This window comes from Oncorhynchus nerka, linkage group LG26 (assembly GCF_034236695.1).
Source record: "Oncorhynchus nerka isolate Pitt River linkage group LG26, Oner_Uvic_2.0, whole genome shotgun sequence".
Lineage (NCBI taxonomy): Eukaryota > Metazoa > Chordata > Actinopteri > Salmoniformes > Salmonidae > Oncorhynchus > Oncorhynchus nerka.
In genome coordinates this window covers 10,305,372-10,449,550 of record NC_088421.1, presented here as the reverse complement: position 1 = coordinate 10,449,550, position 144,179 = coordinate 10,305,372, and the positions used below count along the sequence as shown (strand labels likewise).

The window sequence follows — 144,179 nt, the reverse complement described above, 5'->3', positions numbered from 1 at the left end:
GTTGTGGGAGCTCTTGAGAGGCAGAATTCAAAAGTACTACAACAGTTGTGGGAGTTCTTGAGAGGCAGAATTCAAAAGTACTGTACAACAGTTGTGGGAGTTCTTGAGAGGCAGAATTCAAAAGTACTACAACAGTTGTGGGAGCTCTTGAGAGGCAGAATTCAAAAGTACTACAACAGTTGTGGGAGTTCTTGAGAGGCAGAATTCAAAAGTACTGTACAACAGTTGTGGGAGTTCTTGAGAGGCAGAATTCAAAAGTACTGTACAACAGTTGTGGGAGCTCTTGAGAGGCAGAATTCAAAAGTACTGTACAACAGTTGTGGGAGCTCTTGAGAGGCAGAATTCAAAAGTACTGTACAACAGTTGTGGGAGTTCTTGAGAGGCAGAATTCAAAAGTACTGTACAACAGTTGTGGGAGTTCTTGAGAGGCAGAATTCAAAAGTACTGTACAACAGTTGTGGGAGTTCTTGAGAGGCAGAATTCAAAAGTACTGTACAACAGTTGTGGGAGTTCATGAGAGGCAGAATTCAAAAGTACTGTACAACAGTTGTGGGAGCTCTTGAGAGGCAGAATTCAAAAGTACTGTACAACAGTTGTGGGAGCTCTTGAGAGGCAGAATTCAAAAGTACTGTACAACAGTTGTGGGAGCTCTTGAGAGGCAGAATTCAAAAGTACTGTACAACAGTTGTGGGAGTTCTTGAGAGGCAGAATTCAAAAGTACTGTACAACAGTTGTGGGAGCTCTTGAGAGGCAGAATTCAAAAGTACTACAACAGTTGTGGGAGCTCTTGAGAGGCAGAATTCCAAAGTACTGTACAACAGTTGTGGGAGTTCTTGAGAGGCAGAATTCAAAAGTACTGTACAACAGTTGTGGGAGCTCTTGAGAGGCAGAATTCTATTACTGGATCATGTTCCACAAGGGGCAACAATGGAATTGAACATTCAGATTGATTAATGTCATGAGGCCATCATTTAGTCTCCCCTGATTTTGACGACATTTGTCGAAAGGTTGGTGGCTTGGCGAGTCCACTTTGATGTTTTAATTTGCCCAGGCCAGATGAAATGTTCTGGCCTGTAGACTAGAACCTCAGTCCCTCAGTATCACACCATGCCCTGTGACTGAGACCCTCCCCTGTCACTTTCCTAGCCCCTCAGAAGAGGGCGCAGGTGTTGTCCCAAAATGGGACATTATAAATCCAGAGACAGCTCCTCTTCTCAGCCACCTCTACGTGATTGGTGGGAGACGAGCCTTCAGGAACAAAGAGATTTTCCTGTCAACGAGGAGGGACGTTTATATTACCTGGCTGTCAAATATCTAGCCGAAAGAGATAACTTAAACGCTTTTGATCTGATTCCTGTTGTAATCTTTTAAATGCATATGGCCTTGCGAGGCATTACGTAGTGGGCAGTAATATTTGATTTGTGTATATACAGTATATTATATATACTGTAGATTACATGTGGACTCATAATAAGACTAAGCAATTAGCCTATTAAAATGTTTACCTGACTCCAGAAAGATCCTTAAAATATACAAGCAATCATTAGCAATGAGTTGATGTAGACTAGCAACAATTGGCCTGAGAATTGTCTATGGCAAAGACAGATATTTAATTGACATTGTACAATGACTGGATTCACATACAAGGCCAGTATTAAAAAGCATTACAAAGCATACTTCTAGGCATCCTAAGATCCTACGGTTAATTTAGAAGACAAAACATGAACAAAGAGACGCCTACTAGACCAGAGGCCTAGAAGCCGAGGAAATGAGAATTGATCATACAACCTTCCCCCATGGACTGGATACAGGATAAGAGAGAGAGTGAAGGCATTTCATTCCAGTTATAACATCTGAAGGGTTAACCTTTCAACCCAAAACCAACCGGCATCAACCAATCAAGCAATACCAAGTTGACAGTGTAACCTGACCTCCAAGGCCCAATCTCTATAGGGTGTCACAGCATCTAAGAGCTTGTGGGGGGGGGGGTGAGACCAATGTAAACAAGACAGAATTCATGAGAAGACAATAAACCCTCTTTACATAATAGAGTTATTCAGATTTCACACTGTACAGATACAAGTGACCACATAGATCATCCATCCATATAGATAGCATCAGAGTTATCCTCAGTGAACACGTTTTAGATAGATACCAGACAATATTATTCTATCACATTCAATAGTCAGTCCTCTGGTTACTGTAACAGAGAGATACATTTTGGCCCCTCAGAGGGGATGGGCTGACTAGTCCTTGGGCGTTGTCCTTTGTGCTTTCCTTGTGTTCCTGGACCATTTGCCATGCAGCTCCAGGTGACAGAGAGCACATCAATTAGGGCCGAGCCTACATTATACAATATCTATGAACACTCAAAATCCTTGAACAGATGTGGATGCCACTGGGTTTTTTCTAACTTAGCCAGTGAGTCCCGATAAATCATTAGGATAATCCACACGGCTTGGAAAGCGACAGACCTGTTGTGTCACCATGGAATCCATGCCAGTCTTTGAGGGAGGAAAGGGGGAGAGATGCAGCTGTCTTGGCTGGGCTACAGAGCCATGTCGAGTTGTGCCAAGCCAAGCCAAGCCAAGCTGTCTGTTCGCTAAACAACAACAGACCTTGAATAACTAGAAAGTATCACTCGCTTCGAATAAACAGTGGGAGAGAAATAAAACAGCACCTTTCATTCATTAGTTCCCACTTGGCACAAACTGGTTGAATCAAGGATGTTTCCATGTAATTTCAATAGATGTTGAATTGATGTCTTTGCCCAGTGGGTTATATCAGTTCTACCTGTGTGTGGAGACAAGAAAGGGCCAGACGGCCACCGCTGGGAGTGTGACTGAGAGGGGAGTCATGGTGTTGTGGCCCAGGGCGTGTGCTGGCCCCTGGCTCTGGGTCTCCGTGTACCAATCACGTCTTGTGTGTTTACGTCGCCCCCCTCCTCTCCTCTCCCATGCCTCTGAATTAAAGCCCTTCTACCTTATGAATTTTAATGTCCACTCCTGCTCTTGACCCACCCAATAGGCCCAAAATCTCTGGCTCTGAAACATTGACATACTTCTCCCGGCTCGCGCACCACACCCCGACAACACAGGATGGGATAGCGGTGCTGTTTGCTAAAAGCAAGCATTCTGCTGAATTATTGAAAGGACATTGAGATGGAGATGGGGTATAGAGAGATAGAGGTCAGAATAACATTGGAGAAACTGCATTTTTGAACATTTCTGTTTTGCTTTAAAAAAACAACGTAACGCGTCAATGAACATTTTATTGCTTCAATTTCTGCGGTTCTAAATTCTTGAGTTGAACCTAATTGTTTAAACATGCTGATATTAGGTATACTTTGATCAAAGTGTATCTTTAGCGAAACCTCAGTTAAAATACTAAAATATATAATACTAAAAGACAGCAGAGACAAGTAGCAGCAGTAGGCCAAGGTCACAAGCACTTTCATGCATACAGAATAGAGTGTGACGGGGTGTGTTTGTGTGAGAGAGAGAGAGAGAGAGAGAGAGAGAGAGAGAGAGAGAGAGAGAGAGAGAGAGAAAATATTTTAAAAATTGAGAAAGAGAGAGATAGAGAAGATAAAGACAGCAGACATGCTGGGAAAAATATTTTGATGCAAACCATCATGACTCTGTATCTCCGTGTGAAGACAGGCAGCCATTTACGTCCCACTGACAAACACACACACACACACACACACACACACACACACACACACACACACACACACACACACACAGAGGCCAGTGAGAATCAGTAATGTAATTCAAATGAGACATTTTTGTCTCCCTATAGCGACTCACCAATGAGCCAGTAGCACCACTGTCCACAACTGCCCTCTGACTCCAGTCATTTGAATAGGAACATACTGTTCAAGAAATGCACTCCATGCACTCCACTCCATGTGTGTGTGTGTGTGTGTGTGTGCGTGTGTGTGTGTGTGTGTGTGTGTGTGTGTGTGTGTGTGTGTGTGTGTGTGTGTGTGTGTGTGTGTGTGTGTGTGTGTGTGTGTGTGTGTGTGTGTGTGTGTGTGTGTGTGTGTGTGTGTGTGTGTGTGAAAGGCACAAGCCATATAATGAGATCCCTGAATGCAAGTCAACCTCTAAAATGACAGCTGTGAATAAATCCAGTCATCTCCCTCCCCACCACTTGCTGAGCTATCTGGCACTCAACTAGAGGGAGGATGACAGGTCATAGGGCCACTGACTGAGGGCAGGAGCTCAAGATGGCTGCCACTCACACAAGATGCATTCAAAACAGGCTAGTCAGGCTTCCTAACTGGTCCATCCTATCACATCATACCAGAGGAATTAGCCTTTTTTAAAATCCATTTCTGAAAGCATAACATCCCTCTACTGCTGCTGTGTTGGTTTTAAGGGCTGGAGAGCTTGCAGGACTGTTATTGCCTAAGAAGCGGCCTGAGGACATGATGCTGTGTTATGGCCGTGGTTTCTCATGCGGAAGTATGTCCGCGTTTTATCGACCTGCCGACCAGGGCTTGGCAGCTCCTGGACAAACTCCAGCAGTAGGAGGCTGTTTAAAACAAGCAGGTGTTTTACTACAGGACCGGCATGTACAGTTCTCTACTTGTACGGAACAAGTACAGAACACAAGAAGTACACACTTACACATCAAAAACACAAGCCCTAAAACAGTCTTTACCGATGTTACAATGTTCGACAGTAGAGCCAGGGTGGGAAAGGTAGGGTTGTGGCTAGGGTTGGAGTTGAACCAGTGTGTGGACATGAAGCTAGGGTTAGGACCAGGGTGTACATACCCATTCAGAGGCTGTTCCTCACCTGTCCTTCTGGTAGAGACCTCTGAGCCAGAAGCAGAGCAGAGGAACTGGATCAAATATGACTGCAGGATGCCAATAACATCACAACGGGTCCTGTGTGTGAGCGAGCGCTGGACGGACACACACTTCTACTCCCGGGCAAACGGTCATGGCTGTTTCCGAGTCAATAGAAGCGTTACTGTACTGTAGCATTATTGGTTCTTGCTGTGTTTCAACATGCAGTAGAAACCTGTCCGTGTGCATCCCTTCTCGGTGTAGTCAGGTGAACAGGTGGGGTCTGTCTAGGGAGGGGCAGTACATAAGAATCACCCATGTAGGAAACGTTGTGATGAACAGGAGTTTATCGATGGGGATTGTAAGAGAGTAATTAAGGTATTCTGTTGTGTTTGAACTCCACGTAGGATTCCCGGAACAAACGATGCATTTTCTGTCCTGTGTAATGTAGTTGTGCTGGGTTTAGTGCTGTACTGCCGAGCCACTGTATGCAACACAAGTCATTAGTTAGATAATCAAGCTTGTTCCCATTATCTCTGTTTATTTTAATGAGATGTGCCACATCCACAGCATTCCCCAAATGAGCCAACAGACAATAGGGGCCTGTTTGCCTCCCACCTACTCTAATGCTCTTTTAATGTCTCCAAATCAACACAAATAAACCAACACGAATGACATTTTAAATACTGCAATAAATGAATTGATATTTTACAGAAATACTGTAACTGTATGTTTGACTGTGTGTTTGACTGTGTGTTTGACTGTATGTTTGACTGTGTGTTTGACTGTGTGTTTGACTGGTTGTTTGACTGTGTGTTTGACTGTATGTTTGATTGTGTGTTTGACTGTGTGTTTGACTGTGTGTTTGACTGTATGTTTGACTGTGTGTTTGACTGTATGTTTGACTGTGTGTTTGACTGTATGTTTGACTGTGTGTTTGACTGTGTGTTTGACTGTGTGTTTGACTGTGTGTTTGACTGTATGTTTGACTGTGTGTTTGACTGTGTGTTTGACTGTATGTTTGACTGTGTGCTTGACTGTGTGTTTGACTGTATGTTTGACTGTGTGTTTGACTGAATGTGTGTTTGACTGTGTGTTTGACTGTGTGTTTGACTGTGTGTTTGACGGTGTGTTTGACTGTATGTTTGACTGTGTGTTTGACTGTATGTTTGACTGTGTGTTTGACTGTATGTTTGACTGTGTGTTTGACTATGTGTTTGACTGTGTGTTTGACTGTGTGTTTGACTGTATGTTTGACTGTGTGTTTGACTGTATGTTTGACTGTGTGTTTGACTGTTTTGACTGTGTGTTTGACTGTGTGTTTGACTGTATGTTTGACTGTGTGTTTGACTGTGTGTTTGACTGTGTGTTTGACTGTGTGTTTGACTGTATGTTTGACTGTGTGTTTGACTGTGTGTTTGACTGTGTTTGATGTTTGACTGTGTGTTTGACTGTATGTTTGACTGTGTGTTTGACTGTGTGTTTGACTGTGTGTTTGACTGTGTGTTTGACTGTGTGTTTGACTGTGTGTTTGACTGTATGTTTGACTGTGTGTTTGACTGTATGTTTGACTGTGTGTTTGACTGTGTGTTTGACTGTATGTTTGACTGTGTGTTTGACTGTATGTTTGACTGTGTGTTTGACTGTATGTTTGACTGTGTTTGACTGTGTGTTTGACTGTGTGTTTGACTGTATGTTTGACTGTGTGTTTGACTGTGTGTTTGACTGTATGTTTGACTGTGTGTTTGACTGTATGTTTGACTGTATGTTTGACTGTATGTTTGACTGTGTGTTTGACTGTATGTTTGACTGTGTGTTTGACTGTGTGTTTGACTGTATGTTTGACTGTGTGTTTGACTGTGTGTTTGACTGTATGTTTGACTGTGTGTTTGACTGTATGTTTGACTGTATGTTTGACTGTGTGTTTGACTGTATGTTTGACTGTATGTTTGACTGTGTGTTTGACTGTGTGTTTGACTGTATGTTTGACTGTGTGTTTGACTGTATGTTTGACTGTGTTTGACTGTGTGTTTGACTGTGTGTTTGACTGTATGTTTGACTGTGTGTTTGACTGTGTGTTTGACTGTATGTTTGACTGTGTGTTTGACTGTATGTTTGACTGTATGTTTGACTGTGCGTACTTTCTCAATCCTGTTCCAAAAAGCGTCCTGTCATGTGTGATCTCTATTTGGAAACTGGTTGTACACTGCATTCACTCCATAGGAGTATAGGTTAGATTAAACGCATGGCCTGCTCGGCATACCAAATAAATAATTGATCCCAATCATACACTATATTATTCTAGGCTACACTAAGGTCATAGGAAGACATAAACAAGGAGAAAAGCAAAGTCGAGCAGAGGGGTACAGACAGAATGGTGAGTATCAGAGCTGTAGCAGACTGTGAGGGAAGCAGATGTCTTCTCTGACAGGTGTTGTCAGTGGGAATTGTTCGACACTGGCGCTACTCATCTGACTGAACAGACTGTGTTATCTCAGCTCCGCTCTCAGTCATGCATCTCCTTCCATCTCTCTCCCCAGTGGATATTTTTCCATCTCTTTTACTCACTCTCTCTTTCCATCTCTCTCGCTCGCTCGCTCTCTCCCCCACTCTCATCCTCCTCTTCCTCTCATCCTCGCGAGCGGCAGGGCAGGTGTTTGAAACGTCTCAAGTTATTTACAGATGCAGCCGATGCTGTTACACTTCGCAATGATTTCCGTTTTATTACAGGCCAACTACCAGCACCTCAACCCCATCTAACAACACTTAATCTGAGAAGAGAGGACAAGAAACGGCAGAGAGAGAAGAGAGGAGCGAGAGAGTGGAGAAGAGGAGTTGTGCATGAAACTGATGTTTAAGACTGCTCTGCCTCAGAACACAAATTACAGCTGTCAGAAATACACAAAACCCCTGACGTTCTGTTAGTTTAAACTGATTTGAACGCTTTTTCTTTCTTAAACACTCAGAGGCCGCATCAGATTTGACTTTACTTATGTGTTGGCAAGCTGTAAAAATACAATTTCCAGTTCAAGTGTTCAAATTGAAGCTTAGAGCAATTCAAAAGCATTAGACTGCCGTTTTAATTGGTTTTGCCTCAGTGAGATTGCATTGCACTTCTCTGCTGTGGCTGCTGTTGATGGCTGGCTAGAGAAGCCATGGAGGAGATGGAGAGAGAGAGGGCAGGTGGAGGGCTAGTTAGGGGAGAGGCAGAGTAGAGGAGTAATGTGGAGGTGTGAGGGTGAGGTAGAGGCTGAGGAGCGGTGTGGAGGTGTGAGGGGGAGTCAGACAGTCAGTGATTGGCTTGATTTCCCCAGTGTGTCTATCATCATTTGTTGAGCCAGTCCGGGCTCTATCAGGCAGAGTGGAGCTCAGGTTCAGCAAATGATTCTGCTCTCACTTGTCTAAGCGATCTATTTGCAGAAAGCAGCAGTAGCTCAGCGACAGCCGTATTGGTCATCATAGGCTTTTTGGAGAGAGTGAATGGAAACAAGGGAATAGGGAAAGGCAATCAACACAGGGAAGAGGAGGTCTGTTGTGTGATCGATGTGTCCTCTTCCAATCTCCTGTGTTTGTTATTTCAGAATATGTTGCACTGTAGATGGCTCATAATGTTGGGCTGAAAGCAATTACCTCTCAAATGTTTGTATTGTCTGGCAGTTGTATGTATCGTCAGACTGTCCCATGTATCGTCTGGCAGTTTTCTGTATCGTCAGACTGTCACATGTATCGTCTGGCAGTTGTATGTGTTGTCAGACTGTCCCATGTATCGTCTGGCAGTTGTATGTATCGTCAGACTGTCCCATGTATCGTCTGGCAGTTGTATGTGTCGTCAGACTGTCCCATGTATCATCTGGCAGTTGTATGTGTTGTCAGACTGTCCCATGTATCGTCTGGCAGTTGTATGTGTCGTCAGACTGTAACATGTATCGTCTGGCAGTTGTATGTGTCGTCAGACTGTCCCATGTATCGTCTGGCAGTTGTATGTATCGTCAGACTGTCCCATGTATCGTCTGGCAGTTGTATGTGTCGTCAGACTGTCCCATGTATCGTCTGGCAGTTGTATGTGTCGTCAGACTGTCCCATGTATCGTCTGGCAGTTGTATGTATCGTCAGACTGTCCCATGTATCGTCTGGCAGTTGTATGTGTTGTCAGACTGTAACATGTATCGTCTGGCAGTTGTATGTGTCGTCAGACTGTCCCATGTATCGTCTGGCAGTTGTATGTGTCGTCAGACTGTCCCATGTATCGTCTGGCAGTTGTATGTATCGTCGGACTGTCCCATGTATCGTCTGGCAGTTGTATGTGTCGTCAGACTGTTTCATGTATCGTCTGGCAGTTGTATGTGTCGTCAGACTGTCCCATGTATCGTCTGGCAGTTGTATGTGTCGTCAGACTGTTTCATGTATCGTCTGGCAGTTGTATGTGTCATCAGACTGTCCCATGTATCGTCTGGCAGTTGTATGTGTCGTCAGACTGTCCCATGTATCGTCTGGCAGTTGTATGTATCGTCAGACTGTTTCATGTATCGCCTGGCAGTTGTATGTGTCGACTCAGACTGTCCCATGTATCGTCTGGCAGTTGTATGTGTCGTCAGACTGTTTCATGTATCGTCTGGCAGTTGTATGTGTCGTCAGACTGTCCCATGTATCGTCTGGCAGTTGTATGTATCGTCAGACTGTTTCATGTATCGTCTGGCAGTTGTATGTGTCGTCAGACTGTCCCATGTATCGTCTGGCAGTTGTATGTAGACTCATGTCAGACTGTTTCATGTATCGTCTGGCAGTTGTATGTGTCGTCAGACTGTCCCATGTATCGTCTGGCAGTTGTATGTATCGTCAGACTGTTTCATGTATCGTCTGGCAGTTGTATGTGTCGTCAGACTGTTTCATGTATCGTCTGGCAGTTGTATGTGTCGTCAGACTGTTTCATGTATCGTCTGGCAGTTGTATGTGTCGTCAGACTGTCCCATGTATCGTCTGGCAGTTGTATGTGTCGTCAGACTGTCCCATGTATCGTCTGGCAGTTGTATGTGTCGTCAGACTGTAACATGTATCGTCTGGCAGTTGTATGTGTCGTCAGACTGTAACATGTATCGTCTGGCAGTTGTATGTGTCGTCAGACTGTCCCATGTCTGGCAGTTGTTGAGGAGGTCTGTTGTGTGATCGATGTGTCCTCTTCCAATCTCCTGTGTTTGTTATTTCAGAGTATGTTGCACTGTAGATGGCTCATAATGTTGGGCTGAAAGCAATTACCTCTCAAATGTTTGTATTGTCTGGCAGTTGTATGTATCGTCAGACTGTCCCATCTATCGTCTGGCAGTTTTCTGTATCGTCAGACTGTCACATGTATCGTCTGGCAGTTGTATGTGTTGTCAGACTGTCCCATGTATCGTCTGGCAGTTGTATGTGTCGTCAGACTGTCCCATGTATCGTCTGGCAGTTGTATGTGTCGTCAGACTGTCCCATGTATCGTCTGGCAGTTGTATGTGTCGTCAGACTGTAACATGTATCGTCTGGCAGTTGTATGTGTGTTTCATGTATCGTCAGACTGTCCCATGTATCGTCTGGCAGTTGTATGTGTCGTCAGACTGTCAGACTGTCCCTGTCCATGTATCGTCTGGCAGTTGTATGTCCCATGTCGTCAGACTGTCCCATGTATCGTCTGGCAGTTGTATGTGTCGTCAGACTGTCCCATGTATCGTCTGGCAGTTGTATGTGTCGTCAGACTGTCCCATGTATCGTCTGGCAGTTGTATGTGTCGTCAGACTGTCCCATGTATCGTCTGGCAGTTTTATTTGTCGTCAGACTGTCCCATGTATCGTCTGGCAGTTGTATGTGTCGTCAGACTGTCCCATGTATCGTCTGGCAGTTGTATGTATCGTCAGACTGTCCCATGTATCGTCTGGCAGTTGTATGTGTCGTCAGACTGTCCCATGTATCGTCTGGCAGTTGTATGTGTCGTCAGACTGTCCCATGTATCGTCTGGCAGTTGTATGTGTCGTCAGACTGTCCCATGTATCGTCTGGCAGTTGTATGTGTCGTCAGACTGTTTCATGTATCGTCTGGCAGTTGTATGTGTCGTCAGACTGTCCCATGTATCGTCTGGCAGTTTTATTTGTCGTCAGATTGTTTTCTATACTATATTATTCTATTGTTCTCTGCATCGTCTGGTTGTTCTGTTTTGTCTGGCTCTTCTCTGTATCGTCTGGTTGTTCTGTTTTGTCTGGCTCTTCTCTGTATCGTCTGGTTGTTCTGTTTTGTCTGGCTCTTCTCTGTATCGTCTGGCTTTGGCTGGTATTTGCATTGTCTCATTGTTCCATGTTTTGCCTGACTGTTCCATATATCGTCTGGAAGTTCCATATATCATCTGTCTGCTCTGTGCATTATCAGGATGTTGTCTGTGTCATCTATGTGTTCCTCTGTGTGGTAGTTGGATCTCTCTCAGGCCTCCTCGAGCCGAGCTGGCACAGTCTGGGTGTTTATGAGACAGCGGGCATGTGTTTGGTCCCACCTGGCAGAGTGGGTGGAGAGGAGGGGTGCAACAGAGAGAGGGTGGATGGACAGGAGGGACAGAGAGTGTGAATGAGAGGCCTGTTGTGACACTGTGGGGAGCGGGTGGGCATATTGCAAAGCAGCGGGTGCTCAGCCAATCTGGGACGCTGCCTGCTCTCCCGAGGCGGCAACCTCAAAGGAGGGAAGGGTTCTGATTGGCTGCCGGACAAGATGGACAGGGGCAGCAGCCGGAGAGTTCTGCCAAGGCCCAGTGGAGGTGCACCTGTCCCAGTGTCACATGACCGGAGATGGTTCAGATTGACTGACTTCACACACTGTCTTCGTTTGTGATGCTGTGTGTGTGTGTGTGTGCGTGTGTGTGTGTGTGCGTGTGTGTGTGTGTGTGTGTGTGTGTGTGTGTGTGTGTGTGTGTGTGTGTGTGTGTGTGTGTGTGTGTGTGTGTGTGTGTGTTTGTCAGTGGGATGTAAATGGCTGCCTGTCTTCATGCAGAGATACAGAGTCATGATGGTTTGCATCAAAATATTTTTCCCAGCATGTCTGCTGTGTACATGTGTGTGTGTACATGTGTGTGTGTACATGTGTGTGTGTGTGTTTGCTTGGCTTTGAAGTTTTTTGGTTCTGTCTTATTTTTGCTATGCCCACAGGGGAGTTTGGGCCCGAGACCAGCCTGTCTCTCCAGGAGAACTAGGGTTGATGCGTTGCCAGGGGGTGTAAATGGCTGCTGTTGGAGGGGGTTTGGACCATTCTATGTTTCTCTGCTAGTTTGATTTCACTCTCACATCCATAATCTATCAGAACAGTGGCCACTGTTCTGTCTCTGTGCTTTATGAAGACCAATAAAACCTCACGTTAATAATACACTCCATTCTCCGAGGCCCATAGCAACTGTCTCTATGATGCATGCCTCTTGCATGTGTGGATTTGCATGTATGATAGGTCTACAGTATGCTTGCAGTAAGAGTTACGGAATAGTATTGTTGCACTTCTTACGTTCCATTGCCTCTGAACCATTAGAGGAAGCAACCAAAGCATTAAGCAGTCAACAGCAGGCTAGCATTGTCATAACACTGGGTGGACTCTTTTGTCAAGGAAACACTTTGGTACAGTTCATGTCCAAATGCATTTTCAATAGAACCAGATCCACAGATGACGCAATCTCAATCGCACTCCACACTGCCCTTTCTCACATGGTCAAAAGGAACATCTATGTGAGAATGCTGTTCATTGACGACAGCTCAGTGTTCAACACCATAGTCCCCACAAATCTCATCACTAAGCTAAGGACCCTGGGCCTAAACACCTCCTTCTGCAACTGGATTTTGGACTTCCTGACAGGCCACCCCCAGGTGGTAAGAGTAGGCAACAACACGTCTGCCACGCTGATCCTTAACACTGGGGCCCCTCAGGGGTGTTTACTTAGTCCCCTCCTGTATTCCATGTTCACCCACGACTGCGTGACATCATCATTACGTTTGCTGACAACACAAGAGTGGTAGGCTTGATCACCGACAACGATGAGACGGCCTATAGGGAGGAGGTCAGATAACTGGCAGTGTGGTGCCAGGACACAACCTCTCCCTCAATGTGAGCAAGACAAAGGAGCTGATCTTGTACTACAGGAAAAGGCAGGCTGAACAGGCCCCCATTAACATTGACAGGGCTGTAGTGGAGGGTATCTAGAGTTTCAAGTTCCTTGGTGTCCACATCACCAACAAACTATCATGGTCCAAACATACCAAGACAGTCATGAAGAGGGTAAGACAAAACATTTTCCCTCTCAGGAGACTGAAAATATTTGGCATGGGTCCCCAGATCCTCAAAACGTTCTACAGCTGCACCATAGAGAGCATCCTGACCGGTTGCATCACCGCCTGGTATGGCAACTGCTCGGCATCTGACAGTAAGGCGCTACAGAGGGTAGTGCATACGGACCAGTACATCACTGGGGCCAAGCTTCCTGCCATCCAGGACCTATATAATAGGCGGTGTCAGAGGAAGCCCATATAATTGTCAGAGACTCCAGTCACCCAAGTTATAGACTGTTTTCTCTGCTACCGCACAGACCAAAAGGCTCCACAACAGCTTCTACCCCCAAGCCATAAAATCGACACCGGACAATTTACATTGACCCCCCTCCCTTTTGTACACTGCTGCTACTCACTGTTTATTATCTATGCATAGTCACTACACGTTACTTTTTATTATAACTTTTTTATTTTAGTCTACTTGGTAAATATTTTCTTAACTCTTCTTGAACTGCACTGTTGGTTAAGGGCTTGTAAGTAATTTCACGGTAAGGTCTACACTTATTCGGCGCATGTGACAAATAAAGTTTGATTTGATTGTGTAGGAATGTTGGGGGGACTCTGCATCCTGACATGAGAACAAGGGGAGAGACAAGTCCTCTTCTGTTTCACATGAAGGGAAAAAACAGTTTCCAACATTAGCCTGTCACCACGGTCATTGAGGAAATTCCTCAGTGTTACTTTGGGTTCTTCGATTTGGCCTCTACCCCCATACCCTTCTGGAATGTGTGTGTGTGTGTGTTTATGGTGTGTGTGTCTGTGTGTCTGTGTGTAGGTAGGTGTGTGTGTGTTTTGATGGATGGATGGGTGGGTGCGTGGGTGCGTGCGTGCGTGCGTGCAGGTGTTTGTTTGTGTGTGTTTGTGTGTTCTCGTGCTGGTGAGTGACGGTGTTTGTTTGTGTGTGTTTGTGTGTTCTCGTGCTGGTGAGTGACGGCTCTTGAGCAGATGGCAGAAGGACACCACTGCGTCAGCGACTCACAGCTCAGCACCATGCCCATCACTCACCTCTGTAAATACATAATTAGTGAAGCTGGTGTTAGTGTGTCTGTACGTGCATGTCTGTGTGTGTGTGTACTGTACGTGCATGTTTGTGTGTGTGTGTGTACTGTACGTGTATGCGAACTGTACAGTACACACAGTGCTGATGCAGCCCCTTCAATTCTGTGTTCATCTGCTGCCCTCTTAATAATTTCCTCTCTCTGCTCTCATACAAAACTATTTTGAAATCCTCACTTCTGTTCTCTTTGTTGGATGCTCATAGAAATCTAATGAGAAGTTGTTCTTTGTTCTGTTCTTATATAGCTGGAAATTATATAGCTGGAACATTTTGTCAACAGACATACGACACTTTAATATTTATTTATTTATTTCACCTTTATTTAACCAGGTAGGCTAGTTGAGAACAAGTTCTCATTTACAACTGCGACCTGGCCAAGATAAAGCAAAGCAGTGTGACACAAACAACACAGAGTTACACATGGAATCAACAAGCGTACAGTCAATAACACAATAGAAAAAAAAAGAAAGTCTATATACAGTGTGTGCAAATGGCGTGAGGAGGTAAGGCAATAAATAGACCATAGTAGCAAAGTAATTACAATTTGGCAAATTAAGTCTGAAAGATGAGCAAGTGGTGATGTGCAAGTAGAAATACTGGTGTGCAAAAGAGCAGAAAAGTAAATAAAAACAATATGGGGATGAGGTAGGTAGATTGGGTGGGCTATTTACAGATGGGCTATGTACAGCTGCAGCGATCGGTTAGCTGCTCAGATAGCTGATTTTTAAAGTTTGTGAGGGAAATATAAGTCTCCAGCTTCAGCGATTTTTGCAATTCGTTCCCAACATTGGCAGCAGAGAACTGGAAGGAAAGGCAGCCAAAGTAGGTTTTGGCTTTGGGGATGACCAGTGAGATATACCTGCTGGAGCACGTTCTACACAATGCTAAAAATACATTTGAAGAGAGAGCAGAGCTGTTATCATCCATAATTCTATAGGCAGTTCTCCGTCACCTTCTCATCTTCATCGTCGGTCCTTTTACCCATACTGTACTGAACGTATCACACATATGTGAGCATCTAAACACACATACTGTACATGCTTTTCATCATGTTCTCTCTCTCTCTCTCTCTCTCTCTCACACACACACACACACACACACACACACACACACACACACACAAACACACACACAATTATCAACTCAGAAACACAAATTTCCTTGGCAACGGCACAGTGCACACGGCTCCCTTCATAACTGGCAATTTAGAATCCTCAGCCAGTGTCATTGTCTTAGGAAGAAAAGGAAAAGGAGAATGAGATAAAGACTGAATTAGAGAGAGGGGGGGGGAGAGGGAGAGAGAGGGAGGAGAGAGAGAGAGAGAGAGGGTGGAGAGAGAGAGAGAGGGGGAGAGAGAGGGAGAGAGAGAGAGAGAGAGCGAGGGAGAGAGGGTGGAGAGAGAGAGAGAGGGAGAGAGAGAGGGGGAGAGAGAGGGAGAGAGAGAGGGGGGGGGAGAGGGGGGTGGAGTGAAAGAAAGATAGTAAAAAAGAGGTGGGCAAGGACTCTTGTGGGTACAAGCCCTGAATGTATATCTTTAATCTGCTTAATTTTACATGCAGTTTAAACGAGCCATCTATTTTTAAACACTTCCATTTTCCTGAGCAAGCACATGTCGTGCCGGGTATTAGAGACCTGTCTACCCTGGCGTTAGTGTCTGGCTTAGTCATGGAGATCACCCACGTCTATGAAACCCCAGTCCTCACCAACCAGAAACCGGGAGGTAGAATTTATCTGAATGTGTCTGAGTGGGCACCCAGTGTTTTTCACTTCCTAGCATTCAGCTAAAATGTCCATTCAGTAATCACTGGCTGGGCCAGCCTGAGGGGATGTCAGGGACACCTTCATATAGAGCAGACACGAGATCTACCTGCTATTTATGGCCCGTAGGATAGCTGTACTTCCCCTCCCCCATGGAGCCCAAATTACACTCCTCAGAGAGACAGCCAAAACACACACAAACCTAAACACGCACTTAGTTTGCTGGGGGTTCATTTCAATGTCTGATGAGTGTTTATGTGTGCTTGGCATGTAATGCAATGCTGTACCCGAAATGCTGTACCTCAACTCCCTCTGGGGCATACAGAGGTGCCACCCCCTGACGAAGCCTGCTATGCTGCCTGGGGCACATGGGTAATTTATGGCTCAAGCCTGTATGTATGCCCGCTGGATTATTACTCCGTGTCCTTTGACATTACCTCTCACCCATTATCTCACCATGACCATAAACAACTCTCCGTGTGCTGGGAGAGCAGTCAGTTGAAGACAAGACAGGGGTCATTGGAGCAATCAAATGATTGTCTATTTGTCTTCTCTGTCCTCTCTCTCACTCAATCTCTCACTCTCTCTGTCAATTGAAATTGTGCACAAAAGTTTGACTCAGACTAACAATGTTATGTTTCGGCTAACAGTGGTGGCCAGTTGCTAGGTTGTGTGGTTTATATCCCAGGATTGAATAGTTTACTCATTTGTATTGTCTCTGTGAGAAGGTGGGCGGACTCCCTGTTGGACAAGAATGACCAATCACCAAGAGTTATGTCCACCCAGCTTCTGATGTTAATTCTTAATGAGGTCAAAAGCAGATAAATACTCTGTGCATCCCACACACCAACACACACTCTCCCACACACCAACACACACTCTCCCACACACCAACACACACTCCCCCACACACCAACACACACTCTCCCACACACCAACACACACTCTCCCACACACCAACACACACTCTCCCACACACCAACACACACTCTCCCACACACCAACACACACTCCCCCACACACCAACACACACTCTCCCACACACCAACACACACTCTCCCACACACCAACACACACTCCCCACACACCAACACACACTCTCCCACACACCAACACACACTCTCCCACACACCAACACACTCTCCCACACAACAACACACACTCTCCAACACACCAACACACACTCTCCCACACAACAACACACACTCTCCCACACACCAACACACACTCTCCCACACAACAACACACACTCTCCCACACACCAACACACACCCTCCCACACAACAACACACACTCTCCCACACACCAACACAGTCATCTGGTCCCATCGCCTGACACTAATCCAACCCTCAGGTCCACATATTACTTCCTCTTTACCAATAAGTAGTGAATGCAGACACACAGCATGAATATACATAGACAGTCAACACACACACATAAACAAGCACATCTTAAATACACAGACACACCCAAACCCAACCCTCCCCTTAAAGGATGAAATGTAATAATTATCAGAGAGCCTAGTTGCTTATTAGCAGATTGATGTTGACATTTGTTTTCAGTTTTTTTGGCGATCACTTACACATTTGTTGCGGAATTTCGCTCATTGTGTCAAAACTCCACACACAAGCCAAATGAGACACAACCCTTGGAGGTGAACATCTCACGATGTCCAAACGAAACTCTGCAATCAAATCAATCCTTTTTCAAAATCGCATTTTCGCAACAAAATGTTTCACACATGCACCAGTTGAATGACTCTTTCAAAGCAGCAACACACTGATGTACTTTATACAAAACAGGGCTGTCTTTAGTACTTTGTATACCTTTTTCAGTTTCTCATACAGACCTCTGTGAAAGATTGTTCCACTACAGTACATCTACTCACATTTCAATCAACACAAAAATAGAAAGGCTTCAGAGAAGAATAGAAACAGCTTCTTTTTTTGTTGCCATTGCAGGTTTTTACGACAGCAAACACAAAGAAAGTGGAATTACAGTACAGTAATCAATACAATGTTACAGTAAACTCACAGAAAGTAAAATAATTACAGTAAAATTGCAGTGTAATGGTAAACAAATAGTATTGTAAGGGATGGGGTGGATGGTTTATGGATCCTGCCTTCTGTTAGGTTCTGGCCACACCACCTCATCCACAACACGAGCAATGTTATCCCTGGCTGGCCACCGGGGACTGACCCCACCTCAATGTCTCCGCATGCCTCTTCCATTGCTTGCAGAAGAGGCAGTGGGGGCATGTGGTTGGCGGTCATACACTTTCCAACGGCAAGCCGAAAATAACTCCTCAATCAGATTGAGAAATGGGGAGTAAAGGGGGCAAGTATACAACTGTGAAGTTATTGTGGTTGGTGAACCAGTCCCTGACCAGAGCAGCCCGGTGGAAACTAACATTATCCCAGATGACAACAAACCTGGGCTGCTCTGGTCCGTCCTGCACAACTGCATTATGTAGTGCATCCAGAAATAGGATTATGTGTGCAGTATTGCAGGGACCGAGGGTGGCATGGTGATGGAGAACTCCTTGCAGACGAATGGCGGCACACAAGGTGATATTCCCCCCCTTCGGTGCCCAGGGACATTCACAACGGCTCTTTGTCCTATAACATTTCGGCCCAACGCCTGGTTTTAGCTAGACTGAATCCAGCTTCAATGGAAATGAACTCATGAGGCTGTGCAGCTGCATCAACGTCCAGAACTCTAACAGAACATGCAAACACTGTACTGTGAATATGGTGTGACTCAACAAAGGACTACAATGTCTACATTTTCACATAAGGATGGGGTTGGAGGGTGGGTTGGGTCGAGACACATTCAGTCAAAACTACAAGCTACAGGCAAGGCAGGTGCCGCCACAGACAACCCCCTGGTCTCCTTTTTTGTTCCTGTCCTCGTCCTATGCCTCTCTCTCTCTGCCTCTTCCTCTCGCTCTCACTGCCTCCATGTTTGCAAAGTTCTCACAAAAGAGGTGAGCGTACCTGAGGTCTATTTGGAGTGCTGAGGCTCAGACTAATTGGTGTTCAATTACTGTAGAAGTGTTTTCATGTGTGTGTGTGTGGGTGTTGCCAATTTCAGTTATGTTTTGCATTTTGAATAGAAGTGTTTTCCCAATGATTGCAAGAGATTTCATTATTGAACGAAGTGTCTAATGTAAGAAACTGTGTGTAGTGTTTTGCAAGTGTGTTGCAGAATTGTAAACAAAGTGCAAAGTGTGTTGCAGAATTGCAAACAAAGTGCAATGCAGAAAATGTGTTTGTACTTTTGGTACCTTTGTTTGAGGCATGGTTGCATAAGTTAAGGTTTTGATGCTTTTGTCTAAGCATTCACTTTCAGAATGTAAGCAATCGGCAAAAACTGTATTTAAAAAAAATGAATGATGCCAATACTGTTCGTCTTATCAGAGATGCACAGAGTGATGGAATGAATAGTAATTTAGAGGAGAGAGGAGCGAGTCGCCATCAATTTAAGACAGTGTCTGTGTGTGTCTGAGCTTGTGGGAGCATGTGTATGTGGGAATGTGTCTGTATGTGTCTACATGTGGGTTCATGACTCTGTATGTGTCTACATGTGGGTTCATGACTCTGTATGTGTCTACATGTGGGTTCATGACTCTGTATGTGTCTACATGTGGGTTCATGACTCTGTACTGTGGATTCATGTATGTGTCTACATGTGGGTTCATGACTCTGTATGTGTCTACATGTGGGTTCATGACTCTGTATGTGTCTACATGTGGGTTCATGACTCTGTATGTGTTTACATGTGGGTTCATGACTCTGTATGTGTTTACATGTGGGTTCATGACTCTGTATGTGTTTACATGTGGGTTCATGACTCTGTATGTGTCTACATGTGGGTTCATGACTCTGTATGTGTCTACATGTGGGTTCATGACTCTGTATGTGTCTACATGTGGGTTCATGACTCTGTATGTGTCTACATGTGGGTTCATGACTCTGTATGTGTCTACATGTGGGTTCATGACTCTGTATGTGTCTACATGTGGGTTCATGACTCTGTATGTGTCTACATGTGGATTCATGACTCTGTATGTGTCTACATGTGGGTTCATGACTCTGTATGTGTCTACATGTGGGTTCATGACTCTGTATGTGTTTACATGTGGGTTCATGACTCTGTATGTGTTTACATGTGGGTTCATGACTCTGTATGTGTTTACATGTGGGTTCATGACTCTGTATGTGTCTACATGTGGGTTCATGACTCTGTATGTGTCTACATGTGGGTTCATGACTCTGTATGTGTCTACATGTGGGTTCATGACTCTGTATGTGTCTACATGTGGGTTCATGACTCTGTATGTGTCTACATGTGGGTTCATGACTCTGTATGTGTCTACATGTGGGTTCATGACTCTGTATGTGTTTACATGTGGGTTCATGACTCTGTATGTGTTTACATGTGGGTTCATGACTCTGTATGTGTTTACATGTGGGTTCATGACTCTGTATGTGTTTACATGTGGGTTCATGACTCTGTATGTGTTTACATGTGGGTTCATGAGTCTGAACACACATACGGTCTCAACCTTTAAGTCTTTATTGAAGACTCATCTCTTCAGTAGGTCCTATGATTGAGTGTAGTCTGGCCCAGGAGTGTGATGGTGAACGGAAAGGCACTGTAGCAATGAACCGACCTTGCTGTGTCTGCCTGGCCGGTTCCCCTCTCTCCACTGGGATTCTCTGCCTCTAACCCTATTAGTCACTGGCTTACTGGTGCTCTTCCATGCCGTCCCTAGGAGGGGTGCGTCACTTGAGTGGGTTGAGTCACTGATGTGATCTTACTGTCTGGGTTGGCGCCCCCCCTTGGGTTGTGCCGTGGCGGAGATCTTTGTGGGCTATACTCGGCCTTGTCTCAGGATGGTAAGTTGGTGGTTGAAGATATCCCTCTAGTGGTGTGGGGGCTGTGCTTTGGCAAAGTGGGTGGGGTTATATCCTGCCTGTTTGGCCCTGTCCGGGGGTATCATCGGATGGGGCCACAGTGTCTCCGACCCCTCCAGTCTCAGCCTCCAGTATTTATGCTGCAATAGTTTATGTGTCGGGGAGCTAGGGTCAGTCTGTTATATCTGGAGTATTTCTCCTGTCTTATCCGGTGTCCTGTGTGAATTTAAGTATGCTCTCTCTAATTCTCTCTTTCTTTCTTTCTTTCTTTCTTTCTTTCTTTCTTTCTTTCTTTCTCTCTCTCGGAGGACCTGAGTCCTAGGACCATGCCTCAGGACTACCTGGCCTGATGACTCCTTGCTGTCCTCAGTCCACCTGGCCATGCTGTTGCTCCAGTTTCAACTCTTCTGCCTGCGGCTATGGAGCCCTGACCTGTTCACGGACGTGCTACCTGTCCCAGACTTGCTGTTTTCAACTCTCTAGAGACAGCAGGAGTGGTAGAGATACTCTGAATGATCTGCTATGAAAAGCCAACTGACATTTACTCCTGAGGAGCTGACCTGTTGTAGCCTCGACAACCACTGTAATTATTATTATTTGACCCTGCTGGTCATCTATGAACATTTGAACATATTGGTCATGTTCTGTTATAATCTCCACCCGGCACAGCCAGAAGAGGACTGGCCACACCTCAGCCTGGTTCCTCTCTAGGTTTCTTCCAAGGTTCTGGCCTTTCTAGGGAGTTTTTCTTAGCCACCGTGCTTCTACATCTGCATTGCTTGCTGTTTGGGGTTTTAAGCTGGGTTTCTGTACAGCACTTTGAGATATCAGCTGATGTAAGAAGGGCTTTATAAATACATTTGATTTGATTTGTATGTGTTTGCATGTGTGTTCATGAATCTGTATGTGTTTGCATGTGTGTTCATGAATCTCTATGTGTTTGCATGTGTGTCATTTTGAACAAGCCCCCTTTTTACTGCTGGACACAGATAGTGCCATTGTCTCTTGTCACACTGGAGAAACAAGGGACTGTATATAACAGCTAATTGTATATTAAGGGAATGGACATACCTTATCATTGTAGGCGATCCTGAACATACCTTGTAAGGTCTGCAGCCTGAATAACAATGTTCCCTTGCTGTTTGTTGTTCAGGCCTCTGGACCACAAAGGGAAGTGCTGCCAAAGCTGCAAAATGCCATCCAACACTGGCAAGAATGGCTTAGCTAGACGTGGCTCTATGCCAACACATCCCCCTTCTCTCTATCTATTTACACACATACTGGCAGACATACACACTGTTGTGTTGTATGACATACAAACACACACACAAATACAAACATGCATGCACGCACACACACACACACACACACACACACATATTTTCATATCTCCATAGAGAGAACATGGCAGACTTGGGGATTTAGCCAGGGTGTCTGTCTGGGGTGAAGTTGAGGTGGAGATGCTTCTTTCTCCTCTGAGTTTGAAGACTTTCCTGGAGTTGCTGTGAATGCCAACAGGAGATAAGGACAAACAGGAGAGACATTTCACGATGCCGGGGCCAGACGAGACGAGGTGGGCGGGAGGCAGACACACTCCTGTTTCAGCAGCATCTAGCCTGAGTGTGTGTGCTCACGGCTTCATTGGCCTGATTAGGGACAGCTCAATGGCTTCTTCCTTCCGTACCACTGAACTGCCCCTCTCCCTGTTTCTCCCTGTTTCTCTCTCTCTCTCTCTACTTATCTCTCACTGTCTCTCTCTCTCTAGTTATCTCGCCCTGTCTCTCTCTCTCTCTCTCTACTTATCTCTCCCTGTCTCTCTCTCTCTAGATATCTCTCCCTGTCTCTCTCTAGTTATCTCTCCCTGTCTCTCTCTCTCTAGTTATCTCTCCCTCTCTCTCTCTCTCTCTCTCTCTCTCTAGTTATCTCTCCCTGTCTCTCTCTCTAGTTATCTCTCCTTGTCTCTCTCTCTCTCTAGTTATCTCTCCCCCCCTCTCTCTCTCTAGTTATCTCTCCCTGTCTCTCTCTCTAGTTATCTCTCACTGTCTCTCTCTCTCTAGTTATCTCTCCCTGTCTCTCTCTCTCTAGTTGTCTCTCCCTGTCTCTCTCTCTCTAGTTATCTCTCCCTGTCTCTCTCTCTCTCTCTCTAGTTATCTCTCCCTGTCTCTCTCTCTCTTACTTATCTCTCCCTGTCTCTCAATTCAATTCAATTCAAGGGCTTTATTGGCATGGGAAACATGTGTTAACATTGCCAAAGCAAGTGAGGTAGATAATATATAAAGTGAATATATAAAGTGAAATAAACAATAAAAATGAACAGTAAACATCTCTCTCTCTCTAGTTATCTCTGCTTGTCTCTCTCTCTCTAGTTATCTCTTCCTGTCTCTCTCTCTCTAGTTATCTCTCCCTATCTCTCTCTCTCTAGTTATCCCTCCCTGTCTATCTCTCTCTAGTTATCTCTCCATGTCTCTCTCTCTCTAGTTATCTCTCCCTGTCTCTCTCTCTCTCTAGTTATCTCTCCCTGTCTCTCTCTCTCTACTTATCTCTCCCTGTCTCTCTCTCTCTCCCTGTCTCTCTCTCTCTAGTTATCTCTCCCTGTCTCTCTCTCTCTAGTTATCTCTCCCTGTCTCTCTCTCTCCCTCTGCTGCTGCATTTTCTCTTCAACTATAATAGCATTTTTATAAGTGTGGGTGTGCGTGTGCATATGTGTGTGCCTGTGTGTCATACCTTTGCCTCTGTACGGTAATTGACAGCAGGTCTCACCATGCCAAGTTCATCTGGGTTTATTAATATTCTGGAACATCAGCTCGTTGGTTACCATGACGTCAGCATCTCTGTGGAAACACATTGGGTTCAGGGTCTGACAGACACTCGATCTGGACTTCACATCACCATGGTGGGAGAATGTTTGGAATCAAAGCATTACCTAGCTCCTCTTTCCTATGTCTTGTCAGTGTATTCCTAATCCCTGTATAGAGGGCTGTTTGTTTATTCTGGGTTTGTGTCTTTTAGAGGAACGGTTTATCATTGTTGTTGCTTCATGATGATTTTGATGTCTGAAAAGTTCACAGGGCTGTGTGGTTAACCACCTGGATTTAACCACAAGATATCCTCAGAAATTACACCTAGGACCAGCCCATACTCCTACACCAGCTCATATCAGAACACCAGCCAACAGTGACAGTAGCTGACAGTAGCTTCCTACTATACAGCAGGGATCAACTAGATTCATCCACAGGCCGATTTTGTTTCTTTAGTAGATGGCCAGAGGGACGTAATTACATATAAAACTTCTGGTTTTATTGCTAGCTTGAGTTACCTGGGGTGGCAGAGATTTCCATTTAGTCATGACTCTATTTAACACGGTGTGTTTCCCAGCCTCTGTTCTGGACCTGGGGGCTGTGAAGAGACCTCTGGTTGCATGTCTTGTGTTGTACCGATGAGTGTCTGAACTGTGTGCCAACTGCTTGAACTGACAGTTCGGTACCTTTAATACATCAATGCCTCGCACAAAATCCAATACTGAAGAAGTTGATTTCTCCTCAACTTTGAACCAGAAGAGATTGACATTCATGTCATTAACATTTGCCCTCCGTGTACATCTAAGTGGAATACGTGCTGCTCTATTCTGGACCAACTGCAATTTGCCTATGTCCTTCTTTGCCGCACCTGACCACACAACTAGACAGTAGGTCCAGGTGAGATAAAACTAGGGCCTGTAGGACCTGTCTGGTTGACTGAGATGTGAAGAAAGCAGAGAAACGCCTTATCATGGACCTCTTCCCATTTTAATAACCATGGAGTCTATATGTTTTGGCCATGATAGCTTGCTATCTAGGGTGACACCCAGCAGTTTAGTCTCTTCAACTTGCTCAATAGCCACTTTCATTCAATAATAGATCTAGTTGAGGTTTAGGGTTGAGCGAGACATTTGTCACAAAAATTATGCTTTTAGTTTTTGGGGTATTTAGCACCAGCCTGCTGCTAGTTACCCATTCTAAAACTGACTGGGGCTCTATGTTAAGGGTGTCAGTTATTTATTTTACTGTTGCAGTCAACGTGTATACTATTGAGTCGTCAGCGTACATGGACACACAGGCTTTATTCAAGGCCAGTGGAAGGTCATTAGTAAACACAGAAAACAATAATGGTCCAAGCCGGCTGCCCTGCGGTACACCACACTCAACCAAATTTGTTTTAGAGAGGCTTCCATTAAAGAAAACCCTCTGTGTCATATTGGATAGGTAACCATCTATCCATGATAAGGAAGAGGATGTTAATCCGTAACACCTACATTTTTCAGCAATATGCTATGATCAATGGTATCAAAGCCTGCACTGAGGTCTAACAAAACAGCTCCCACAATCTTCTTGTTATCCATTTCTTTCAACCAATTATAGGTAATTTGTGTCAGTGCCGAGCATGGTGAGTGCTCTTCCCTATAAGCATGCTGAAAGTCTTTTGTTAATTTGGTTTCTGTAAAATAACATTCTATTTAAAAAAAAGTTTGCTGAGCAACATTTTTGAAAAGGCTGTTGCGTAGCAACTCACTGCCTTCCTGAAGACAAACAATGTATACGAAATGCTTCAGTCTGGTTTTAGACCACATCATAGCACTGAGACTGCACTTGTGAAGGTGGTAAATTACCTTTTAATGGCATCAGACCGAGGCTTTGCATCTGTCCTCGTTCTGGTCTTTCTAGGGAGTTTTTCCTAGCCACCGTGCTTCTACACCTGCATTGCTTGCTATTTGGGGTTTTAGGCTGGGTTTCTGTACAGCACTTTGAGATATCAGCTGATGTACGAAGGGCTATATAAATACATTTGATTTGATTTGATATGTCTACGTGTGATTGGTTCTCCACTGTACTCATTCAATTGGATGCATGTCAGAAGCAGTCACAAGCTTTTACCATGGATCTGGGTAGGGTGAAATACAAGGCAGTACACTAACCATCTTCCCCTCCCAGTGAGGAAGAGCATAGCATCCTACTCTCAGCAGATTAGGCAGACAAACCTGTCCTGCATATTAACGTCACACAAGATCAGACATGGTTTTAATTGCGCCATAATTAGTCCCCACAACACTGTCAGACACCTGGGCAACTCTTTCTCTCTCCATAGAGGTCCAGGGTGTATGTTGAAGTGTATAACTAGGGAGAAACCTAAAATGCCCAAAGGTACTAAATAAGGATGCTTCCTAAATGGAAGCCTATTCCCTACATAGTGCACTACTTTTGACCAGAGCCCATAGGGGCCCTATGGTGCACTATAAACGAAATAGGGTGCCATTTGGGACGCAGCCTAACTCCCTTCAGAGGGCATGATGAGGCATCAATTATGTTTTAGGTTGTTCACAGTAAATGTCTTTCTTTATCTGCTGTTATGGATGTTCAAGTATTCTTTCTCCATCCAACACATATGGCTGTTAATCCAATAGATCTGTTCCCCCTCAATGATGTCTCAGACAATTAAAAACAAGCCCAAACATTGATTTGTTGCATACCTTAATGATGAAATAGAAACCTGTCTTTCATTATAAGTGAATGGCTCCCTGGCGTGTGACACTATGAGAGATTAGATATTGAATATTCTCACAACATTCCCCCTAACCACCACCCCAAACCACAACTTCATCCTCAATCTCGCCTGAGGAGAACCCCCCCCCCCATCCCCATCTTCACATGTGTGTGTGTGTGTGTGTGTGTGTGTGTGTGTGTGTGTGTGTGTGTGTGTGTGTGCGTGCGTGCGTGCGTGCGTGCGTGCGTGCGTGCGTGCGTGCGTGTGTGTGTGTGTGTGTGTGTGTGTATTCCCAGAAAACAAATGGAAGAATAATGAATATGCAGGTAGAAAATCAATACTTGTATCGGTCAATCTTTAACTTTCTGGGGTGATGGTAAAGGTTGACAGGGGTGGATCTCCTGACTAATTCAGACACGCACACGCAAACACATACATATATACAAGGCTCGTTTTAATTAGCAGGAATGTACTCGGTGGTGGAAAGAAGAGCTAGGCACTAAAGCGTGGGCTAATTCATCCCCACAGTCTGTGTTTTCATTACTAAACCACCTCAGGGACCAGCTCAGGTCTGCCTCCACTTTGTTGTGTTCATCTGTTAGGAAACAATCTAGTTCGGCTGGAACATGTAAGAGGCAACAAGGGAAAGTTCTCTAGATTAATATTCTGGTGGAGGATTTTCATCTCAAGACGTGCAATTTGGCTGGCAAATACTGGCTGGCATATACTGGCTGGCATATACTGGCTGGAATATACTGGCTGGCATATGCTGGCTGGCATATACTGGCTGGAATATACTGGCTGGCATATACTGGCTGGAATATACTGGCTGGCATATACTGGCTGGCAAATACTGGCTGGCATATACTGGCTGGCATATACTGGCTGGAATATACTGGCTGGCATATACTGGCTGGCATATACTGGCTGGCATATACTGGCTGGCATATACTGGCTGTAATATACTGGCTGGCATATACTGGCTGGCATATACTGGCTGGAATATACTGGCTGGAATATACTGGCTGGCATATACTGGCTGGCATATACTGGCCGGCATATACTGGCTGGCATATACTGGCTGGCATATATTGACTGGCATATATTGGCTAGCGTATACTGGCTGGCATATACTGGCTGGCATATACTGGCTGGCATATATTGGCTGGCATATACTGGCTGGCATATATTGGCTGGCATATACTGGCTCGCATATACTGGCTGGCATATACTGGCTGGCATATATTGGCTGGCATATATTGGCTGGCATATATTGGCTGGCATATACTGGCTGGCATATATTGGCTGGCATATATTGGCTGGCATATACTGGCTGGCATATATTGGCTGGCATATACTGGCTGGCATATATTGGCTGGCATATATTGGCTGGCATATATTGACTGGCATATACTGTCTGGCATATATTGGCTGGCATATACTGGCTGGCATATACTGGCTGGCATATATTGGCTGGCATATATTGGCTGGCATATACTGGCTGGCATATATTGGCTGGCATATACTGGCTGGCATATACTGGCTGGCATATATTGGCTGGCATATATTGGCTGGCATATATTGGTTGGCATATATTGGCTGGCATATATTGTCTGGCATATACTGGCTGGCATATATTGTCTGGCATATATTGGCTGGCATATACTGGCTGGCATATATTGGCTGGCATATATTGGCTGGCATATATTGGCTGGCATTTACTGGCTGGCATATATTGGCTGGCATACATTGGCTGGCATATATTGGCTGGCATGTGGCTGTGTAGCACTTCTTATTTTTCCAGGTGCAGTGTACAGATGTAGGATCTTAAATTGAGCCAGTTAGCTACAGCGGTAACAGGAAATGTGAATTATTATGTGGATTATATTTAATGGACATTTTTGTAGGGGTTATTACATTTGTCTTAAGGGAAAATCTAACTTCAAAACATTTGGTAAACCTCAAATACACTACAAGTTTTAAAAGTCCTGCATAGTAGGAACATTCTCCTGCAACAGGGTGATCAAATGAAAATCCTACATCTGTATGTGTGTGTGCATGTACAAACCCTGTGCACTCATACGTTGTGTGTTTACCTCTCTTGACTCCTTTCTAGGAGTCCAGGTTTCCCCCAGGACACTGGCCAGTGTACTATAGCTTACTGATAATATCCACAGGCAAATTGGGAATGGATGTAGACAGTAAATTGTCATTATGAATGGCCATTCAGCTACACTACATGGCCAAAAGCATGTGGACACCCCTTCACATTAGTGGATTTGGCTATTTCAGCCACACCCGTTGCTGACAGGTGTATAAAATCAAGCGCACAGCCATGCAATCTCCATAGACAAACATTGGCAGTAGAATGGCCTTACTTGGGCTACCAAAAAGAGGCGCAGTGGCCTAAGGAACTGTATCTCAGTGCTTGAGGCGTCACTACAGAAACCAGGGTTCGATTCCAGGCTGTTTCACAACCGGCCGTGATTGGGAGTCCCACAGGGCGGCGCACAATTGACCCAGCGTCGCCCGAGGTTGGCCGGTGTAGGCCGTCATTGTAAATAAGAATTTGCTCTTAACTGGGAAAGGGGGATACCTAGTCAGTTGTCAAACTGAATGTATTCAACTGAAACGTGTCTTCTGCATTTAATCCAACCCCTCTGAATCAGAGAGGTGTGGGGGCTGTCTTAACCGACATTCACATCTTCAACGCCAGGGGAACAGTGGGTTAACTGCTCAGGGGCAGAATGTCAGATTTTTACCTTGTCAGCTCTGGAATTCAATCCAGCAACCTTTCGGTTAATGGCCCAATGCTCTAACCACTAGACTACCTGCCGCTAACTTGAAAAAGGTTTTAAAAAATGAAATAAAAAAATACTGAAGAGCTTAGTGACTTTCAATGTGGCACCGTCTTAGGATGCCACCTTTCCAACAAGTCAGTTTGTCAAATTTCTGCCCAGTTAGAGCTGCAGTGCTCAACTGTAAGTGCTGTTATTGTGAAGTGGAAACGTCTAGGAGCAACAACGGCTCAGCTGTGAAGTGGTAGGTCACATAAACTCACAGAATGGTACCGCCGAGCGCTGAAGAGCGTAGCACATAAAAAAATTAATCTGTCCTTGGTTGCAACACCCACTACCGAGTTCCAAACACCTCTGGAAGCAATGTCAGCAAAAGAACTGCTCATCGGGAGCTTCATGAAATGGGTTTCCATGGCCGCACAAAATTCACCATGAGCAATGCCAAGCGTCGGCTTGAGTGGTGCAAAGCTTGCCGCCATTGGACTGGAGCAGTGGAAATGCTTTCTCTGGAGTGATGAATCATGCTTCACCATCTGACAGTCCGATGGACGAATCTGGGTTTGGTAGATGCCGGGAGAATGCTACCTGCCGAATGCATAGTGCCAACTATAAAGATTGGTGGAGGAGGAATAATGGTCTGGGCCTGTTTTACATGGTTCGGGCTAGGCCCCTTACTTCCAGTGAAGGGGAATCGTGACGCTATAGCAAACAATGACATTCTAGATGATACTGTGCTTCCAATTTTGAGGCAACTGTTTGGGGAAGTCCCTTTCCTGTTTCAGCATGACGATTCCCCCATGCACAAAGCGAGGTCAATACAGAAACGGTTTGTCGAGATCGGTGTGGAAGAACTTGACTGGCCTGTACAGAGCCCTGACTTCGACCCCATCGGACACCTTTAGGATGAATAGGAACACGGATTGCGAGCCAGGCCTTATCGTCCAACATCAGTGCCCAACCTCACTAATGCTCTCGTGGCTGAATGATCCAACATCTAGAAGAGTGGATGCTGTTATAGCAGAAAAGGGGGGACCAACCCCACATGAATTCCCATGATTTTGGAATGAGATGTTCGATGAGCAGGTGTCCACATACTTTTGGCCCTGCAGTGCGTGACTAGACCTCCTGTATGGACACCATCCGATAGTAATTGGCCATGAATGTATACAATCCAGATCACCAGACAGTGAGTTGTCTGTATGAATAATGTCAGATGGCAATTCAGATAACACACCATGTATGTCTCACAGTGGTTGTTATTAACAGCATGAGAGGGGAGTAAGTGAAGTATGCAGAGGCAGAGTGGAGAGGGAGAACTAACAAAGGTACTTCTAATCCCCCTGGCTTCTCCTCAGTAAAGGCCAACTGACTGATCAGATTGCTGAAATAGATGCCAGACATTGGGCTGTAAAACTCTCCTTCACATCACAAACCTGGGAAATGCCTGTGAGTGTATGGAGATACAGAGGAACCCAGAGCAACGTTTTAGTTTAAATTAGAGGTCGACCGATTATGATTTTTCAATGCCGATACCGATACTGATTATTGGAGGATCAAAAAAAGCCGATGCCGATAAATCGGCCGAATTTAAAAATGTATTTGTAGTAATGACAATTACAACAATACTGAATGAACACTTATTTTAACTTAATATAATACATCAATAGAATAAATGTTGCCTCAAATAAATAATGAAACATGTGCAATTTGGTTTAAATAATGCAAAAACAAAGTGTTGGAGAAGAAAGTAAAAGTGCAATATGTGCCATGTAAGAAATCTAACGTTTAAGTTCCTTGCTCAGAACAGGAGAACATATGAAAGCTGGTGGTTCCTTTAACATGAGTCTTCAATATTCCCAGGTAAGAAGCTTTAGGTTTTAGTTATTATATGAATTATAGGACTATTTCTCTCTATACCATTTGTATTTCATATACCTTTGACTACTGGATGTTCTTATAGGCACTTTAGTATTGCCAGTGTAACAGTATAGCTTCCGTCCCTCTCCTCGCCCCTACCTGGGCTCGAACCAGGAACACATCGACAACAGCCACCCTCGAAGCAGCGTTACCCATGAAGAGCAAGGCGAATACCTACTCCAAGTCTCAGAGCGATTGACGTTTGAAACGCTATTAGCGCTAACTAGCTAGCCATTTCACATCGGTTACACCAGCCTCATCTCGGGAGTTGACGGGATTGAAGTCATAAACAGCGCAATGGTTGAAGCACAGAAAAGAGCTGCTGGCAAAACGCACAAAAGTGCTGTTTGAATGAATGCTTACGAGCCTGCTGGTGCCTACCACCACTCAGTCAGACTGCTCTATCAAATCATAGACTTAATTATAACATAATAACACAGAAATACGAGTCTTAGGTCATTAATATGGTCGAATCCGCTTGTGGGACATTTATTTTGAAGGCACGTACAAGTAACAACTGCACGAGGACAGACAGTGACTGACAGGCTGACACATGTCACAGTTACAAATAGTAGCTAGCTAGAAATTGCACAAAAAAATTGTTTTTCAAAGATTTCAAAGGAAAGGAAAGTAGACAATGAATGTAGGGTGTTTTTTTGGCCTTTTTGCATATCAGATGTACAGCCTTGTCACAGCCTTCATGGTAAAATGACTCAAGTAGAAGCCAACAATCTCACCCACCTTCCCACACTACTAGTCTGTTCCCTATCAGATGACCAGCGGGAGAAGTATACATCGCTGCTGTGTGTTTTGAACGGTGAGTTTTATTGTCGTTTTGAGGATTTCAAAGTGTTGGAAAATGACATGCTGTTGGTTTCCTCTCCTTTCACCTTCAATGTGGATAACGCTCCCACTGACCTGCAACTTGAGCTTATCGATCTTCAGTCTGATGCAGTGATTGGAGAACTACTCAAAACAATGTCACTGACGAGGTTCTATGCATCTCTTGATGAACAAAACTTTCCAAAGATTAGGAGTCCTGCTCAGAAGACGTTTGTAGTGTTTGGGTCAACCTATGTATGTGAACAGACATTTTCAGTGATGAATTATAGCAAGTCAAGGCACAGATCATCTCTTACTGACTCACCTCTCAGCAATCCTGTGCATAGCGACAGAAACTATACCTGACTTCACTGCTCTAGTCAATTCCCATCAGAGACTTCACTCCTCACACTGATTGAGTAGTTTAAATGTAATGTTGAGCTCTCTTTCTTGTGTTGTTGTGCATACCCTTTAACAAGGGTTCTGTCCGTGGTGCTGAATGCACAGTGTATTTTTCCCTCTGTGTAGTTCATTGCCTGTTAAATAATGAAAATACCTGCCAAAAGGAGAATATGTATGTGGTTTATTTCTGTGCATGTTAAAAAAGTAAAATAAGTAGCATATCTGGATGTGATTTACAGTAGATATATCTGTCAACACAGTCATACACATGATGTATAATCCTGTAATATGGTTCTGGCCCGCGATGGCAAAAATATATTCTAATGTGGCCCTCCATGGAAAATAATTGCCCATGCCTGGTCTTACCTAACCTTTTTTGTCCTCCATAAATACACTCCACCTAATTTGCTCTTTTGCGACTCTTTGCCCTCTGAGTGTAATTGGGAGCTTTGGAGGTTGCCTGGTAGTCTGGGGTTTGTAAATAATAATAAAATATGTTGATTAAACGTACAATTGTAACGCAACCAGCTGCAATCGGATTGTGAATTTGCTCAATAAAAATTACCACACAACATTTTTGATGTGAGTTTGCTCAACACGATTATTTTGGAAGACCCTGGGTGAGAGGAGCAAACTCACAGTCCTCTTGCAGCTGGACGCATTACAATTGTAAGTTACAAGTTTTTTTTACAGTGTGTGACAGCAGCAGTGACAGACACACATAGAGGAAATGTATTAAGTCAGGCCAGGACAGGGCCACAATGTGGTGACAGAGACTGAGTGTCCACTCCGACCTCCAGCCACACACTGTCTGGTCAACAGTCTGCCTGCTCCCCAACACCCTGTCATGTTTGGAATGTCACACAGACCAGCAGGCAGACAGGGAGGTCATGGCTGCCCTGGCCTACAGCTTGGTTTACAGGTGCATGCAGGGAAAAATAACTCAGCCAACCACAGACGTGAAGGGTCAAACTGATGACAAAATGTTTTCCTCAGAGACGAGTACAACATGCACGTGATGTCAGCTGTCACTTTGAGTACAGTCGAAGCTCCTCTCACCCCGGGTTAAGAAGCAGCATGTGGTGACTCATTTAAATATGAACAAAACATTGTGTTGTCTTCTTTGTTGTGTTGATGATGCACTCGTTTTGCTTTAGTTAATTCAGTGAGCTGTGTGTTGCCTTGTCAGCCTGACTCACCTCGAAGGCAGCATGACTGTTTTGACTTTTTGATGAGGAAATAGTGCAATGATGGTGGTGGTAACCTTGACGACGTCCGATAGATGCTTATAGGCATAGCGCTAACAAGTAACCAGAGGGATCTGCCTGGAATCTCTTATGATGAACACCTGGTGAGGTTTGATACATGGCTTATTGTTCACTGTAAAAATAGAAAGACTCAAAACACCATGATTGCGTAATGAAACCACGAAAAGTAGTACACCTGAGCTTAGAACAGGTGTTTGGAGGGTGTTTGAATGTAAACCCAATGTAAGTGTTCTGATACACAGAAAGCGTTATAGCCTAAATAAATATAATGAATAAAACCAACTTAATATGTTGCTCAAAATGTAAGTATTTTTTAATCTCCTTCCTATCTTGCCACGTGGTTCTGTTTTTAGAGGATGCTTGTTGTAAAACCTCTAGTTACTGCTAGTGGATTGAGCACTGCTCAACAATACCTGCCAAAATGGGTTAAACTTGCAAATGATCAGATACATAAATCAATGTTTTAAAATACTTCCGAAAAGTGATCTAATTCTGCACTAGACAGGATTTGAAACACCATAATAGTGTTAAGAAGCTTTAAAGAGAGGAAACGGGGCCTCCTGAGTGGCGCAGCGGTCTAAGGCACTGCATCACAGTGCTTAAGGTGTCACTACAGACCCGGGTTCGATCAGAGGCTGCATCACAGCCGGCCACAACCGGGAGACCCATGAGGCGGCGCACAATTGGCCAAGTGTTGTCCGGGTTAGGTGAGGGGTTGGCCGGCTGGGATTTCCTTGTCCCATCGCACTTTAGTGACTCCTTGTGGCGGGCCAGGCGCCTGCAATCTGACCTCGGTTGCCAGCTGTATGGTGTTTCCTCCGACAATTTGGTGCGACTGGCTTCTGAGTTAAGTAAGCAGTGTGGCTTGGCAGGGTCGTGTTTTGGAGGATGCATGGCTCTCAACCTTCGCCTCCCCTGAGTCTGTAGGGGAGTTGCAGAGACTAACTAACAATTGGACAGAAAAAAGGGGAGAAAAGTACAACAATAAAAAGTGAGGAAATTAAACCAAAAGAGAAGATGTCTAATTGCATTAAACAAACTCGAAACACAAAAATGATGTTTTCAACCTTTTCCGGTAGGCTCTCAGTCCCTAGCTTAGTGTTCCACGACAAATTGATTAAAAGGTGTTACACACGGGGCCTCCCGAGTGTTTCGGAGGCATGACTCGACCTTCGCCTCTCCTGAGCCTGTTGGGGAGTTGCAACGATGAGACAAGATCGTAATTGGATATCACGAAAAAGGGGGTAAAATACAAAAAAGGGGGTGATACAACATACCATGTAATGTTTCAAAACATCTCAGGATGATGTGTTTCAAAACTCCAGCAAAGTGAAGGTTTCGTCTCCTTCTTGTTGGTGGCAGCTCAGTTGCTACTAGTTGATGTTACAAAGCACTTGATTTTAACAGCGTGAATAATTAATGGGGCTGTATTGGGGAGTTAGATCTAACATTCATCTGTTTGGGCTGAGTAATAACAAGAAGATCATCACATCCCACTGGGCACACACTGGTTGAATCAACCTGCTTTTCACAACATTTCAACAAAATTACATTGAACCAATGTGGAATAGATGTTGAATTGACATCTGTGCCCAGTGGGACAGACTAGTTACAGTGCTGCTTGAAAGTATGTGAACCCTACAGTGCCGGTCATTATTTTGGTATAAAACATACATCAAATCCTTATCTAAACCCCAATTTGTAATAAAGACATTCCAAGTAAATGACAGAAACAAACAAAGAAAAATATTTTCATTGTTTATTTAACAAAAGTGGTTTATTTAACAGAAACTCAGATTTGATGTGTCCAAAAATATGTGAACCCCTTCAGTCAATAGCTTGTGGCACCTCCACTAGCAGCGATAACTTGGTGTAAACATCACCTATAGCCAGTCAGTCAGTCTCTGACATCTGTTTTTAGGGATTTTTGCCCACTCCTCCTTACAGAACTCAGCCAAGTGAGGTTTGAGGGGTGTCTGGCATGCCCACTTCAGGTATTGCCACAGCATCTCAATTGGACTTAGGGCAGGACTTTGACTTGACCAATCCAAAACACAAATCTTCTTTCTGCTGAGCCATTTTTTTGGAAGATTTGCTTGAATGCTTTGGGTCGTTGTCTCGTTGGAAGAACCATTTTCGGCCCAGCTTTAGCTCCTTGACTGACGGCCTGACGTTCTGTTCAAGAATCTCCTGGTATCCCTCAGAATTCATGGTTCCCTTAATTATGTGGAGTCGTCCAGGTCCAGAGGAGGAAAAGCAGCCCCAGATCTTGACACTCCCACCACCATGCTTGACTGTTGGGATAAGGTTCTTTTGGTGGTAGGCAGTGTTGGGTTTTCGCCAAACCTAGCGGTGTCGATTGTGACCAAAAAGGTCAATTTTGGACTCATGGGTCCAGAGAATGGACTTCCAGAAACCTTCAGGTTTGTCCAGGTGGTCTCTGGCATAGTTAAGACAGGCAATTTGGTTATTTTTGGCAGCAGAGGTTTCTTCCGAGCAACCCACCCATCAATAGCATTTTGATTCAGTGTTCTTATTGTTGAAGCATGTTACCTGAGATGCAACAAGGGAGGTCTGCAAATCTCTAGAAGTTATGTTTGGGTTGGCTTTCACACAATTTCTTTGTTGTTCTGGTGGCTCTTGGGGATATTTTGGAAGGGTGTCCACTCCTAGGCCGAGTTGCTGTCATGTTAAATGCTCTCCATTTGTAAAGTATTTGCAGAACAGTGGACTGATGGAGCTCAAATCTTGTTGAGAGGATTTTATAACCCCAGACTGATGTGCTCTCACCACCCTCGTTCTGATGTCCTCTGAGATCTCCTTTCCTCTCCGCATGGTGTGCTTTGCATTCACCGGGATGGGTAACACCAAACTGACCAGGTTTCTGATCTCTATTTGTCAGAATCCCGCCCTAACTCTTTCCTAACGATCTCTCCTTTTGATTGGTTCATGTGGTACCCAATTGTTTACCCACCAGATTCTACTTACCTGCTTGATTTAACCAATGCAAACTGGGGTTCACTTATTTTTGCACTTGCAGTAATTATTTTTTCATTTTGTTCTTCTACTACACAAATTATTTTCTCTACACCAACATATGTCAGATCAAAAAGACTGGTTCTGATTAAATTAAGATTTCATGGTAAAAACTTTAAAAATCTGTATTTGCACAAGGGGTTGACATACTTTTAAGCAGCACTGTATGTAATGTTAGTGACTGACAGCACTGATGTCTTCTCAAACACAATGAAGAGACATGGGTCAGAGAGGTAGTCTCTTCTCCCTACAGTCAAGCTGTTGCTTTATTTGAGACTTTTAGAGTATGTGAAAATACAGTAAAATAGCCCTAACATTTTACCACTATATTTCCCACAAAGTAACATCTTAACATAACGACAACAGCAATAGCTTCAGTGAATCAAGTTGACATGATCTGAGTTGACGCATTGAATAGTGTTAAATTATTACGAAAACGGATATGTAAAGTGACTTTTTTCTAGAAAGCACTTGTGGTTCGAATGATCTGAGGAAAACTCCACACATTCTTCATGTTGTTAACTCTGTCTGGTTACAAGCAATGTCAAACTGACTACTGTATTTCTGTCTGTCTGACCTACTCCCATCATTTACCCACTCAATAAGAGTCCCTTTTCAGCATTTTTTTTTTACAAGTTTCTATTCTCATATATGGCAACAGGAAGTATCAACTAGAGGTCGACTGATTCATCGGAATGGCCGATTAATTAGGGCCGATTTCAAGTTTTCATAACAATCGGAAATCTGTATTTTGGGTGCCGATTTGCAGATATTTTAATTTTAAAATGTTATACCTTTATTTAACTAGACAAGTCAGTTAAGAACACATTCTTATTTTCAATGACGGCCTAGGAACGGTGGGTTAACTGCCTTGTTCAGGGGCAGAACGACAGATTTTCACCTTGTCCGCTGGGGGATCCAATCTTGCAACCTTAGAGTTAACTAGTCCAACGCAATAACGACCTGCCTCTCTCTCGTTGCACTCCACAAGGAGACTGCCTGTTACGCGAATGCAGTAAGCCAAGGTAAGTTGCTAGCTAGCATTAAACTTATCTCATAAAAAATAATCAATCATAATCACTAGTTAACTACACATGGTTGATGATATTACTAGATATTATCTAGCGTGCCCTGCGTTGCATATAATCTGACTGAGCATACAAGCATACAAGTATCTGACTGAGTGGTGGTAGGCAGAAGCAGGTGTGTAAACATTCATTCAAACAGCACTTTCGTGCGTTTTGCCAGCAAACAGCACTGTTTTGCAAACAGCACTTTCGTGCGTTGTGCGTCAAGCATTGCGCTGTTTATGACTTCAAGCCTATCAACTCCCGAGATGAGGCTGGTGTAACCGAAGTGAAATGGCTAGCTAGTTAGCGCGCGCTAACTAGAGGGACGGAAGCTATACTGTTACACTGGCAATACTAAAGTGCCTATAAGAACATCCAATAGTCAAAGGTTAATGAAATACAAATGGTATAGAGGGAAATAGTCCTATAATTCCTATAATAACTACAACCTAAAACTTCTTACCTGGGAATATTGAAGACTCATGTTAAAATGAACCACCAGCTTTCATATGTTCTCATGTTCTGAGCAAGGAACTGAAACGTTAGCTTTCTTACATAGCACATATTGCACTTTTACTTTCTTCTCCAACATTTTTTTTTTTTACATTATTTAAACCAAATTGAACATGTTTCATTATTTACTTGAGGCTAAATTAATGTTATTGATGTATTATATTAAGTTAAAATAAGTGTTCATTCAGGATTGTTGAAATTGTCATTATTACAAAAAAAATAATTAATCGGACGATTAACCGGTATCGGCTTTTTTTGGTCCTCCAATAATCGGCATCGGTATCTGCGTTGAAAAATCATAATCGTCGACCTCTAGTATCAACACAATATAGCATAGCAACAGCAATCATGTCCATTGTCCACTGAGAAGTTTCTTGTTCCATCTTCCTGATTCACCTCCTCCACTACCTTCTCCACAGAATGAAAGTCTTCTCCTCCAGCCGTCCAGTAAAGATGGCTGTTGTGCCGTCCTTGTGTGAAGGATTGATCCCCCCCAGTCAGTGCACTCCACAAACCCTACCCCAGGACCATGCAGCACTTCCTATTTCCCTCCTATCCTCTCTCTACCCTGAGACTTCGTCTCGAGAGAACCAGTCCACTTCACCGTCCATCAGTCAAAAAAAATTAAATGTAAACAGCTCCAAAAAGATTCGCAAACACACACAAAAGCATATTTTTTCGTTTTTTGTCCTTGTTCCTCAGCAGTGCAAAACGAGAATAATAGAGCATTTATTTCAAAAATAAAATAAAATTGAACAAAACAAAACCAATAAATAGAGTTCCTCTTTCTGTCATATATTTCTGTGTATCATACTGTACTGTATGTATGTACATATATATATATATATATATATATATATATATATATATTTGTCTTGGTGGGTCTCTACATGAGCACACAGCTCTTGGCCCGGTCCTTCTGCATGACAGGGGCAGGATCCAGGGTATCAGTCCGACCGGGCAGGGGGGGCAGGGGCAGCTGGGACACCCGTTTGAGGCCCCGGCGGGAGCTGCTGCGTTTCAGCTGAGGCTTCTGTGGCCGCCGCACAGACGCCAGCGTGGTGATGTGGAACACGTCCCGTACGCTGTTCTCCGACACCTTGGAAGTGCACTCCACGTAGGCTACCGCACCTATCTGACGGGCCAACCCACTACCCTGAGGGGAGGGAGGAGAGGAGGGAGGGGTTTAGAGACCATCATCAACAACATCAAGAACATCATCATCAACAACAACATCAAGAACATCATCATCAACAACAACATCAAGAACATCATCATCAACAACAACATCAAGAACATCACCGTCAACAACAGCATCAAGAACATCATCATCAACAACAACAAAATCATCATCATCAACAACATCAAGAACAGCATAATCAAAACCATCATCAACAACAACAACATCAAGAACATCATCATCAACAATGTCAAGACATCATCATCACCAACAACATTAAGAACATCATCAACAACAACATCAAGAACATCATCATCAACAACAACATCAATAACATCACCGTCAACAACAGCATCAAGAACATCATCATCAACAACAACAAAATCATCATCATCAACAACATCAAGAACAGCATAATCAAAACCATCATCAACAACAACAACATCAAGAACATCATCATCAACAATGTCAAGACATCATCATCACCAACAACATTAAGAACATCATCATCAACAACATCAAGAACATCATCATCATCAACAACAACATCAAGAACATCATCATCAACAACATCAAGAACATCATCATCAACAACTTCAAGAACACCATCATCAACAACAACATCAAGAACATCATCAACAACAACATCAACAACAACAACATCAACAACATCATCATCAACATCAAGAACATCGTCATTAAGAACATCATCATCAACAACAACATCAAGAACATCATCATCAACAACAACATCAAGAACATCATCATCAACAACAACATCAAGAACATCATCAACAACAACATCAAGAACATCATCATCATCAACAAGAACATCAAGAACATCATCATCATCATCAACATCAAGAACATCATCATCATCAACAACAACATCAAGAACATCATCATCAAAAACATCATCAACATCAAGAACATCATCATCAACAACATCAAGAACATCATCATCAACAACATCAAGAACATCATCATCAACAACAACATCAAGAACATCATCATCAACAACTTCAAGAACACCATCATCAACAACAACATCAACAACATCATCATCAACAACATCAATAACATCATCAACAACATCAAGAACATCATCTCATCAACAACATCCTGCTGTTGTGAATAGTATCTACTGTTCTTCTTGAGGTACAATGACAGTTAATGTGCCATAACCTAGCACCAATGATCTCACATTACTGTAGTGAGATACAAGCAGGAGCCACAGAGATGCTGCTGGTCTAAACATCATGTCTACAGTGCAGATGCAGCTGCAGTTGAACCTGCCCTACATCTAATGAATAATCCATGACTCTCTCTCTCTGTCTCTCTCTCTCTGTCCCTCTCTCGGTCTCTCTCTCTCTGTCTCTCACTGTCTCTCTCTCTCGGTCTCCCGCTCGGTCTCTGTCGCTCTGTATCTCGCTCGCTCTGTATCTCTCTCTCTCTCTCTCTCTCGCTCTCTCTCTGTTTCTCTCTCGGTCTCTCTATCTCTCTCTCTCTGTCTCTTCTGCCAAGTTCTGGTGTGGCTGTTTAAAATGAGCAGAAAGCCCACCACAGGGAGCTCAGTGGGTCAGAGTTTTCCTCCAATTGTCTTGTACATGTACACTACTGTTCAAAAGTTTGGGATCACTTAGAAATGTCCTTGTTTTTTGAAAGAAAAGCACTTTTTTTTGTCAATTAAAAATAACATCAAATGTATCAGAAATACAGTGTAGACATTGTTAATGTTGTAAATGACTATTGTAGCTGGAAACAGCAGATTTTTTATGGAATATCTACATAGGCGTACAGAGGCCCATTATCAGCAACCATCACGCCTGTGTTCCAATGGCACGTTGTGTTTGCTAATCCAAGTTTATCAATTTAAAAGGCTAATTTATCATTAGAAAACCCTTTTGCAATTATGTTATCACAGCTGAAAACTGTTGTTCTGATTAAAGAAGCAATAAAACTGGCCTTCTTTAGACAAGTTGAGTTCCTGGAACATCAGCATTTGTGGGTTTGATTACAGGCTCAAAATGGCCAGAAACAAAGAACTTTCTTCTGAAACTTGTCAGTTTATTCTTGTTCTGAGAAATGAAGGCTATTCCATGCGAGAAATTGCCAAGAAACTGAATATCTCGTACAACGCTGTGTACTACTCCCTTCACAGAACAGCGCAAATTGGCTCTAACCAGAATAGAAAGAGGAGTGGGAGGCCCCGGTGCACAACTGAGCAAGAAGACAAGTACATTAGCGTGTCTAGTTTGAGAAACAGCCGCCTCACAAGTCCTCAACTGGCAGCTGTATTAAATAGTACCCGCAAGACACCAGTCTCAACGTCAACAGTGAAGAGGTGACTCTGGGATGCTGGTCTTCTAATGTACTTGTCCTCTTGCTCAATTTTCTAATGATCAATTAGCCTTTTAAAATGATAAACTTTGATTAGCTACCACAACGTGTCATTGGTTGCTGAGTGATGGTTGCTGATAATGGGCCTATCTATGTAGATATTCAATAACAAATCAGCCGTTTCCAGCGACAATAGTCATTTACAACATTAACAATGTCTACACTGTTTCTGATCAATTTGATGTTATTTTGATGGACAAAAAAATGTGCTTTTCTTTAAAAAACAAGGACATTTCTAAGTGACCCCAAACTTTTGAACAGTAGTGTACATGTATCTACTGTTATTCTTGAGGTACAATGACAGTTAATGTGCCGTAACCGAGCACCAATGATCTCACATTACTGTAGTGAGATACAAGCAGGAGCCACAAATGGATTTGGTACTGTAGATATGTGGTAGTGGTGGAGTAGGGGCCTGAGGGCACACAGTGTGTTGTGAAATATGTGAATGATTTGTAATGTTTTTAAAATTGTATAAACTGCCTTCATTTTGCTGGACCCCAGGAAGATTAGCCTTGGCAGCAGCTAATGGGGATCCATAATAAATACAAAAAAAATACAAAATACAGAGATGCTGCTGGTCTAAACATAATGGCTACAGTGCAGACAGTTGAATCTGCCCTACATCTAATGAATAATCCATGACTCACTTTCTCTGTCTCTCGGTCTCTCCCTCTCTCTTTCGCTCTCTCTGTCTCTCTCTTGGTCTCTCTCTCTATCGCTCTGTCTCTCTCTCGCTCTATCTCTCTGTCTCTCTCTCGCGCTCTCTCTATGGTTCTCGCTCGGTCTCTCTCGCTCTATCTCTCTGTCTCTCTCTCGCTCTCTCTCTATGGCTCTCGTGCGGTGTCTCTCTCTCTCGCTCTCACTGTCTCTCTCTTGGTCTCTCTTTATCGCTCTGTCTCTCTCTCGCTCAGTCTCGCTGTTTCTCTCTCGCTCTATCTTTCTGTCTCTCTCTCGCTCTCTCTATGGCTCTCACTCTGTCTCTCTCTCTCTCTCTCTCTTTCGCTCTCTGTTTCGCTATTTCTCTCTCCCAACTCTCTCTCGACTCTCTCTCAATCTCTCTGTCTGTCACTCTAGCTCTCTCTCTCTCTCTCTGTCTCTCACTCTGTCTCTCTCCTCTTTCTCCTGCCAAGTTCTGGTGTTGCTGTTTAAACTGAGCAGAAAGCCCACCACAGAGAGCTCATTGGGCCAGAGTTGTCCTCCCATTGTCTGGTACATGTATATGTATTGGAGACTAGAGAGGAGAAACTAACTGTCTGTCCAAAGCCTGCCTGGCACTGTGTACTGCCTGCTTCCCCCCAGGTCCAGTGTTAGCAAAGCTCACTGACTGAAAGGATACATTGAATGGATGAAGTTTCAGTTTAGAATTCTATGGTACTGTATTTGCCCTCTCCTTTCTGGCTATCTATCCTTATTCTGCATTGGATTATGCCTGGTCCGGATGAAGTCTGTTTCCCTGTTTTACTTTGGTTTGTCTTCACACCCAGAGTCGTACGGGGATAGCCCGGCACTAATGCAGTACCAGATGAGAAGGCAGTACAATACACCTCCAATGGCCCTCTCTGGGTATTACACTCACTCACACACAGATGGGGCCTTTCAGAACCACAGGCCTGGTGTGATCTTATCAAGACTCCTTCCTTACACAGTCACAGGAAAAGTCTATATTAGGTGGAATCAACGATTTAGAGAAGGGAGGGAGGGAGGTAGCGAGGGAGGAGAGAGAGAGATTGAGAGGGAGGGAAAGAGATTAAGGAAGGGAGAGAGAGAGAGAGCGAGAAAGATAGAGATTGAGAGGGAGGGAGATAGAGCGATAGGCGAGAGATTAAGGGAGGGAGAGAGATTAAGGAAGGGAGAGAGAGAGCGAAAGAGAGAGGGGGAGATGGGCCTGACAAGCAGCAAAGCTTTATCAGATCGTGGCCAGATTAGTGTGTAATGTGTAGAGTTCACCCTCTGGTCACCTCACCTGTGACTCCTCAACTCTGCTACCGGAATTCAATTTGAGATCAACAACAGGATAACAAGGTGGGGGATATTGGATTAGATCAGCAAAAGTTGGTTGTTGGGAGCCTGCCTGGCGCTTGTACTATATGTGACAGATTCGCTGGCAATTATAGACAGGTCAGAACAGTACAGTACAGTAGCTGCCTCAGACAGAAATAGAGTATGACATAGAACAAAAACACAATAGCCCTAACATGAGCCTCTGAAACATTGTCCATGAGCTTAATGGTGTCCCACTCTATATTTTGTTTGTCTATTTTATTGACCTGTCTTGTTTCTTTCCTGTTGCTTTTTTGGGGGACATGGATCTGTTTTTTGCCCCCGTGTCCAACCACAGCCAGATCACAGCCAGCCCACAGCCAGATCACAGCCAGCCACAGCCAGCCCACAGCCAGCCCACAACCAGCCCACAGCCAGATCACAGCCAGCCAACAGCCAGCCAATGCCAGCCGCAGCCAGTTCGCAGCCAGCCACTGCCAGCCCACAGCCAGCTCACAGCTAGTTCAGAGCCAGTCCACAGCCAATCATGGAAAAGGATGTCGGTTCCCTGTGTGTATGGGGGGTGAAACAACCCCACAGCCCCTCCACTCTGTGTATTTCAGGGAGCATTAAAAAAGAAACAGGTAAATTGCTGACTATTTCGCAGATTTGCTGACCAGTTTATCACCTCCTCCCTTTTTCCCTACCACCATCAGTGTTCCCTCCATCATTACCATGTCCCTGGCTAAGAGGATGTGGTAGTGTTCCCTCCATCATTACCATGTCCCTGGATTAGAGGATGTGGTAGTGTTCCCTCCATCATTACCATGTCCCTGGATTAGAGGATGTGGTAGTGTTCCCTCCATCATTACCATGTCCCTGGATTAGAGGATGGATGTCCCTGGTAGAGGATGTGGTCCCTCCATCATTACCATGTCCCTGGATTAGAGGATGTGGTAGTGTTCCCTCCATCATTACCATGTCCCTGGATTAGAGGATGTGGTAGTGTTCCCTCCATCATTACCATGTCCCTGGATTAGAGGATGTGGTAGTGTTCCCTCCATCATTACCATGTCCCTGGCTAAGAGGATGTGGTAGTGTTCCCTCCATCATTACCATGTCCCTGGATTAGAGGATGTGGTAGTGTTCCCTCCATCATTACCATGTCCCTGGCTAAGAGGATGTGGTAGTGTTCCCTCCATCATTACCATGTCCCTGGATTAGAGGATGTGGTAGCGTTCCCTCCATCATTACCATGTCCCTGGCTAAGAGGATGTGGTAGTGTTCCCTCCATCATTACCATGTCCCTGGATTAGAGGATGCCCTCCATCATTACAATGTCCCTGGATTAGTGTTCCCTCCATCATTACAATGTCCCTGGATTAGAGGATGTGGTAGTGTTCCCTCCATCATTACCATGTCCCTGGATTAGAGGATGTGGTAGCGTTCCCTCCATCATTACCATGTCCCTGGATTAGAGGATGTGGTAGCGTTCCCTCCATCATTACCATGTCCCTGGATTAGAGGATGTGGTAGTGTTCCTCCATCCCCTGGATTGTGGTAGTGTTCCCTCCATGCCCCTGGATTAGAGGATGTGGTAGTGTTCCCTCCATCATTACCATGTCCCTGGATTAGGGATGTGGTAGTGTTCCCTCCATCATTACCATGCCCCTGGATTAGAGGATGTGGTAGTGTTCCCTCCATCATTACCATGTCCCTGGATTAGAGGATGTGGTAGTGTTCCCTCCATCATTACCATGTCCCTGGCTAAGAGGATGTGGTAGTGTTCCCTCCATCATTACCATGTCCCTGGATTAGAGGATGTGGTAGTGTTCCCTCCATCATTACCATGTCCCTGGATTAGAGGATGTGGTAGTGTTCCCTCCATCATTACCATGTCCCTGGATGTGTGGTGGTGTTCCCTCCATCATTACCATGTCCCTGGCTAGGGATGTGGTAGTGTTCCCTCCATCATTACCATGTCCCTGGATTAGAGGATGTGGTAGTGTTCCCTCCATCATTACCATGTCCCTGGCTAAGAGGATGTGGTAGTGTTCCCTCCATCATTACCATGTCCCTGGATTAGAGGATGTGGTAGTGTTCCCTCCATCATTACCATGTCCCTGGATTAGAGGATGTGGTAGCGTTCCCTCCATCATTACCATGTCCCTGGCTAAGAGGATGTGGTAGTGTTCCCTCCATCATTACCATGTCCCTGGATTAGAGGATGCGGTAGTGTTCCCTCCATCATTACAATGTCCCTGGATTAGAGGATGTGGTAGTGTTCCCTCCATCATTACCATGTCCCTGGATTAGAGGATGTGGTAGCGTTCCCTCCATCATTACCATGTCCCTGGATTAGAGGATGTGGTAGCGTTCCCTCCATCATTACCATGTCCCTGGATTAGAGGATGTGGTAGCGTTCCCTCCATCATTACCATGCCCCTGGATTAGAGGATGTGGTAGTGTTCCCTCCATCATTACCATGCCCCTGGATTAGAGGATGTGGTAGAGTTCCCTCCATCATTACCATGTCCCTGGATTAGAGGATGTGGTAGTGTTCCCTCCATCATTACCATGCCCCTGGATTAGAGGATGTGGTAGTGTTCCTCCATCATTACCATGTCCCTGGATTAGAGGATGTGGTAGTGTTCCCTCCATCATTACCATGTCCCTTGATTAGAGGATGTGGTAGTGTTCCCTCCATCATTACCATGTCCCTGGATTAGAGGATGTGGTAGTGTTCCCTCCATCATTACCATGCCCCTGGCTAAGAGGATGTGGTAGTGTTCCCTCCATCATTACCATGTCCCTGACTAAGAGGATGTGGTAGTGTTCCTCCATCATTACCATGTCCCTGGATTAGAGGATGTGGTAGTGTTCCCTCCATCATTACCATGTCCCTGGATTAGAGGATGTGGTAGCGTTCCCTCCATCATTACCATGTCCCTGGATTATAGGATGTGGTAGCGTTCCCTCCATCATTACCATGTCCCTGGATTAGAGGATGTGGTAGTGTTCCCTCCATCATTACCATGCCCCTGGATTAGAGGATGTGGTAGTGTTCCCTCCATCATTACCATGCCCCTGGATTAGAGGATGTGGTAGAGTTCCCTCCATCGTTACCATGTCCCTGGATTAGAGGATGTGGTAGTGTTCCCTCCATCATTACCATGTCCCTTGATTAGAGGATGTGGTAGTGTTCCCTCCATCATTACCATGTCCCTGGATTAGAGGATGTGGTAGTGTTCCCTCCATCATTACCATGTCCCTGGATTAGAGGATGTGGTAGTGTTCCCTCCATCATTACCATGTCCCTGGATTAGAGGATGTGGTAGTGTTCCCTCCATCATTACCATGTCCCTGGATTAGAGGATGTGGTAGTGTTCCCTCCATCATTACCATGTCCCTGGCTAAGAGGATGTGGTAGTGTTCCCTCCATCATTACCATGTCCCTGGCTAAGAGGATGTGGTAGTGTTCCCTCCATCATTACCATGCCCCTGGCTAAGAGGATGTGGTAGTGTTCCCTCCATCATTACCATGTCCCTGGATTAGATTAGATGTCCCTTGATTAGAGGATGTGGTAGTGTTCCTCCATCATTACCATGTCCCTGGATTAGAGGATGTGGTAGTGTTCCCTCCATCATTACCATGTCCCTGGATTAGAGGATGTGGTAGTGTTCCCTCCATCGTTACCATGTCCCTGGATTAGAGGATGTGGTAGTGTTCCCTCCATCATTACCATGTCCCTGGATTAGAGGATGTGGTAGTGTTCCCTCCATCATTACCATGTCCCTGGATTAGAGGATGTGGTAGTGTTCCCTCCATCATTACCATGTCCCTGGATTAGAGGATGTGGTAGTGTTCCCTCCATCATTACCATGTCCCTGGATTAGAGGATGTGGTAGTGTTCCCTCCATCATTACCATGTCCCTGGATTAGAGGATGTGGTAGTGTTCCCTCCATCATTACCATGTCCCTGGATTAGAGGATGTGGTAGTGTTCCTCCATCATTACCATGTCCCTGGATTAGAGGATGTGGTAGTGTTCCCTCCATCATTACCATGTCCCTGGATTAGAGGATGTGGTAGTGTTCCCTCCATCATTACCATGTCCCTGGATTAGAGGATGTGGTAGTGTTCCTCCATCATTACCATGTCCCTGGATTAGAGGATGTGGTAGTGTTCCCTCCATCATTACCATGTCCCTGGATTAGAGGATGTGGTAGTGTTCCCTCCATCATTACCATGTCCCTGGATTAGAGGATGTGGTAGAGTTCCCTCCATCATTACCATGTCCCTGGATTAGAGGATGTGGTAGTGTTCCCTCCATCATTACCATGTCCCTGGATTAGAGGATGTGGTAGTGTTCCCTCCATCATTACCATGTCCCTGGATTAGAGGATGTGGTAGTGTTCCCTCCATCATTACCATGTCCCTGGATTAGAGGATGTGGTAGTGTTCCCTCCATCATTACCATGTCCCTGGATTAGAGGATGTGGTAGTGTTCCCTCCATCATTACCATGTCCCTGGATTAGAGGATGTGGTAGTGTTCCTCCATCATTACCATGTCCCTTGTTTAGAGGATGTGGTAGTGTTCCCTCCATCATTACCATGTCCCTGGATTAGAGGATGTGGTAGTGTTCCCTCCATCATTACCATGTCCCTGGATTAGAGGATGTGGTAGTGTTCCCTCCATCATTACCATGTCCCTGGATTAGAGGATGTGGTAGTGTTCCCTCCATCATTACCATGCCCCTGGATTAGAGGATGTGGTAGAGTTCCCTCCATCATTACCATGTCCCTGGATTAGAGGATGTGGTAGTGTTCCCTCCATCATTACCATGCCCCTGGATTAGAGGATGTGGTAGTGTTCCCTCCATCATTACCATGTCCCTGGATTAGAGGATGTGGTAGTGTTCCCTCCATCATTACCATGTCCCTGGCTAAGAGGATGTGGTAGTGTTCCCTCCATCATTACCATGTCCCTGGATTAGAGGATGTGGTAGTGTTCCCTCCATCATTACCATGTCCCTGGATTAGAGGATGTGGTAGTGTTCCCTCCATCATTACCATGTCCCTGGATTAGAGGATGTGGTAGTGTTCCCTCCATCATTACCATGTCCCTGGCTAAGAGGATGTGGTAGTGTTCCCTCCATCATTACCATGTCCCTGGATTAGAGGATGTGGTAGTGTTCCCTCCATCATTACCATGTCCCTGGCTAAGAGGATGTGGTAGTGTTCCCTCCATCATTACCATGTCCCTGGATTAGAGGATGTGGTAGTGTTCCCTCCATCATTACCATGTCCCTGGCTAAGAGGATGTGGTAGTGTTCCCTCCATCATTACCATGTCCCTGGATTAGAGGATGTGGTAGCGTTCCCTCCATCATTACCATGTCCCTGGCTAAGAGGATGTGGTAGTGTTCCCTCCATCATTACCATGTCCCTGGATTAGAGGATGCGGTAGTGTTCCCTCCATCATTACAATGTCCCTGGATTAGAGGATGTGGTAGTGTTCCCTCCATCATTACCATGTCCCTGGATTAGAGGATGTGGTAGCGTTCCCTCCATCATTACCATGTCCCTGGATTAGAGGATGTGGTAGCGTTCCCTCCATCATTACCATGTCCCTGGATTAGAGGATGTGGTAGCGTTCCCTCCATCATTACCATGCCCCTGGATTAGAGGATGTGGTAGTGTTCCCTCCATCATTACCATGCCCCTGGATTAGAGGATGTGGTAGAGTTCCCTCCATCATTACCATGTCCCTGGATTAGAGGATGTGGTAGTGTTCCCTCCATCATTACCATGCCCCTGGATTAGAGGATGTGGTAGTGTTCCCTCCATCATTACCATGTCCCTGGATTAGAGGATGTGGTAGTGTTCCCTCCATCATTACCATGTCCCTTGATTAGAGGATGTGGTAGTGTTCCCTCCATCATTACCATGTCCCTGGATTAGAGGATGTGGTAGTGTTCCCTCCATCATTACCATGCCCCTGGCTAAGAGGATGTGGTAGTGTTCCCTCCATCATTACCATGTCCCTGACTAAGAGGATGTGGTAGTGTTCCCTCCATCATTACCATGTCCCTGGATTAGAGGATGTGGTAGTGTTCCCTCCATCATTACCATGTCCCTGGATTAGAGGATGTGGTAGCGTTCCCTCCATCATTACCATGTCCCTGGATTATAGGATGTGGTAGCGTTCCCTCCATCATTACCATGTCCCTGGATTAGAGGATGTGGTAGTGTTCCCTCCATCATTACCATGCCCCTGGATTAGAGGATGTGGTAGTGTTCCCTCCATCATTACCATGCCCCTGGATTAGAGGATGTGGTAGAGTTCCCTCCATCGTTACCATGTCCCTGGATTAGAGGATGTGGTAGTGTTCCCTCCATCATTACCATGTCCCTTGATTAGAGGATGTGGTAGTGTTCCCTCCATCATTACCATGTCCCTGGATTAGAGGATGTGGTAGTGTTCCCTCCATCATTACCATGTCCCTGGATTAGAGGATGTGGTAGTGTTCCCTCCATCATTACCATGTCCCTGGATTAGAGGATGTGGTAGTGTTCCCTCCATCATTACCATGTCCCTGGATTAGAGGATGTGGTAGTGTTCCCTCCATCATTACCATGTCCCTGGCTAAGAGGATGTGGTAGTGTTCCCTCCATCATTACCATGTCCCTGGCTAAGAGGATGTGGTAGTGTTCCCTCCATCATTACCATGCCCCTGGCTAAGAGGATGTGGTAGTGTTCCCTCCATCATTACCATGTCCCTGGATTAGAGGATGTGGTAGCGTTCCCTCCATCATTACCATGTCCCTTGATTAGAGGATGTGGTAGTGTTCCCTCCATCATTACCATGTCCCTGGATTAGAGGATGTGGTAGTGTTCCCTCCATCGTTACCATGTCCCTGGATTAGAGGATGTGGTAGTGTTCCCTCCATCGTTACCATGTCCCTGGATTAGAGGATGTGGTAGTGTTCCCTCCATCATTACCATGTCCCTTGTTTAGAGGATGTGGTACTGTTCCCTCCATCATTACCATGTCCCTGGATTAGAGGATGTGGTAGTGTTCCCTCCATCATTACCATGTCCCTGGATTAGAGGATGTGGTAGTGTTCCCTCCATCATTACCATGTCCCTGGATTAGAGGATGTGGTAGTGTTCCCTCCATCATTACCATGTCCCTGGATTAGAGGATGTGGTAGTGTTCCCTCCATCATTACCATGTCCCTGGATTAGAGGATGTGGTAGTGTTCCCTCCATCATTACCATGTCCCTGGATTAGAGGATGTGGTAGTGTTCCCTCCATCATTACCATGTCCCTGGATTAGAGGATGTGGTAGTGTTCCCTCCATCATTACCATGTCCCTGGATTAGAGGATGTGGTAGTGTTCCCTCCATCATTACCATGTCCCTGGATTAGAGGATGTGGTAGTGTTCCCTCCATCATTACCATGTCCCTGGATTAGAGGATGTGGTAGTGTTCCCTCCATCATTACCATGTCCCTGGATTAGAGGATGTGGTAGAGTTCCCTCCATCATTACCATGTCCCTGGATTAGAGGATGTGGTAGTGTTCCTCCATCATTACCATGTCCCTGGATTAGAGGATGTGGTAGTGTTCCCTCCATCATTACCATGTCCCTGGATTAGAGGATGTGGTAGTGTTCCCTCCATCATTACCATGTCCCTGGATTAGAGGATGTGGTAGTGTTCCCTCCATCATTACCATGTCCCTGGATTAGAGGATGTGGTAGTGTTCCCTCCATCATTACCATGTCCCTGGATTAGAGGATGTGGTAGTGTTCCCTCCATCATTACCATGTCCCTTGTTTAGAGGATGTGGTAGTGTTCCCTCCATCATTACCATGTCCCTGGATTAGAGGATGTGGTAGTGTTCCCTCCATCATTACCATGTCCCTGGATTAGAGGATGTGGTAGTGTTCCCTCCATCATTACCATGTCCCTGGATTAGAGGATGTGGTAGTGTTCCCTCCATCATTACCATGTCCCTGGATTAGAGGATGTGGTAGTGTTCCCTCCATCATTACCATGTCCCTGGATTAGAGGATGTGGTAGTGTTCCCTCCATCATTACCATGTCCCTGGATTAGAGGATGTGGTAGTGTTCCCTCCATCATTACCATGTCCCTGGATTAGAGGATGTGGTAGTGTTCCCTCCATCATTACCATGTCCCTGGATTAGAGGATGTGGTAGTGTTCCCTCCATCATTACCATGTCCCTGGATTAGAGGATGTGGTAGTGTTCCCTCCATCATTACCATGTCCCTGGATTAGAGGATGTGGTAGTGTTCCTCCATCATTACCATGTCCCTGGATTAGAGGATGTGGTAGTGTTCCCTCCATCATTACCATGTCCCTGGATTAGAGGATGTGGTAGAGTTCCCTCCATCATTACCATGTCCCTGGATTAGAGGATGTGGTAGTGTTCCCTCCATCATTACCATGTCCCTGGATTAGAGGATCGGAGTGGTAGTGTTCCCTCCATCATTACCATGTCCCTGGATTAGAGGATGTGGTAGTGTTCCCTCCATCATTACCATGTCCCTGGATTAGAGGATGTGGTAGTGTTCCCTCCATCATTACCATGTCCCTGGATTAGAGGATGTGGTAGTGTTCCCTCCATCATTACCATGTCCCTGGATTAGAGGATGTGGTAGTGTTCCCTCCATCATTACCATGTCCCTGGATTAGAGGATGTGGTAGTGTTCCCTCCATCATTACCATGTCCCTGGATTAGAGGATGTGGTAGTGTTCCCTCCATCATTACCATGTCCCTGGATTAGAGGATGTGGTAGTGTTCCCTCCATCATTACCATGCCCCTGGATTAGAGGATGTGGTAGAGTTCCCTCCATCATTACCATGTCCCTGGATTAGAGGATGTGGTAGTGTTCCCTCCATCATTACCATGCCCCTGGATTAGAGGATGTGGTAGTGTTCCTCCATCATTACCATGTCCCTGGATTAGAGGATGTGGTAGTGTTCCCTCCATCATTACCATGTCCCTGGCTAAGAGGATGTGGTAGTGTTCCCTCCATCATTACCATGTCCCTGGATTAGAGGATGTGGTAGTGTTCCCTCCATCATTACCATGTCCCTGGATTAGAGGATCTGGTAGTGTTCCCTCCATCATTACCATGTCCCTGGATTAGAGGATGTGGTAGTGTTCCCTCCATCATTACCATGTCCCTGGATTAGAGGATGTGGTAGTGTTCCCTCCATCATTACCATGTCCCTGGATTAGAGGATGTGGTAGTGTTCCCTCCATCATTACCATGTCCCTGGCTAAGAGGATGTGGTAGTGTTCCCTCCATCATTACCATGTCCCTGGATTAGAGGATGTGGTAGTGTTCCCTCCATCATTACCATGTCCCTGGCTAAGAGGATGTGGTAGTGTTCCCTCCATCATTACCATGTCCCTGGATTAGAGGATGTGGTAGCGTTCCCTCCATCATTACCATGTCCCTGGCTAAGAGGATGTGGTAGCGTTCCCCCATCATTACCATGTCCCTGGATTAGAGGATGCGGTAGTGTTCCCTCCATCATTACAATGTCCCTGGATTAGAGGATGTGGTAGTGTTCCCTCCATCATTACCATGTCCCTGGATTAGAGGATGTGGTAGCGTTCCCTCCATCATTACCATGTCCCTGGATTAGAGGATGTGGTAGCGTTCCCTCCATCATTACCATGTCCCTGGATTAGAGGATGTGGTAGTGTTCCCTCCATCATTACCATGCCCCTGGATTAGAGGATGTGGTAGTGTTCCCTCCATCATTACCATGCCCCTGGATTAGAGGATGTGGTAGTGTTCCCTCCATCATTACCATGTCCCTGGATTAGAGGATGTGGTAGTGTTCCTCCATCATTACCATGTCCCTGGATTAGAGGATGTGGTAGTGTTCCCTCCATCATTACCATGTCCCTGGATTAGAGGATGTGGTAGTGTTCCCTCCATCATTACCATGTCCCTGGATTAGAGGATGTGGTAGTGTTCCCTCCATCATTACCATGTCCCTGGCTTAGAGGATGTGGTAGTGTTCCCTCCATCATTACCATGTCCCTGACTAAGAGGATGTGGTAGTGTTCCCTCCATCATTACCATGTCCCTGGATTAGAGGATGTGGTAGTGTTCCCTCCATCATTACCATGTCCCTGGATTAGAGGATGTGGTAGCGTTCCCTCCATCATTACCATGTCCCTGGATTATAGGATGTGGTAGCGTTCCCTCCATCATTACCATGTCCCTGGATTAGAGGATGTGGTAGCGTTCCCTCCATCATTACCATGCCCCTGGATTAGAGGATGTGGTAGTGTTCCCTCCATCATTACCATGCCCCTGGATTAGAGGATGTGGTAGAGTTCCCTCCATCATTACCATGTCCCTGGATTAGAGGATGTGGTAGTGTTCCCTCCATCATTACCATGTCCCTGGATTAGAGGATGTGGTAGTGTTCCCTCCATCATTACCATGTCCCTGGATTAGAGGATGTGGTAGTGTTCCCTCCATCATTACCATGTCCCTGGATTAGAGGATGTGGTAGTGTTCCCTCCATCATTACCATGTCCCTGGATTAGAGGATGTGGTAGTGTTCCCTCCATCATTACCATGTCCCTGGATTAGAGGATGTGGTAGTGTTCCCTCCATCATTACCATGTCCCTGGCTAAGAGGATGTGGTAGTGTTCCCTCCATCATTACCATGTCCCTGGCTAAGAGGATGTGGTAGTGTTCCCTCCATCATTACCATGCCCCTGGCTAAGAGGATGTGGTAGTGTTCCCTCCATCATTACCATGTCCCTGGATTAGAGGATGTGGTAGCGTTCCCTCCATCATTACCATGTCCCTTGATTAGAGGATGTGGTAGTGTTCCCTCCATCATTACCATGTCCCTGGATTAGAGGATGTGGTAGTGTTCCTCCATCATTACCATGTCCCTGGATTAGAGGATGTGGTAGTGTTCCCTCCATCGTTACCATGTCCCTGGATTAGAGGATGTGGTAGTGTTCCCTCCATCATTACCATGTCCCTTGTTTAGAGGATGTGGTAGTGTTCCCTCCATCATTACCATGTCCCTGGATTAGAGGATGTGGTAGTGTTCCCTCCATCATTACCATGTCCCTGGATTAGAGGATGTGGTAGTGTTCCCTCCATCATTACCATGTCCCTGGATTAGAGGATGTGGTAGTGTTCCCTCCATCATTACCATGTCCCTGGATTAGAGGATGTGGTAGTGTTCCCTCCATCATTACCATGTCCCTGGATTAGAGGATGTGGTAGTGTTCCCTCCATCATTACCATGTCCCTGGATTAGAGGATGTGGTAGTGTTCCCTCCATCATTACCATGTCCCTGGATTAGAGGATGTGGTAGTGTTCCCTCCATCATTACCATGTCCCTGGATTAGAGGATGTGGTAGTGTTCCCTCCATCATTACCATGTCCCTGGATTAGAGGATGTGGTAGTGTTCCCTCCATCATTACCATGTCCCTGGATTAGAGGATGTGGTAGTGTTCCCTCCATCATTACCATGTCCCTGGATTAGAGGATGTGGTAGAGTTCCCTCCATCATTACCATGTCCCTGGATTAGAGGATGTGGTAGTGTTCCCTCCATCATTACCATGTCCCTGGATTAGAGGATGTGGTAGTGTTCCTCCATCATTACCATGTCCCTGGATTAGAGGATGTGGTAGTGTTCCCTCCATCATTACCATGTCCCTGGATTAGAGGATGTGGTAGTGTTCCCTCCATCATTACCATGTCCCTGGATTAGAGGATGTGGTAGTGTTCCCTCCATCATTACCATGTCCCTGGATTAGAGGATGTGGTAGTGTTCCCTCCATCATTACCATGTCCCTGGATTAGAGGATGTGGTAGTGTTCCCTCCATCATTACCATGTCCCTGGATTAGAGGATGTGGTAGAGTTCCCTCCATCATTACCATGTCCCTGGATTAGAGGATGTGGTAGTGTTCCCTCCATCATTACCATGTCCCTGGATTAGAGGATGTGGTAGTGTTCCCTCCATCATTACCATGTCCCTGGATTAGAGGATGTGGTAGTGTTCCCTCCATCATTACCATGTCCCTGGATTAGAGGATGTGGTAGTGTTCCCTCCATCATTACCATGTCCCTGGATTAGAGGATGTGGTAGTGTTCCCTCCATCATTACCATGTCCCTGGATTAGAGGATGTGGTAGTGTTCCCTCCATCATTACCATGTCCCTGGATTAGAGGATGTGGTAGTGTTCCCTCCATCATTACCATGTCCCTGGATTAGAGGATGTGGTAGTGTTCCCTCCATCATTACCATGTCCCTGGATTAGAGGATGTGGTAGTGTTCCCTCCATCATTACCATGTCCCTGGATTAGAGGATGGGGTCGCGTTCCCTCCATCATTACCATGTCCCTGGATTAGAGGATGTGGTAGTGTTCCCTCCATCAATACCATGTCCCTGGATTAGAGGATGTGGTCGCGTGCGATAAAAGGCCTTGTTTATCAAAGTTTGTTTTTCTATTTATTCCACCGTTTCAAAATCCCAAAATCTGCATGAATATTTCATCTCCGAGTAAAATGTGGCTCAACTCCTGAGACATAAATCCTATACATACCCACCCCCCACCCATGCCACCCCCTAAACCCAGTATATTAGAGTCAGAACGCCAACCTCTGCAAAATGTCTGCTTCGGTGTGTTTCTTTGTATCGGGTAATATGTACATAATGTACGTGTGCGCGTTGATATAGCAACCGTGGATGGCTACATCAACGCTGGGTTAAGGGTTAAAGCTAGTTTGACAATGGGTCGGCTCTGTCTCTCTCTTCTCCCGTGCGTGTCTCATTATAATTCAAAGGGTTATAACTCGTCTCCTTCCTGCTATGTTTTTCTCTTTCATTTCTTCATCCCTCCATCCTTTCCCCACTGCTCTCCCTCTGCCCACCTGTTCGTGTGTGATGGGGATGAGGCGTTGCTTGGACAGCTCTCTCAGGGTGCTCACGTCTGTCCTCATGTCCAGCTTACAACCCACCAGAACCACCTTGGCATTGGGACAGAACTCCTGGGTCTCCCCCTGCCACTGTGGGATGGGCACACAGACAGGAGCATGTTAACAAGGACACATAAAGAGAGAGGCAGACAGGCAGACATACAGACAGGCAGACATACAGACAGGCAGACATACAGACAGGCAGAGGTTAACGAAGAAACAGAAAGAGAGAGGTAGACAGACAGTTGAAACCTAATACAAATACAGTACATGTCAAATACTAGAGCTCTCATTTATTTCGTCTTTTCCGTTACAATTATGAAACCAATAGAATAGTTACAAAAGTGCAAATTCCAAGCCAACTCAAGCACACCTCAATTGGACCGAGGTCAGTATTTGATCCAGGTCTGGGACAGACAGACAGACAGACAGACAGACAGACAGACAGACAGACAGACAGACAGACAGGCAGGCAGGCAGACAGGCAGACAGAAAGAAAGAAAGAAAGAAAGAAAGAAAGAAAGAAAGAAAGAAAGAAAGAAAGAAAGAAAGAAAGAAAGAAAGAAAGAAAGAAAAAAAGAAAGAAAGAAAGAAAGAGCATCAGTAAATAGCCAGCAGCGCTCATCAGTCACCTCACCAGCAGGACATTCCTATGAAAACAGTGTAATGACTCCACACAGAGGACCTTTACATTCTCTGACCCAAACTACCCTGGCCTGCGACCCCCAGGACTCTACCCAGGCCACTTAGCTCATAGAGGAAGAGGGTTGACCCTGGCCCCTGTTAAGCAAAGAGGATGAACCGTTGTCTCACCTAAATCTCTCTGTAATAGACATTAAGGTTCTCTCATTAGTCTAAATTCATGTAAATGAATGACTTTGCTTCCGTCTCCCTGTGAGACCTCTGTTCTGTTCCCTGTGTATTTGTGTGAGTCTCCCAATATAGCTTCACGCAGTTAGATGAATACGCAGATCTATGATTAGACCTCAGAGGAATCTATCATTTCACAATAATAGGGAAGCTGTTTCAATGAGCTCCCCATTAAATCAGTGCTCTAAATTCTCTTTGCCAATTGAGTGGTTTGGATAAGACTTACCAATCCAATAGAAATGGAGGAGAGAGATTTCTGTGTGATATAATACAATGAGATTAATTTCATTTCTTTCTACACTCAGGCTTGAGTCAATAGAGCTATTTTAGGTAGAGTACAGAACAGAAAACCCTGTGCAGTCCAGTTGAAACAACACCCTGTGAGATTAAATGTCATCGTTCAGGCTTCAGCTGGAAAATAAATTCTGCCTCCCTTCTGCCACACAAATACCAAATAACACCCCCCCTCCCCAAAACACCCACCATGTCTGAATTCAACCAGGAGCCACATGCAGAATGCAGGGGTGTGCAGCCATCCGTCAAGAGTTAAACAACCTTTGACCCCCCCCCCCCCCATGCTCCACCCCCATCTCTTCTATACCATCCAACCACGTTGCACCCCCATTCTCAATCCCCTCCCGCTCCTGTCATCTGATGACCTTGGTGACAGGCAAGGTCACAGAGGTCAAGAGTCTAATTTGAGACGGTGATTGGGCAACAGGTTTCCATTCGCACCCAGGTTTTAAAAATGAATGGAGCCACAGCTAGGGGTCAGGGGGTCATGGCCACCCCCTACCAAAGGGATTCATGGGAAAACCACAAGCCATGTCGACAGATGGGGGCACGGAACTCTGAGACTGAGACGGGCGGGTAGAACCAAGGTGTCGTGTGGGTTAGCTCTACAGAGCCTGTGGGTGGGGCGTGTTTTACCAGCTCCCCTCAGACCACTAAACACGTCAACAGAGCCGCCGTGGGAATGTCTTTTACAAGGTCCTGAGCTCACAGGAGGAGACCTTCAAAGAGACGCGCCACACATGGCCTCAAGATGGAGGACTACTGAGAGACCGCTGAGGGCCAGCGAGACTGGTTTACATGACACACACACACACACACACTGTTTTAAATGTGTAATGTAACAAATTTACTGACGCACACAAACTCTCTCATGAGAATAGCTGTAAAACATTCCCATGACCACGTCACCACCCCACCTCCACACCTTACCACACTCTGCCTAGTTCCCTTCCCAAGCCCAGTATCAACATATCACACCCAAAAGCCACGGTAAAAACGTTAACTATCAGCATCTGTCCTGGCTTCTCACTTAATATGAAAGTCCCATAAATGCCCAGATTCACATAAATACTCTGTCTCCTTAAACAGCTGCTCTTTGATTGGTTGTTGCAAAGCTAATCTGCCATTGCTGGAGCTCCACTTCAAATCCCACCCAAACCGGGCTCCAGGGCCTCCTCTCATTCTCCAGTCTGACCTCTCATTCCAATAGGGGTCAAGGGGTCAAGTAGCCCTGCTGGTTTCATGGGGATAAAGGGGGGTAGCTCTTACCCCCATTGTGACATTATTCTATTGTTGATGGGTCAGAATGTGTGCTGGCTATAGATAGCATGGGAACTCTATATGAGAAGGGGAGGCAGAGTAGTTTGGATGAGAATGTTAATAGAGAACGTTCTCTAATGGCAGGGCATGTTGTTTACATACCCTGGTTGTGAGGAGGAGGAAGAGGAGGAAGAGGAAGGGGGGGGGGTGGAGGAGGAAGGTGAGGGAAAGGAGGAAGAGGAGGAGGAAGATACCGACCTTCTTCAGAACACTGTCCAGAGTCTCTGGGCGACTGATGTCAAAGCAGATGAGCACAGCGTCTGAGTCAGGATAGGCCAACGGCCGCACGTTGTCATAATACGAGGAACCTGCGGACACACAGACACGCATACAGTTAGACCCAGTCAGTACACTAGACACTTTATGTAAGGTCCCTTTACCTCATTCAACCCACATGATTCTAATAGAATGTGAACGCTTGGCAGCCTCTGTACACCCTGGAGGACGAAGCTGTTTAACAAATGGGCATTAACATACTGTACACTTAACCATTCCAGCAGGGAGTATCACAGCTTCACAGCACACACACTCTCTGCTGACGCACACACCTGTTGATATAAACAGCTGTGGGCAGATGGGAGAGTATCCTTAGTCTGTGACCCTCCCCCAGTTTAAGAGGCGGTAGGGGGTAGGGAGGGGCATTGTGATAAGCACACACACACATGAACTGTAGTTGGCAGAGGAGCTAGGTCCCTTTCCACAAACTACATCCCTATCCCAAATCACAATAGTCGCCGGTACAAAGGGCAAAGCGCTTTCTCACTCTCACTTTCTCTGCCGCTCCTGAGATTTCTCTCTCACTCACTCGCACGCACGCACGCACGCACGCACGCACGCACGCACGCACGCACGCACGCACACACACACACACACACACACACACACCTCTCTCCTCTCTCCATTCCCCCTCTTGACTCTCCATTCCCTTTCTCTCCTCTCTCCATTCCCCCTCTCTCCTCTCTGCATTCCCACTCTCTCCTCTCTCCATTCCCCCTCTCTCCTCTGCATTCCCACTCTCTCCTCTCTCCCATTCCCTCTCTCCATTCCCTTTCTCCCCTCTCTCCATTCCCCCTCTCTCCTCTCTCTCCATTCCCCCTCTCTCCTCTCTCTCCATTCCCCCTCTTGACTCTCCATTCCCTTTCTCTCCTCTCTCCATTCCCCCTCTCTCCTCTCTCTCCATTCCCCCTTTCTCTCCTCTCTCCATTCCCCTCTCTCCTCTCTGCATTCCCACTCTCTCCTCTCACCATTCCCCCTCTCTCCTCTCTGCATTCCCACTCTCTCCTCTCTCCCATTCCCTCTCTCCATTCCCTTTCTCTCCTCTCTCCATTCCCCCTCTCTCCATTCCCCCTCTCTCCTCTCTCTCCATTCCCCCTCTCTCCTCTCTGCATTCCCACTCTCTCCTCTCTCCCATTCCCTCTCTCCATTCCCCCTCTATCCTCTCACCATTCCCCCTCTCTCCTCTCTCCATTCCCCCTCTCTCCTCTCTCACCATTCCCCGTCTCTCCTCTCTCCATTCCCCCTCTCTCCTCATTCCCCAAACAGGGGAGAATAAAGACGTAGACTAGATTTTAACCTAAAATGTCAACTGAAATGCCACCAAGTTAGAGCAGTAGAAGCCTATACAAACAGCCTGTACCTGATGTCTGGCATGTAGAGTAGAGCGATGTAGACATTGTTACTGTACATGGCCTCACATAATGCCATGGCAGGCTGTTGAACAGGCACAGACTTGCTGTGCCAGTGAATTGGGATGGGCACAATGGTAGTTGCGCCTGTTTTAGCAGTGCTATGTTCTCTTTGTTTGTGGTGGAATGAGGCCTGCACAATGGCTGCACGCGGTGCATAACCCTAAACATTCAGCCTCCCTGCCCTGACCCGAGCCATCCCCTCACTGGACAATGCAACAGGGCCCCTGTCCTAAAGGGTCAAAGGCTGTTACCCTTCAGTGAGAGAGAATGTGCATGTGCGAGGGATGGCCTTTGTATGCTTGAGATTACGAGTGCACAGGAAGGAAGCTTTACAAATGTCTTCTTTTTCATATAGCCATTGAGAAGTTTGTTAGACGTTCATTCATTTGGCTTCTGCAGCCAGAGCTCACTCTTCCTGTTTCTCCCGCCCTGCTGTTCAACAGAGCAACAGAGTAACACAGAACAGAGTGACATCTCAAATACAAACAGTGGGGTCCCAGACAGAGCCAGGGATTGTATCTCAGAGAAGAAGCAGTCCTCCCAGCAGCAGGAAGTCAGTCATTAGGAAACCATCACATGGACAGCAGGTCCACCACTCAGCAGTGTATCAAACAATGCAGGGCCCTGATTGGTCACAAGGTACTGTAATGCCAAAGGTGATCTTTAGTATGTATCACATCACAACAGGCCTGCAGTGAGGAGAGAGGGGGGACTGTGTTAGGGGAGAGGAGAGAGGGAGGGACTGTGTGAGGGGTGAGGAGAGAGGGAGGGAGTGAGGGCAGAGGAGAGAGGGAGGGAGTGTGTTAGGGGAGAGGAGAGAGGGAGGGAGTGTGTGAGGGGAGAGGAGAGAGGGAGGGAGTGTGTGACGGTAGAGGAGAGAGGGAGGGACTGTGTTAGGGGAGAGGAGAGAGGGAGGGAGTGTGTGAGGGGTGAGGAGGAGAGGAAAGGAGTGTGTGAGGGGTGAGGAGGAGAGGGAAGGAGTGTGTGAGGGGTGAGGGAGAGAGGGAGGGAGTGTGTGAGGGGTGAGGAGAGAGGGAGGGAGTGTGTGAGGGGTGAGGAGAGGGGAGGGAGGGAGTGTGTGAGGAGTGATGAGAGAGGGAGGGAGTGTGTGAGGGTGAGGAGAGAGGGAGGGAGTGTGTGAGGGGTGAGGAGAGAGGGAGGGAGTGTGTGAGGGGTGAGGAGAGAGGGAATGAGTGTGTGAGGGGTGAGGAGAGAGGGAGGGAGTGTGTGAGGGGTGAGAAGAGAGGGAGGGAGTGTGTGAGGGGTGAGGAGAGAGGGAGGGAGTGTGTGAGGGGTGAGGAGAGAGGGAATGAGTGTGTGAGGGGTGAGGAGAGAGGGAGGGAGTGTGTGAGGGGTGAGAAGAGAGGGAGGGAGTGTGTGAGGGGTGAGAAGAGAGGGAGGGAGTGTGTGAGGGGTGAGGAGAGAGGGAGGGAGTGTGTGAGGGGTGAGGAGAGAGGGAGGGAGGGAGTTTGTGAGGGGTGAGGAGGAGAGGGAAGGAGTGTGTGAGGGGTGAGGAGGAGGGGGCAACAAAAATACTTAATGACTTGGGCTGAAGCTAGGGCAAAATCACACTGGGCTGAAGCTAGGGCAAAGAGCAGAGGGATGAGAGAGGGGGGATCAACCAGTCAATCCTTGGGGGATCAATCAGTCAATCCTACAGATCAGCATGATTGACAGGCGACGGGCACGACAGGGCTAGTCACAGAACCTCAGAGGAACAGAGAAGTCACCTCAGCACTTTTACAAAGTCAGAAAAGTCCTCTGAGAGAGAGAAGGGGAGGGAGGGAGAAAACGAGGAAGGAGGAAGAGTACTGTGTGTAAAACAACCCGAGCAGACACAAATAAAAGCCAATCACCATAACCATCATCAGCAGCAGCAGTAGCAGGAGGAGGAGACGCAGTTTTTGACACTCACAAAATTCCTCAGCGCCTCTTGCCAAAAGCGAGGCCCCACTTTCACAGTTTGATAAGTGCGAGAGATACGGTGGAGATGGGGGGTGCGATGGTGCAGAGAAGGGGGGCTGTGCTGTGCAGATGGGTAATGAAAGCGTTGGACTGGACAGAACAGAACAGAGAAAGAGGTATAGGACCGTTACATGAGGCATGAAGATGGGGCTCACGCCGTTGGCTGTGAGATAGAACAAAAGGTCAAGTGAATTCCAGTCAGGGACGGGAGGAGGGACAAGACGGATGGGGAAGGAGGGGGGAGGGGTACAGGCAGAACCTGGCCGAGCCCACTCAGGACTGGCACTGCCAAAGAAAACCCGCCCCTCGATACCAAGGACGGGCATAAAACACCTAGCGTTAGCATTATCCTGATTTAGCACTAGCCACCACCGACAGGAAGTAAGGATGGCTGTCTTTATGTCCACTGTAGAAGAAGAGGCATGGCAGAAGGGAAAGGCCTCTGTCTGAATGGAGGATACAGAGAAGCCAAGAGGCCAGCCTTCTCAAAGGCCATTAACATCCCAAGGGACTTACAGTATAGTAGTAGGATACAGGCAGGGACTCACTGGAGCGCTAACACACACTATCCAGGCCTAATGGCCTCTGCTATGACTTCATTTAAGCCTTGACTGTTAAGTCCCTGGATATAAATGTGAACAAGGGAACTGCTGCCACTAAGAGACGTGTGCCAGGACTTCCTGATCAGACCGTATTGTGATGAGATGCAGTCATTATGTTGTTCATGTTTTAGGAATGTTGATAACAATTCAATCTGCGCTGGAAAAATACATCCTGATATAACCCTTGATAGTTGTTGCTGTGAATAGGGGCGACACTGTCCAATTTTCTTACCAGTTTTCGAGAGAAACCTACTTCTAGTATAATGCCTGTTTTGGGTAAAAGTATCAACACATAATTGTGTATAATTTAACTTGCGTGTTGAAGAGCTATATTGCACCATTACCAGGGCGATTACGCCTCTTTGAACCGGGACATGTCTGGTTGCTTGTGGAGACATGAATCATGGTTAAAGGGTTGAAGCTGGGTGCAGAAGCAGCTGAGAAAGAGGCCATTGAAATGGCTTCCAGCAAAGAGACGGGGAAAGAGCAGCTTTTACCCAGAAGTCGTCTAATGAGCAGAGAGTATGGAGTCCACAGCAACAAACACAGAGAGCATGGAGTCCACAGCAACAAACACAGAGAGCATGGAGTCCACAGCAACAAACACAGAGAGCATGGAGTCCACAGCAACAAACACAGAGAGCATGGAGTCCACAGCAACAAACACAGAGAGCATGGAGTCCACAGCAACAAACACAGAGAGCAGGGAGTCCACAGCAACAAACACAGAGAGCATGGAGTCCACAGCAACAAACACAGAGAGCATGGAGTCCACAGCAACAAACACAGAGAGCATGGAGTCCACAGCAACAAACACAGAGAGCATGGAGTCCACAGCAACAAACACAGAGAGCATGGAGTCCACAGCAACAAACACAGAGAGCATGGAGTCCACAGCAACACACACAGAGAGCAGGGAGTCCACAGCAACACACACAGAGAGCAGGGAGTCCACGGCAACAAACACAGAGAGCAGGGAGTCCACAGCAACAAACACAGAGAGCAGGGAGTCCACAGCAACAAACACAGAGAGCATGGAGTCCACAGCATCAAACACAGAGAGCATGGAGTCCACAGCAACAAACACAGAGAGCAGGGAGTCCACAGCAACACATACAGAGAGCATGGAGTCCACAGCAACAAACACAGAGAGCATGGAGTCCACAGCAACAAACACAGGCTGATTAGACCACACACACACACACACACACACACATACACACGCGCGTGCGCACGCACACGCACGCACACACACACACACACACACACACACACGCACACACACACACACTCAGACGCCCACTTTTCTAATACAGTGACTGATGCATACTGTGATGGGTCCATAGAAACAGTATAAACACAAACACTAAAAATACAAATGTGCTCACACATACCACTCTCTCTTTCTCTCTTTCTCTCCAACACCCGCAGCTGTTTTCCCCTTTAATACCACCTTCAAAGTGCAGCAAAACATTTCAAGTTGTGCTGACTGTGTAGCATAGCAACCTGCAGCAACGCAAATGGCTTCTTTGTGCTGCCCCCGAAAGGAGGTAAGAGACGGAGGGAGCGAGAGAGCAGGGGAACAATGGAGACGGGAAAAGAGAGCGAGGACGGAGTGCATCCACAAGGAGCTGATGCATTGATGGCAAAGAGGTAGCCAAGAGGAGACGGGGAGGGGGGAAGAGGAGAGGAAAGAGAGGAAAGAGAGGGGGATTGGGGCTCTTGGACATTAGAGCTTTCACTGCAGATGCCCAGAGGAGGGGGTGGGGGTGGGGGGGGTTGGCCTATAGCCTTCCACTCAAGCAACCTCATGCTCGAAAAACCTTGCTTACAGAGAGAGGAAAGCATTATGTCTTGCCAGACCGGACACCTTTAGAGAGGGCTTGTACTGCAGGCTACTAGATGCCAACCCAAGACATTATATACTGCATCTAGAAACAACATCCTTTCATCATGTCCTACAAAGCATTCTGCTGGCTTGGTCTGTTTCCCCTCCATTAGTTCTAAGGTTTGAGCACTCTGGGTGTTTGCACTTTTCCCAGTTCGACACACACAGACACCCCGTACACACACACACACACCGATAAAGAATCTGGTGGTCTGAAATACGGTGTGCAACGTCAGGTTGTCAAAGGCTCTAAAGTGCAGGTGGGACAGTGGACAGTGGGTTAAATGGCCATTAACCTCCCCAGTCTGTGGTCCCCTTGCCAAGGATATTGATCAAAGCTATGCTGGCTCCCTCTCTCTCCCTCTTTCTCTCTCTGACGGAAATAGAGCCTTTGAAGGGTGATGGCTAAGCCCCGGTGCAAGGATCTGACTCAAAGCCCCACTGTAGTGGAGTTAATGCCTGTGTCTCTCCCACTCGCAGGTTCAAAAGCAGGGCTGTCCGCTGACAGAGCAGGTTGGGGACAGAGGGGGACGTGGCCGCCAGCCGAGAGCTGGATTACTGTCTGTCTTCTCTGGGCCTCTGGGGATATGGTGATGGAGACTCCTCTTTCTCTCTCTTTTCATCCCTCCTCTCCTCCCTCTCTGCATTTCATCTCCTGCTGTTTGATCTCTCTCTCTCTCTATATATATATATATATGTGTGTTAATGTTTTTTTCTGTCTCTATAGAGACTAAGTCAAGCTGTGTTGCTTTCTATCTCTCTCCCACTATCCTTGTATCACTATGGCTCTCTGCATCACTATGGCTCTCTGCATCACTATGGCTCTCTGTCTCACTATGGCTCTCTGTCTCACTATGGCTATCTGCATCACTATGGCTCTCTGTATCACTATGGCTCTCTGTCTCACTATGGCTCTCTGTCTCACTATGGCTCTCTGCATCACTATGGCTCTCTGCATCACTATGGCTCTCTGCTTCACTATGGCTCTCTGCATCACTATGGCTCTCTGTCTCACTATGGCTCTCTGTCTCACTATGGCTCTCTGCATCACTATGGCTCTCTGCATCACTATGGCTCTCTGCTTCACTATGGCTCTCTGCATCACTATGGCTCTCTGTCTCACTATGGCTCTCTGTCTCACTATGGCTCTCTGCATCACTATGGCTCTCTGCATCACTATGGCTCTCTGTCTCACTATGGCTCTCTGTCTCACTATGGCTCTCTGTCTCACTATGGCTATCTGTATCACTATGGCTCTCTGCATCACTATGGCTCTCTGTATCACTATGGCTCTCTGTCTCACTATGGCTCTCTGTCTCACTATGGCTCTCTGTCTCACTATGGCTCTCTGTCTCACTATGGCTCTCTGTCTCACTATGGCTCTCTGTATCACTATGGCTCTCTGTCTCACTATGGCTCTCTGTCTCACTATGGCTCTCTGTATCACTATGGCTCTCTGACTCACTATGGCTCTCTGTCTCACTATGGCTCTCTGCATCACTATGGCTCTCTGCATCACTATGGCTCTCTGTCTCACTATGGCTCTCTGTATCACTATGGCTCTCTGCATCACTATGGCTCTCTGCATCACTATGGCTCTCTGTATCACTATGGCTCTCTGTATCACTATGGCTCTCTGTCTCACTATGGCTCTCTGTCTCACTATGGCTCTCTGTATCACAATGGCTCTCTGTATCACTATGGCTCTCTGTATCACTATGGCTCTCTGTCTCACTATGGCTCTCTGTCTCACTATGGCTCTCTGTCTCACTATGGCTCTCTGCATCACTATGGCTCTCTGCATCACTATGGCTCTGTATCACTGTGGCTCTCTGTATGGCTCTCTGCTCACTATGGCTCTCTGTATCACTATGGCTCTCTGCATCACTATGGCTCTCTGCATCACTATGGCTCTCTGTATCACTATGGCTCTCTGTATCACTATGGCTCTCTGTCTCACTATGGCTCTCTGTCTCACTATGGCTCTCTGTATCACAATGGCTCTCTGTATCACTATGGATCTCTGTATCACTGTGGCTCTCTGTATCACTATGGCTCTCTGTCTCACTATGGCTCTCTGCATCACTATGTCTCTCTGTCTCACTATGGCTCTCTGTATCACTATGGCTCTCTGCATCACTATGGCTCTCTGCATCACTATGGCTCTCTGTATCACTATGGCTCTCTGTATCACTATGGCTCTCTGTCTCACTATGGCTCTCTGTCTCACTATGGCTCTCTGTATCACAATGGCTCTCTGTATCACTATGGATCTCTGTATCACTGTGGCTCTCTGTATCACTATGGCTCTCTGTCTCACTATGGCTCTCTGTCTCACTATGGCTCTCTGCATCACTATGGCTCTCTGTCTCACTATGGCTCTCTGTCTCACTGTGGCTCTCTGTCTCACTGTGGCTCTCTGTCTCACTGTGGCTATCTGTATCACTATGGCTCTCTGTATCACTATGGCTCTCTGCATCACTATGGCTCTCTGTCTCACTATGGCTCTCTGTCTCACTATGGCTCTCTGCATCACTATGGCTCTCTGTATCACTATGGCTCTCTGTATCACTATGGCTCTCTGTCTCACTATGGCTCTCTGCATCACTATGGCTCTCTGTCTCACTATGGCTCTCTGTATCACTATGGCTCTCTGTATCACTATGGCTCTCTGCATCACTATGGCTCTCTGTATCACTATGGCTCTCTGTATCACTATGGCTCTCTGCATCACTATGGCTCTCTGTCTCACTGTGGCTCTCTGTCTCACTATGGCTCTCTGCATCACTATGGCTCTCTGTCTCACTGTGGCTCTCTGTCTCACTGTGGCTCTCTGTCTCACTGTGGCTCTCTGTCTCACTATGGCTCTCTGTATCACTATGGCTCTCTGTCTCACTATGGCTCTCTGTATCACTATGGCTCTCTGTCTCACTATGGCTCTCTGTATCACTATGGCTCTCTGTATCACTATGGCTCTCTGTATCACTATGGCTCTCTGTATCACTATGGCTCTCTGTATCACTATGGCTCTCTGTCTCACTATGGCTCTCTGTATCACTATGGCTCTCTGTCTCACTATGGCTCTCTGTCTCACTATGGCTCTCTGTATCACTATGGCTCTCTGTCTCACTATGGCTCTCTGTCTCACTGTGGCTCTCTGTCACTCACTATGGCTCTCTGTCTCACTATGGCTCTCTGTATCACTATGGCTCTCTGTCTCACTATGGCTCTCTGTCTCACTATGGCTCTCTGTATCACAATGGCTCTCTGTATCACTATGGCTCTCTGTATCACAATGGCTCTCTGTATCACTATGGCTCTCTGTCTCACTATGGCTCTCTGTCTCACTATGGCTCTCTGTATCACAATGGCTCTCTGTATCACTATGGCTCTCTGCTCACACTATGGCTCTCTGCACTCACTATGGCTCTCTGCATCACTATGGCTCTCTGTCTCACTATGGCTCTCTGTCTCACTATGGCTCTCTGCATCACTATGGCTCTCTGCATCACTATGGCTCTCTGCTTCACTATGGCTCTCTGCATCACTATGGCTCTCTGTCTCACTATGGCTCTCTGTCTCACTATGGCTCTCTGCATCACTATGGCTCTCTGCATCACTATGGCTCTCTGTCTCACTATGGCTCTCTGTCTCACTATGGCTCTCTGTCTCACTATGGCTATCTGTATCACTATGGCTCTCTGCATCACTATGGCTCTCTGTATCACTATGGCTCTCTGTCTCACTATGGCTCTCTGTCTCACTATGGCTCTCTGTCTCACTATGGCTCTCTGTCTCACTATGGCTCTCTGTATCACTATGGCTCTCTGTCTCACTATGGCTCTCTGTCTCACTATGGCTCTCTGTATCACTATGGCTCTCTGTCTCACTATGGCTCTCTGCATCACTATGGCTCTCTGCATCACTATGGCTCTCTGTCTCACTATGGCTCTCTGTATCACTATGGCTCTCTGCATCACTATGGCTCTCTGCATCACTATGGCTCTCTGTATCACTATGGCTCTCTGTATCACTATGGCTCTCTGTCTCACTATGGCTCTCTGTCTCACTATGGCTCTCTGTATCACAATGGCTCTCTGTATCACTATGGCTCTCTGTATCACTATGGCTCTCTGTCTCACTATGGCTCTCTGTCTCACTATGGCTCTCTGTCTCACTATGGCTCTCTGCATCACTATGGCTCTCTGCATCACTATGGCTCTCTGTCTCACTATGGCTCTCTGTATCACTATGGCTCTCTGCATCACTATGGCTCTCTGCATCACTATGGCTCTCTGTATCACTATGGCTCTCTGTATCACTATGGCTCTCTGTCTCACTATGGCTCTCTGTATCACAATGGCTCTCTGTATCACTATGGATCTCTGTATCACTGTGGCTCTCTGTATCACTGTGGCTCTCTGTCTCACTATGGCTCTCTGTCTCACTATGGCTCTCTGCATCACTATGGCTCTCTGTCTCACTATGGCTCTCTGTCTCACTATGGCTCTCTGTCTCACTGTGGCTCTCTGTCTCACTGTGGCTATCTGTATCACTATGGCTCTCTGTATCACTATGGCTCTCTGCATCACTATGGCTCTCTGTCTCCCTATGGCTCTCTGTCTCACTATGGCTCTCTGCATCACTATGGCTCTCTGTATCACTATGGCTCTCTGTATCACTATGGCTCTCTGTCTCACTATGGCTCTCTGCATCACTATGGCTCTCTGTCTCACTATGGCTCTCTGTATCACTATGGCTCTCTGTATCACTATGGCTCTCTGCATCACTATGGCTCTCTGTATCACTATGGCTCTCTGTATCACTATGGCTCTCTGCATCACTATGGCTCTCTGTCTCACTGTGGCTCTCTGCATCACTATGGCTCTCTGTCTCACTGTGGCTCTCTGTCTCACTGTGGCTCTCTGTCTCACTGTGGCTCTCTGTCTCACTATGGCTCTCTGTATCACTATGGCTCTCTGTCTCACTATGGCTCTCTGTATCACTATGGCTCTCTGTCTCACTATGGCTCTCTGTATCACTATGGCTCTCTGTATCACTATGGCTCTCTGTATCACTATGGCTCTCTGTATCACTATGGCTCTCTGTATCACTATGGCTCTCTGTCTCACTATGGCTCTCTGTATCACTATGGCTCTCTGTCTCACTATGGCTCTCTGTCTCACTATGGCTCTCTGTATCACTATGGCTCTCTGTCTCACTATGGCTCTCTGTCTCACTGTGGCTCTCTGTCTCACTATGGCTCTCTGTATCACTATGGCTCTCTGTATCACTATGGCTCTCTGTCTCACTATGGCTCTCTGTCTCACTATGGCTCTCTGTATCACAATGGCTCTCTGTATCACTATGGCTCTCTGTCTCACTATGGCTCTCTGTCTCACTATGGCTCTCTGTATCACAATGGCTCTCTGTATCACTATGGCTCTCTGCATCACTATGGCTCTCTGTCTCACTATGGCTCTCTGTCTCACTGTGGCTCTCTGTCTCACTGTGGCTATCTGTATCACTATGGCTCTCTGTATCACTATGGCTCTCTGCATCACTATGGCTCTCTGTCTCACTATGGCTCTCTGTCTCACTATGGCTCTCTGCATCACTATGGCTCTCTGTATCACTATGGCTCTCTGTATCACTATGGCTCTCTGTCTCACTATGGCTCTCTGCATCACTATGGCTCTCTGTATCACTATGGCGCTCTGTCTCACTATGGCTCTCTGCATCACTATGGCTCTCTGTCTCACTATGGCTCTCTGTATCACTATGGCTCTCTGTATCACTATGGCTCTCTGCATCACTATGGCTCTCTGTATCACTATGGCTCTCTGTATCACTATGGCTCTCTGCATCACTATGGCTCTCTGTCTCACTGTGGCTCTCTGTCTCACTATGGCTCTCTGCATCACTATGGCTCTCTGTCTCACTGTGGCTCTCTGTCTCACTGTGGCTCTCTGTCTCACTGTGGCTCTCTGTATCACTATGGCTCTCTGTCTCACTATGGCTCTCTGTATCACTATGGCTCTCTGTCTCACTATGGCTCTCTGTCTCACTATGGCTCTCTGTATCACAATGGCTCTCTGTATCACTATGGCTCTCTGTCTCACTATGGCTCTCTGTCTCACTATGGCTCTCTGTATCACAATGGCTCTCTGTATCACTATGGCTCTCTGCATCACTATGGCTCTCTGTATCACTATGGCTCTCTGTATCACTATGGCTCTCTGTATCACTATGGCTCTCTGTCTCACTATGGCTCTCTGTCTCACTGTGGCTCTCTGTCTCACTGTGGCTCTCTGTATCACTATGGCTCTCTGTATCACTATGGCTCTCTGTATCACTATGGCTCTCTGTCTCACTATGGCTCTCTGTATCACTATGGCTCTCTGTATCACTATGGCTCTCTGTATCACTATGGCTCTCTGTATCACTATGGCTCTCTGTCTCACTATGGCTCTCTGTATCACTATGGCTCTCTGTCTCACTATGGCTCTCTGCATCACTATGGCTCTCTGTATCACTATGGCTCTCTGTATCACTATGGCTCTCTGTATCACTATGGCTCTCTGTATCACTATGGCTCTCTGCATCACTATGGCTCTCTGTATATGACATGATTCTCCCTGACGGAAACCACCCCAGTATCACTCCAGTATTAATGCTAAATTGTAATTATTTTCACCTCTAGGGCCTATTTATTGCCTACCTCCCTACTCTTCCACATTTGCACACACTGTACATAGATTTTTCTATTTTTCTTTTATTTTGTGTTGTTGACTGTAGGTTTGTTTATGTGTAACTCTGTGTTGTTGTTTTTGTCGCACTGCTTTGCTTTATCTTGGCCAGGTCGCAGTTGTAAATGAGAATATGTTCTCAACTGGCCTACCTGGTTAAATAAAGGTGAAATAAATCAAAACATTTTTTAAATAAACACTCTTTGTCTGGGTTTGCTCAAGCATAGCCTCCCTCACACGAGGAATGATGAGGAACGATGAGTCACTACGAAGTAGTTACACCAAATAACACCATTCGAACAGACAAGGGGCATTGAAAGACAGCCAGGAGAACAAAAGGCTGTGCGTTTCCCACCTCCACCTCTTAGGCCTCGTAACGCCAACCACGCTGACTCTAACATCCCCTTTCCAACACCCAGCTTCACGTCACGTCTTGAGATCACGACTCTGTTGTTGCTCTGGGCATGTGAAAGCAGAGTAGGGTCCACAGGGAAGGGAGGAGAGGGAAAGGGGGGGTATTTTGGAATTGAGAAGACCTGGGAATATCCGGTTTCACTCCCTGAAGAGATTATGTGTTGATCCGATTCGACAAAGGGCCCGGGGTGACAGGTTGTAAAGGCAGGCCGCCCCCTCCCTGGTCCTTCGCAACACCTCAGAACCGTCCACCGCTGAGACACTGCTAAAGCACGGAGGGATGGAGGAGGGAGGTATACTGCAGACTGCAGGCATGGTGGTGGCCAGTGTTCGGTAGCTTCACAGACAGCCGGCCTGTAACTCCGTGATTACCGTGGCCTAATGGATTCATCTCTGAAGAGGCCCCGCTCTCTTCTCTCTCTCACAAACAATCAAAAATCCACCTCCTTAGATTCCCTTTCCCCTGTAAAACACCGTGCATCACATCCTTTGAGAGTCATCTCTTTTCCATCTCTTTCTTTCCTGGGCTGAGGGAAATTCATCAGAGTGTTGGAATACTACTAAGAGTGGGTTATTTCCGTCCGCGGCTGTCTGTTGGATATTAAATAGGAATTGAAATAGGAATGTTCAGACATCTATCACGGTCACATAAAAGACAGCTTGTGAGAGGAAACGGACATCCTCTCCACTTCTATTCCCCCCCTCCCATCCAAGCGCATCCCTATCATTGCCCTATCTATCTTCGGCCCACTCTGTAGGGTCCCTAGGGAGGGCTCGAGTGGAGATGATGGGCACAATTTCCCTCTCTCCTTTGAGTACACTTCCACTCCCGCCAAAGACAGCAGAGAAAGAGAGTGATAGAGAGAGAGAGAGAGAGAGAGAGAGAGTGAGAGAGCATCTGATCCTGTTTTTAAATAAAGTCATGCATAAATGATGGGGGCTGTGGAAGGGAAGTGGGAGAGGATGCGGGTTAGGGGACCCTGGGGGTAAGAGACAGGTACACTGAGAGAGGGTTTCATCCGGTGGAGGTGGTGGTAGCCAAGCGGTGGTGAGGGCGAGGGCCAGTCACCGTGCTGTTCAGTGCCGCGATCAAAGCTGTAGCCACGGCAAGTTATGCCGCCGCTACTCTTGCCGCCCGGAGGGACAGGCCCGGAAACTCTGTGTCCCAGAGTTCCCTGTGGGAGCTACATCCTGCCACCCTGGGAGATCAACACTCCTTCACTGATGGCGGAGGATGACGAACAAGTGTTTCAGGAAAGTCAGAAAAAATCGGATGACACTCAGAAACTCCAAATCAATCAATCTCATTTATTTATGAAGCCCTTCTTACATCAGCCGATGTCACAAAGTGCTGTACAGAAACCCAGCCTAAAACCCCAAACAGCAAGCAATGCAGGTGTAGAAGCAACAGACTAATTCTAGTTTCAGCCCATACTGTTACTGAATGCCCTTTAGTTGACTCCATTTGGGATCAACAACGCTCCACTGTGGCACTGGAGTCAAAGGATCATGCAGAGGATCACATTACTGTGGGTCACTGAAGACCAACAAGTTATAGAGGCAGGCTTAGAATAAACGTCCTGTGTATAGGCCTGTGTCTTTGGCTGTTTATTCTTGGCTGGCAAATGTCTAAATAATGTGTGTGAGTGTCTGTGAAAGAGATAGAGTGCGTGTGTGAAGTACAGTTTGTAAACAGTCAGTGTATGCGTGAGTAAGTGAACATCTCCCACGGGACTGGAAATTCTTCCCTCAGGGCTAAAAACAAGCCTGTCCCATAACACATCATGAAGGCCAGAGGGCTGGACCCAGAGGGGTGATCCCAGAGGGCTGGGCTCAGAGGGGTGGTCCCAGAGGGCTGGGCTCAAAGGGGTGGTCCCAGAGGGTTGGTCCCAGAGGGCTGGGCTCAGAGGGGTGGTCCCAGAGGGCTGGGCTCAGAGGGGTGATCCCAGAGGGCTGGGCTCAGAGGGGTGGTCCCAGAGGGCTGGGCTCAGAGGGGTGGTCCCAGAGGGCTGGGCTCAGAGGGGTGGTCCCAAAGGGCTGGGCTCAGAGGGGAGGTCCCAGAGGGCTGGGCTCAGAGGGGTGGTCCCAGAGGGTTGGGCTCAGAGGGGTGGTCCCAAAGGGCTGGGCTCAGAGGGGAGGTCCCAGAGGGCTGGGCTCAGAGGGGTGGTCCCAGAGGGGTGGTCCCAGAGGGGTGGTCCCAAAGGGCTGGGCTCAGAAGGGAGGTCCCAGAGGGTTGGACCCAGAGGGGTGGTCCCAGAGGGCTGGGCTCAGAGGGGTGGTCCCAAAGGGCTGGGCTCAGAGGGGAGGTCCCAGGGGTCTGGGCTCAGAGGGGAGGTCCCAGAGGGCTGGGCTCAGAGGGGAAGTCCCAGGGGTCTGGGCTCAGAGGGGAGGTCCCAGAGGGCTGGGCTCAGAGGGGAGGTTCCAGGGGTCTGGGCTCAGAGGGGAGGTCCCAGAGGGCTGGGCTCAGAGGGGTGGTCCCAGAGGGCTGGGCTCAGAGCGGAGGTCCCAGAGGGCTGGGCTCAGAGGGGTGGTCCCAGATCTAGATGTATACCTCTCCTTCTTCTGTCCCTTCTCCCACTATTCACAGCCACGAAACACTATCCTCTCTTAGCTCTGAGAGCATTCTCTCCATCCTCCCCCCACTCCACTCCCCCTTCAGTCAGTCCCAGCTGCTTCCCAGCCTCATTGTGCCCTGAGCCAAGCAAGCACCACCCCAGTTTTTTTGCACCTGACTTGTGGAAGGCTCTCTAAAAGAATCAAGGCTCTCTAAAAGAATCAAGGCTCTCTAAAAGAATCAAGGCTGTCTAAAAGAATCAAGGCTCTCTAAAATTGAATGAATTGGTGCTTCTAGGACAATTCTAAAGTCTGATTGAGGTGAATATTGATGTGTATTACTGATGTATACAGTATATTGATGTGTATTATTGATGTGTACAGTATAATGATATGTATTATTGATGTATACAGTGTACTGATGTGTATAGTATATTGATGTGTATTATTGATGTATACAGTATATTGATGTGTACAGTAGATTGATGTGTATTATTGATGTATATATTATATTGATGTGTATTATTGATGTGTACAGTATATTGACGTGTATTATTGATGTATACAGTATATTGATGTGTACAGCATATTGATGTGTATTATTGATGTACACAGTATATTGATGTGTACAGTATAATGTGTATTATTGAAGTATAGAGTATACATATGTGTATATTGATGTGTACAGCATATTGATGTGTATTATTGATGTATACAGTATATTGATGTGTATATCGATGTATACAGTATATTGATGTGTATATTGATGTATACAGTATATTGATGTGTACAGTATAATGTGTATTATTGAAGTATACAGTATACTGATGTGTATATTGATGTGTACAGTATATTGATGTGTATATTGATGTATACAGTATATTGATGTGTATATCGATGTATACAGTATATTGATGTGTATATTGATGTATACAGTATATTGATGTGTACAGTATAATGTGTATTATTGATGTATACAGTATACTGATGTGTATAGTATATTGATGTGTATATCGATGTGTACAGTATATTGATGTGTACAGTATAATGATGTTCATTATTGAAATATACAGTATAGTGATGTGTATAGTATATTGATGTGTACAGTATAATGATGTGCATTATTGATGTATACAGTATAGTGATGTGTATAGTATATTGATGTATACAGTATAGTGATGTGTACAGTATAATGATGTGTATTATTGATGTATACAGTATATTGATGTGTATATCGATGTATACAGTATATTGATGTGTATATTGATGTATACAGTATATTGATGTGTACAGTATAATGTGTATTATTGAAGTATACAGTATACTGATGTGTATATTGATGTGTACAGTATATTGATGTGTATATTGATGTATACAGTATATTGATGTGTATATCGATGTATACAGTATATTGATGTGTATATTGATGTGTACAGTATAATGTGTATTATTGATGTATACAGTATACTGATGTGTATAGTATATTGATGTGTATATCGATGTGTACAGTATATTGATGTGTACAGTATAATGATGTTCATTATTGAAATATACAGTATAGTGATGTGTATAGTATATTGATGTGTACAGTATAATGATGTGCATTATTGATGTATACAGTATAGTGATGTGTATAGTATATTGATGTATACAGTATAGTGATGTGTACAGTATAATGATGTGTATTATTGATGTGTACAGTATAATGATGTGTATTATTGATGTATACAGTATATTGATGTGTATTATTGATGTATACAGTGTACTGATGTGTATAGTATATTGATGTGTATTATTGATGTGTACAGTATATTGATGTGTACAGTATATTGATGTGTATTATTGATGTGTACAGTATATTGATGTGTATTATTGATGTGTACAGTATAATGATGTGTATTATTGATGTATACAGTATATTGATGTGTACAGTATATTGATGTGTATTATTGATGTGTACAGTATATTGATGTGTATTATTGATGTGTACAGTATAATGATGTGTATTATTGATGTATACAGTGTACTGATGTGTACAGTATATTGATGTGTATTATTGATGTGTACAGTATATTGATGTGTATTATTGATGTGTACAGTATATTGATGTGTACAGTATATTGATGTGTACAGTATATTGATGTGTATTATTGATGTGTACAGTATAATGATGTGCACTACTGTTCCACTGGATGTCATAAGGTGAATGCACCAATTTGTAAGTCGCTCTGGATAAGAGCGTCTGCTAAATGACTTAAATGTAAATGTAAATGTAATGTGTATTATTGATGTATACAGTATAGTGATGTGTATAGTATATTGATGTGTACAGGATATTGACGTGTATAGTATATTGATGTGTATTATTGATGTATACATTATATTGATGTGTACAGGATATTGACGTGTACAGTATATTGATGTGTATTATTGATGTGTACAGTATAATGATGTGTATTATTGATGTGTACAGTATAATGATGTGTATTATTGATGTATACATTGCAAGGCTCATCTGTAAATGATACCTTGGTCTCAGCATGAGTCCCTGTCAAACTAAAGGTTCAATCAAAAAGACATATGTTTAGCAGATTGTATGTTAAGCCTCAGTGTCTAGCACCTCCCCGTGAGAGGCAGTACAGACAGAGACGTATCGTATGACCTTTGTCTGTCTGTGACCAAGGTCAGACGGTCATATAGAGATCGTCAGAGATCATCAGATAGCAGAGGGATCAGAGGGGAGGATGTCATTAGAGATAGTGTCTGAATGGAATCCCCCAAAAGCCACTATGTGTCTAGATAAGGAGCTGGGAGATAGTGAGAGGGCAGAGGAACAGGGAGAGGAACAGGTGGGCAGTAGGCTCACCATGGGGCTGTGTAGTATACCACTCAAAAGGACATGGCACATAATAAGCCCAGAGAGGAGCTTGACCTTGGGTGTACCGTATGCATGGTTCCTTTGTGTTTTTAGATTATTCAAAAAAGTATGTATGCGGGCGTGTGTGTGTGTGTTTGTGTGTTTGCATAGTCACATCTGTGTGTTTGTGAGTGAGTGCGTGCGTATGTCTGAGCGAGTGCCTTAGACTTAAATTGGATATTCTGTGTGTTTAATTATAGGCTGTGTGTTCCTGTCAGTGAGGCTGACTGGCCCTCTCATAGCTCCTCTCCTCCTTTCCTTTCCTTTCCTTTCCTCTCCTACACACTGTCGCTGACTCCAGGTCAGAACAGAGCTGTAAAAACTAATGAGAGAGAGAGAGAGAGAGAGAGAGAGAGAGAGAGAGAGAGAGAGAGAGAGAGAAGGGACGTGGTTCATTTAAAAAAAAAACTAATTTGGTCGTGAAACTGGCCATGTCAGACTATTGTCTTTGTTTTCTTTATATATTTTGGTTAGGTCAGGGTGTGACGAGGGTGGTATGTGTGTTTTTGTCTCATCTAGGGTGTTTGTACTGTCTAGAGGTTTTGTAGATTTATGGGGTTGTTTCCATCTAGGTGTATATGTAGGTCTATGGTTGCCTAGATTGGTTCTCAAATAGAGGCAGGTGTTTATCGTTGTCTCTGATTGGGAACCATATTTAGGCAGCCATCTTCTTTGGGTATTTTGTGGGTTATTGTCTATGTTATGTTGCACATTAGCAAAGTGTTTATATAGAGGTCACGGTCGTCTTGTTGTTTTTGTTTAAGTGTTCTTCGTGTTCTTCATTAAATAAAGAAGAATGTATTCTAACCACGCTGCACTTTGGTCCACTCCATACGACGATCGTGACACTTCTTTCCTTCATGTTTTCTTCCTCGTTTCCCTCTTTCAATTGTCCAGGGTCCTGTTGTCTCTCTGGCTGAAGTCAGCCAGAGAACAGTGTTAGTGACTCAGACCAAGAGAACCCCAAGGCTCTAGGGGGAGAGTCAGAGACGTGTACACAGCCAGGGGACACTCTGACTGGGTAGACATAAAGCCCTGCAGCCTGGACCTCTGGGTGGCTACACTGTCACAGACACTCAGTGGAACAGTGTGCGGTGAGGTGGCTACGGTATCTATGAATAGGATATCTACTGTACATGACCACATGCTGTACATCCACAGTCACCACATGTTAGGGTGCAAGATTCCAATAACGTTCCCAAAATTCACAGGTGTTCCCGAAATCCCAGTTGGATTATTCCTGGAATCAGTATGGAATAAGCAGGAAATCTATCAATCCTCCAACCGGGATATCGGAAAAATCTGTATTTTGGTTTCCAGAATTTTTGCAACACTACCACAAACACAGCTATTACTTCTAGTCTATATGTAAAAGAGAGACGCAGCACTGTGGAGGCTCTTCTCCAGTGGGTATGAGGTACTCCAAAATAGGAGCCAGGGACGGGGAGCTGCAAGGGAGGATAGGGAGGGGCCGGATGAAACCCCCCCACAGTGCCGACCCCCGCCAGAGGCTCAACGGAGAGCCAGATCACCACCCCGTCCAGAAATAGCTTCTCATGCATTCCAACACTGTCTGTCTGTCCTTCTGTCCGCCTGCCCGCCTGTCTGTCTGTCTGTCTGTATGCACAGACCCGGCAGAAACACGTTTAGCTTTTAAGTTCAGCTCCTGTTCAGATGCACCATCCATTGGTCATTTGGTAGTTTGCGTTATACAACACTATTAGTGATGGTCTTTGGTGTTTTGGGTTGTTTTATGAATGTTGAAACATAAAGAGACGTACCATTTTACAATGTGTTGAATAGGATATGCATAACAATATAGGCAGTGTTCTTCAGACCACGGAACTAAGAGTAGGTGACGTTAAGGGTGAATCTTTTACAATGTGTTCTCCTAACTACTTCCGTTTGAAGTGCTCTGATGACATGTTAGGGTTAAGTAGTCCTGACGTACCTTTTCATGTCCTAAATAGAGTCTGGCTATTGGGCAACACCTTCCCTATTATATTAGGAATACACCTGTTCTCCACTGAAACAATCGTTCTAAAACAGACATAATGCAGCGTTTGACATTCCAATGGCAAAGTAATGGGGGAGGAAATCATCATAGAGCCTTTTCAAACAGATAAATTGGGGCGAGAGGGGGGGGATGGGTAGTTCATCTGAAATGTAACTCCGTGCGCGATCTAAACACCTTTCTCATGAAAATAATTCCTCTGGGAGTCAACAAGGGTCATAGCACTCATTTCCACAGACAAACACACACATACACACAGACAAACACACACACAGACACACAGAAACACAGACAAACACACACACACACAGACAGACACACAGTACACTCCCTGGCTGTACCTAACCGGCGGGTGTGCCTGCTACGTGCTAATCATCATAAAAACAGGTTTAAGTTTCGGCAGTTCTACCCCCAGGCAGGTCAGGAGACTAGCATGAAGTGTAGACTAGTGCAGATGTGTGAGTTAGTCAACAGCAGCTAATAGGATATTCAGGATACTGACAATAAAGATTTAACTTCGGGGGGGAAGTTAAAGGAGGAGACGAAAACGTATGAGTGTAGCATCACAGCACGACGAGGAAGAGCAAAAAAAAGGCTGACTGATGCAGTACCTCATTGAGGTCATCTTCCCCAGTCATCTCTGTCTAGAACTGTAAATCAACATGGCAACCCAGGCGAGCTGCTCATTTCATGTTTCTGCTGAAGGACCTCCAGCTACAGCCAGCCACAGGAGACGGGGCTGTTGGTTTTATTTCATCTCTGTTTTGGTTTGTAGCTCATGCAGTTGCTATTATAGATGAATCAAGTGGAAAGGGTTAGGGCAGGGAAGGCCCTGTGATCTAAGCTTGTTTATACAGGGCTCTTGATGCCCTAATGGTCCACTGCACTGAGAATGTGGCTTTAAGCTAAAAACATAGTCACAAGAAACATTAAAAAGTCACTGTGACTGTGATGGGAGTGTGTGTGTGTGTGTGTGTGTGTGTGTGTGTGTGTGTGTGTGTGTGTGTGTGTGTGTGTGTGTGTGTGTGTGTGTGTGTGTGTGAGAGTGATGCAAGGTGTTTGAAGCTATTTGTCATTATCGCTCAAATCAAAAATATATCACCCCACTAATTACAGAAACACCTGTTGTGTGTTATAAAATAATCATTATAATACATGTGGAGGGTCAAGTAGGCAAGTGGATCATTCTTTGGAGAGGTGTTTGACATTGCCTAATGCCTCTAATGAAATGATAAATAATTCAAAATATGTGTGAAGCTACAGTATGCTACAGTATGACAAAGAATATTCTCTGACCCGCAACAGACAAGGAATCAGGCGTAGTCCATCAGAGAGCATAAACAGAGATGTGACTGTGGTGTGGGACTGTGGGAGAAGCCTGAATGACTGTCATGAGTTACTTAGATATTCCCTGGGACAGTCCTTGCTGTGCTGTGAGTGGGAGAATGTTCCAGGCCTGACTTGGATGAGATAGTTCCCATGGTGCAGCACCACCACACTGGGAAGAGACACAGTACAGGGGGCATGACAGTATTGGCTGGATGAATACTCAGACTGGCTGACGAGCATCATAACCTGTGACCGTGAGCACCCAGTACTGGTCACTGATTGGTGCACAGACCTATTGTGACCCAGTGTCAGTTAGCTTGGCCAATCACAGCTCGGAATGGGGTTAGGAATGGTGACATTTGAACTCAAGGAGCAACGGTTTGTCAGTCATCGCTGGCTTTTTATATAAAAGTCCTCGCTACTGCTATTTAGATACACAAATACACAGATGCCAAAGACAGATAAACAGACATGCATACAGAGACTATGCCCTCTCCCACAATACATACACACACACACACACACACACACACAAACACAGACAAACATTCTCATTTGCATTCCACTCAATCAGTTTCTAATTGACTTAATCCTCCAGATGGTCTGTGGCGTAATGCAGGGGGAATACAAAGCAGCTGCCAGTTTCCCTCTGGTTCTGGACAGCCATAATGGCCCTGTTTCTGTTTATGCCTATTTAAATTAACCATCCTATTCACGAAGACACCGGTTCACACACACACACACACACGCACGCACGCACGCACGCACGCACGCACGCACGCACGCACACACACACACACACACACACACTCTCTCTCTCTCACACACACACACACACACACACACACACTCACTCTCACACACACACACACACACACACACACACGCACGCACACACACACACACAAACTCTCACACACACACTCTCACACACACACCCTCACACACACACTCTCTCACACACACACACACACACACACACACACACACACACACACACACACACACACACACACACACACACACAGTACCTAGACACAGTCATGACCCTAATTAGATCAACCTCACCTCTGTTTTCTTCCATCCTGTGATTACTAGAAACCCTGCTGGTCTGGAGAACAACAGATCACCGAGGCTAACCTAATCAATGGTCTACTGACACACTAAAACAATAGGCACCGTGACCTTGTTAATGGCAATACACGTCCTACCAAACCCACTGAGACCTATCAGACCACAGAGGCTGTAAAAGTGTAAATGAGGAGGCTTAGACTCCAGCTCCTGAAACAGAACACACCTCAAGGACTAATCAATAATGACTGAATCAGTGATATTCGGAGACCACGGGGAGTCTCTTGTGTTCAACTGATATGTTATTACTAATGCACTCTCCATCTTATTACCAGACACTAACTAGGTGGATGGCAGATGGAGTGAAACCAACTGAGCTGATCCTGGTACATTGTTATACAGAGTTGCTGTTGGGTGGGTATAGACAGTGGTGTGAAGTACTTCAGTAAAAATACTTGAAAGTATTACTTAAGTATTTTGGGGGGTATCTGTACTTCGCTTTACTATTTATATTTTTGACAACTTCTACTTTAACTGCACTACATTCCTAAAGAAAATAATGTACCTTTAGCAATTACATTTACTTTTGATACTTAAGTATATTTAAAACAAAATCATTTTAAGACTTTTACTCCAGTAGTATTTTACTGAGTGACTTTCACTTTTACTTGAGTCATTTTCTATGAAGGTAGGCTTATTGTTTACGGAAGTATGACAATTGGGTACTTTCTCTACCACTGGTTATAGATTACAGGAGGCGTTCTACAGACCCTGGTCCTGTGCTACACACGAGTAAGTTATGGCCGCCATATTGGCTTTAGTTTATGAACGCCAGCGAGGGGTCTACTGCATATGCAAAAGCTTCTTCACAGTAATTACATAGTGGGTCCAGATAGTGGCCATGCAGCCAGGCAAAACGGAGTGGAAAAGACACATGGTCCCTGGCAATACCCTGCTGCTGCCAGCGCAGGGGAGAGGGGGGACGACGAGTGAGAGGGCAGAAGAGGGGGTGATGAGAAGGGTGGAATTAAAAGTATGGAAAAAAGAAGGGCAGGAAGTCAGAGGCAGAAACCTGACCTTTCTCTCTTTATTGAAATGTTTGAGTGTTTTTACCATAGGAGAACATCCGTTAACTCATTTACATCTGGAGTGAAAACATGAGCATCTGTGTTTGATACGAACCAAGGAGTAAATAGGCAGGCATGTGAGCACACACACTCTTGAGTGTAACTTGCTTGAGGCTGGTAGGCTGGGTGGGTGATATCATGTTGGTAGATGGAGTAAAGAGAGAGGTTTTTTTTTCTCTTTACTGAAGATAAAAGACTAATCACCCATTTTCAGTCATCATCAAAGGGTTAGATATGGACAGACAGAAGCACAACCCTGCTACCATTACAGAAGCCCCCCGGTCCAAAGCTATGGAGGAGATAATGAATACTTCTGACCCACTGATTCCTTCCTCCCAGCCACAGAGACTTCTTCAGCCCTCACTGACAGACTCAAGTAGATTTACTCTCAGGGTCAACACCAGGTCCCTCCCACACATAGAAAATCCCCTCAAAAGAAAACACTCTCAGCTATATGACCGTGTAAAAACGGCAATACCCCCATCATCATCATCGGTTGCTAGGATGTTTTTAGGTTTAGGAATGTTTATGGCAATAGACGGGGATTCCCCTGGGGGTTCAATTACATACCCAGGCTTCTCAGTCACTCAGTCAGCCAGTCAGAGATGTTTCAGATACTGTTTTGACCAGACAGTGGATCTCTAAGCTGCACTTACAGCTTCAGCCTGAAGGCCCTGGGCTGAGAGCTGAAACTAGAGCATGGCATTCCACACAGATGGGCCACAATCACCCCCTCTCAAGTCTGGAGATGTGGTGTCAATGAGGCAAACCCAAGTTGCTTTCCCACCATGGCGGGCATCTGTATTCTAAATCCCTCAGATAGAGGGTCCATAGCTGAAACCAAACACTGGCTGACCCATTATCGACAAGGTCAGTTAACGTCCAGAGAAACACTATTTGCAGCCATTTGGCACTGATAGGAGTGGATTGAGAGCTAGTGCAACTGTAACCACAGTCAAACACAACTGAAACAGAATGGATGGGTTGAGATCATTTCTGTGGGCCAGTCAGTCGGCCGGCCGGCCATACTGCTTCAGCCCCTGCTCCTGCCCCTCCCCGACCCCCCAGCAGTCTTCTGGCCACTGGACAGAGCATGGGAACAGCCCGGCCACACGCAGCGCTCCGCAGAGAGAGGAATGTAAACAGAGTGCAGCGCTGAGAGAAAGGGCTGTGGCACTGGAGATTTTCAGCAAAGGAAACAATCATAAATAGCAGATGCCTCAAGCAAAAGTCAGTCAGTCGACATGGTCAAAGCAATTCAGCAGAGTGGGGTGGCTGCTTGAAAAACCCAAAATGATTGAAGCAGCCCTCCCACGGTTGCAGACATGGACTGTCATCACTGCCAAGCTGAGCAGCCAGAGGGATTGATTTGTCATCAGCCTTTAGGAGATAGATGCAGAGAGGAGAAATAGTCTTACCTGACGTGTCCCACATGTTCAACTCAATCCTCTGTTTTTCGATTTCAAAACTGGCCGTGTAGTTTTCAAAAACGGTGGGGACATAGTTCTGGAAAAGGGGTGCATCTTGATTAGTAAAGCACTAATAGCATAGGCGTAACGTAGGTTAGACGTTCAACTACGTACATGTAATGTATCATACAAATATATAGGCTATATTAAAACAATATAGGTCTAGTTGCTAATAACACCCCGATACCATATTAACGACAATGGGAAATCGAATACACTCCGAAATACATTATATGAGTCTATATTCTTTAATCACTAATAATAATGACCATTTTATATTTAAAGATGCACATTATTTCCCTGTCTTTCAGTTTCCGTCTCTCTCTCTCTCTCTCTTAGAAATGTCTAACGCAGGTGCGTGCACACCTCTGGCTCATAATTTAAATCAAGACATTGGGGTTAAAAGACTAGAATAAAGAAGCTCTGGTTGTTCTATTTGGTTTCGGTGTCCGTCTTGACATTTATTTTTTGCTTCCTTCCCAACCGCGATGACCTACACGCCACTCTTAAATGATCCAGTTGCCTGTTTTCAAGTGTTGACAGTCGTGCTCATAACGCAAGACTTCATAGCCTATATATATATATATATATATCAGGACACTTACCTCGGGATAGCAGTCCTTCGCAAAAACATGTAGGAGCGCCGTTTTACCACATTGCGTATCTCCGACCACCACGATCTTACAGCGGCTGCCTTGACTTTCCATCTTTGTCTGTCAGTGTGTCTGTTCTGAACGCGGATCGGTTTCATTCACCATCCGATGTGGATATAAGGTGAGACTGGAACTCAAGGAAAACCCAGCAGGTACATGCCCCGATTGTGGCGCGCCCTACTATGTGTCCTCCCCAGTCCACCCCGTGCAGCCCTCGGTTCCCACGGTTACACCAGCTATCCTCTCAATGCCTGTTTACACCCACCTTGCCCGCAACAGCAGCACTCAGCAGTAGCACGCAGACCCCCCTCCAAACTCGTTAATTGGCCACGCCTTGCCCATACACGCTCCCAACGACAGCGAGTTGGTCCTCGTGCCTCCGTGCTCATTTACTTGTTTGATAGCTTGTCTCCGTACTTGTCTAACAGTGGCGCAGTGGCGCACATATTATAATTGGGCTACATCTCATGACTTTTATTTATAGCTTTGAGGATTGTGTTGAGATACACATTTCAACGAATGTACTGACTGTTTATTACATAGTTATAAACTGTAAAACTAGACTAATAATTAGTCGAACAGTTTATAAACGGGGTATAAACCCCTTTATACATGATTTATAGGTCTAACGTATATTTTAATGTTACGTGGGAGTGTCTTATACATTCTAAAAACAAATGAAAAGGAAAGTATTTTTGTATTATGCATTGGAGAGGTAGGCTACAACTATGGGGGGATGAAGCGTGTATGGTGTGATGGATCGTGTCCCCCTTGTGACCGGAGTTTTAGTAGATCGCCAGAGGACAGAGAACAAGCCACTGGTAATAAGTATCAGTTATCACTGTATCTTGAAGCATCATGTTGTGGAAGGAAGTCTTAACCCACTCAGCCCAACCCTGTCTTATTACATATCAATGGATCACTTCCCTATCCATTTGGAAGCTCTTCGACTGAAACGTCCATGTTTCACGCACTGTTGTTGTTTCAAGTGAGATATAAATGCCACCTGAGGCAGACCGGTTTACAATTCAGTGAGGTCACAAACGAGTTGTTACATATTTTTTTCTACAGGCTTTTACTGCCTCCCTTTGGTGAGGAGTGGTATTTTATCTATAGGAAAAGAAACCCACGCTGAGCCATCAGCATTAGCCTACCATCTTCCCGAAAGATTATTGAACCAAGAATATATTGTTTTGGGGGGTTTCAATGGGCCTAAATGATTCATAAGTAATATATAATATATTTGCAGAAATAGGGTTTCCCTTGTATGATACAGACTACATTTAACTTGTAGAGGCATCACTGAATTCCACCAATACATATCTTATTTACTTCAACTTTCTCAGCATGCAGTTAATCAGAGATGAGATACAGAGAGTACCATTACATGGCTGTGTGAGCTCCCCTTACCTCCTGTCCATGACTAACTCCACTCTATGACACAAGTCATATATTTTAACCAGAGTTAAACGCAATGAGCTGTGCAGTGCTTCTTCTGAGCAGCAGGTGGACACAGAGCACAGTCTCTCTCTGGTCCAGTGGTGGCAATATATGAAAGTAACTTTTCCAGTGTTCCATATTTCTATGAAATACAACTTATAATTAGAAACAATATGAGTGAAATAGCTTTCCTTCCCAAAAATTGTAATTAAGTATGTTAAAAAAAAACAATGTTTTTCTTCCCCTGCTAGGACTGGTCACAAACAACAGAATGGTGTTGGAATATCCAGAACCTTCAGCAAGTATTCACCTTCTGGACTGTTTCCACATTTTGTTGTGTTACAGCCTGAATGTAAAATTGATTACGTTTCGATTTTGTATCACTGGCCTACACACAATACCCTATAATGACAAAGTGGAATTATGATTTTAGACATTTTTACACATGAATTAAAACATAGAAAAGCTGAAATGTCTTGAGTATTCAAGCCTTTTGTTATGACAAGCCTAAATAAGTTCAGGAGTGAAAATGTGCTTAACAAGTCACATAATAAGTTGAATGGACTCACTCTGTGTGCAATAATAGTGTTTAACATGATTTTTAATGACCACCTTATCGCTGTACCCCACACTACCCCACACACAATTATCTGTATGGTCCCTCAGTTGAGCAGTGAATTTCAAACACAAATTCAACCACAAAGACCAGAGAGGTTTTCCAAAGCTTCGCAAAGAAAGGCAACTATTGGTAGGTGGGTCAACTTTAAAAAGCAGACATTGAATATCCCTTTGAGCATGGTGAAGTTATAAATTACACTTAAAACCAGTCACTACAAAGCAGTGGTGGAAAAAGTACCCATTTGCCATACTTGAGTAAAAGTAAAGATACTTTCATAGAAAATGAGTCACACAGTAAAATAGTACTTGAGTAAAAGTCTAAAAGTATTTGGATTTGTCACATCCTGACCATAGAAAGCCTTTATTTTCTCTGGTGAAGTAGGTCAGGGCATAACTGGGGGGTGTTCTAGTTTATTATTTATATGTGTAGTCTAGTTTTTGTATTTCTATGTTGGCCTGGTATGGTTCCCAATCAGAGGCAGCTGTCTATCGTTGTCTCTGATTTGGGATCATATTTAGGTAGCCTTTTCCCACCTGTGGTTTGTGGGATCTTGTTTTTGTATTGTTGCTTTTGAGCCCTACAAGGCTGTAAGTTCGTTTGTTTGTTTCGCCTTATTGTTTTGTTGCTGGTTCACATTTAAATAAAACATGATGAACCCAAATCACGCTGCGGCTTGGTCTACCCATTTCGACGAGTGTTAGAAGATCCCACCAACAATGGACTAAGCAGCGTGCCCGGGAGGTAATGGCATCCTGGTCTTTGGACGAGATTAGGGAGAGAACATCCTGGACTTGGGATGACATATTGGCAGGAGAAAAGAGCCTGCCGTGGAAGCAGGCAGCGAAGGAGGATCAACGACGACTCCAGGGTTTGTAACCACGACGCAAGCACGAGAGGCAGCCCCCCGGAACACGGGGTGGTTGGCGGAGCCAGGTTTCAGACCAGAGCCAACTCCCGGCACTCGCTTCAAGGAGTGTGTGACAGTTCAGACACCGTGTTATGCGATGATACGCCCTGTGTCTCCATTGCGCATTCACAGCCCGGTGCACTCGATGCCAGCTCCCCGCACTTGCTGTGTGAAAGTGAGCATCCAGCCAGGACAGGTTGTGCTGGCTCAGCGCTCCTGGTCTCCAGTACGCCTCCTCGGACCAGGATATCCTGTGCCGATTCTACGCACTGTGTTTCCAGTACGCCTTCACAGCCCAGTGCATCCTGTGCCAGCGCCCTGCACTTGCCGGGCTAAAGTGAGCATCCAGCCAGGACGGGTTGTGCCAGCTCTACACTCTAGACCTCCAGTGCGCCTTCACAGTCCAGTACGTCGTGTGCCTCCTCCCCGCACTCGCCCTGAGGTGCATGTCATCAGCCCGGTGCCACCTGTACCGGTCCCATGCATCAGGCCTCCAGTGCGCCTCCACAGTCCAGTACGTCCTGTGCCTGCTCCTCACGCTCGTCCTGAGGTGCGTGTCACCAGCCCGGTACCACCAGTGCCGGTCCCATGCACCAAGCTTCCGGCGACAGTTCCCGGTCCAGAGCTTCCGGGCGACGGTCCACGGTCCAGAGCTTCCGGGGTGACGGTCCACGGTTCGGAGCCTCCTGAGACGGTCCACGATCCGGATCCTCCAGCTTCATGACCGGTTCTTCGTCCCACACCTGAGCCGCCTCCGATGCTGGAGGATCCGCGGGATGAGAGGGTTCTTCGTCCCGCACCAGAGCCGCCACCGACACTAGACATCCCCCCTAACCCTACCTTTTGGTTTCCGGTTTTGCGTCCGGAGTCCACACCTTTGGGTGGGTACTGTCACGTCCTGACCATAGAAAGCCTTTATTTTCTATGGTGGGCGTGACTGGGGGGTGTTCTAGTTTATTATTTCTATGTGCCGTCTAGTTTTTGTATTTCTATGTTGGCCTAGTATGATTCCCAATCAGAGGCAGCTGTCTCTCGTTGTCTCTGATTGGGGATCATATTTAGGTAGCCTTTTCCCACCTGTTGTTTGTGGGATCTTGTTTTTGTATTGTTGCTTTTGAGCCCTTCAAGGCTGTAAGTTTGTTTGTTTGTTTCTCTTTATTGTTTTGTTGCTGGTTCACATTTAAATAAAATATGATGAACCCAAAAGCGCCTTGGTCTACCCATTTTGACGAGCGTTACAGGATTTAAATATACTTAAGTATCAAAAGTAAATGCAATTGATCAAATATACTTAAGAATCGAAAGTAAATGTATAAATCATTTCAAAGTCCTTATGTTAAGCAAACCAGACGGCATATTTTCTTGTTTTTTATTTATTTACGGATAGCCAAATCCAACGCTCAGACAAAATGTACAAACTATGCATGAGTTTAGTGAGTCCATCAGATAAGAGGTTGTAGGGATGAACAAGGATGTTCTTTTGATAAGTGTGTGAATTAGATCATTTTATTTTCCTGCTAAGCATTCAAAATGTAATGCATACTTTTGAGTGTCAGGGAAAATGTATGGAGTAAAATGTAAAGGGAAGGGAAGTTGTCCAAAATATAACTAGTAAAGTACAGATACTTAAACTGCTTAAGTAGTACTTTCAAGTATTTGTACTTAAATACTTTACACCACTGCTACTAAGATACAGGCATCCTTCCTAACTCAGTTGCAAGAGGAAGGAAACAGCTCAGTGATTTTGCCATGAGGCCAATTGGTGAGTTTAATGGCTGTGATAGGAGAACACTGAGGATGGCTACACATTGTAGTTACTCCACAATTCTAACCTAAATGACATGGTGACAATATGGAAGCCTGGTACAGAAAAACTATTCCAAAACATGCATCCTGTTTGCAAATAAGGCACTAAAGTAAAACTGCAAAAACATGGAAAATAAACTTGATTTCTTTAACTTTATCTCCTGAATACAAAGTGTTATGAATGGGGAAAATTCAACACAACACTGAGTTGTTACTCATGTTCATGTTCTTCATGTTTTCAAGGATGGTGATGGCTGCATCATGTTTGTCACACCCTGATCTGTTTCACCTGTCTTTGTGCTTGCCTCCAGGCCCCTCCAGGTGTTGCCCATCTTCCTCATTATCCCCAGTATATTTAAACCTGTGTTCTCTGTTTGTCTGTTGCCAGTTTATCTTGTCTTTTCAGGTCTTACCAGCATGTTTTCCCGTCTCCCTGCTTTCTCAAGTTCTGTTTCCTAGTTTCCCCAGTTCTGACCATTCTGCCTGCCCTGACCCAGAGCCTGCCTGCCGATCTGTACCTCCCTGACTCTGACCCCTTTACGAACCTCTGCCTGTCCTGACCCCAAGTCTGTCTGCTGTTCTGTACCTTATTGACTCTGCCCTGGATTATGGACCTCTGCCTGCCATTGACCTGTCTTTTTCCTGCCCCTATTTGAGTCAATAAACATGTGACTCTAGCTGTCTGCATCTGGGTCTTATCCTGAGTTCTGATAATGTTATGGGTAAACTTGTCATCGGCAACGACTAGACAATTTTTTTACATACATAAAGAAACAGAATAGTGCTAAGCACAGGCAGAATCCTACAGAAGAACTGCTTTCCAACAGACACTGGGAGACAAATTCCCCTTTCAACAGGACAATAACCTAAAACACAAGGCCAAATATAACCTGGAGTTGCTAACCAAGATGACATTGAATGTTTATGAGTGGCCTAGTTACAGTTTTGACTTAAATCAGCTTAAATCAGCTTAAATCTATGACTTGAAAATGTCTGTCTAGCAATGATAAACAGCCAACTTGACAGAGTTAGAAGAATTTTAAAAGGAATAATGGGCAAAGATTGTACAATCCAGGTATGCAAAGCTCTTAGAGACTTATCCAGAAAGACTTACAGTTGTAGTCACTGCCAAAGGTGATTCTAATATGTATTGATTCAGGGGTGTGAATACTTATGTAAATGAGCTATTTCTGTATTTAATTTTCAATACATTTGCAAAAAAAAATAAAACATGTTTTCACTTTGTCATTATGGGTTATTGTGTGTAGATGGGTGATGGAAAATATATATTTAATACATTTTGAATTCATGCTGTAACACCACAAAATGTCAAATAAGTCAAGGGGCATGAATACTTTCTGAAGGCACTGCATTCTACCAATCATTATAAATATCCATGACAAGTAAACAGTTTATTTTCCAGCTCAGTCACTGAGCCAATGAGACGTCTCAGCCAAAGCATGTGAGGTCACCTTATATGAAATAGAAAGCATTTTTGAAGACGTCTGTTTCAGACAAGTTTATGGACGGAGAGGCCTATTACCCAATGTTTTTTCTCAAATTTATGATTTGACCACAAATACAGGTAAAGGACGAGTCAACAACATTATTTGGGTGGGCCGTTGAGTTGACAGAACATTAGCTTTTTTTTGGGGGGGGGGGGGGGGTAGTTAGGTCCCATGTAACCTAAAAGACAGAGAAACACATGTCAGAGTTTGGTTGGATAATAGCCCTTCTCATGACTCAATGCTACATTGGAGTCATTCCATATCCCTTTCGATTGGCTGAGGTGGTTTGGTCAAGTGTGGATCACTCTATCTGGAAACAGAATGATCCTGATTGATGTATGGTTTTGGAAACCTTGAACACTCAACTTAAAAGTATTGTGCGAGATTTTGGCAATTAAGTCCTTTTTCTACTCCAGATTATTTTTTTATTTTATCCATGAGTTCATCTGTCTCTGGGTAAGTAGAAAAAGGGCTTAATTGTGAGAATCAGTGTTAAAAGGGCGCACAATAAGTGTATCTTTTCTATTTGTAAAATGATTTGGGGTAGATATGAAAATAGAGTTTCTGATGTTTCCAAATCCGTATTGCACGCAGTGATTATTAACATTAGACAAGCGTCAGGACAGCTGTAGGCATATACACATTTGCCCTGCCTTGGTCAATTGTTCAAATGAGAACTCTATGGCTGTATGGCCAACAAGCTCTCACAGTCTCACTGCATAATTAGATGTTTATCCTCGTTCTCCAAACTTACAAATTCTAATTTCGAAGTTGCTCCAAACGTTATATTTCAAAGTGTTTTGTTGTTCTTGCTGCTTGGTATCATTCCATTTCTCCAAACATCAAATTTATAAGTTAAGGGTTAAGTTTAGGCACTCATTCCAAATGGTTAAGGTAAGGGTTAAGGTTTGGGATAGTGTTAAAATAAAAAATTGAAACCAGTGTCCACAACTGCAACCTTCTGATCCAAAGTCATAGGATTACATCCATCTACTTTAGCAAAACCCAAGCCTACTTGATGGCAATAGGGCTCACTGTTATGCTTCGTGTTTGGTTTTGAAAGACATTTCCCGCATCCTCAGGACATGGATAGACGTCCAATTTCGACTTCAATCTTGAACGACCTGGCAAGTAAGGTCTTGGGTTCTCGAGAGCTAGTCAGATGCATGCAATTCAATTACAGTAGGTTTGGAGCGCAAATATTCTGTTTGTTGCTCCGTTATTTAAGCCTGTTCTTTCTAGTCATGACTTTTGCATGTTTTGATAATTAGGTCTCTATTTCCATATCAAGACATGTTTGCAAACTTACCGGTAATTGCTTGTTCTTGAGCAGGGAAGATGTTAGAGACCTGGTTTATTTTGAGCACTCTACAGACTCCATCAATGTGCCTTCCAGACAGAGGCTTCAAGGCACCCATTATTTTAGAGGGGGCGTGAAGTGCGTGATGATGGAAGGGGGTGGTCCAGAGGCTGGCTTGCAAGTCTGAGAATTTAGCATTTTTAAAACACCTGAAACAGCTTTTTCCTTCAGTTCTATGTATAAAAAAAAGATGTATATTTTTTTCTGCATAGGTTATCTAAGCATACCTCTTTACCTGTTCAGTTGTCATTTTAATGAATTATGTACATTGATTCTTCAATAACTTTTATGTCTTAGGAGATTAGTACAACTGCCACATTGGTATAGCTATACTGTAGTATCATAACCAAATAATTAAAGCAATTTTTGCATGGCAGATAGGATAGTCAGACAAGCTACCCAGCTATCACAGAACCATGTTTCTTAGAGCTTGGTGAGAGCATGGTTGTCATATAACTATTTTCCCATGGGGGACCAGCACAAAAAAGTGCAAAAATGTATGCACTCACTACTGTAAATTGCTCTGGATAAGAGCATCTGCTAATGTAAAAAAATATATATATATATTTTTAGGAGGCATGGCTGATTGCGGGCGTGGCCTTCAGAACGATCTTATTGGCCACCCTTGAGAGCAAATGTCATTCCTGTTCATTATGTGAAGTTTACATACTGCAAATAAGTGTTCCTTAAAATGTTTAGCATTTTACACATTCTTCTAGAATATTAGGATTATTTATTACATATTATAATATGGGGGTATGTATCCTAAAAATTGAATTTTTCATAGACTGTTATGGAACTCATAAACTTCTGTAAGCCCCAACTAAGCTACAAAAATGTAAATGTTCAACCTTAACATGTGATAACTATAGAACAGAACAAATTAACAGGAATGGCAAAAAATAACTACTAAACTACACCTCCAGTCTTCTGATCTGACCCGCTGGGTCATATCTCAATAACTCGGCACCAAAAGAAAATAACCCAAACAAGTGACCCAACGCATAAAAACAGGACAAATCTAAGGGGGCATGTGCCCTTGTGTCCCCTATGGACATGACGCCTCTGCTTCCAGACGTCTGAACCCACAGCTCCCTCTCTTGCCTTATCCAGGCCACATTACTGAATGTATAATGCTGTAAAGCAGAACTGTAATAACCTACTTAGTCAAAACAGAAGAAGAACTCTCAGGGCACCTAGTTGTTCAGGAGCACAGACAGTGCTGCAGCAGTGACAACATTTTTTAACATTTGTTCTGCGACTTTGGGCCTTAGTGGTGCTTTGCAACGACATTAATAATGCAATGCACACTACTTGACTGAAGCATACTGAAAACAATTCATTCTGATTGATGATTCTATAAAAGTCAATTGGCCTCATAGGAGTTTTATCCTCAAGATGTAAGCACAGCATACTGAGCCCCCCCCTCATGTTTACACACAAATCAAATCAAATCAAATGTATTTATATAGCCCTTCGTACATCAGCTGATATCTCAAAGTGCTGTACAGAAACCCAGCCTAAAACCCCAAACAGCAAGCAATGCAGGTGTAGAAGCACGGTGGCTAGGAATAACTCCCTAGAAAGGCCAAAACCTAGGAAGAAACCTAGAGAGGAACCAGGCTATGTGGGGTGGCCAGTCCTCTTCTGGCTGTGCCGGGTGGAGATTATAACAGAACATGGCCAAGATGTTCAAATGTTCATAAATGACCAGCATGGTCGAATAATAATAAGGCAGAACAGTTGAAACTGGAGCAGCAGCACAGTCAGGTGGACTGGGGACAGCAAGGAGTCATCATATCAGGTAGTCCTGGGGCACGGTCCTAGGGCTCAGATCCTCCGAGAGAGAGAAAGAAAGAGAGAATTAGAGAGAGCATATGTGGGGTGGCCAGTCCTCTTCTGGCTGTGCCGGGTGGAGATTATAACAGAACATGGCCAAGATGTTCAAATGTTCATAAATGACCAGCATGGTCGAATAATAGTAAGGCAGAACAGTTGAAACTGGAGCAGCAGCATGGCCAGGTGGACTGGGGACAGCAATGAGTCATCATGTCAGGTAGTCCTGGGGCATGGTCCTAGGGCTCAGGTCAGTTGAAACTGGAGCAGCAGCATGGCCAGGTGGACTGGGGACAGCAAGGAGTCATCATGTCAGGTAGTCCTGGGGCATGGTCCTAGGGCTCAGGTCCTCCGAGAGAGAGAAAGAAAGAGAGAAGGAGAGAATTAGAGAACGCACACTTAGATTCACACAGGACACCGAATAGGACAGGAGAAGTACTCCAGATATAACAAACTGACCCTAGCAGATGTGATGAGCACGCTAGATAGCTAATTAGCACAGGTGGCCAGCTAGGTCTTCCGTCTGTCTTCCGTGAACAAGAGATATATCATGAGATATTATAAGGGCTCAGGGCCAGGGCCAGATGCAGACACGGAAGGCAGATGGTTTGAGTGTTTGATATTTATTAGTTCCAAAAGGGGTAGGCAAGAGAATAGTCGTGGACAGGCAAAAGGTCAAAACCAGATCAGAGTCCAGGAGGCAGGCAGGCTCTAGGTTAGGGCAGGCAGACTGGTCAGGCAGGCAGGCACAGAGTCCAGAAAACAGGCAAGGGTCAAAACCAGGAGGACTAGCAAAAACAGGAGCACAGGGAAAAACACACTGGTTGACTTGAAACAGACAAGACAAACTGGCACAGAGATACAGGAAACACAGGGATAAATACGCAACACCTGGAGGGGGGGAGTGTTGACGGAGGAAAGCCAGTGCGTTGACAGAAGAAAGCCAGTGCGTTGACGGAGGAAAGCCAGTGCGTTGACAGAAGAAAGCCAGTGTTCGACGAGTAACAGGATGACAGGTAAGCCTGGATGACTGAGCCCATTCCAGGGTCTGACTGAGAATGCTGTGCCTTGCGAACCAGAGCCTCAATTCCACAAACGACAGAAGCTGCCAAACAAGAGGCAGGGAGGATGGTCTCAGATTCAGAGGGAGTGGCAGTGGAACTGTACAGATGGGATAGAGCGTCCGGCTTCACGTTCTTTGACCCTGGTCGGTAGGAGATGGTAAAATTGAACCTGGTAAATAACAGAGCCTAATTAGCTTGCCTTGGGTTGAGGAGCTTGGCAGTATGGAGGTATTCTACATTTTTATGATCCGTCCATACCAGGAATGGATGTTCCGCCCCTTCCAGGCAGTGTCTTCACTCCTCCAGAGCCATCTTCACAGCTAGGAGTTCCCAGTTCCCAACATCATAGTTCCTTTCCGCAGAGTTGAGACGATGGGATATGAAGGCACAGGGATAAAGCTTTTGGTCCTGGACGGATCGCTGGGGAAGAACGGCCCCTACTCCCATGTTGGAAGCATCAACCTCCACCACAAACTGACGAGTTGGGTCTGGATGGGGATAGGAGCAGTAGTGAATCACTGCTTAAGATCCCCAAAAGCCTTGTACGCTGCTGGAGACCTTGTAAACGGTACCTTGGGAGAGGTGAGCGCAGAGAGAGGAGCCGCCAGGTTGCTGTAGCCCCGAATGAAACAGCGGTAGAAATGAGCAAAACTCAGAAACCGTTGGAGCTGCACCCTGAACGTGGGCTAGGGCCAATCCACCACCGCTCTCACCTTCTCCTGATCCATCTGTACATTCCCCTCAGCCATAATGTATCCTAGAAAGGAGATAGTGGAGCGGTGGAACTCACACCTCTGAGCCTTTACAAACAACTGATTCTCCAAGAGGTGCTGAAGAACCTGTCGAACATGGAGAATGTGTTCCTGGGCAGAACGAGAGAAAACCAGGATGTCGTCGAGGTAGACAAAAACAAAACGATTCAACATGTCCCGGAGCACATCGTTGACCAGAGCCTGGAAAATGGCAGGCGCGTTGGTGAGTCCAAACGGCATAACTAGGTACTCAAAATGTCCACTGGCAGTGTTGAAAGCTGTCTTCCACTCGTCTCCTTCGCGTATCCGCATACGATGGTAGACATTCCGAAGGTCCAGTTTGGAGAAGATAGTAGCCCCCTGGAGAGGTTTGAAAGCTGAGGAGAGGAGTGGTAGAGGGTACAGATTTGTAATCATAATATCATTGAGACCCTGGTAATCAATACATGGATGCAGGGTCTTCTCCTTTTTCCCCACAAAGAAGAATATTGCGCTGGCAGGAGAGACAGAAGGGTGAATACTCCCAACAGCCAGTGAGTCCTCGATGTACTCCTCCATGGCCTTGGTCTCAGGTCCTGACAGGGAATATAGCCGACCTCGTGACAGTGTGGTGCCCGGGAGGAGGTCAATAGCACAATCGTAGGGACGATGTGGAGGAAGGGAGGTAGCACCAGTCTTGCTGAAAACCAGGAGATCCTGATACTCTGCGGGCATGGCAGAAAGATCCGAGGCCGTACTTAATCCTGGAGACAGACGTTTCAGAGATGGCTGTGCCTCTTTTAGGCAGTGTGAATGGCAAAATAGGCTCCAACCCAGAATGGAACCCGTAGTCCAGTCAACATTGTGTTTTTGGAGCCAAGAAACACCCAAAACAACAGGTATGTGGGGAGACTTAATGAGGAGGAGCTGAATTGACTCACTGTGGTTTCCAGATACCCGCATATTTAGGGGATTTGTACTGTGCGTGACTCTACCAAAGGAGTGACGGTCCAGTGCCCTGGCATCCATGGGAACAGAGAAGAGTTGCGTAGTAATACCCAATTTTGATACCAGGGTAGCGTCCATAAAACTCTCATCTGCCCCAGAATCAATAAGCACCCGGAGAGACTTAGACTGGTCTCCCCACATCAAGCTCTCATAAAAAGGAGTACGGGTAATGGGACTTAGAGTCCCAGTCAGACTCACCAGAATGCTTGTACCAACTAAGGTGTCTGGTCTCTTAACTGGGCAGGTGGCTATATAATGCCCCACAGCTCCAGAATACAGACAGCAACTGGAGCTTAGCCTGCGGGAATGTTCCCTAGGCAATAACCTAGCCCTTCCCAGTTGTGTAGGTTCTGGTGTGTCAGACTCACCCATCATCGATGATTCTTGAGGAGGCTCAGGTGGCTTCGGATCCTCTCAGAAGAATAGCCTTCAGGGACTTCCGGATTCGAGCGAGCCACTGCGGATGAATGAGTGTGACCCAGGCCAGACCTCCTCTCACTCCTGCGTTCCCTTAGACGCCCATCAATTCTAATGGAGAGGGCGATGAGGGAGTCGAGGTCCACTGGTAATTCCAGAGCAGCTAGCTCAACCTTTATCACCTCAGAGAGTCCGTGAAGGAAGGTATCGAAAAGGGACTCCGGATTCCAGGCACTCTCGGCGGCCAACGTGCAAAAATCAACAGCGTTGTCTGCCACACTACAGGAATCTTGACGTAAATCAAAAAGCTTACAGGCCGCCTCTCTCCCAGATACCAAAGAATCGAACACCTTCCTCACCTCTGCCATGAAATCCTCCAGATGACGACAAATGACGGATTGTTGCTCCCAAACAGCCGTTGCCCAGGAGAGCGCCTTTCCCGACATTAGCGTAATAATATATGCTATCTTAGATTGGTCCAACGGGAATGAAGATGGCTGTAGCTCAAAAATAAGGGAGCATTGAGAAAGAAAACCCCGTGAGGTACCAGGATCCCCAGAGTAACGCTCCGGAGGTGGTAAGCACTGTTCCCGGGGGGCCAGGGTAGGCTGTACCAACTCACCACTCATAGGGAAAAAGTTACTGGGTGGTTGAGGGTTCTCAAAGGTGGTTGGCTGCCTATGAGCTAACTCCTTGATTTGCTCCATAATAGCCTTAAACCCCTGGTTTTGGTATGCCGTCAGGGAACGAAGCCCTTCCAGAAGTTCCTGAAGGCATACTGGTCAGGCAGGCAGGCAGAGTCCAGAAAACAGGCAAGGGTCAAAACCGGGAGGACTAGCAAAAGAGAGAATAGCAAAAGCAGGAGCATGGGAAAAACAAGCTGGTTGACTTGAAACAGACAAGATGAACTGGCACAGAGAGACAGGAAACATGGATAAAGACACAGGGGAAAATAAGCAACACCTGGAGGGGGTGGAGACAATCACAAGGACAGGTGAATCAGATCAGGGCATGACAGATATGGCAGTGTGGAACACTAACCCAAAACCTGGGATGGCAAGTAGCCTAGTGGTTGGACTAGTAACCAAAAGGTTGCAAGATCGAATCCCCGAGCTGACAAGATCTGTTGTTCTGCCCTTGAACAAGGCAGTTAACCCACTGTTCCTAGGCCGTCAAAGAAAATAAGAATTTGTTCTTAACTGACTTTCCTAGTAAAATAAAGCTGTGTAGTAATTTTAACCTTTTGGTTTTGGAAAATTATTTATCACTGATATGAAAGATACATTCTTTACGTTTCCAAAACCGTACAGCAAGCGAAGCATTTTATTGATCAGGTTGTGGGGTATATTAATAACAAAACACCCCCGGCTAGAATATACTATCATCAATAGATGATAAAGCAGTTAGCATCTATGAACTAGTTAGTGGCTAGCTAGCAAAATGATTAGCTAAATGTAGGTACAAACTCCAAAATAGCACATACATATGAAGCTACATTTAGATATGAAATTCATTACAAGTTCATAACATAACTAAAAGGTTATCAATATGCCTCTTACCTGTAGACATGTAATACAGGCTAAAAACAAAAGGTCTACTGCCGCGACACCTAGTGAGCTACCAGTCTGAATGTCCTTTAGCTAGCTAGCGAGCCGCTAACCATTAGCTTGCATGCTAGGAACATTAGCAACAACACATTTTGCAACAATCCCAAGTTCATCACTGTTTCGATCATATATCTTTACATGCTTATGTCTTTGTTAACATGTCAATTGTGGGGGATACTTGCTGATACAGACATGAAATTCATTGACAAGAAAGCACCATCAGATTAGTGTATTTTATGGCTTCATGAGTTGTGAATCTACAAGGGTTTGCGCCCTCTACTGGACACTTGGGGAACCTAGCCAGAACAGTCAATTTACACTTTGTTACATCTGCATCAACAAATCATACAAGCATAGCTAATTGCCTTCAATAGGCAATACATATTAATGAATACTCTAAGCATCACATTGAATAAATGTATAATTAAGGTGTGTGTTTTGAAAGAAATATTGAATCAGTAAACTACTAATTAGCAATGGAAAAGCCACACTCATAGTCTTTGTAAATTAAACTAAACTAGTTTTGATTGTGTGTAACATAAGCCTACCAAATACAATACCACCAGTGAGTTTATATCATACAAGCGCAGCTAATTGCATTCTGAGGTCAAGTGTTAAAATATTAAAAATTCAATTCCACCACCCAGGATACAATGCTCTGCCTAAGGCTAAGTTAGCTGGCTAACATTAGCAATTACCAAGCCCAGCCAAAGTCTAAATATATATGCGATTCCACATTACTTTTAGGTTATAATCATATTGTAATGCTCACATGAATATAAATGCTGAATATTTGTTCATACCATTGTGAACAATCAAATGCATTACACTCAAAATCATTTTAATTCAGATACTAATCTGGCTGACGACACTAGCTAGCTAAGCTAGCTAGCTAACCAAACCGATTATGATGGTTAGCTAGCATGCTAGCTAGCCCAACTGCTACATGCAAAATAACAGCTGAGTTTAGTGGTGTGGGAGCTGTGCTTTGGCAAAGTGGGTGGGGTTATATCCTTCCTGTTTGGCCCTATCCGGGGGTGTCCTCAGATGGGGCCACAGTGTCTCCTGACCCCTCCTGTCTCAGCCTCCAGTATTTATGCTGCAGTAGTTTATGTGTCGGGGGGCTAGGGTCAGTTTGTTATATCTGGAGTACTTCTCCTGTCCTATTCGGTGTCCTGTGTGAATTTAAGTGTGCTCTCTCTAATTCTCTCTTTCTCTCTTTCTTTCTCTCTCTCGGAGGACCTGAGCCCTAGGACCATGCCTCAGGACTACCTGACATGATTTACATTTACATTACATTTAAGTCATTTAGCAGACGCTCTTATCCAGAGCGACTTACAAATTGGTGCATTCACCTTATGACCTCCAGTGGAACAGTAGTGCATCTAAATCTTTTCAGGGGGAGGGGGGGTGAGAGGGATTACTTTATCCTATCCTAGGTATTCCTTAAAGAGGTGGGGTTTCAGGTGTCTCCGGAAGGTGGTGATTGACTCCGCTGTCCTGGCGTCGTGAGGGAGTTTGTTCCACCATTGGGGGCCAGAGCAGCGAACAGTTTTGACTGGGCTGAGCGGGAACTGTACTTCCTCAGTGGTAGGGAGGCGAGCAGGCCAGAGGTGGATGAACGCAGTGCCCTTGTTTGGGTGTAGGGCCTGATCAGAGCCTGGAGGTACTGAGGTGCCGTTCCCCTCACAGCTCCGTAGGCAAGCACCATGGTCTTGTAGCGGATGCGAGCTTCAACTGGAAGCCAGTGGAGGGAGCGGAGGAGCGGGGTGACGTGAGAGAACTTGGGAAGGTTGAACACCAGACGGGCTGCGGCGTTCTGGATGAGTTGTAGGGGTTTAATGGCACAGGCAGGGAGCCCAGCCAACAGCGAGTTGCAGTAATCCAGACGGGAGATGACAAGTGCCTGGATTAGGACCTGCGCCGCTTCCTGTGTGAGGCAGGGTCGTACTCTGCGGATGTTGTAGAGCATGAACCTACAGGAACGGGCCACCGCCTTGATGTTAGTTGAGAACGACAGGGTGTTGTCCAGGATCACGCCAAGGTTCTTAGCGCTCTGGGAGGAGGACACAATGGAGTTGTCAACCGTGATGGCGAGATCATGGAACGGGCAGTCCTTCCCCGGGAGGAAGAGCAGTTCCGTCTTGCCGAGGTTCAGCTTGAGGTGGTGATCCGTCATCCACACGGATATGTCTGCCAGACATGCAGAGATGCGATTCGCCACCTGGTCATCAGAAGGGGGAAAGGAGAAGATTAATTGTGTGTCGTCTGCATAGGAATGATAGGAGAGACCATGTGAGGTTATGACAGAGCCAAGTGACTTGGTGTATAGCGAGAATAGGAGAGGGCCTAGAACAGAGCCCTGGGGGACACCAGTGGTGAGAGCACGTGGTGTGGAGACGGATTCTCGCCACGCCACCTGGTAGGAGCGACCTGTCAGGTAGGACGCAATCCAAGCGTGGGCCGCGCCGGAGATGCCCAACTCGGAGAGGGTGGAGAGGAGGATCTGATGGTTCACAGTATCGAAGGCAGCCGATAGGTCTAGAAGGATGAGAGCAGAGGAGAGAGAGTTAGCTTTAGCAGTGCGGAGCGCCTCCGTGATACAGAGAAGAGCAGTCTCAGTTGAATGACTAGTCTTGAAACCTGACTGATTTGGATCAAGAAGGTCATTCTGAGAGAGATAGCGGGAGAGCTGGCCAAGGACGGCACGTTCAAGAGTTTTGGAGAGAAAAGAAAGAAGGGATACTGGTCTGTAGTTGTTGACATCGGAGGGATCGAGTGTAGGTTTTTTCAGAAGGGGTGCAACTCTCGCTCTCTTGAAGACGGAAGGGACGTAGCCAGCGGTCAGGGATGAGTTGATGAGCGAGGTGAGGTAGGGGAGGAGGTCTCCGGAAATGGTCTGGAGAAGAGAGGAGGGGATAGGGTCAAGCGGGCAGGTTGTAGGGCGGCCGGCCGTCACAAGACGCGAGATTTCATCTGGAGAGAGAGGGGAGAAAGAGGTCAGAGCACAGGGTAGGGCAGTGTGAGCAGAACCAGCGGTGTCGTTTGACTTAGCAAACGAGGATCGGATGTCGTCGACCTTCTTTTCAAAATGGTTGACGAAGTCATCTGCAGAGAGGGAGGAGGGGGGAGGGGGGGAGGATTCAGGAGGGAGGAGAAGGTTGCAAAGAGCTTCCTAGGGTTAGAGGCAGATGCTTGGAATTTAGAGTGGTAGAAAGTGGCTTTAGCAGCAGAGAGAGAAGAGGAAAATGTAGAGAGGAGGGAGTGAAAGGATGTCAGGTCCGCAGGGAGGCGAGTTTTCCTCCATTTCCGCTCGGCTGCCCGGAGCCCTGTTCTGTGAGCTCGCAATGAGTCGTCGAGCCACGGAGCGGGAGGGGAAGACCGAGCCGGCCTGGAGGATAGGGGACATAGAGAGTCAAAGGATGCAGAAAGGGAGGAGAGGAGGGTTGAGGAGGCAGAATCAGGAGATAGGTTGGAGAAGGTTTGAGCAGAGGGAAGAGATGATAGGATGGAAGAGGAGAGAGTAGCGGGGGAGAGAGAGCGAAGGTTGGGACGGCGCGATACCATCCGAGTAGGGGCAGTGTGGGAAGTGTTGGATGAGAGCGAGAGGGAAAAGGATACAAGGTAGTGGTCGGAGACTTGGAGGGGAGTTGCAACGAGGTTAGTGGAAGAACAGCATCTAGTAAAGATGAGGTCGAGCGTATTTCCTGCCTTGTGAGTAGGGGGGGAAGGTGAGAGGGTGAGGTCAAAAGAGGAGAGGAGTGGAAAGAAGGAGGCAGAGAGGAATGAGTCAAAGGTAGGCGTGGGGAGGTTAAAGTCGCCCAGAACTGTGAGAGGTGAGCCGTCCTCAGGAAAGGAGCTTATCAAGGCATCAAGCTCATTGATGAACTCTCCGAGGGAACCTGGAGGGCGATAAATGATAAGGATGTTAAGCTTGAAAGGGCTGGTAACTGTGACAGCATGGAATTCAAAGGAGGCGATAGACAGATGGGTAAGGGGAGAAAGAGAGAATGACCACTTGGGAGAGATGAGGATCCCGGTGCCACCACCCCGCTGACCAGAAGCTCTCCTTGCTGTCCCCAGTCCACCTGGCCGTGCTGCTGCTCCAGTTTCAACTGTTCTGCCTTATTATTATTGTACCATGCTGGTCATTTATGAACATTTGAACATCTTGGCCATGTTCTGTTATAATCTTCACCCGGCACAGCCAGAAGAGGACTGGCCACCCCACATAGCCTGGTTCCTCTCTAGGTTTCTTCCTAGGTTTTGGCCTTTCTAGGGAGTTTTTCCTAGCCATCGTGCTTCTACACCTGCATTACTTGCTGTTTGGGGTTTTAGGCTGGGTTTCTGTACAGCACTTTGAGATATCAGCTGATGTACGAAGGGCTATATAAATAAAATGAAAATTATTTTATTTTGATTTGATTTCATCTTAGCGAATGTCATCAACAATAGTCCAAAACAACATATAAACCTGTTAGAACAAAACATTTATTATGAAATGTACAGGCAAAATGCTCCTCAACCGTCCAGTTGAGGAGCAGTGGCTCTCCCTGATGGTGACGTCCTCACATCCCATTAAACATCTTTGTCTCTCACAGACAAAAGTACCTTTGGCTCTGCCGTCCGTTCAGTTTATTTCACTTCCGCATCCAGCTCAACATCCACTCAGGGGCTACCCCTGTTAAGTGCTGCTCTACTGATCTGGGCTCAGTGCCAGGTAGCACTTTTTCAGATCAATAACTTAACCAGCAAGGTTTCTCCAGGACACAGGCCTTATTGACCACCAGTAAGGATACATACCTTTCTAAGCCCGCGACACCACAGGGGAAGAATGTGGTTTTCCTGATTATTAGGTCTGGCAATTTCATAATGTCAGTCAACATACCCACACGATGGAGGGGTGACAGGATCGAAAGACAAGAAGTTTGTTTTTATGACGCGCCTGTACTTTACTGGGAAGTAGCAACAATGAGTCCTGAGCATCCTGTGGATTCCGGCTAATCACACAGTATAATGGGCGGCATAAACAGACATTTCCTCTGAACTTCTCCATTTCCACTACTCTCTCTCTGTTATACATATACACATGTACATACATACATACATACATACATACATACATACATACATACATACATACATACATACATACATACATACACACACACACACACACATACATACATACATACACACACACACACACATACACATACATACATACATACATACATACATACATACATACATACATACATACATACATACTGTACATACATATAAATACACATACTGTCACACCCTGACCTTAGAGATCCTGTTTATGTCTCTATTTTGGTTTGGTCAGGGTGTGAGTTGGGGTGGGTATTCTATAATCTATTATTTGTATTTCTATGTTTTGGCCAGGTAGGGTTTTCCATCAGGGACAGCTGTCTATCGTTGTCTCTGATTGAGAACCATATTTAGATAGGCCTTTTTTCCACCTGTCTTTGTGGGAAGTTGACTTTGTTTTGGGCACATAGCCTTGAGCTTCACGGTTTGTTTTTGTAGTGTTTATTGTTTTGTTCAGCGTCTTTTCTAAAATAAAGGAATATGTACGCTCACCACTCTGCAGCTTGGTCCTCTTCTTTCAACCGCCGTGACACATACATATATATATATATATATATATATACACTGCTCAAAAAAATAAAGGGGAACACAATGTATGTACAACACAATGTAACGCCAAGTCAATCACACTTCTGTGAAATCAAACTGTCCACTTAGGAAGCAACACTGATTGACAATACATTTCACATGCTGTTGTGCAAATGGAATAGACAACAGGTGGAAATTATAGGCAATTAGCAAGACACCCCCAATAAAGGAGTGGTTCTGCAGGTGGTGACCACAGACCACTTCTCAGTTCCTATGCTTCCTGGCTGATGTTTTGGTCACTTTTGAATGCTGGCGGTGCTTTTACTCTAGTGGTAGCATGAGACGGAGTCTACAACCCACATAGGTGGCTCAGGTAGCGCAGCTCATCCAGGATGGCACATCAATGCAAGCTGTGGCAAGAAGGTTTGCTGTGTATCAGCGTAGTGTCCAGAGCATGGAGGCACTTCCAGGAGACAGGCCAGTACATCAGGAGACGTGGAGGAGGCCGTAGGAGGGCAACAACCCAGCAGCAGGACCGCTACCTCCACCTTTGTGCAAGGAGGAGCAGTAGGAGCACTGCCAGAGCCCTGCAAAATGACCTCCAGCAGGCCACAAATGTGCATGTGTCTGCTCAAACGGTCAGAAACAGACTCCATGAGGGTGGTATGAGGGCCCAACGTCCACAGGTGGGGGTGGTGCTTACAGTCCAACACCGTGCAGGACGTTTGGCATTTGCCAGAGAACACCAAGATTCGCCACTGGCGCCCTGTGCTCTTCACAGATGAAAGTAGGTTCACACTGAGCACATGTGACAGACGTGACAGAGTCTGGAGACGCCGTGGAGAACGTTCTGCTGCCTGCAACATCCTCCAGCATTACCGGTTTGGCGGTGGGTCAGTCATGGTGTGGGGTGGCATTTCTTTGGGGGGCCGCACAGCCCTCCATGTACTCGCCATAGGTAGCCTGGCTGCCATTAGGTGCCGAGATGAGATCCTCAGACCCCTTGTGAGACCATATGCTGGTGTGGTTGGCCCTGGGTTCCTCCTAATGCAAAGACAATGCTAGACCTCATGTGGCTGGAGTGTGTCAGCAGTTCCTGCAAGAGGAAGGCATCGATGCTATGGACTGGCCCGCCCGTTCCCCAGACCTGAATCCAATTGAGCACATCTGGGACATCATGTCTCGCTCCATCCACCAACGCCACGTTGCACTACAGACTGTCCAGGAGTTGGCGGATGCTTTAGTCCAGGTCTGGGAGGAGATCCCTCAGGAGACCATCCGCCACCTCATCAGGAGCATGCCCAGGCGTTGTAGGGAGGTCATACAGGCATGTGGAGGCCACACACACTACTGAGCCTCATTTTGACTTGTCTTAAGGACATTCCATCAAAGTTGGAACAGCCTGTAGTGTGGTTTTCCACTTTAATTTTGAGTGTGACTCCAAATCCAGACCTCCATGGGTTGATACATGTTCTATTTGCCATATATTTTCAACTGTGCTGTTTCACAAAAGTTCTGAACTTATATAAATTTTACAGAGACAGTATATTTTACAATTGTTAACTTGTTGTTATTAGTCCCACCCTTCAGCTTCATTCAACCCCTCCCATTTATCTCTTAACACCATCCATATTGGATTTCTCTCTTCACAGCAAAATCTGCAGAGCTGGGAAGGTTGTATCCCACATATAAAATTATTTTAGCATATCAGTCCATATCAGTCCATCGGTAGATCAAAACTATTTTGTAATCTATATGGCTGTCAATTTTTTGGTCTTTAAATGAAACTGGTATGTGTTATTTATTACATGCAGGGCCTACAGACAAGTTCCTTACTTTTTCCCCCTTCCAGTTGCCTTTTCCATTTTTGCAGTAATGCCACAATTAGTTAGTTGCAATTTTGGGTAGAGCAGACATTTCCATATATTTTTGTTTGCTGCATGCGTGACATAACTCCACCAGTCCTATTTATGATAGAATTTAGAAACATTATGCCTTTATATATATATATATATTTTAAATATCATTTAGTACATTTGAGTTTAACCACAATATTTGCTATATTATTTGTTCTGTCTTTTCTGGTGGATTAAATTGAAATTGCATCCAACTTTCAATGGCTTGTTTTAAAAATAACAATATTTTGGAGATTATTTTGTTTTCAAATAACCGAAAGTGAGATGTTGTAATCTGAGTAAAGGGAAAAAGGCCATTCTTGAACACGGGGTGAGACATTCTTACTAATTTGCTAGAGAACCAGTTTTAAGTACAGTATAACTTTTGTATGACTGACACCTTTAGTGAGAGGTCTAATACTTTAATATTTAATCATTTCTGCCCTCCGAATTCATATTCATTATATAAATTGGCCCTTCTAATTTTGTCTGGCTTGCCATTCCAAATAAAATTGAATATTTTTTGCTCATATAATTTTAAAAAACAGGTCGCTAGGTGTAGGCAAGATCATAAGCAAATAAGTCAACTGGAATATGACTAAAGAGTTAATCAGGGTGATTTTTCCACAAATAGAGAGATATTTTCCTTTCCATGGTAGCAACATTAACTTTCTATAAAAATGTATAGGAGTGAGATCATTTCTTTACTTCGGTATATGTATACCAAGTATGTCCACATCCCTGTTGTATTTTTTTGTGATCCAATACGTAATATAATTTGGTTGTAATCCAGAGAGGTTAGAAAAAGTATCTAGATCCTCTATTACATTTACATTACATTTAAGTCATTTAGCAGACGCTCTTATCCAGAGCGACTTACAAATTGGTGCTTTCACCTTATGACATCCAGTGGAACAGCCACTTTACAATAGTGCATCTAGGTCTTTTAAGGGGGGGGGGATCCTCTATGAGGATGTGGAGGGATCCAAATTGTGTATTTAAAAGAAAACATGAATCATCAGCATACAATGACAACTTTGTTTTTAGGCCCTGGATTTCTAACCCCTTCATATTACTGTTGGATCTGATTTTAATTGCTAACATTTTGATGGCAATAATAAATAGATATGCCGATAGTGGACAACTTTGTTTTACTCCTCTTGACAGTTTAAAACTTTCTGAGAAGTAGCCAATATTTACTATTTTACACCTAGGGTTACTATAAATAACTTTGAGCCATTTTATAAGATTTATATAAACTCCAGTCGTACTTTATCAAAGGCCTTTTCAAAGTCAGCTATGAATACAATGGCCCGGTTTCCCAGATTTGTTATAATGTTATATTGTTTCCAGTACTTGTCTTGGGCTCCCGGGTGGCACAGTGGTCCAAGCCATTGCATCTCAGTGCTCGAGGGTTAGCTACAGACACTGGTTTGACCCCTGGGGACATCTATCAATGTAATCTCCAATCCCAGAATTTAATTGAGATGTCACTGTCTGTGCTGTTGACCTGAATTGAGAAAAGCACACAATTTGTTAAAGGCCCAGTGGAGTAAAAATCTTGATTTTACTGTGTATACTATATACTTCCACACTATGAGGTTGGACAAATACTGTGAAATTGTGAAAATTATGATAATGCCATTTTAGTGTTAAGCACTGTTTGAAAAGACGGCCTGACATTTTAGCCTCGTTTTGGTGGGATGGAATATTTACCACCATCAACAGGCAGTAAAATAGTTAATAGACTAATAAGAAAGAGTTCCAAACCAAAAACAGCTAGTTTTCACTATTCCCCTCCTCACTCAGACGACTCCCAGTCTGTCCGAGCAAAATTCTTTCTTGAGAAGTTGCTCTTTGCTAATGTAATGGGGGTCAGTGTACTGAAAACAGCTTAGCTTCCTTCAGTGTCTGACTGCTCCACACTGGGCTCGAACTGGTGATCTCTGCTTTGCAATGCATGCAAATTCCATATTTTATTGGGATGGGATGGTCTTAATTCACAACAAACAAAAAAATATATATACAGTTGAAGTCGGAAGTTAACATACACCTTAGCCAAAAACATTTAAACTCAGTTTCACAATTCCTGACATTTAATCCAAGTAAAAATTCCCTGTTTTAGGTCAGGTAGGATCACCACTTTATTTTAAGAATGTGAAATGTCTGAATAATAGCAGAGCGAATTATTTCTTTCAGCTTTTATTTCTTTCATCACATTCCCAGTGGGTCAGAAGTTTGCATACACTCTGTTAGTATTTGGTAGCATTGCCTTTAAATTGTTTAACTTGTGTCAAACATTTCGGGTAGCCGTCCACAAGCTTCCCACAATAAGTTGGGTGAATTTTGGCCCATTCCTCCAGACAGAGCTGGTATAACTGAGTCAGGTTTCTAGGCCTCCTTGCTCGCACACACTTTTTCAGTTCTGCCCACAAATGTTTGATGGGATTGAGATCAGGGATATGTGATGGCCACTCCAATACCTTGACTTGGTTGTCCTTATTAAGCCATTTTGCCACAGCTTTGGAATTATTCTTGGGGTCATTGTCCATTTGGAAGACCCATTTGCGACCAAGCTTTAACTTTCTGACTAATGTCTTCAGATGTTGCTTCAATATATCCACACAGTTGTATTTTTTTATTAAGCCATCTATTTTGTGAAGTGCACCAGTCCCTCTTGCAGCAAAGTACCCCCACAACATGACGCTGCCACCTCCATGCTTCATGGTTGGGATGGTGCTCTTCGGCTTGCAAGCGTCCCCCTTTTTCCTCCAAACATAACGATGGACATTCTGGCCAAACAGTTCTATTTTTGTTTCATCAGACCAGAGGACATTTCTCCAAAAAGTACGATCTTTGTCCCCATGTGCAGTTGCAAACCGTAGTCTGGCTTTTTTATGTCGGTTTAGGAGCAGTGGCTTCTTCCTTGCTGAGCGGCCTTTCAGGTTATGTCAATATAGGACTCATTTTACTGTGGATATAGATACTTTTGTACGTGATTCCTCCAGCATCTTCACAAGGTCCTTTGCTGTTGTTCTGGGATTGATTTGCACTTTTCGCACCAAAGTACATTAATCTCTAAGAACGCATCTCCTTCCTGAGCGGTATGACGTCTGTGTGGTCCCATGGTGTTTATACTTGCGTACTATTGTTTGAACAGATGAACATGGTATCTTCAGGCATTTGGAAATTGCTCCCAAGGATGAACCAGATGTGTGGAGGTCCACAATTTTTCTTCTGAGGTCTTGGCTGATTGCTTTTGATTTTCCCATGATGTTAAGCAAAGGTGCACTAAGTTTGAAGTTAGGCCTTGAAATACATCCACAGGTACACCTCCAATTGACTCAAATGATGTCAATTAATCTATCAGAAGCTTCTAAAGCCATGACATCAGTTTCTGGAATTTTCCAAGCTGTTTAAAGGCACATTCAACTTAGTGTATGTAAACTTCTGACCCACTGGAATTGTGATACAGTGAATTATAAGTGAAATAATCTGTCTGTTAACAATTATTGGAAAAATGACTTGTGTCATGCACAAAGTAAATGTCCTAACCTATGTGTATGTGACCAATAAAGTAGTTTGATTTGATTTAAACGTGTGAAATGAACCAATTTATCTGCTGAAAGTTCTGGTTCTGCTGGTCCGAGTGCTGTGTATGTGTCTGTCAGAAATGACAGATCAGCTACTGTGGTGCAGTCGAGGTAGGAAGCAAACAGAGAAAGACACACTCAGGCACACTAACACAGCTCATGTAACCTAATACTGCCAGTTAGGCCTAATATTTTGGAATATATGGAATATATTTCATACCTACTGTAGTAGGCTAATTAGGGAAGGGAGATTCGGGGCAACATTTAGACAATAGGCTATAGCCTAACAAGTTGTTAGACTGGCTTTTATAACACAAATAGTACCAGTCAAACGTTTGGACACACCTACTCATTCAAGGGTTTTTCTTTATTTTTACAATTTTTTACATTGTAGAATAGTAGTGAAGACATCTGTCACGCCCTGACCTTAGAGATCCTTATTTATTCTCTATGTTTTGTGACTCGGTTGGGAAAATCTATGTTTTCTATTTCTTTGTTGTTTTTTCTGAGTGTGGTTCCCAATCAGAGGCAGCTGTCTATCGTTGTCTCTGATTGGGGATCATATATAAGTTGTGATCTTCCGTTTGGGTTTTGTGGGGTGTTATTTTCTGTTTATTGTCTGTGCCTGACGGAACTGTTCGCTTTCGAATTTGTTGTTTTTGTTTGAGTGTTTCTTGAAAATAAATATCATGAACACTTTCGCTTTGTTCCACTCTTCCTTCTACCGACGAGAGCCATTACAGAACACCCCACAAAAAAGGACCAAGCAGCGTGGCCAGGAGGACTGGACATGGGAGGAAATCCTGGAGGGAGAAGGACCCTGGACACGGCCGTGGAGTATCGCTGTCCAAGGCAGCAGATGGAGGCAGCGAGAGCGGAACGGTGACTATACGAAGAGTTAGCTCAACTACAGAAGCATGAGAGGCAGCCCCACAAATTTTTGGGAGGGGGTGGCACACGAATTCGCGAGCGGAACTAAGGGGTGAACGAGAACCAACTCCCTGTAAACACAATGAGGAGTTGGTCACGGTTCAAGTGCCACGTTTTCCGGTTCTGCGCACCGTGCCTTCAGTGCTCATCCACAGCTCGGTGCGCTCTGTGCAAGCTCCCAGCAGTTGCCGTGCTAGAGTCGGCTCAGCGCTCCTGGTCTCCGGTGCGTCTCTTCGGCCCAGGATATACTGTGCAGCTCTATGCGTGGTATCCATAGTTCGCCAGCATAACCCAGCGAGGCTGTTGCCTGCTCCCCGCACATGCCGTGCTACAGGGGGTATTCAGTCAGGACGCATTGTGCCAGCTCTACGCACCAGACCTCCAGGGCGCCTCCCCGGCCCAGTATATCCTGCGCCGGCTATACGCACAACGCCTCCCGTGCTCCTTCTTAGCCCAGTGCGTCCTGTGCCAGCTCTCCACACTGTTTCTTGGGTCTTCCTTTCCTGTGGCGGTCCTCATGAGAGCCAGTTTCATCATAGCGCTTGATGGTTTTTGCGGCTTGAAATTTTCCGTATTGATTGACCTTCATGACCTTCATGATGGACTGTCATTTCTCTTTGCTTGTTTGAGCTATTCTTGCCATAATATGGACTGTCTTTTACCAAATAGGGCTATCTTCTGTATTCCACCCCTACCTTGTCACAACACAACTGATTGGCTCAAACGCATTAAGAAGGAACGAAATTCCACAAATTAACTTCTAACAAGGCACACCTGTTAATTGAAATGCATTCCAGGTGACTACCTCATGAAGCTGGTTGAGATAATGCCAAGAGTGTGCAAAGTTATCTTCAAGGCAAAGGGTGGCTACTTTGTTTAACACTTTTTTGGTTACTACATGATTCCATATGTGTTATTTCATAGTTTTGATGTCTTCACTGTTATTCTACAATGTAGAAAATAGTAAAAATAAAGAAAAACCGTTGATAGCATCTACTAGACATATACTGTATACAGTGCATTTCACTAAACACAATTCCTCATGTATTTCAATAAAGGTCAATTCGGGGTCTGTATACTTTAATTGTTTTATCAATGTTTATTCACTTCTGAATCTCAGTCTCTTCAATCCAGCTAGTGGGTTTATGAGCTGTTGTAAGTAGTGACTCTGTCACGTCTACTCCCACTCCTCCCCTCCAGCAATCAACTTCTCTGGTATACTAACCATCGTCCCTGGGATCCATCATTACGCACACCTGGCATCAATCATTATGCGCACCTGCACGTCATCATGAGGCACATGTGGACTACATTACCTCACTTATTACGTCCCCTATATCTGGCACTCTCAGGTTCTTTCCCCAGTCAGTATTGTTCCTGTGTTTATGCGTAGACACTACTGTTATGTTGTCTTATTCCATGTTTGTTGTTTTATTATTATGGGCCCGGTTCTTTACCACACTGGACCTGCGGAATGCATACAGTCTCATCCGCATCCGGGAGGGGATGAATAGAAGACTGCATTTAGCACAATGTCTGGCCACCTCGATTACTTGGTGATGCCATTTGGCTTAGCCAGCTCCATCAGTGTTCCAGGCATTCGTTAACAAGGTGTTCAGGGACATGCTCGGATGCCAGGTGGTCCTGTATATCAATGACATCCTGGCTTACTCGGCTTTGCTGGAGGATCACATCACTCACGTTCGAGAATTCCTGGAATGCCACCTGGCTAACCGCCTGCTCGTCAAGGCTGAGAAGTGCCAATTTCATCAGAAGGCTGTCTCCTTAGGCTACCAAATCAGTCCACAGGGAGTGAGGATGAAAGCCAGGATGGTAGATGCGGTCAGGTTATGGCCAGGCCCAACCACCATAAAAGGGTTACAATGGTGTTTGAGGATTTCCAACTTCTACCTCCGTTTCATCAGGAGCTTCAGCTCCGTCGCCGCCCCTCTCACCTCTCTCCTCAAGGGTGGTCCCCGTAGGTTGGTGTGGAGCCCAGCAGCCGACGAGGCCTTCTGTCTATTTGAGGGACGCTTCACCTGCGCCCCATTGCTCAAACACCCAGATCCCATGATATCCTTTGTGGTGGAGGTGGATGCTTCAGAGGAGGGCGTGGGGGCAGTTCTGTCTCAACTACAGGGTAACCTACAGAAATGGTATCCGTGCGCACATTACTCTAAGAAGCTGTCACCTGCAGAGAGGAATTACGATGTATGTGACCGAGAGCTCCTGGTGGTGAAATTGGCATTAAAGGAGTGGAGACACATGTTGGAGGGTGCCAAGGAACCATTCGTCGATGTGGACATTCGCCAGGCTCTGGAGAGAGAGCCCACACCCACTAACTGTCCTCCTTAGTGCATCTACATTCCCACAAGGATAAGGGATCGACTGCTGACCTGGACACACACAGCTGTCGTCTCTGGACATCCAGGTATTTCTCGCACTACCCAATCCATCTCTGAGAAGTTCTGGTGGCCCACCTTGTCGCAGGACGTCACTCGCTATGTCAACTCATGTTCCGTATATGTGCCCAAACCAAATCCCCCTGGAATGCTCCAGCAGGGAAGCTCCTTCCCCTTCCTGTGCCTCAGCGTTCCTGGTCCCATCTATCCATTGACTTTGTTACTGATCTCCCCTCCTCTGACAGTTTCACCACCATTTTGGTGGTTGTGGATAGATTTTTAAAATGTCTGGCTCTCTACCAGGAACCTCCCACTCCGCCTGCCCTGCAAGAAGCTGAGCCCCCAGTTTGTAGGGCTGTTCAAAGTTCTCCGGAGGGTCAACGAGGTCACGTATAGGTTACAGCTTCCCAGTGATTACCGTATGTCACCTTCTTTTCATGTCTCCCTTCTCAGACTGGTGGTTCCTGATTCCCTAGCTGATGCGGTCCCCCAAGACACCCCTCCACCCCCCCTGGACATCGAGGGGGGTCCGGCCTATGCCGTCAGATCTCTACTGGACTTCTGACGTCATGGGGGTCAGCTCCAGTACCTGGTGGACTGGGAAGGGTATGGGCCAGAGGAGCGATGTTGGGTTACGGTGGAGGACATTCTGAATCCCAACATCATACGTGATTTCCACCTTCGCTGCATGGACCGGCCTGCTCCTCATCCTAGGGGCTGTCCTTCTGGTCGGCGTCATCCTGTGGCTGGAGCCGCGCGTTGGGGGGGATACTGTCATGTTTACTCCCAATCCTCCCATCCGGCATTCGACGTCGCTGGTATACTAACCACCGGTCCTGGGATCAATCTTTACGCACACCTGGCATCAATCATTACGCACACCTGCACGTCATCATGAGGCACATCTGGACTCCATTACCTCACTTATTACCTCCCCTATATCTGGCACTCCCTTAGGTTCTTTCCCCAGTCAGTATTGTTCCTGTGTTTATGCGTGGACGCTACTGTTATGTTGTCCCGTTCCTTGTTTATTGTTTTATTAAACATTGCACCTGCTTCTCGACTCTCAGCGTCTCCGTTACAGACTCTAGTGTCGGATTATATTTCATAGCCACGGAAGGCTGGAAAGTCCCACCTTATATCCCCCTCCTTTAAATCGCTGAAAGGCCTGTCACTTCTTGGCAGAAATGTATACATACGCGCACGACACTGTCAACCGAAGCCCATCGCTTCTATCCACATAAACTAGTTGTAGCATAGTTCTTTGACGAACACACAAGGTTGAATATTGAATTCATTATAAGAAAAGGGAGAGAAGGAGACTGCCCCTTCCTTAATGTAGCCATTGGCTGTATTATACAACCAAAACATGAAGGAACTGGCAGTCTCTCTCACTCTCTTTCTCTCTCTCCGTTTTCTTCTATTGAATTATATGTAGCCTAACACTTAGTTAAGTGGGTAGGGGGGAACACTTGACATGCTATAATTTGAACTATGTAGTTAGGCTGTTATTAGGTATTATGATGTTCCTCTTTGTTTATTCATTCACACTACATTTTATTTGAAGGGTCAATAATAAACCATTTATTACCATTCTCACAAAAGATGGGCACGCCATTGGTAGACATTCCTGCAGTACCTGGTAAAACAACAAGCACACATCACAGGATGTTTAAGAAAATATATATACACGTGTGAATAACTACCTTACTAATATTGACAAAGGGTGCAGTAATGATTAATAAACGCTGAGCAAACGTTTTGTTAATGCCTTATGCATTATTTATTATGGACTCTTAAAACAAAGTGTTACCCAGCACAGAACAGACAGCTCAGCTGCTGCTGCAGCAGTCAAGTGTAGTGGACATAGGGAGAAAAGACAGAGAGAGGGAGAGATATGTACTGCCAGTGTATTGATGTTTTGACTCTATATTATATACAGGGCATTCGGAAAGTATTCAGACCCCTTGAATTTTTCCACATTTTGTTAAGTTACAGTCTTATTCCAAAATGGATGAAATAAAAAAAACATTTTATCTCATCAATCTACACACAATATGCCATAATGACAAAGCAAAAACAGGTTTTTAGAAATGTTTGCAAAAGTATTAAAAATAAAAAACTTAAATATTACATTTACTTACAGTTGAAGTCAAGTTTACATACACTTAGGTTGGAATCATTAAAACCTCATTTTTCAACCACAACACAAATGTCTTTTTAACAAACTATAGTTTTGGCTAGTCGGTTAGGACATCTACTTTGTGCATGACACAAGTCATTTTTCCATTATTTCTTTTACAGTCAGATTATTTCACTTATAATTCACTGTATCACAATTCCGGTGGGGCAAATCAATCCCAGAACAACAGCATAGGACCTTGTGAAGATGCTGAAGGAAACAGGCACACAAGTATCTATTTCCACATTAAAACAAGTCTTATATCGACATAACCTGAAAGGCCGTTCAGCAAGGAAGAAGCCACTGCTCCAAAACTGCCATAAAAAATCCAGACTATGGTTTGCAACTGCACATGGGGACAAAGATTGTACTTTTTGGAGAAATGTCCTCTGGTCTGATGAAACAAAAATAAAACTGCTTGTCCATAAGGACCATCGTTATGTTTGGAGGAAAAAGGGGAAGGCTTGCAAGCCGAAGAACACCATCCCAACCGTGAATCACCGGGATGGCAGCGTCATGTTGTGGGGGTGCTTTGCTGCAGGAGGGACTGGTGCACTTCACAAAATAGATGGCATCATGAGGGGGGGAAATGATGTGGATATATTGAAGCAACATCTGAAGACATCAGTCAGGAAGTTAAAGCTTGGTCGCAAATGGGTCTTCCAAATGGACATTGACCCCAAGCATACTTCCAAAGTTGTGGCAAAATGGCTTAAGGACAACAAAGTCAAGGTATTGGAGTGGCCATCACAAAGCCCTGACCTCAAACCTATATAACATTTGTGGGCAGAACTGAAAAAGTGTGTGCGAGCAAGGAGGCCTAGAAACTTGACTCAGTTACTCAGTATCCCAGAGCTTGTGGAAGGCTACCCGAAACGTTTGACCCAAGTTAAACAATTGAAAGGCAATGCTACCAAATACTAATTGAGCGTATGTAAACTTCTGACCCACTGGGAATGTGATGAAAGAAATAAAAGCTGAAATAAATCATTCTCTCTACTATTATTTTGACATTTCACATTCTTAAAATAAATTTGTGATCCTAACTGACCTAAGACAGGGATTTTTTACTATGATTAAATGTCAGGAATTGTGAAAAACTTAGTTTAAATATATTTGGCTCAGGTGTATGTAAACGTCCGACTTCAACTGTAAGTATTGATACCCTTTACTCAGTACTTTGTTGAAGCACCTTTGGCAATGATTACAGCCTCTTCTTGGGTATGACGCTACAAGCTTGGTACACCTGTATGTGGGGGGTTTCCCCCATTCTTCTCTGCATATCCTCTCGTGCTATGTCAGTTTGGATGGGGAGTGTTGCTACACAACTATTTTCAGGTCTCTCCAGAGATGTTAGATCGGGTTCAAGTCCGGGCTTTGGCTGGACCACTCAAGGACATTCAGAGACTTGTCCCATCTTGGCTGTGTGCTTAGGGTCATTGTGCTGTTAGAAGGTGAACCTTCACCGCAGTCTGAGGTCTTGAGCCCTCTGGAGCAGGTTTTCATCAAGGATCTCTCTGTACTTTGCGCCGTTCATCTTTTTCTGATTGCTCAGTTTTGCCGGGCGGTCAGAGTCTTGGTGGTTCTTGGGGACCTTCAATGCTGCAGAAATGTTTTGGTGCCCTTCCCCAGATCTGTCCCTTGACACAATCCTGTTCCGGAGCTCTGCAGACAATTCCTTTGACCTCAAGGATTGGTTTTTGCTCTGACATGCACTGTCAAATGTGGGACCTTATAGAGACAGGTGTGTTGCCTTACCAAATCATGTCCAATCAATTGAATTTACCACAGGTGGACTCCAATCAAGTTATAGAAACATCAAGGATGATCAATGGAAACAGGATGCACCTGAGCTAAATTTTGAGTCTCATAGCAAAGGGTTTGTCTACTTATGTGAAAAAAGGTATTTAAAAAAAACAACATTTGCACAAATGTATAAAATCCTGTTTTTGCTTTATCATTATGGGGTATTGTGTGTAGATTAATAAGGAAAAATATGTATTTAATCCATTTTAGAACAAGGCTGAAATGTAACAAAATGTGGAAAAGGTCAAAGGGTCTGAATATTTTCTGAATGCACTGTATGTAATAGTAATGAACCATTAAGATAAGGGGGGAACAGGTAAGGTATGACAGCCAGGCACTTGTATTTGCAATGTAAGTAGTAAGGCTTTCACAAGGTCTCTATTAGGCATGTATTCAGTAATCTTTCTTCTTTATCTAATAAATGTGTTTATTCATTCACAACTAGAATGTTGCTGGGCCCCGCACAGGCAGTGTGGTCCCATTGTCTTCTGATACCAGTGCTGTGGGAAAGGATGCTAGGCTTTGCAGAGACAGCCCAGAGTTGAGTGTATTGGAGGAAAGAAGAAAACAGAGACACAGATGTACTGCCAGTTCCTTAAAATGGTGGCTCTGTATGTAATAGCAATTACCACATAGGTGTGACAGACAGACGCAAAGACAGACAGAGTGACAACAGATGAGAACAAGAACAAGAAGCACAGACAGTACAGTAAAGTTTGAGAAATGCTGTACTATAGTTGATTATGTTATTTTGCATTAGCATTATTGCGCGGGGTTGTGGGCTGGTGTGAAATGACAGTGCTGATTTTTTGTTCCAGCCCGCCCGCCCCTGGCTATGTCGAAACGTATATAGGCGGACACAGCCCGTTTGTCTATAAAATCCACTTTTCGTTCCTCCTCCTCAGTGACTCCGCTCTCCGGGTTTTCTAGCTTGCCTCCTTCTCGTCCCACTCACACACACTGTCAGAGCGCGGAGTTGACACCCTCTGGCCACTGTAGCCGTTGCGAGGCAGCCTGCTCTTTCCTCAGCTGAAGCTCTCATTGACTCGGGTCTGTGTCCTCATGCAAGGCTGCTGAAGAAGCTCTGAGAATCAGGTTTTTTCTTCTCTCTTTGCTCCTGACTCACTCAGATCGGACTCATCAACGCTTCATTACAGCAAAGCTCCTAAAGACAAGAGGATAAAAGTGAACGTTTAATTTCAAGACTTGTCACTGTCTACTAATACTCTTCACAATGTCTGGCGATGATGCACCTGCTCAGCAGCAAAACGCCGAGGAAACAAAGCAAGATAATAAACCCAGCGAGGAGCCGAAAGCTGAGTCCAAGCCGGAGTCCCCACCTGTCAGTTCCAACGAGGCGGCAGCCACACCGGCGGCGACCGAGAAGGTCCCCGAGGAAGAGCAGTTCACCTACCGCTCTCTGGTCCTTTCCGGCTACGGGGGCTATGATAAGGTGAAACTGCAGGTGAAGAAGGGGAAACCGGCACTCAAGGCCGGAGAAGTCATGGTGCGGGTCAAGGCATGCGGGCTGAACTTTGCCGACCTGCTGGCCCGGCAGGGTCTGTACGACCGGCTGCCGTCCCCACCTGTCACGCCAGGGATGGAGTGCTCCGGGGAGATCGAGGCTGTGGGAGAAGAGGTGACGGATAGAAAAGTAAGCGCGCCACATCCTCTCCGCTCTCTCCTCTCCATCTCTCTCGCGTCACCTGCTTCTGAAGCCTCTGTCTTAGAAATGATTTAGCTTACTCCTATGATTGCCTAGTAAACCTGATCATTTGACAATTTCCATGAACAATAATATGTTCCAAAGAAAGCACATTTGGTTAACTCATTTCTTAAGGCACTTGGGTTCATATCAGGATGCTGTTTGATTTAGGGCGTGTCAGTCTTTGCTATTGATTTGAATTGACAATTCCGTCTCACATGTGTTCATGTTAGTCATCTATTACCAGCTTCACCATCATCATCACCACATTCAACACTAAAAGCCCAGCCCAATACATTTACATTTACATTTAAGTCATTTAGCAGACGCTCTTATCCAGAGCGACTTACAAATTGGTGCATTCACCTTATGACCTCCAGTGGAACAGTAGTGCATCTAAATCTTTTCAGGGGGAGGGGGGGTGAGAGGGATTACTTTATCCTATCCTAGGTATTCCTTAAAGAGGTGGGGTTTCAGGTGTCTCCGGAATATGAATGTAATCTGATTTCAGAATATGACTGTCTATTTGTCCAAAGTCTCAAAATGACCAGAGAGTTGGAACAATGATAGCCCACAAGAATAATGTAGCCTAATTTCGCAGCTAAATGCTTTGGAGGGTTATTGCTAACCCAGTCACTGGTGCGTAAATGGAGAGCATAGCAGCAGAATACTCACTCAATCTTCTGAGTGGAAAGTTACAAGCCGAGGAGTGCATTTGTTTTTTTTATGCTTCCAGCAAAGGACCCAATTGTTTAATTGGCAGTGAGTTCAATGAAGCCAGCGCCCCTCGTCTACCGACAATAAAAAAATGAGTTGCTTTGCGCACCGGAGATTGACAGCTCCAAATTGTTAGTCGCGCCATCGGCTAGACAGCTAACCTGCTGAAAGGCGTGTAAGCACTCGGTTCTGTGGATTTTGGAGAGATTACAATGCTGTCTCTACGTTTATGGGATAGAAAAGACGAGATAATTAAACCTTTTTAAAAACATTCCGCATGTGGCACTTTGGAGCACCGTTTCGGGGATAGGAGGGAGGTGGTGGGGCGGGTGCGACTCTACGCAGTAGTGACACGGTTGCCTTTGTTACGGAGAGCGACAGTGGCTCACGCACTAAACGAACGGAAAGGGCGAGGCGCAAGACCAGGAGAAGCCGAAGTTTTAAATGATTACTCGCGATCTTTGTCAACAGACATGTCTTTGGGAAAGTCACAAATCACCAACCATTCAATCTTCTGATTTTTTTATCGATTTGAAATTAATATTGATATATTCTGCATACCACGCCCATTAAACAGCATCTATTTTTAGGGTATACACGGACCATACCAAACATTAGGAACACCTACCTAATATTGAGTTGCACCCCCCTTTGCCCTCAACACAGCCTCAGTTCGCGGAGGCATAGACTCTGCAAGGTGTGGAAAGTGTTCCACAGGGATGCTGGTCCATGTTGACTCTAATGCTTTCCACAGTTATGTCAAGGTGGCTGGATGTCCTTTGGGTGGTGGACCATTCTTGATACACACGGGAAACTTTTGAGCATGAAAAACCCAGGAGAGTTGCAGTTCTTGACACAAACCAGTGCGCCTGGCACTTACTACCATACCCAATTCATAGGCACTTACATCTTTTATCTTGCCCTTTCACCCTCTGAATGGCACACATACCCAATTCATGTCTCAATTGTCTCAAGGCTTAAAAACCCTTCTTCAACCTGACTCCTCCCTTTCATCTACACTGATTGAAGTGGATTTAACAGGTGACATCAATAAGGGATCTTAGCATTCACCTGGATTCACCTGGTCAGTCTGTGTCTTGGGTAGAGCAGGTGTTCTTAATGTTTTGTACACTCAGTGTATTTCCGTACTATGAATATTTTGAAAGGACTGTATTATTTTGCTTATCTGCTTATCTATCCTATGTCTTCACATAAATCCACTGTCATATAATCAGCATTACTTGTATGATAATAACATTGCCTATGCATTGATCATTCCAGGCTACCTCTCCTTGTTTGAATAGTGTGATGAGTCATGTTTTACTGCCAGTTATATTACTGACGGCATGGCAACGCCAACCACATCCTTTCAATGGAGCTAATAGCAACATATTGTGCATAACGACCCTTTAAATCTGTTCATTTTATAACAAAATGACAATTTAGGCATATAGTAGCCTAGAGATATTGTTGCTATATTATTTGAACTTGAGACCGAACACCATCATAGATCAAACTCTATGACAAAACCACAATGTTCACTAAGCACAAAGACTTGATGTATATTCATTGCTATTTTTAAAACACCAATCATATGTTCTGATTTTATAACTCTGCTGTAAACGTTTATTGCTCTTAAACAATTGATTAACCTAAAATGACAAAACTCATTGACATGAAGACAAATTGACCCAGGTCTAGACTAATTAAAATAAGAACACTCTGCATTTGTTGCATTTGAACCATGTCAGCAAGAGCCATTAAAGCACGAAAGAGAAGGTGCCAGATCAGTCCAACCCTATTCTTTATATAATGCCCAGAGGCCCTGGTCAAAAGTAGTGCACTATATAGAGATTAGGGTGTAATTTGGGAAGTACACTAATAAGATCAGTGCACCTCTGTCTCAGCAGGGAGTGGTTGTGTCCCTGAAATCCACTGGACCTGAACATCCGTAGGGAGAAGATGAGCATATAGAAGCGTCTATATACCAGAGTTATTGGCTCTGTGTCGGTCTTTGACAGCACAATGGTCTTAGACATCATAATATATGATACGACCCATGTCCTGTTATATACTTCCCAGGCCTCACTGCACTTTGTTATTCATGCAGATTGGATTAGAAGGTCACACACACACACACACACACACACACACACACACACTGCAGTCCCCATACACTCTGCAGTCCCCATACTACCCCTACCTTCCCCCAACTCCTACTCCCTAAATTAAGAGCCAATCTTCCTAATGGATAGAGATCTCTGTGTTTTGGCAGGAGGGAGCTCACAGAGAATGTGCTGACCTTAGTTGCAGTCACTGTTTTTGGGAGGCTTCTGTTCTCTCTCTCTCTCTCTCTCTCTCTCTCTCTCACACACACAAACATAGACTCACAGACAAATGCACACATGCACACACGCTGTCACTGAGTCTGCAGTGACACAGTAACTAGAAGTAGGTTACAGTTTTTCTCAATTGCTAAAACACTAAAACCCATTGGCTGAACAAAGTTCTCAGTTGCCTGGACTCATTTAGCTAATTATGCAGTCTGTTGTCAATACCTTAAACCATTTCACATGATAAAACACAATTTGCAGATCTCACTTAGACTTTCCAGCAAAACTCTAAACACATTCTCATTCTCAAAACACATTCTGCACTCTAATGCACATGTCATCCATACCGGTAAACACAAGTGGCAACAATCAAATACAAATAGAGAACATATGTCATTGATTGAACACAACCACTCAAAATTGATTTAACCTGTTTCAAATGATGCGACACAACCAATATAAGCCAGTTCAGAGAGAAAACAGGTTGTTGAAGCTGGAAAGGAGAAAGTCTGAGAATGGATACTGTAGTACAGTGCATTGTAGGCTGTATACTGTACAATGGATGAATTATATGGCCCTGAACATTGTGCTTTCCATTTATTAACAGTACTGACTGCTCAATAGATTTTGACTGGTTGCAGGTTCATATCAACAAAGAACAAGAATTACAGTATCACAGAGACAAAGGACAAGTTTGTGAGATGCAGGGTACAGTACTGTAAAAATAGGGGTACAAGGAGGAGGAAGAATAAAAAAACAAAAGTGCAAAGAGCAAAGCAGAGTAGTAATTTCTGATCAATTTTGAGCTACTATGATAGAACATGTTTTCTTTCATCAAAGGACAATGACGGAAAAATATGAATATTTTTTTTGATTAAAAATGTACTTCTCCCTGAGAATTGTATGTTTGGAACAATGTGTTTTCTATTTTTCGGTGTATTGTTTACTGACTGCTTGAGAGTGTATATCATTTTGATCCCTTTGTTTATGATTTGAGAGCAGTGTTTGATTTTGAACACAGGTAAAACTGTTTTGAGGCGAATGTTTCATTTTGCAAGAGGAGTCAGAGGTTATGTAAATAGTGCTTGAAGATGAGGTTTTGTGTTGAATGTTTTCAGGAAATGGAGCAAGGTTTCAGAAATGGTGTTTTAGCAGAAAAACTGAAAAACTGTAATACAACAGTGACATCACCCCGAATAACCGCACGAGCAGTGCGGGGAAAGAGCGAGTAAGTGACAAAAAGAGGGAAATATCCCAAATTACACTCTATTACTCATGACTGACAATCCTCGATCAGCACTTTTTTTCACTAAACCCTTTCCTTTTCTGAGAGTATAAGCTTTAGCTGAGCTCTGGTAGGACCTGACCCATATGTTCTCAATTATCTCCCTCCGGCCCACATTGTCAGTCTGGTATTTCCTCCGTCCCTCCTACCTCGCTCCGTTCCGTCCCTCTTGTCCTCCTCTTCGCTACAGATGGGAAGCACACTCGTAGCATGCGTTTTGCACAGTCTGTCTTGATAGTCGGCCTTAAACAACAAAAGGGAGGAGAGAATCAGACGCCTGGAAACTTGGAGACAAACAGACGTCGTATTTCTGAGTTGTCGTTCTTGGTCCCTCTCGGTTTTTTGAGAGTGTGTGCTTTCGTCATTGTTATAATTAAGCAATAAGGCCCAAGGAGGTGTGGTATATGGCCAATATACCACGGCTAAGGGCTGTCCTTATGCACGATGCAACGCGGAGTGCCTGAATACAGTCCTTAGCCGTGGTATATAGGCCATATACCACAAACCCCGACGTGACTTATTGCTATTAGAAACTGGTTACCAGCGTAGTTAGAGCAGTATAAATAAATGTTTTGTCATACCTGTGGTACACGGTCTGATATACCATGGCTGTCAGCCATTCTGCATTCAGAGCTCAAACCATCCAGTTTATAACAACTATTATAACCTGGGTGGTTCGAGGCCTGAATGTTGAGCAAAACCATGGGTCTGACAAAACATGTGTTTTTCTGCTCTAGTTGCATTGGTAACCAGTTTCTAATAGCAATAAGACATCTCGGGGGTTTGTAGTATATGGCCAATATACCACGGCTAAGGGCTGTGTCCAGGCACTCCGCGCTGCGTTGTGCTTAAGAACAGCTCTTAGCCATGGTATATTGGCCATATACCACACTCTCTCGGGCCTTATTGCCTAATTATAACACTGCCGAAAGCACACACACTCAAAAAAACTCAACAGAACCGAGAGGGACCAAGAAAGACAACTCAGAAATACGACGTCTGTACGTCTCCAAGTTTGTTACCGTAAACAGTTCTAGCCTATCAGTAACAAGACTTGCTGTCGCGGTACCGTTGTCATGGTAACGGCTGCAATGGTAGAAAGAGCAGGTAGAAAGCACAGATTATAGGTCAAACTCAAGGTAGGTTCCATCCGTGAACAGGGCGGGGCCGTGATCCTGACACATATATTGCTCCATGGAGGACCCTCTCAGTCTCACACGGTTCACACATCAGCAGACGGAAGGGTTTATCAGAGTCTAAAACGTGTCGGTGTACGCACAGTGGTTGTTCTAGAATATTGGACCGTTGACCTTTCAGACTTTGGAAGTTCCAACACAGCTCAAGCAATTTCTCCAACTGTCAACACATTCAAATGAATAGAGGAAGCGTGCCGGAGACGCGTTCGCTGGGAATTATGGGGAAGTGCGCATTTGGCCTCTGTGTGTCAACCGTGGATGGTGTTCTCAGAGCCGTGTAGCTATGTCACAATGGGACGCCTATGATTTACGCTTAACAATGTTAGACGACAACACTGCTGACACAACACAGTAGGATGAATACATTGTCCTTTGTCCTTTAGTCTAACCTAGGCTCCATGAGAAAATTAAGGAGCCATACAGAGTTCACAGCTACTCCTCCAGTTGAGACTAGAATCCATGATCTAACCAATTGGGGGCAAACGTTGATGAGCTCGTCAAACCACATAACCTCTGACTTGTAGCCCACATACCCCCAAACCTGAATCACTAGTTGATAAAGACCAGTGGTGTACAGCAGCTGACTACAAGGCTCTTTGAGAAGCTCCCCCTCATACACTGTGTGGTGACTTCATTGGAGGCTGGAGAGTCAAGGGGGGGGGATCACAGAGTAACAAGTGCTGTGATAGACAAGTCACAATGAGGACTTTGGCCAAGAGTGTGTTTGAGTGGGAGTATGTTCTGTGTGTGTGTGTGTGTGTCTTGTTCTTCTGTTTGTGTGTGTGTGTGTGTGTGTGTGTGTGTGTGTGCATGTGTTTGTGTGATGGTGACTCACATGCCTCACATGGGCACACAATACTTGCCGATGTAGTTGAATGTGAGGGTTGAGTCATCAGCGTGTTTCCTGCTAGGCTCCAACGCCTCCGCCTATTGATCCTACCTGCCTTACTGGAGCTCCAATTAACAGACTGGGGGCAATGAGTTTCACCACAGACACATGGAGACGGAGAGAAGGACAGGCAGAGGGAAAGAAAGAGAGAGCGAAAGATGAAGACTGATAGAAAAGGAGTGAAAGAGAGAAAGAGGAAGGACTCAAAACGCATCAGCTTGAGACGGGGATATAAAGGGAGGGAGAGTGAATGAGAGGGAAGAGGGAGATCTCTCTAATTGGAGTGGATAGACAGACAGCGAGGCGCATCGCTCCCTCCAGACCATTAGAGAGGCCCGGGCGGGCGGGAGGAGTGGGTTTGTTCCCAGGAGGAGAGAGCTTGTCTTGTGCTCAACCATGGAGAAGAATCTGGCAGGGCCGCTGATGAGTGGAGAGTGGCCAGGGGAGAAGATGGGACCCATTGTCCTGTCTCACTGATGAGGAAGAGGGGAAACGGGCAACTCCTCGCACAGGGCCCATGGAGGGAGGTGGAGAGAAGGAGATAGAGAAAGGGTGAAGGGAGGAGGGAGGGAGATTAAAAAAGAGGGGGTAAAGGAGATACTGTACAAGACAGAGTGAGACAGAGAGAGAGACAATCAGAAGAGATACTGAAGGAGTAAGAGGGAGAGATAGCGCGGAAAAGTGACAGGTTGAGGGAAAGGGAGAGGAGTAGAACAAGGGAAGGAAGGAGTCAGATGGATGTAGAGGTGGGGTGGAGAAGGGAGGAGGAAGAAAACAGGAAGAATGTTAGAATGCAGTGGTGGGCTCTGTTTCCTGTGTCCCTGGTGTTTCCCTCCCTGATTGGCCAGTCCCTCGGCAGGGGGGGATGTTTACAATGGGGCTCTTCCTCCTGGACAGACAGGAGAGGGTCGGAGGTTCCTGCTGCTCTGATAAGCCCGAATGGGGACACAGTGCCCAAAATGACAAGCAAGTGAGAGGAGGGGGGTTGGGGTGATGAGGAGGGAGGTGATAATTGTCAGAGAGAGAGGAGTAGCAGTGGGGGCTAATGCCACATCATGTTATGATGTTGACTGTTGTCACAGTGTGTGGTCCTATATAACAAACAACTAATGACAAAATAACTAACCTGACCTCCACAGTATTTGCATTGTGAACCTAAGATTTGTAAAATTCCCCCCAACACCAAACCACAAAACAGCTGATCCCTTGCTTTCCATAAACATAGCCACTTGTAACTTGTAAACTAAATGACATGTCTACAGTAGATATACACTAGTTAGGGTTGCAAAATCCCACTAACTTTAGCCACATTCCCAGGTTTTCTCCAGATCCTGTTTGGATCCAGGATTTCCTGCCTATTCCCTCCTGATTCTGTGAATCTTCCAAACAGGATTCTTGGAAACCTTGGGAATTGTCAGAAATGTACTGGGATTTTGTAACCTTATAGTAAGCCATGACTCTTTCCCATCCATGCAGGTGGGTGACAAGGTGCTGGTGCTGAACCGCTGTGGGCTGTGGCAGGAGGTGGCCGTGGTGCCCGCTACCCACACGTTCCTCATCCCAGAGGGAATGACTTTTGAGGAAGCCGCCGCCCTCCCCGTCAACTACATCACCGCCTACATGATGCTGTTTGACTTTGGCAACCTGAGGCCCAACCAGAGCATCCTCATTCACTCTGCTGCAGGTAGGAACCAATCACCATAGACACCTGGGTAGGTAGGAACCAATCACCATAAACACTGTGTAAGTAGGAACCAATCACCATCACTGGTATAGGGACAGAACATAGAACAAGACACACATCCCATAAAATTAAATCATGAGTGACCCATAGAATTAGAGTAAGTACTATTGTAATTGTAATCCAGTGACACACTTATTTGTTATTATAAACTGGGTGGTTTGAGCCCTGAATTCTGATTGGCTGAAAGGCATGGTATATCAGACCGTATACCACAGGTATGACAACATTTTTAGTTTTACTGCTCTAATTACATTGGTAACTAGTTTATAATAGCAATAAGACTCCTCGGGGGTTTGTGATATATGGCCAATATACCACAGTTAGGGGCTGTGTCCAGGAACTCCGTGTTGTGTCGCAACGCGGAGTGCCTGAACATTGCCAGTAGCCGTGGTATATTGGCCATATACCACACCTCCTCTGGCCTTATTGCATACGTATACACCTGCAGGCCAGCAGGGGGGTCTCTGACATTCAAAGGAACAATATGAATACATATATGAATACATTCCTGAATACAATATGAATACATTCCTTGGGAAAACACAGTGATAAGTCTTGAATGGTGTATAGTGCTAAACCCATGGTCCAATCCAGGTCAAGAATGTTGTGTACTATGAACCCAAGGAAATGCATCAATCTGTATTGTTCCATAGCTCCTGTCTATGATTGTGTATTATAACTATGTGAATTACGAGAAGAAGTGATATTGTAAATACTATGTAAGAGTATTGCAAATACCACTTAAAGATCCAACCCTGTGTGTGTCAGTACTGAGTAGAGCAGAGAAGTGGTGAGAGTTGGGGTTGGAGGAGCACCTGTCACCTGGCTTTGGGGGTCAGAGTGCACTGTATGGGTGGAGGAATGGGGGAGTGAGGGGGCGTAAGCACCTGGGTATGGGTGTGTTGAGGTTTTGAGTGTTTTTGAGCGTAAGAGAGTGTGTCTCCGTTGTGTGTCAAGGACAAGGCCAGCTGGTCAAAATGGAAGACAGTTACTTTTTATTCTTCCTGTGCATACAGTACATGCATGTGTGCAGCGTGCATCTGTTATGTGTCAACACATTAAAATCACGTCATCATTTCCTCAATCAAAGTTTGTACCGACAGATGTAGCCTATTGAATGTCATTGTAGAATAGGCCTATGTATAAAATGCATCCTCCAATTGCAACTTCTGCCTACTGGTATGCCCACACAATGTTCTATTTGTAATACCCTCAAACACCAACATGGGCATACCTAATTTCAAAATAGGCCATCATCACTGTCAATCGTGAATGATAATTCTTCACGTTTTACCGGTGAAACGTCCAAACTGCATCTGCATCTGTGTCAGTAAAATGCAAATGAATCATTATGTGATCTTGATTCAGCTTTTATCCAAGCATCATTGTGAGAAGTGCTAATATCTTATTTGTAATAATAACAAGTGACGACCAGGACTATTAGGCGTAGGTAACATATCTTAATGAGTGTTATTAAGTGATTGGACAGCCCTTCCGGGTGCTAAAAGGACAGCGCCAGAATCGCATAATGATGTTGAAGAAGTTGAACCAACTTGTGTTGCTGAAGGACAGTTCTGTCATTAGGCCAGTTCAGGAACAGACAACAATAATTTGCAGTATAGCCTAATAAGCCTATGACTACGTGGGATAGCTATTTGTAGGCAAGAGCCTAATCTAAATATAAATACATATAGCACTGTTTGTGAGGAGAGCTTTTGTCGCAAGTAGGCATTTCATGATATTGTGTAGCTAACACTACGCTGTATCACAAATCAATATTGATTTGATTAGCTTGAACACATGGATACAATATACTAGAGATCGACCGATTAATCGGAATGGCCAATTAATTGGGGCCGATTTCAAGTTTTCATAACAATCGGAAATCGGTATTTTTGGACACCGATTTGGCCGATTTTTTATTTTATTTGTATTTTTAAATTATTATTATTTTTTACACCTTTATTTAATCTTTATTTAACTAGGCAAGTCAGTTAAGAACACATTCTTACTGCCTCGTTCAGGGGCAGAACGACAGACTTTCACCTTGTCAGCTCGGGGGATCCAATCTTGCAACCTTACAGTTAACTAGTCCAACGCAATAACCACCTGCCTCTCGTTACACTCCACAAGGAGACTGCCTGTTACGCGAATGCAGTAAGACAAGGTAAGTTGCTAGCTAGCATTAAACTTATCGTATAAAAAACAATCAATCAATCAATCATAATCACTAGTTAACTACACATTTTTGATGATATTACTAGATATTATCTAGCGTGCCCTGCGTTGCATATAATCTGACTGAGCATACAAGCATACAAGTATCTGACTGAGCGGTGGTAGGCAGCAGCAGACTCGTAAGCATTCATTCAAACAGCACTTTTGTGCGTTTTGCCAGCAGCTCTTCGTTGTGCGTCAAGCATTGCGCTGTTTATGACTTCAAGCCTATCAACTCCCGAGAATAGGCTGTGTAACTGATGTGAAATGGCTAGCTAGTTAGCGGGGTGCGCGCTAATAGCATTTCAAACGTCACTCGCTCTGAGACTTGGAGTGGTTGTTCCCCTTGCTCTGCATGGGTAACGCTGCTTCGAGGGTGGCTGTTGTCGATGTGTTCCTGGTTCGAGCCCAGGGAGGAGCGAGGAGAGGGACGGAAGCTATACTGTTACACTGGCAATACTAAAGTGCCTATAAGAACATCCAATAGTCAAAGGTTTATGAAATACAAATGGTATAGAGGGAAATAGTCCTATAATTCCTATAATAACTTAAAACTTCTTACCTGGGAATATTGAAGACTCGTGTTAAAGGAACCACCAGCTTTCATAGGTTCTCATGTTCTGAGCAAGGAACTTAAACGTTAACTTTCTTACATGGCACATATTGCACTTTTACTTTCTTCTCCAACACTTCGTTTTTGCATTATTTAAACCAAATTGAACATGTTTCATTATTTATTTAAATTGATTTTATTGATGTATTATATTAAGTTAAAATAAGTGTTCATTCAGTATTGTTGTAATTGTCATTATTACAAATAAAAAAAAATAATCGGCCAATTAATCGGCATCTGCTTCTTTTGGGCCTCCAATAATCGGTATCGGTATAGGCATTGAAAAATCATAATCGGTCGACCTCTACAAATACCATATTACAGAATAAAAGAAAACAGAGAGGTGAACCATTCATAGAATTTATTACTACGTAGAAATGCAGGAAATTCAATTTAAAACAGCCATAAAAATCAAGCTTTTGGTGTTTTGTATTCATTCATCAATAAACTATGACCTAAATGCATTATTACCTCCAACTTGGCCCAATTCACATTTATAATTGCCCACCCTGACATACCAAGCTAGAGCTGCGTCGGTCTCAACCAAAAGCCAATATAGTCTAAATATCCCAAGCAGGGCTACAACAACTTCCAGAGTGGGTCAGGCTCCTTGGGCTTTGCGTTGGCAACTCTGGTTTGGGCGTCCTCGGCGGAACGGTGTCACCGTAACCAAGTGGTCACATCATCTTGGGTTCCACTGCGCAAGAGGAGGTCCGTGGAGATTTTTGAACGTCATTACAGACATACAGTAAATTTTGATCCTACATCTCGGTGTAACCCCCTGTCACATTACGCTGAGCTGCCGGGATTGAGTTATATCTACTGTATGTTCAACGTTCTGATTGGCCAAAGTGGTGTACATACAGTTGAAGTCAGAAGTTTACATACACTTGGGTTGGAGTCATTAAAACTTGTTTTTCAACCACTCCACAAATTTCTTGTTAACAAACTATAGTTTTGGCAAGTCGGTTAGGACATCTACTTTGCATGACACAAGTAATTCTTCCAAAAATAGTTTACAGTCAGATTATTTCCCTTATAATTCACTGTATCACAATTCCAGTGGGTCAGAAGTTTACATACACTAAGTTGACTGTGCCTTTAAACAACTTGGAAAATTCCAGAAAACGATGTGATGGCTTTAGAAGCTTCTGATAGGCTAATTGACATCATTTGAGTCAATTGGATGTGAACCTGTGGATGTATTTCAAGGCCCACCTTCAAACTCAGTGCCTCTTTGCCTGACCATTGGAAAATCAAAAAAAATCAGCCAAGACCTCCACAAGTCTGGTTCATCCTTGGGAGCAATTTGCAAATGACTGAAGGTACCACATTCGTCTGTACGAACAATAGCATGCAAGTATAAAGACGCAGCCGTCATACCGCTCAGGAAGGAAACTCGTTCTGTCTCCTAGAGATGACCGTCCTTTGGTGCGAAAAGTGCAAATCAATCCCAGAACAACAGCAAAGGACCTTGTGAAGATGCTGGAGGAAACAGGTTCAAAAGTATCTTTATCCACAGTAAAACAGGTCCTATATCGACATAACCTGAAAAGCCGCTCAGCAAGGAAGAAGTCACTGCTCCAAAACCACCATAAAAAAGCCAGACTACGGTTTGCAACTGCACATGGGGACAAAGATGGGAATTTTTGGAGAAATGTCCTCTGGTCTGATGAAACAAAAATAGAACTGTTTGGCCATAATGACCATTGTTATGTTTGTAGGAAAAAGGGGGGGACTTGCAAGTCAAAGAACACCATCCCAACCGTGAAGCACGAGGGTGGCAGCATCATGTTGGGGGGGTGCTTTGCTGCAGGAGGGACTGGTGCACTTCACAAAATAGATGGCATCATGAGGGAGGAAAATTATATGGATATATTGAAGCAACATCTGAAGACATCAGTTAAAGCTTGATCGCAAATGAGTCTTCCAAATGGACAATGACCCCAAGCATAATTCCAAGTTGTGGCAAAATGGCTTAAGGACAACAAAGTCAAGGTATTGGAGTGGCCATCACAAAGCCCTGACCTCAATCCTATATAACATTTGTGGGCAGAACTGAAAAGGCGCGTGAGAACAAGGAGGCCTACAAACCTGACTCAGTTACACCAGCTCTGTCAAGAGGAATGGGCCAAAATTCTTGTGGAAGGCTACCCGTTTGACCCAAGTTCAACCATTTAAAGCCAATGCTACCAAATACTAATTGAGTGTATATAAACTTCTGACCCACTTGGAATGTGATGAAAGAGATAAAAACTGAAAGAAATCATTCTCTCTACTATTATTCTGACATTTCACATTCTTAAAATAAAGGGGTGATCCTAACTGACCTAAGACTTGGAATTTTTACTATGATTAAATGTCAGGAATTGTACAAAAAAAAACGGAGTTTAAATGTATTTGGCTAAGGTGTATGCAAACCTCCGACTTCAACCGTATTTACAGTATTTGGTTTGTCATTCTATCGCTTTTAGTGGAATTCTTGTGGTAATTCAATTTAATTTATTTAGAATATATTGAAATATTTTTCCAATAAAACGTTTTACCAGCTCTGTGTATTCTCAAATCTCTGATTCAGAGGGGTTGGGTTAAATGCAGAAGACACATTTCGGTTGAATACATTCAGTTGTGCAACTGACTAGGTATCCCCTTTCCCTTTCCCGTGCTCCGGCAGCACTACAACCCTGTGTTTGGGACAGTATGTGGGTAGATATGGCTATGAGAAGCACATATTTATCCTTCTGTGTATGTTAGGAACCACTTCACTCTACTCAGTGCAGGTGTGTGTGCCACTTGACACGGAACACAATCATTACGAGATGAAGTATGAGATTCATGTACTACTGTAATATCCACAAGTGTGTTTCAGAGCTAGCAGAGGCTAATGAGTCAGGCTAATCACTCAGTTAAAAGTCACCGTGGAATTCACAGGTGTTTGCTTTCATTCCTATTATTTAGATGATGTCATTCATCAACTTGGACCTTGGAGACTTGATGTAGAAGTGGAACTCAGTTCGCCTGGGGTTTTGTGCACTGTACGAGTGTATGGTTTCCATAGAAGGAGGGGGCGTACAACACTAAGTTTTCCCCTTGGTCTGGTAGAGTGTAGTGTAGTCCCGAATGGCACCCTATTCCATATATAGTGCACTACCCTTTACCAGAACCTATATAGGGAATTGTATCCAGTTTCAGACACAGTCTACGCAGGTCTGGACCTCTGGTTTCTCATGGCTCCCACCTGTCTGTAAGGACACATGGATTACAACAAAGGATTACTGAATCCATAATAGAAACATTTGCCTAACAGCCTCTTTGCCTGAAGAAGAAGAATTCTTCTTACTCTTTCTTTATTTTTGAAATCTCTCACCCACTCAGGGTCATTAAACAATCTATAGATGTATATTTTCTTCACTGTTTGTGAAGGCAATTTAGTTGCAAATGCAGTTATTGTGTTTGTAACCGTAGAGGCAGTACGTACACTAGCAGCAGCAGCGGTGCTACTTTCATATGCATTTCTTTTGAGTACACACATTTAGAACCCTATTCCCACTATGAGAGATGAAGGAGTGTCTGAGGAGCTGAGTGGGGAACGAGATCTACTTTTCAATTCATATTACATCCTTCCCTTACCTTTTGTTGTGGTTGGCTATGTGACATTCTTGGTCCGCCGCTCAAATTGACCGTAAATATCACAGTAGCCACTTGCTAGTAAGCAAAAAGTATTCAACAATCCGAGCAATTTTTCTTCTAAAACATATTACAATATTGAATAATGCAACCAAAACATATTACAATATTGAATAATGCAACAATCCACAAGCATGTGCAGACAATGAAAGGGTTTATTTTGTTGTCTGTATGTAACACAAGGGATATGAACAGGGTCTCCCACGTCTTAGACCTTTAGACCAAAATTCCCTCTTTGACATTTACATTTACATTTAAGTCATTTAGCAGACGCTCTTATCTGGTTTGGAAGTTTGCAGGCGGGGCTACCTCATCACGGGACCATGACCGACTCATGTCTGCTACGTTCACCCCCCTTTGACCTCCTCCTCTTTGACCTCCTCCCCTTTGAGAGACCGCCCCACGTTGGGCGCCATTGTAACACGAGGGATATAAACCTGGGGCCCGTATCCACAAAGCATCTCAGAAAATATCCTAGGAATCCTGATAAAACCGGTTTTAAGCCAAAAATAGCTCCCAGCTCAGAGTGTTTTAGGATGATGTTAAGACACTGCTCACAAGCTTATCTCAGCTGGTAAATCACAACAGTTTGAGGAACCGCAAAGGAAAGATAGTAATGACACTCAATGACATTGTTGCAAATGATGGGGAATAACCACTGGTTGTTAACTCTATAGCACACTTCAGACAGCCACGGTGAATGTGGCTGTAAATCAAATGTTACAATGGGAAACCGGTTGATATAATTTAACCTGACACGATCACTTCTCTTCATTTTCACCTTATATTTTGGCATAACCCTTTTTTTTTTAACCAATTCTAATGGTTGTTAAAAGCTGAATTTTTACAATATTACCGTTATATCAACGCACTTGTCACTCCCATTTAACAACTCTAAATCGCATTGGCACAGTCGGCCTCAAGTCACTTGCCGATAATGTTGCAAACAATGTTGCATACAAATAACAACATTATTTATGTTATGAAATAACATAATGTAGGTAATTAAAAAAATCGAAATAAAAACATTTGTTATAAGTGTTTAAGTATATGACGTGAAATAAGCCTCGTGAAATCATTGTCAACGACACAAGAGATGCTGTTGCATGAATATTTAGATTATTTATGGGTTGGTTATAAAGAATTATCAAAACATTATTTGAATAACTCCAAAACAATTGCATGTGGCACAGGAACCACTGACTCGCTACATTTTTCTATTATCAAAACAGCTGCTGGTAACTCTTAATGGGTTAAGACAGCTCATGAGGTGTGCTAAATATCTGTCGACTAGGTGTGACTCTTATGTCTAAAGAGGCTTAATGCATAGCTTTTATTTTTACTCATAAGAATAGGACTAAAATGTCTCTTTTCTCAGCACTTACAACCACGCGTTTCCCACAGGATCAACCAACGTCTTAGACCAAGCCTGCAGTCCAAACACGTTCTTTTTTACCCCATCAGGCCTTGCGCTAGCTACTTTTCCTCAGGGGAATCCCCGTCGAAACAGGATGCAGTTTGATTGCCATCTTAAGTGGATGTCTAATTCACTAACATTGCCCCCTAGGCCCTCGATTTAGCTTGAGTGAGCAAGTGGAGAACTTTGATCACTTGTGGGATTGATATGACCCACAGTTCGATGCAAACTGTATTCATGTGTCAAACTGTGTCAAATTTAATCAACATGGCTGCATTTTCGGCATGTGAGACAAAATGATGATGCTAGCTTGCAAAAAAATATATAGATGCCATTGATTTAAGCATTGGCAAATGAGAATGATGTTCAAATTGGCTTAGTCTCGTAGTGAGGAGCCTATAAAATGTAGCTAGCTTCATAAACATATTTTGGGGAATTCAGAATCTATTGGAATAAATGACCAAACTATAAAACCAGCTAGCCAGCTATGGGTAACTGTAGCTCGCTACCTGACCGGATAGCTAGCTAGCTATGTTAGCTTGCTAGGTACATTAATAGCTTTAGGTTGGTTGTTTTAAAACTCAACTTCAAGATTTCCACCAAGGACGTTGCCTCTCCGATCATCACTCTCCCTCACTTGGGCAAGGGACATTTAAGGTACACTCGGATGTGATGATGTAAAACGTCATTCAAGGGCTGAGGGTTTACAGTAGGGCCAGGGGCTGTCTATTTTGCGTTTGGACTGCTGAGGGAAGACACTGGTTTTGAAGTTCGCAGGCGGGGCTACTTCATCACGTGACCATGACGGACTCATGTCCGCGACATGTACACACTAAAGTGCTAACAATAGCTAACACAGCTAATTCAAGTAACATTAGCATATCAATAATGAATGTTTACCCCTGTCACACCCTTGTCAAAGTATTTTGTGTTTATCTTTATTTATTTGGTCAGGCCAGGGTGTGGCATGGGTTTGTGTATGTGGTGTGTATGTATTGGGATTGTAGCTAGTGGGGTGTTCTGGTTAAGTCTATGGCTGTCTGAAGTGGTTCTCAATCAGAGGCGGGTGTTTATCGTTGTCTCTGATTGGGAACCATAGTTAGGCAGCCATATTCTTTGAGTTTGTCGTGGGTGATTGTCCTTTGTTCTGTGTGTATGTGCACCAGTATTAGGCTGTTTCGGTTTTCATTACGTTTATTGTTTTGTAGGTTTTGTATTTAGATTCGTGTTACGTTTGTTCATTAAACATGGATCGCAATCTACACGCTGCATTTTGGTCCGACTCTCCTTCACACCTAGAAAACCGTTACAACCCCTCCCATACGAATATAACAGACAGTAACGTTATCATACAGTGGCATTCATATTATAATATAGGCTACACAGCTAGCTAGGCAACATTAGCTAGCAAGCTAGCTAGCGAAACAAAATCATTTCTGCATTCTCACATAAACATGCTGTCTGTAGCTACTATATGCTGACGATTAGCTGAACCATAGCTAGATAGTGTAAACCTTAGAGCTCCTAACGACCATATTAAAGTTACCTTAGAACAAACCAGGCTTCATTTGATCAATATCATGGAAGTCATTATATGAGGTAAAAGCAAATTGCGACTGAAAACGTTGATCATTTCCTAGGGAATAGCTTCTTGCCTGGACCTCAGTGCAGTCAAGCAACAACAACAAAAATACACTGTTGAGATATAAAGCTACGGCGACAATTTCAGAACAGGCTGCTACTACAATAAATAAATAAGGAAAATGTCTGTACACTTCAGCTGTTTCAAAAACATTGGTATGCTATAAAAAATGTTTACTGTAAGAGTGTTGGCTTAACGAGACAATTCTGTTTACACTGCCCTTCTTAGAGGGGGCAACTGTCAGGCAAGTGTCGTGCTCTACCTCCGGTCGAGACGTGACAAGTTCGCAAGTTTGCAGCATATATGTAGCCGGGGGTATTTTTGCCAAACCTCTAGTAAGTGTGAAGACCTTCTTAGTCCACACCCACCCTTGTTTAGTCCCTAGCTAACACCTCTGATTGGTTGGGTCGTGTGGCCTCCTCCCCCTCACATGATGGTGGAGGGTGTTGGGCAATGATGTTGCTGCAGCCTAAGAGTCTGTCAGAGCACGTCTCTGATTTTAAACTCTAGATTAGTGTCAGATATCAAACATTGTGCGTGCGTGCGCGTGTGTGTGTGTGTGCAACCACAACCACAGTAATGGTACGTGCGTGTTTTTATATTAGTGTGGTTGTGTGTCAGTGGTTGCCTGTCCTGCTCTTGCACCGGTGAGATTAAAAACACAACCAGCTATTTGAATCATATCTTTAACCTACAGTTTTACACGTATGTACAGAACTTCAGTGTGTCCGGTTGCATGTCTTTAATAGTGAACACAGACCACTTTTTAATAAGATTCAGTGACTCCGTTTGTACAGCTATAGTATATTAAAACAGTGGGTGGTACTGCATGAGGACACAAGGAGCCATTTCTCATATCCAATCTCAGTCCAGACAGATATGATTTAATTGTCTGTCATTTTTACTGGCAGTAAATCAATATATAGATCAACAGCCAGCTTCTTATCGTGTTGACCATAGAGTCATTGTTTGTTGAGCAATCTTCTGCTTCGGCTGTCATCAGTCTCTTCATCAATGTTACTCGGTTTCTTCCCTCTTATCGGCCTGTGGTGCCGTAGAGCCATGCTGGTGAATGAGAAACTACTAGAGCTCTGTCTATGGCTCTATGTGGCTCTATGGTGGTGCTGCCTGGTGTTTTGCACAGGCTGCTAACTTGTTGGCTCCCACTGTGAGGACCCAGGCAGAGAGGTGTCTAGCTCATTGCCTGCAGCAGCAGCACCACCACCCCCCACCCAGCCCCCACCCACCTCATGACAAGGAAAGATACTGTATGTCCTCTCCAGCATAATTGCCACTGTCAATGTTTTAGCTCGCTGGAGATTAGTTACTTCCGGGTTGGAGCGAGCCGGTCGCATCCGCGCTTCGGTCTGCAGGTTGTATAACTTTTTCATTACATTTCATTACATTTCATTATAGTACAACGGTCTGATTTGTCTAATCTTAGCAATTTCTTCTTAGCTAGCTACATAGTCGTCGTTGTATCAAAGATAATTGCGTAATTATCGTATTTCGTCGTCTCCTATCTGCCCAACACGTTCACCGTCTACCGTAGCACTGTAGTAACTATCACACTCAACTGAACGACTTGATTAGTGTAGTATTAGCTAGCTACATAGTTGTCTTTGCTGTCTTCGTATCCAAGATAATTGTGTAGTTTAGAGTGTGTAGTCTTAGAGTGATTATCTTAATTCAGCGAGGTTAGCTAGCCAGCTATTTTGTCGTCCTTAACGTAGGAGACACTCCTAGCTAGCCAATAGCCAGCCAACGTCTACTGAATAGAATTTTCGCATTCCGGTCGCATTCCGCGTCGCTCCACAGGTAGTATCACTTTCATTTCATTTCATTACAGTCCCAACGGTGTGATTTGTTTGATCGTAGCTAGCTACATAGCTAGCTACATAGCCGTCTTTGTTTCAAAGATAATTGTGTAGTCTAGAGCGATTTTCTAGATTAGCTAGCCAGCTATTGTCGTTCTCCTAACGCAACGTAACGTAACCAACACTGCTAGCTAGCCAGCTAGCTCCCGAAAAGCAGCATTGTAGAAACTTCACACTCAACCGTACGACTTGATTAGGGTAGTGTCAACAACGCAGCTAGCCTACCCCAGCAGTACTGTATAATTTTAATCATTTTAGTCAATTAGATTCTTGCTACGTAAGCTTAACTTTCTGAACATTCGAGACGTGTAGTCCACTTGTCATTCCAATCTCCTCTGCATTAGCATAGCCTCTTCTCTAGCCTGTCAACTATGTGTCTGTCTATCCCTGTTCTCTCCTCTCTGCACAGACCATACAAACGCTCCACACCGCATGGCCGCGGCCACCCTAATCTGGTGGTCCCAGCGCGCACGACCCACGTGGAGTTCCAGGTCTCCGGTAGCCTCTGGAACTGCCGATCTGCGGCCAACAAGGCAGAGTTCATCTCAGCCTATGCCTCCCTCCAGTCCCTCGACTTCTTGGCTCTGACGGAAACATGGATCACCACAGACAACACCGCTACTCCTACTGCTCTCTCTTCGTCCGCCCACGTGCTCTCGCACACCCCGAGAGCTTCTGGTCAGCGGGGTGGTGGCACCGGGATCCTCATCTCTCCCAAGTGGTCATTCTCTCTTTCTCCCCTTACCCATCTGTCTATCGCCTCCTTTGAATTCCATGCTGTCACAGTTACCAGCCCTTTCAAGCTTAACATCCTTATCATTTATCGCCCTCCAGGTTCCCTCGGAGAGTTCATCAATGAGCTTGATGCCTTGATAAGCTCCTTTCCTGAGGACGGCTCACCTCTCACAGTTCTGGGCGACTTTAACCTCCCCCACGTCTACCTTTGACTCATTCCTCTCTGCCTCCTTCTTTCCACTCCTCTCCTCTTTGACCTCACCCTCTCACCTTCCCCCTACTCACAAGGCAGGCAATACGCTCGACCTCATCTTTACTAGATGCTGTTCTTCCACTAACCTCACTGCAACTCCCTCCAAGTCTCCGACCACTACCTTGTATCCTTTTCCCTCTCGCTCTCATCCAACACTTCCCACACTGCCCCTACTGGATGGTATCGCGCCGTCCCAACCTTCGCTCTCTCTCCCCCGCTACTCTCTCCTCTTCCATCCTATCATCTCTTCCCTCTGCTCAAACCTTCTCCAACCTATCTCCTGATTCTGCCTCCTCAACCCTCCTCTCCTCCCTTTCTGCATCCTTTGACTCTCTATGTCCCCTATCCTCCAGGCCGGCTCGGTCCTCCCCTCCCGCTCCGTGGCTCGACGACTCATTGCGAGCTCACAGAACAGGGCTCCGGGCAGCCGAGCGGAAATGGAGGAAAACTCGCCTCCCTGCGGACCTGGCATCCTTTCACTCCCTCCTCTCTACATTTTCCTCCTCTGTCTCTGCTGCTACTTTCTACCACTCTAAATTCCAAGCATCTGCCTCTAACCCTAGGAAGCTCTTTGCCACCTTCTCCTCCCTCTTGAATCCTCCTCCCCTCCCCCTCCTCCCTCTCTGCAGATGACTTCGTCAACCATTTTGAAAAGAAGGTCGACGACATCCGATCCTCGTTTGCTAAGTCAAACGACACCGCTGGTTCTGCTCACACTGCCCTACCCTGTGCTCTGACCTCTTTCTCCCCTCTCTCTCCAGATGACATCTCGCGTCTTGTGACGGCCGGCCGCCCAACAACCTGCCCACTTGACCCTATCCCCTCCTCTCTTCTCCAGACCATCTCCGGTGACCTTCTCCCTTACCTCACCTCGCTCATCAACTCATCCCTGACCGCTGGCTACGTCCCTCCCGTCTTCAAGAGAGCGAGAGTTGCACCCCTTCTGAAAAAACCTACACTCGATCCCTCCGATGTCAACAACTACAGACCAGTATCCCTTCTTTCTTTTCTCTCCAAAACTCTTGAACGTGCCGTCCTTGGCCAGCTCTCCCGCTATCTCTCTCAGAATGACCTTCTTGATCCAAATCAGTCAGGTTTCAAGACTAGTCATTCAACTGAGACTGCTCTTCTCTGTATCACTGAGGCGCTCCGCACTGCTAAAGCTAACTCTCTCTCCTCTGCTCTCATCCTTCTAGACCTATCGGCTGCCTTCGATACTGTGAACCATCAGATCCTCCTCTCCACCCTCTCCGAGTTGGGCATCTCCGGCGCGGCCCACGCTTGGATTGCGTCCTACCTGACAGGTCGCTCCTACCAGGTGGCGTGGCGAGAATCCGTCTCCTCACCACGTGCTCACCACTGGTGTCCCCCAGGGCTCTGTTCTAGGCCCTCTCCTATTCTCGCTATACACCAAGTCACTTGGCTCTGTCATAACCTCACATGGTCTCTCCTATCATTGCTATGCAGACGACACACAATTAATCTTCTCCTTTCCCCCTTCTGACGACCAGGTGGCGAATCGCATCTCTGCATGTCTGGCAGACATATCAGTGTGGATGACGGATCATCACCTCAAGCTGAACCTCGGCAAGACGGAGCTGCTCTTCCTCCCGGGGAAGGACTGCCCGTTCCATGATCTCGCCATCACGGTTGACAACTCCATTGTGTCCTCGTCCCAGAGCGCTAAGAACCTCGGCGTGATCCTGGACAACACCCTGTCGTTCTCAAATAACATCAAGGCGGTGGCCCGTTCCTGTAGGTTCATGCTCTACAACATCCGCAGAGTACGACCCTGCCTCACACAGGAAGCGGCGCAGGTCCTAATCCAGGCACTTGTCATCTCCCGTCTGGATTACTGCAACTCGCTGTTGGCTGGGCTCCCTGCCTGTGCCATTAAACCCCTACAACTCATCCAGAACGCCGCAGCCCGTCTGGTGTTCAACCTTCCCAAGTTCTCTCACGTCACCCCGCTCCTCCGCTCTCTCCACTGGCTTCCAGTTGAAGCTCGCATCTGCTACAAGACCATGGTGCTTGCCTACGGAGCTGTGAGGGGAACGGCACCTCAGTACCTCCAGGCTCTGATCAGGCCCTACACCCAAACAAGGGCACTGCGTTCATCCACCTCTGGCCTGCTCGCCTCCCTACCACTGAGGAAGTACAGTTCCCGCTCAGCCCAGTCAAAACTGTTCGCTGCTCTGGCCCCCCAATGGTGGAACAAACTCCCTCACGACGCCAGGACAGCGGAGTCAATCACCACCTTCCGGAGACACCTGAAACCCCACCTCTTTAAGGAATACCTAGGATAGGATAAAGTAATCCTTCTCCCCCTCCCCCCTTAAAAGACCTAGATGCACTATTGTAAAGTGGCTGTTCCACTGGATGTCATAAGGTGAAAGCACCCATTTGTAAGTCGCTCTGGATAAGAGCGTCTGCTAAATGACTTAAATGTAATGTAAATGTAATTATTAACATAGGCCTTCTCTGTCCTCGTACCCAAGAGAAGAGACCTCAGCTAAGGAGACCAAATTCAAAGGTAAACCTCAACCGTACCTCTGTCATAGAGTTTAGTACAGAGACTCAGAGAGAGAGAGAGACAGCTCTGTAGAGATCGAGAGAGATAAAGAGGTTCCCCTGGTGTGTCAGTGTCATGGCTGTGTGTGAACCCGGGAATCGTTGACTGACCCCAGCTGCCTCTCTCTCGTGGGCCTGTGGGCCGGCCGTTCCCGTCCCCTCTCCCCAAACAATGGCATGTTGTTCTCCTACCATCCCGCCCTCTCTGTCCGCTGGACTCGCACATCTGCATCCTCCCATCCTCCACCTCCCCTCCTCCCCCCTCCGCATGACCCCGACCGGGGAGGTTCCTCATGACCATGGCGTATCAGTGCTCGATACCTCGTCATTGGGGAGAGTGCATACATTCCCCTCTTTGTTTTCTCCAGAGGGACAGGGCAAGGGAAGGAGTGCAGTGACATTTTGATGTGTTTGGGGGGGGGTCCACTGTACCCGGCCAAGAGCCTTTTCCTGCGACCTCTCCCTGAACTGGACCCTGTGTTTATGGATTAGGTCTGGCCAGCAGCCCTGCATGCCACCACGCCCAATAATACACACACACGCACACACACACACACACACACTAACACACACGTGCGTGCACACACATACATACACACTTGACTGGGTCTGGGCCAGAGTGGTCTGACTAACACTACCCTGTATCAACAGAGAGAGGAGAGGAGAGGAGAGGAGAGGAGAGGAGAGGAGAGGAGAGGAGAGGAGAGGAGAGGAGAGAAAGAAAGAAAGAAAGAAAGAAAGAGAGAAAGACAGACAGACAGACAGACAGACAGACAGACAGACAGACAGACAGACAGACAGACAGACAGACAGACAGACAGACAAAGAAAAACAAAGGAGATTGAGTG

General features: G+C 45.2%; 2 protein-coding genes across 2 annotated transcripts in view; one reads left to right on the top strand and one right to left on the bottom strand.

The window, feature by feature from the left end:
• Window positions 1–36,850: 36,850 nt before the first annotated feature.
• LOC135564652 (rho-related GTP-binding protein RhoN-like) lies at window positions 36,851–86,063 on the bottom strand. Its single transcript, XM_065010071.1, has 5 exons — window positions 85,649–86,063; window positions 84,993–85,080; window positions 59,456–59,565; window positions 56,729–56,863; window positions 36,851–39,352 (listed from the first exon to the last, which is right to left on the bottom strand). Exons 1-5 carry the CDS (start codon window positions 85,748–85,750, stop codon window positions 39,083–39,085), a joined length of 705 nt encoding a protein of 234 aa, XP_064866143.1. The 5' UTR covers window positions 85,751–86,063; the 3' UTR covers window positions 36,851–39,082.
• A 33,550-nt stretch (window positions 86,064–119,613) lies between these two features.
• Window positions 119,614–144,179, top strand: part of LOC115110250 (synaptic vesicle membrane protein VAT-1 homolog) — a 49,333-nt gene continuing 24,767 nt past the window's right edge. The window contains exons 1-2 of the mRNA XM_029635747.2: window positions 119,614–120,104; window positions 128,052–128,259. Of these exons, the coding sequence (XP_029491607.2) occupies window positions 119,685–120,104; window positions 128,052–128,259 (628 nt within the window). The 5' untranslated portion in view covers window positions 119,614–119,684. The remainder of the gene's footprint in view (window positions 120,105–128,051; window positions 128,260–144,179) is intronic.

Bases quoted from the DNA above. Each gene is read 5' to 3' on its own strand.
- LOC135564652 (XM_065010071.1), bottom strand. From the start codon at position 85,750: ATGGAAAGTCAAGGCAGCCGCTGTAAGATCGTGGTGGTCGGAGATACG. The intron at 85,081-85,648 runs GTAAGTGTCCTG...CCCCTTTTCCAG, and splicing joins CGAAGGACTGCTATCCCGAG to AACTATGTCCCCACCGTTTT. The intron at 59,566-84,992 runs GTAAGACTATTT...GTGTGTCCGCAG, and splicing joins GAACATGTGGGACACGTCAG to GTTCCTCGTATTATGACAAC.